Below are 131,701 nucleotides of genomic sequence, written 5' to 3' on the forward strand. Positions count from 1 at the left end.
CTTACAATCAAGATTGTATCAGAACATTATATAATAAAAATAGCAATTTAAATTGAAATGCTTAATTTCAGCATCTTGATTTGAAATTTTGGCACTGCAAATTAAAGTCCATAGAACAGCACTTTTTTTTTCATTCAAAAATCAAACAAGTTGATGAGTTGAACTGTGGACCCGCATTGGCTCCAGCGAACTTTGAAGGATCCAGAGGACATCAATATTATATCGGGAATGACAACACCAAAAAGTCCTACTCGTGCTGTTGCATTTAAACGCTCCAGAATTTCCAGATACATGAAAACAAATGACAACAGTCAATAACATAATATGAACATTTTTGCAAAAAAAATTTGCCAAAGTACACATGGAAATGTAATTGGATTTCGAAATTTTTTTTTTTCATTTTAAAAAATTTCTTATGAAAAAGTTTAACTTAATTTTGTTCAAAGGTTTTGTAAAAATATCCGCGAAATTTTGTTTTGTATTCACATAATTTAAATCGAACAAATTTTCTAATATTAAATTTCTTAAAAAATGAAGTCTGATGTCTATATGTTTTGTTCTACTGTTTTCTATTCACGAATTTGAAAAATTAATTGCTGCTTGATTGTCGCAAAGTAAATTAAACTGTGGTTTGATCTGAATAAATTCAAACTTTACAAGTTCATTTATTATGCGAACAATCCAAACTAATTCCTTTGCAGCTTCAGTAAGTGACACATATATTCTGATTCCATTGTTGATAAGCTAACACATTTCTGTTTAAAAGTTTTCCAAATGATAGGCGATTGATCAATGAATAAAATCATTCCGCCAATCGAGATTCTATCATTGCGACTTGCTGCAAAACTTGCACCACTATAACATTCGACTTTTAAATTTGAAATGTTAGACAAACATAATTTGAGAGATTTTGTGTAATTTAAATAGCCAAGAAGTTTCAGTAGAATATTCCAGTGATTCAAACCTGGGTTAGATTGAAATTGAGATAATATGTTTACAGCGTAACTTAAATCTGGTCGCGTTCTACTTGCAATGAAGGAAATACAACCTAAAATGTTACGGTAAGGCAATTTAGACATCATTTCAGTTTCTACTTTAGAATTCGGGCATTGATCTTTAGAAAGTACAGTTCCTACACCAATCGGCAAAGAAACAATTGGAAAATTGTATTTTTGATATGTTTTGCATACTTTATTGATATAGCTTTGTTGATGAATGAATAATGCATTGTCTATTTCCTCAAATTCAACGCCTAAAAGTTTTTGCGTTTTTCCGAGTACTTTGATGTCAAATTTAGATTTCAGACTAATAATAACATTATTCAGACATTTGTTATTTTTACAAAATACTACTATATCATCAACATAAAGTATTAAAATTACACTTGATTCAAAAATATAAACACAATTTGCCCATGATAATTTCTTAAAATTTAAACCAATAAGAACATTATGTATTTCTAAAAACCATTCACGACCCGATTGATGAAGTCCATAAATTGCACGATTTAATTTACAAACATAATCAATTTTCTCAGGATCTTGAAATCCCTGGGGTTGTGACATGTATATGTTTTCCTTTAGAGGAGCATATAAATAAGTACATTTTATATCAAATTGATGATGAATCCAATTCAGTTTACACACAAAGATAGAAAAAAATAATCGTACCAATGAAAATTCAATGACTGGACTAAATACCTGGTCATAGTGAATACCTTTTAATTGTCTATGACCTTGAATTACCAGGCGACTTCTGAAACGAACAATTTCATTTTTATCGTTTCTTTTCACAGTAAAGACCCAACGGTTGCCAATTACTTTGGAATCAGCCGGTTTAGGCACAAGACTCCAAATGTTCCACGTTTGCATGGTATGAGTTTCATCTGACATTGAATTGTACCATTGGTCAGCCTCTGGTGTTTTTAAAGCATCATTGAAAGATTTTGGTATACGAACGTCTAGTCATGTTTCTGAATTACTCATATCGGTGAAATTTACTTTCCCTGAAAATTTGTCTTTCCCACTGAAATCAAAATTTTCTTTCAAATATTCTATTTTGTGAGATCTGCAAAACGCTTCAACATCATTATAAGACTGCAGTCTTGCGTTTGCACCTTCAATTGAATAATAGATATCCGTTCGTGATTTGTCAGGACGGGGAACAGCTTTCCGAATCCAAACAATTTTATCTGGAATTAGGGTTTGACTAGTACTTTGTTCATCGTATTCCAATACGGACACTGGTACAACATCATTTTCCCCCTCGCTTAAACTTTCCCGATCAGAATCATTTCGGAATCTGACGAATCCAGAAACTTAGTTGGGTCCAGTGATACTCCACTGCTCTCAGATTCTGCTTCAAATCTAACAATCGATTCCACAATTTTCCGTTCAGTAGGAAGCCAAATTCTATATCCCCTTGTTTTTAAAAGCATACCCGACGAAATTACCCTTTTTGGCCCGCATATCTAGTTCCCTTCTTAAATTTTTGGTAGTTCCAAGAAAAACAGGATTACCGAACATTTTCAAATGCCTGACCAAAGGTTTTCGCCCAGAATAAAGTTCAAAAGGTGTTAAAATTTGACCTTCATGGCAAACACGATTCCACACATACGTGAAACATAGTAATGCCTCAGCCCAGAACTGATTTCCTAATTTACTGGAATGTAAAATTGCCTTTACAGCGTCTAGAGCTGTGTAATTGAATCTCTCGCTTACCCCGTTTTTGCATTGGAGTATATGTATTTGTACGTTCTGGTCTTATACCCTGTTCATCTAAATAGGTCTCAAATTCGGCACTGCAGAATTCTAGTCCATTATCAGTTTGAACATTTACAGTTTTCGTATTCAAAAACCTTCCTGCCCTTTTTTGATACTTTTTAAAACATTCTAGTGCCTGACTCTTTTCCTTTAGCGGAAAAACAGTGACTTTACGAGAATAATCATCAGTTATAGACAGAAAATACTTAAATCCCCCAATTGCAACCAGGGGGCGATCCAGCGCGAAATTGGGGCCGCTTTGCGGCCCCTTTACAAAATTCCGCATGGCAAAAGCGGCCTCTTTCACAAAATTCCCCATCGCAAAAGCGGCACCATTCACAAAATTCCGCGTCGTAAAAGCAGCCCCTTCACAAAAATTTATAAAAAGGCAGCCTTTTCACAATATTTTTTAACCGCAAATGTGTACACCCCTTCACAAAATTCCGCATGGCAAAAGCGGCCTCTTTCACAAAATTCTGTGTCGCAAAAGCGGCCCCATTCACAAATTCCCCATTGCAAAAGCGGCACCATTCACAAAATTCCACGTCGTAAAAGCAGCCCCTTCACAAAAATTTATAAAAAGGCAGCCTTTTCACAATATTTTTTAACCGCAAATGTGTACGCATCTACGCGGAAGCCTACCCCTCTTCCACCTTCCCCCATCTTATCTTTTTGCCTGCTGCGTGAGGTGTTTTTGCTTGAGAGCGTCAGAGGGGGGGGGACGAGAGAGGGACGCTTGTGATTGCTGGCTAGCGAAAATCCAAGAAAAATAATGAGCACGTGATAAAGAATTGATTCGCTGATTTTCTGCTGTTCCACGAGTGCGAATTGAAGACTGACTCATTTCACGCCACCGCAAATTAATCGCCTATATTCTGTTGGTTTGATTTCCTTCAATGACCAAATACTTCTGAACTAAATATTCCTTTGAATCATTGTAACTTTCAATTGTGTCTTAGTTGCACGCATCCTTCCTTTATCCATATTATTTTGTCAAATTATGCACTTTTAATTCTCAAAAGTAGTTGCAAATTGAAACCTTGCCAGTTGCAGATCTTCTAGTTTTTTTTCCTCTTTCTTTTTTTTTTTTTTAATTTTTTTAAAAATATTCACCTGTTTTTTCAATTTGTTCCTATTTTCTTCAGTTTATTTTGAAAAAGTTTAAGGTTCATAGTTGGGGGGTTATCTTACGGAACGGACGAGCAAAATTTCTGAAAATTATTCCCGAACGAAGGTTAAAAGGAACACTCGAAAATCTTATATTTTCCTTTTTTAATCAATTGCATAGAAATTCGCATTGAATACTGGCGCATGCTGATGCAAATCGTATTGTATGGCAATTAATTAAATCCTGTTAGAGTATGAGTGACTACGCGGAAAACGCCGAACAACCGATTGACGAAATTCCCTGTAGTTTGTAGTTGATACTGTCCGTTCTCGAAAGCTCACTTGACACGATTGCATTTAATGAAAAAAAGAAGGTGTGATTAGGCCAGGGGTACCCACTTTTTCTCATATTCTTTAGTTTAAAGCAGCGTTTCTTGATCTTTTTTTGAGTCTCGGACCGGTAGAACTTCGTCAAAAAATTTCACGGACCGGTAGAAATTTTTATTTATTTTTTTTCACTAAAATAAACTAATCTGTTTTGTCCTTTTTTTTTTCAAACAAATGCCAGAAAGAAAACCTTTCTACTTAAAATAAACTTACAAAAGTTAATTGTAAGATTTTTTTTTAATAACTTACACACTTTGAATGTAAAAATAAGCGCAGCTAATTTGTGTAAATTTTCATAAGCGAATAAATCTTATAGAGAAACCACAAAACGTATGCAAAGTGATGGATATATTATTGCATAAAATATCGTATAAAATTAGGAATAAAATTAAAATAAGGAAATTTTATTTTATTGGAAACGGATATAATTCTTCGAAGACCGGTCAAATTTTCTCGCAGACCGGTGCCTGCGGTGAATTGCTGGTTTAAAATGCATTATTCATTTTTTCTTTTCTGTTATTTTTCTTGTAGACTGTATGCATAAGAGCAAAAGATAACTTCCAAAGTCACGCTAGTTTGAGCGTACAACATACAGTAAACCAAAAGAATAACAGTATTATTTTTTTATAGTTTAATTCCTAGATTCCTTTTATTGATAAAATACAATGCCAGCTGAAAAATATCGTCGGTCATTCTATTTAATCTTGCTGTCTTCTTAAAATAAATATGAAGCTTCCAAATGAGCAATTTCGCAATTTTTTAACGCATGTCCGCTAATGGTGAGCAATGGGAACAGCGCGCAAAGGAAGTTTTATTGAGTGGGATTTTATTAAAAAGTGGCGGGAATCGGGTAATCTGCAGACGATAAATTAAAAAAATGTGGTAATTGTATATTATTCCAGTTCGTTTTCTTTCTCGGTATTAATTTTTCTTTTGTAACAGATCGTCGGCGATCTAGGAGCGCGGACGATATTTTTCGTAGTTAGCTTGTTCGCGCCTTCGCGTATTTAAGAGGACATTTTTTAGGCGCATCAAAGAATAAATTGATATTCTATTCGTTTATAATTTGTGTGGGAGCGGATAATGGATAATTTCAGCGGATAATGGAGCACTGGAGATAGCAGCCGCAATAATCTCAGTTTGGAGAGATCGCTTGTTCGTTGAAAATTATTCTTCAATAAATTAAAATATGAAACAAGGACGTCCTGCAACGGGAGATACCTCCCGAAATTGTGCGTATTATGTTAGAAAACTTCGCTCTTCGAACGTTCGGTCCCAAAATATTGTGAATTTCTTCAAGTCAGCAATTAACAACCCCGATAAAATCGCTACCACCACTTCATCATGCAGTAACAATAACGCAAATGTTCCCGTTTTGGGGGGCTCGGGAAATGCGGTAAAAGATAGTATATCAAATGACAGTGAGGCAGTTCGCGAAAGTATAACGATTTTTCGACAAGCAACTTCAACTGATGATGATATTGAGATTGAGCCATCAAATAATGATTCAAGCATTGTATTTGAGAGTACAAATGGAAATAAGAAGCATGCAATAAATAAAAAGTACATTGCAAATTATGAAAAAGTGTATAGCTGGCTTTACTATAGTTATTCAGCTAAGGGGTTTTTGTGCAAAATATGTTCATCTTTCATGAATGTTAGTGATTTGAACAAACCTTGAGTAAATATTGGAGTTGATATCAAGAAAAGCTGTCACCCTATAGAGTTTTAAAAAAACATAATTGCAGCAAAAATCACAGAGAGGCTGTCAATATACAAAAATCTAGTGCAAAAGAAGGAATTCTCAAAAAAATCTGAAAGTGAAGAGATTGGAAATGAAGCAAAAAAAAAAACAGAAAATTGATTGGTAAGTTTATTCAAATTTTGTACTTATAATCATGAAGCAATGGGCCATTTTTGAGAATTTTGAATCTTTAGTTAAATTTTTGGGGGTAAATTTAGATGACAATGAAATGAAAAAACATTTGCTAACTTGTGGTAAGAATGCCACGTATTTATCCCACATTTCAGTTCAAAACATTTATCTTTGAAAATACAAAAATTCCATTGTTTTCAGGAAAATCTTAAATTTTACTTTGATTACGCAATATATATTTAGTATTAATTTGTGTTGAGTTTCGAAATCCAATTCTAAAATAACTTTACTAAAAATAAAATTCTTTTATATGCTGTTTTTATATTTTTATTTCTTTCGAAGATCTTGATTTCCTTACATGCGCCATGGTAAATGAATTTTTCGCATTTTTAATGTTGACTGTACCTTGTTAAGTGGCAAACAAATAAAATTTCTTTATATATTTATTAACATCATTAAATTGCAAAGTTTTAAACGAAATACCTACTCTGTAAGAACGTCAAATGTCAAAAAATTAAACGCTGAATGCTGGTGCAGTATTATTTTGGGTTTTAATTACTTTTAAGTTTTTCAAACACATACATTCTTCTGTGTTAAGAAATATGTGATATCTTTGAGTCTGTTCATATTGTATTTATTGGGAGTTATTACGTTCAGCAGCATGTGCAATTTTCATTGATCTAAAAGTATTTGAGAGGGGCAAACAGTAAATCTGTTGTGAGACTTTCACCTTAAGAAAGTGTGCCTTGCATATGAATATTTGTAAAAAACAATAAATGTAATGTGTGTCAAATTATGAATAAAATGTTAAGGGTCTTACTTCCCCCCTCCCCCAGCGCATTTTCTCTAGACAGCTTTCAGGTATTCTTCAAGAACTTGCAATCACCCCTGAAACCTGTCTAATGCTTTTCTATAACGATACGACAGCTAAAAAAGCTTTTATATAATCTTTTCCAAGAAAAAAATCACAAGAAGTTCTTTTTTACAAAAATAAAGAAAATTCACAAAAATATTTTGCTTTTTCACAAAAATAAAGAAAATTCACAAAAATATTTTGCTTTTTCACAAAATGGGGACCCAAAAAATAATACCTGGATCGACCCCTGGCAACGTGTGGAAGTTTTCCACAAAGATCCATATGTACTAGTTGTAGGGATTTTTCTGATCTGATCTTATTCAACGGCTTGAAAGAGACATGTCTAGATTTAGCTATTTTACAGGATTCACAATTTAATTCAGTTTTCTTAAAATCACTTAAACCATTTACAGCATTATTTTTACTAGTACTAACAATATATTTAAAATTAATGTGACAAAAACGTTTATACATTTAAATTGTTGTCAAATTTTCTACTAGAAAAAACACTATTAGGTTTAGAATTCAAATCACCGGAGTTGTTGTAGTTCTGACTAGCATTAGAATTTCCGGACTTAGACTCTACTTTTACATCATTTTCAGAAAAAAGAATCTGATTTTTCGGTTTAGCCGAAAAATCATCAGTTTCGCGTTCTTTAAAATTGTTAAGTTCCTTTACATTTTTACATTTATAGATTTTAGTATTTTTAGTTTTTGCATTTATGCTTTTAGGGTATTTGGGAAGAAAGAATAAAGCCCGTCTTTACATTTTGCAGATATTATAATTCTACTTTGATCTTTAGATTTTACATTTAATACTCCATTTTTACATTCAAATGAATAACCATTTTTGTCTAATTGTGAACCAGACAAAAGATTTCTCCGTAAGTTTGGAGAATAAAGAACATTATTCAAAACTAATTTGTCTTTGTTACCCTTAGAGTCCAAGAGTAGCACAATTGTACCAGTTCCTTCAACCGGACAGCTTGGCCCTTTAATTGCTGTTGTAAGGCTGGATGCATTTTTTGAAGTATAATGCACAAAAAGTTTTAGGTTATTGCAACAATGATGGGTCGACGCACAGTCCACGTACCAGTCTTTGAACACTTCTTCTGTGGAATTGACACTGCAAACAAAATTAGATTCTTGCTTCTTTCTTTTGAAGCATTTCGCTTTCGTATGGCCACATTTCCCGCAAAAACTACATTTTATTTTATTTTTCTGTCCCACTTTAATGGAAGTTTGAAAAGCTATAGCCGATGACTCAGAGTCCTTTTGCACTAATTTTAAATGAGATTCTTCAGCAAGTAATTCAGTCAAAATTTTATCAAACATAAATTCATCTTCTTTCCATCTATAATTTGACTGTACAATCTGCCCAAATTCAGCAGGCAAGTAACGAATCAACTGGAAAGACTGATAATATGACGGGATAGGTTTTCCCAAATCCTCTAACTGTTTGATAAGAGTTTTAAGTCAACTTGCATAGATATCAATCTCTTCACCTAACTCAATGTGACAATTAAAAAACTGGTCTATTAAATCAATAATTCGTGCACGAGAGTCTGGTCGGAAATGTAGTTCTAATTTCTTCCATGCTTCAGAAGGATCTTCAATCTGATTTATCAAATTCTTGTATTCATCAGATATGTGCAAATAGATTAAACTATTTGCTTTGTCTCTGCATTTACAAAAGTCTGAAGTTTCTGGTGAATCTTTACCTGGCTCTTTTTCAACTTCGGTAACTAATCTCCAGCAATTTTTCCTCATTGACAAGGCTTTCATATCGTTTAGCCATGTGGAATAATTTTCCCTATTTAATTTCGAGATTTCCATGTTGAGGAAAAAATATTTATCTGGCCGCCGTCTGATAGACTTCTGTATCACGTTCGATGTTGAAAAAATTTTAAGAATTTACGAATACCATCTCGTCAGGTTGGGCAAACGGCCCATAACCGATTTGTTAAACTATGAGCTTTTGGAAGTGCTCAGCTTATTAACTTTAAGTGGAAGCTCAACCAGGACGTATGATACTTCTTGAAAAAACATATTTATCTTGTGCAACACCAAGAAGAGCCAAATTTAAAAAGTAACTTGTTTATTATGGCTATGATATATACAATGACATGTTAAACATATTGAGCTATGATAGTCATGGCAAGAGTAGTAAGCCGAAGCTATCGGCAAAAACGGACAGACTCAATTGAGCTGCCGAAAGAAAACAACCAAGTCTGACTTGGGTTGAAATGGAAAGGAAAGAGAATGAGGCAAAGCGCCGGGAGTTTAAATGCTACCGGGAATTTGCATATTCTGCTGACGCGATCTCGTTGCAAGAAGGAAAGAACGAATGAGAAAAACTAATGCAAATTAAGGTTGCCAACGCTTTTGGAAAATAATTTACCTCCTTTCGTAACATGTTACATAGTTCTTCAAACCTTTGCCTGTTATTCCTGCACAGTAAATTAAACACTAAGTGTAAACTTATTGCTTTAACCACATAAATTTTATTAGTTTTGTTATTTCCTTGTACAAAGTATAACAACTGTTGTATACATGAAAATATTCCACAAATTTCAACGTAAAATTGTATTTAATCTCACCTGAATCAGTTCTGACTTTTTTTTTTCCCATGATGTCTGTACAAGTACATAGGTTTTTACATAATGTATTTACGTATTTATGGGGATTTCAAATGTTGGATTTGACTGTAGGTGAATACATTTTGGGGAATTATTGGTGCTATATTATTCTATATTTGATACTGTTATTGTTAAACATGACTTGATTTAATTTATTGTCAGTATGCATACTTTGTTAAAGGTGCAACGAAGTTGTATGTAGTTCATATTAGTTTATTTTATTTTTTATTTATTGTTTTTGCTATATTGAATTGTTCTGTATTATCCAATGTGTGTAATAGTTAAAATTTTGCAGGCGGCTCATTGCTATATTCACATAGCAGCAATGGAAGCTGAGTATCTAAAACAAAAATGTAAGTAATCATTATTTTTTCCGTTGTGGAAACTGGTTGACTATGACACTTGTCCTGCATGCTCCTTAAAAACAAAGTTTTTATTTTGTTTATTCATTGTAATAAATTCTTTGGTCCAAATTCCCATGTAATTTATTTAAAAACCTTATATGGTTGTGTATGGGTGTGGTTTTACTTTTTTTCGAAAAATCCTATATTTTGTTACATTATCACTTCTAACTCTGACCACATAATATCACATTGATAATGTTGTCAACTAAGGCATCAGCTAAATTATCTATTTTAGCTTTCTTGTGTGGTTCAATTGTATTAATATTGTATTCGCTTAAAAACGCTGGAAAGGAATTCTAAAATTTTGAGCTAAAGATAGTCTCTTTCTGTATTTACTTCAATTCATAATAAAAGCTGTTTTCTAATAGACACTCATGTATGTGAAAATTGTAACTCCATGAAGTAGTCCTGAAAATGAGTTCGAATTCAATTTGGTGTGTGATATGCCAAAGATTAAAATTAGACTGATTATGTATATGTGGGTTGAATAGTGCCACTGAACTTGGAAAGTTTGCCTTATAAATTGAGAGCCATGGAGTACTTTTTCCTTCTGCAGCTAAAGCCTTTCACTATATTCAGTAAATTACCGCCCATTAGCCAGGGCTAAAGCAGAAATACATAAAATACACCGCCAGCCCAGTCCACTTTCCTATGCCGGGCTGATGAGTGCTAATAAGCATGAAACTGCAGTCCTCGGCTAGAAACGACTGAGCTGGTGGTGTATTTCTTGTATTTCCTTTCACTGTGTCTCATCAATAACAAAGGAATTCATACAAGTAAATTACTAAGTTACAATGAGATCAAATGATTAACCTTTGTGAAAAGGGATTTTTCTCTCATGATATTGGAGATTGTACAGTGCTAGCAGTGATGTGGATTTAGAAGCGATAGATTGAGGAATAACAGTTGAGTCGAAAATCTTGCAGTGTATCACAGAATATTACATCAGTACAAGATGAAAGACACCTTATAGGCATAGCAGTGACCAACCATACAGCATCATTAACAACAACCACAGTAAATTAATCTTAATTCCAGTACTGTGTTACAGGGTGCTGTTTTCTGCTTCCACCATTTGCAGCCAGCTGTGGTGCAATGTGGAATGCTTTTACGAACTCTTATGTGCAGGATTCCTTTAAAACTAAACCATTGATGCTTTCTGCTGGGAAGTAACAACATAGACAATAGGATGCCAATTGGTAACTGATTATCTTTTCGGATAAATTTACATTCAACGTTGACTGCAGTCACGAAATTTGCATTAGATACTATATTAGTAAACTCCATCTTAACGATCCATGATCCGTTGTCATATTGGACTAATGCTAGGTGTGATGATCTGGGTTCTTATTTGACATCGTGGAAGCAATCATTCCTAAGAGTTCTAAGCATTTGCAGTAGCAACGATTACATCAAAAAAGTTGTAGAGCCCTAAGTCATAATACGACTTTGATTCCCTCCTAGAGCTGTAATTCAAATTTACAATGCCCATTCACTGTTGCTAAGAATGTTAAATACTTTTCAACACAAGATTGTTTCATCCTTGGCCTGCATGTTCACTAATGTCTGGGTTTTTGTCATTTGACAACTTGCTCATACTCATGACACTCGTCTAGCAGCCAATACTGTTGAACTTTGGATTAGAAGCAATTTAGAATGCCATTCAATCAAGTACCCATTCAAAAGTTGTTTGGTTCTGTACATGATGTATAGAAGCTCCTTTTGCATTGTGTGATGACTTCAGCAAATACTCATCTTTACTGCTTAATATTGTTGCATTTGATTGTTTGTTTCTTTTACTATGTGCCATTAGTGGTAGAAATGTACTTCCGATATGTTTTTTTTTCTTTATAATGTTGCACTTTTTACATGCAGATGCATTTAATAGATATTTAAAGTAATAACATAGTTGCTCAAGTTATGTAGGTAAAATATAAAAAAAAGTTTAATATTTTAAACTATCGTAAAATACTAAGAAAAACTTTTATGAATGATATTTTTAATCAATTTAATTGTAATTTATTTTCACAGTTAGTATTTTGAAGTACTTTCTCTTTCTTTACATTGTCTTGTATTCAGTGTCAATATATTGTTTCATGTTTTTTATCATAACATCAGAATTTTTTTCACTCTAATTTTTATTCAAGGTATGTTTCCTAATGGTTGCAATGCATTTAAAACGATTTCTCCCAATGTTGAACAAGATGAATCAAACTTAAAAGAAGATTCAGGAACACATGACATTCAATATTCTCAGGTATAAAAAATTAGTTGTTCTCATTGATATTAATGAATTCTTACATTCCATATTTTCTGAGGGGGAAGCATATTATTATTATTATTTTGATTTAAATTTATTGAAAAAAAAGAAAAAATAATAATAAAATCAGTTCAAGAAAATATTTTAGACAGTAGAAGATTTTGGAAATTAAAAAATGCTTAATGTTTCCAATGGTAATACTGCATTCCTAATTGAAAAATCAAAATTAGGATAATGTTTTATGGCTGAAATTTTGCATTGTTACAATAGCATTACAATATATATGTATGGTAGTGCAGGTAACTTTTATATGGAGAGGGGGGGGGGTAATTAAAACTTAGTGAAACACAAAAGATGCTCCATAGCATGGAGAGTGAGAAAAAATTTTCAAAAAAAAAAGAAAAGAAATCAAAATTTAGTACTATTACTAAAAGGTTACATTTTTAAAAATAAAATTGGAAATAAAAATTTGAACTGGGTGATTTTGAACTGATTGTGTCCTTAGTCTCTTAGAGAGCATAAAAATAATGCTTCATATCATATGCAAATTATTTTTGATAGGAAACATTATTAAAAAGTTTGGAGAAATGTGTCAAAATGTTGGAACTAGCAGAAAGGTACGAAGTAATGTCTGAAGTATACAAACTGATCGTTCCTATATATGAAGAACAAAGAAATTATGAAGTACGTATGTATTTTTAGCTGCGAAAGATTTTAAGTTTACTTTATGGAGTTTAACCATCCACTTATCATTTGATTGTAATTTACAGGCTCTTCTTCAGTGCTACAAAACCTTGCATAATGCATATTCTAAAGTAGTTGATGTAAATAGAACTGGTCGTAGATTATTAGGAAAATATTATAGAGTTGCATTTTTTGGTCAAGTAAGTATATACTCATGCAATTTTATATTATTTGCATTTTCATTTTAAAACATGTCGCTTATCTTTCTTCCTTACGTGTAATGGCTAAGCCAAGGAAAAAAAATCATATCAAAAGATTTTCACCAATTGTAATTTGTAAAAATTGCTAAATATTGGATTTAAAAATTTATTCTTCAATCCGTTTTAAATGAATTATCAGCCTAATTTTTAGCTATCCTGTCAGAGCGACATCAGAAAGGGGTTACTAAATTATTTTAAAGTAATGAAATTTTAATGCAGCAAAATAAAATTTCTATGTGTTCAAAAACTTTCCTGTTGTACTTCATATCGTCACAAGATTTCTAACATTTATAATGTTGCATAGAATATTAAATTATATCAAGGGACTTGTTCTCTAGATAGGGCATGGGATCTAACACCCGTTTAAAACGTATTGTTCAGAAATTTCAAGGAAGTAAAAGCTGGACAGATCTTACTCAGAGGACTTGAACTGATAAAGGTTCTGAATATAGAAATTGAGGAGTAATTACTCAAAAGGGAACGTATCCACATTTTAGAAAAAATCATTTTATCACATTTTCGAAATCTTTCAGATGACATTTATCAAATCGTTTACTCTCAAGAACGGAAAGTCCAAACATGGAAAATAATATTTTTTTTAAGGGTAAAGTGCAGCTTTTTGAACAAAAGTGTACATATCCTGAAAGAATCTGTAGTATGAAAACTTTTAGATTCAAAGGAACGTCCGAAATCCTCAAATTTTAATCCACTACTTTTAGATTCATGTACTTCGATAAGAGAATATGAGAAGATGAAATATTAGGGTTTTGGTGAAATTGGAATTCTCAACATTCAGGTTTTTGTTCAAAAGGGCACATGTCAAAAATTAAGATGGCAATATCTCTTTGTTTTTTTTTTTTACACAAACATTTCTTACTCTAAGCCTTGATTTACCATGCTTTCATGCTCAATTCTATGCCCAGAGAAGTTGATAAAACTATTTTACTCTTACCCTAATTAGTTTTTCTCATCTCCTGAACATTTTTAGAAAATGGATATGTTCCCTTTTGATAAATTAGTCCTCAACTCTGTTTATGAACTCTATTCAGAAAAACTGGAGCATCGAAAAATTTAGTGGAGGAAGTGAATAGGTATAGAGAACAAGGTAATAGATGAGTAAAAAAGTGGTTGAAGGACTTAGGCTTAGGAGTCAACCGTTGGAAGACTATAACTTTGGATGGATCAAGATGGCATTAGCTGATTGAGACAGCCTTGGCTGGCAACCAGCTGCAGTGCTCAGGTTAAGTCATGGTTAAGAAGAATGAAATATTTCAATGCATCAAGAGTCTTTTATCTTTTTATTTTATTTTATTACTTATTTGTAAAATAGAGTGTAAGAAACGTGTTTCATAACCATGTAAGTGAGTGCAGCACTTTTTTTTTTTTTTTGAGTCGAATATACTAAGCAGTTTGAAGTGGCGCAAGGTTGACCGGAATGGCTAACAGTTACCCTGAATGGTTGTAATGAATGCATATATAAAAAAAAAAATTTTAAGTCAATTGCTGATTGTTATTTGTAAAAGGAGAGGGAAAGAAATATTGGCAGATTCACAATGAATCTAATTAAGATTACATAATTCATATCATTAAATCTGCAACTATCCACATGCACCTAAAAACAATCAATTTAATTCAACAGCACAATTCTTCATGAATGCAAGATTAAAGTTTGTTTGAAATAGGAATGGTTAAGTAAGATAATAAGTAATGAATGAAGAATGAATAGTTAAAATGAATTTTAAAACTTCATTGCTTCTAAACATGAGTCTAAGGCTTGGAAAAAATAATTGGATGATCTAATGTTCTAAATGTGATGAACTCTCTACTAGGCATATTTTGTTGAAGAAGCTGGAAAAGAATATATTTATAAAGAACCTAAAGTGACATCTCTTGCCGAAATATCAGAGCGTTTATACCACCTGTTTTGTGATAAATTTGGGAAAGATGCTGTTCGAATGATCATGGATTCTAATCAAGTAAGTTTAGTGTCCTGTTATTTTCATTTTTTTCAAAAACTACATTGGTCTTTTATTCTGAAATTATTGTCAAAATGATACATATGTTTATCATTTTAACTTGATAATATTGAAAACTTTAATTTTTCATTATAGGTTAACCCTAAAGATTTAGAAACAAAATATGCTTATATTCAAGTTACTCATGTAGTGCCTTATTTTGAGGAAGATGAGCTACACTTGAGACCGACTGAATTTGAACGTAGCAATAATTTACGAAGATTTATGTTTGAAACTCCATTCACTATTGATAGTAATAAAGTAAGAGGTTTACCAGAAGAACAGTGCAAAAGAAGAACAATATTAACAAGTAAACTTCCATTTGCTTACTTTTACAATTTATTAATAAAGCTAGAAAAGTTATCTACTAAGACAGTACATAAAATTATGTTTTTTTCTCTGTAATCATTCCATAGCATGTAAAGTTATGCATAAAAAAATTTAAAAAAAACCTTTAAGTAGGAAACTGCATGCATCAAATAAATATGAAAATATATAAACAGGCCTTAACCCTTCTTGTAGCAAGCCCAAATATGTTCAATCTGGTCTGTGAAGTAATAACATTGTGTGGGCTTGGTCTTGCCTCTTGGAGAATTAACCCAGACCTAGATAAAATTTAAAATTTTCTGTGAACTGAAATGAGTGCTAAAAATTTTCTGCCAAAAAATGCGGCACTTCCAAGTCTTATATCGTGGCAAACAAAAAAATGTAAAGTTGAAAGTGAGCAGAGTACTACTGTGCAACCAGAATGTTTTTCCAATTGTATTTACTGCTTTTATAATATTATTGATTGAGGTACCTCAAAATTGGAGATCAATATTTGTTGCTTATTGAAAAAAAAATATATTACAGAAATTTGTTTTAAACAGTATCAAAATTAACAGCATTCGCGTGTTGGCATATTATCTTTGTCTGAGTTAACCCAACAAACATGTAATAAATAACTGTTTATTTATTTGTTTATTTATTTCAAATTTTCTTGTGAGGCAAAAATTAATTCAAATATCCTTTTGTTTTTAAATAAATAATAGTAAGTTTATTGCAAAGAGGAAAACCCAAAAAAAAAAGAAATTCTAAAATTAAAACTGAAATACTTTTTCCCATGGTTGAGGTTTCATGCACTTTTACACTAAAGCAAAGTAAAGTTTAAATTTTTAAAAAAAAAATCAATCCATTTGTAATAGAAAAAGTATTTGTACGGAGATTGACGATTAAATGGTTTACCATGAGCACAAGCCCGAAACCCGCTTTAATTTCTTAAGTTCGAAGTTAAGTTCGAGCCCAGGCTGAGCCAGTCTCATCTCTTATAGAAGCTGAGTTGGGTCCAGTTACAGACATGCTTAAGGCATTGCTATCAGCTTAACTCAATTTTCTGAGCCTTTTAATGTATTTACACTTTATAAACTATTTTTTTTTCATGCGACTACATCTCATCTAACGTTTGGCTGCTTCTGAATTCTATGAATTAGTTAATTCTATTTTCATTTGTTCAGTTTCGAAAAAAGGTCTGACCCTTTGTAACAGACACCAAAAAATTTGATGATATATAGCATGAGTGATCCACAAAATTTTCTTTTTCTCTTCAAAATGTACAAAAATTCTTTATTTTTAGAACTAAAGCCTTATTAAATTCAAATAAATATGAAACACCAGCTGACCTCGTGGTGTATGTTCTTAACGAAGATACACATATTTTGCAGTTACGGTCAATAGCTTCCCTCATTAAAAATACGAAAAATTATCTAATTTAGTTCACTCATCATTCAACCATTATTTTGGGACAGAATGTGATTTTTGTAAGATGTGTTAAATCACTCTTTTTGACAGTAATTTTCAGGAGGCTTTTATTAAACAAATTGTGAAATTTTGAACAGAAGGTTACATTTCTTTCAGTTTGTTACTTGCTTTTATACAAATGTGTGCACATGTATACACATTAAATGGACTATATTAAACTTAATTATTTCCACTAACTAATATAAAGTGAGCAAAGTAGCAGTTAAGTGAGCAAAGTAGCAAATAATCTACTTCATGTGGAGTCATTAAAATGTTACAGCTTTCTGCATCTATCAAAGTTAGTGTAGTCATGTAAGATACTGAACATATGAAATTATTTAAAGAAAAAAAGCATTAAAATGTAAATATTATAAATTTCTGAGCACAATATTTTATGCTTGAAATTTTCTACTTTTTCTGGGTGGAAATCAGACGGGGGAAAAAATCCCTAAAATTTCCAGGTTCTTTCCAACCATCCCCATCTCTACAGCCACCCAAGTTTCAATTTTTAAAAAAAGCATTTTTCATTAATTTTGAATTTTATATTTGTATGATTTATTTGGTATAGTTTCATTTTGCAGCAATAAGTGAATTATTTATTTCCAAATATTCTTGAGCATCATTTTTGTTTTTCATTAATTAATGAACAAAAGAGTTATTTTTGCTACAATTCAACTTCTCTAGAACATCAAACAACACAACCTGCATTTTTTTTTTTTTTTGCTATGAAATGTTTCAAAATTATTTGGCAATGTTGACTTGAGCAAGATAGTTTGTGATTTCTTACATCTGTTTTTATTAAATTTTTTAGAGGAATAACGTAAAAATTTTGCTATCTAACTTTTACTGGTACCTTTTTAAAAAATAATAAAATGAACTGATTGCAAAGAGTTCAACTTGAATATGAGCTCTCTGATGTCATTGATGTATGCTGCATCCTACAAACAAATAGGTTTACTTCAATATTCGGTCGGTTTCTATTTAAATAGTACCTAAAACTTGGGCTTTTAACTCTGGAAAGAATATAATTTCAATCTAATTTTCATGTATATTGAAATTATACATGTTATACTTAACGTAAAATTTTTAAAAACTCTTATCTGCCTAACAAAGAATCCATTTCATTTTGATTTTCTCTCTATTTTTTAGCTTTGTATTCTTTTCCATATGTTAAGAAAAGAATACCTGTTTTCTCCAAGTCTGTTCAAATATTGAGTCCAATTGAGGTTGCTATTGATGAAATGCAATCACGTATATGTGAGCTAGAAGAAGTAGTGAGATTGCAGCCAACAGATTTAAAAAAGCTACAGCTAAAATTACAAGGAAGTATAAGTGTACAGGTAGGATAAAATTTTAATTGTGTGAATGTCTTGTTTTCTTGCATGAATATCTTTGATTTCATAAATATTTTCTTTATACATATGCAGGGAATTAAAAAAGTTTTTCTAAGGTTCTATTGGAATGTTATATTAAACAGTTTTAGTTGTCTTTTCAATAAATTATTTTGTAACGTAAATTTTTAAATTTCTTCTTTTATTGCTTATGAAATTTATTTGCAACGTTTATGCCTATTAGAAACCCTATTCCTGACCGATTTCGGGCGTTTTATTGACACCCAAGCATTTAAAGTTTTTTCGTGCCCAAAACCGTAGGTTAGTTTGGGGGAGAGGGTCCTAAAATTGGAGTCTGTATCTGCTCGTTCATTATACCAGATGTTTGGTAATGTATCAAAGTTTTTTTTTTTTTTTTTTTTGCACCAAAGTTGTACAGTACTTTACAAAGATTCAATGTATTGTCGCTGACAGTTGCATTGAACTGTAATAGCAGACTTTTTTTTTTTTGGTATTCCAGACACAAAATGCTTTATGTGGTTTGGTGGGTGCCATCTTGAGAATTTTGCATATACAGGAAAATTGGATTTTTCAAAGCTTGTATATATATAGTAGCTCTCAGACCAATTTTTATCACTGTCTACACATTGGGTACCTATTTTTTTTTTAAGGTTCGATTTTTTTTGAGCACTCTGTGCTTATATATGCAGTCTTGCACATATGTCGCTCAACTGCTTGGGTAGTCTAACATATCTGAATTGCTAACATAAATGGATGTGAAAAGAATTTGGGTTTGTCTGGAGAGTTGACTCCCTGTGATTTGTATCTGTCTTAACCCATTAATGCCGGTTTCGAAAAAAACAATAAACTGTGATAATTTTATTAGTATTTATTTATTTTATGTCTAGTAAGTGCATTATATACAAATTTAATTTTTCCCGTTAAATTTTCTATTTTTATTTTTATGGTAGATTTTTCTACCAACCGGCGTTTGTATGGTGTGAGCACATTTTGTTTGCAAATTTTACATTTATTGTTTGATTGCAATAATTGCATTGATTACCACTTATAATTATTTATAATTGTAGAATATTACTTACACTTACATAAAAGAGTTTTCTAATTACAATTTCATTTATTTCAAAAGAAAAAAGAAATGTGTTCATTTTGTAAAATAAAATTTTATGAAATATGAACTTGAAAAAATCGATACTAAAAATGTAGTAAAATTTTGAATTGAATATATTTTTAGCCGAATATTTATGCATCACAATCTTCTCGGAATGAATAGCGAATCTTCTTTTCAAAAAGTCTGGAACATTCGCCATTCTTTTACAGCACTTTGCAGAAATTGCCCCCCCCCCCCCCCCAAAAAAATGACCTCCACTTTTTTTTTTTTTGCAACAATTTCTAATACCGTATTCTTCTACGGATCAAAAAGGTCTATCCGACAGATGCACTTGCTATGTGTTTCAATAACTACGATATTGGAATAATAAAATTATTTTTCTCAAAAGCATCTCATTTACTGCTTGAATCACATCATGTCCTGAATACTTTATTGTTTGTAATTGCTACTACAGTACTGCCGTTCCATTTTACAGCATCATCTTTATTGCAGCATTACCACATGCTGTTCTTGGTTGATTGTGTGTGTATTTCTTCATTTCATTTCTTGAACCCAATGGAACATACATTTGTATACTCTTTCAATGTATAAGTTGAAAGAATATCATTTAGCACAGGAATAAAAGTAAAAAATTGCCCATAATGGCATGCGTTTCCTCTGGTACTTAGGTTCTTATTATTTTTCCATACTATACCAATATACTATACAAATACTATACCAATACTAATATTTTATAATATACCAATTCGTCTAGGTGACGCAATATGGTACCGAAAAAAATAAAAGTCCGTATTACGAGAATAACACCCACAGCTTATATTCAAATCTAATCGAATTTCCTCTTATCAGCTTTTTGCGTCCATGACGTCCATAATAAATTAACAACACTACTAAAATACTTAAAAAATCTTTTAAAAATATCACTTATTTGTACAAATTTTAGATTAAACACTTCATTTGCCCGAAGCAAGACAGTGACTACATATTCGCCGGTTGGTACAATTTTCTACCATTGAAAGTAAAAGAGAATTCATAATGCGAAACAAAGATAAAAACGTTTTAAAAGTATATCTGAATCAAATACACTGTTACAATTATGGTACAATTTTTAAACCTTTTTGAAATTACTAAAATACATGCAAAACTTGCATTTCACTTTTTGACGGAAGACGAATGCCTTTGGAGTTATGATTTATTCAAGTTTTAAGAATACTGTTACGACCGTTTTTAACAAAGATACAGTAAACATATTTTTTTCCCTTTTTGTGATTATTTACTATGTAAAATGTACAGCTATTGGGGAGATAGCATCATGTGAGGACGAATTATAATTTTTTTCCCGGTTGGTATATTTTTGTACCAACCGGCATGAATGGGTTAAACACCATAAATAGCTGCTTTCCATATATTGTCACCTCAAAGCAACTGTAAGACATCTAAACCTAAAAAATATAGTAAGATATCCTTCTGTTGTTCTGATGCGACAATATGATCAAAGTCTTTAATTTTCAGTAAAGTATTACAGAACTCATTCATTTTTTTTTACTGTAAGGAGTAGGACTGGGTGGTGTAGGAATTTTTGCATTGTGATGCATCTGCAACCTTACATCTCAATGTTGCGATGCATCACAATGGTTTTCTTTTTTTTTTTTTTTAAGCTTTACTTAAACTTTAATGTTTAAATTTTACAAATAAAGCACAAATTAAATGAAATAAATTTAAAAAAAAAATTAAAGTACAAGATACCAATAAATATTGCAGAAATGTGTTTTGAAATTACAATGAGCCTATTTTTTCAATGGAAAAGATGTGAGCTTATGGCAGCAAAGTCATGCATTCCATTTACAAGCTCACATCTTCATGCATTTAAAAAGGGGTTCCTTGTAACAATAAAATAAGTGCCTGCCATTTTTGTTGCTATTTGGACTATAAACTAAACTTCATTTTTTTTTTGGGGGGGGGGGAGGAGAAGTTAAGTTCTTGTTTGCATAAGATACTTCCACTAATGTTCGTTTGAGTTTCCTTTCCCCTGAGTTTATCCATTAGTTTCTTATAATCAGAGGTGCCCATCTGGGGCTGGGGGGGGGGGGGGGGGTCATGGCGCAGACTGTGCCATTGAAATTTTTAGGGGGGTGTTTTAGGTCATAGTTTCCTCTTTTTTGGGAGGGGCTTCCAATTTGGGGGGTGGGGTCTTCATGGTTTGGGAGGGGGTGCGCCCTTGCCCTTAGGGAGGGTGGGCACCTCTGCTTTAACCATTTCTTCACACCTTTGTTGTAAAGCCAGATTCATTTGCCACACTACTAATTTTACATTGGTGTGAAGAAAAAAAAAAGAGATTAAAACTGCAACAATTGTGAACCACTGACTGCCCTTCGATGCTTGGATTTGTAGTCAGTGTGGTATTGATGACTCGATTTAGAGAAAATTCTAAATTGGTTTTCATGATGTGTGATATACACTGGTTTTTTACGGTGCATCTCCCAGTCTCAGTAAGCATGAATAGCATTAAAGGTGACATTAGAAAAGGCAAATATTTTGCTAAAAATAAATTTTATGTGTACTTTTTATGAAAAATAAGTAAAGCTAGATGAATTTCTTACTTATCTTTTTGAATAATCTGATTTATACTTACTGATAAATGGAATTCTATTACATGATTGCCATTTTTTTCTAGTCCTGCATGAAAAGCTTCAATGAAAAATCTTTTTGACTTACAGTCACGCTTTTAGTTGGTTTCATTCTATCAGGCCTGATAAGCTATTTGCAGAATCATAAGTGCACATAAATTAAGGGTTCGTAAAATCAAACATCAATGGTATAAAGGGTTTTAGGTAGTGGTATGAGAAGTAATCTGAAATTTTGAAACAGGGTTAAATTGTTCAAGTTAAATTTAGCAAACCGTAGGAGTGCTCTAAAAGTCAATTTCTAAGTTGGATTTCCCCACTTAAAAAGAATTTCAAAGATTGAATGCTTCAGTTTATCCATTTCTTGGGATCAATTAAAGATACTTGTGTAGCTTCATGCATTTCTTTTTTGCTAAACCACTGATCAATAGAGTAAGTATGATCAAATCTCCTGCTTTCAGGTTAATGCTGGCCCCTTAGCATACGCAAGTGCTTTTCTAGACGGGAAAAAGCAAGATAAATATCCGACTGAAAAGATAATGTCATTAAAAGAAGTTTACAGGTAAAAATGTATACATATTTTATCTTGAAGTAAACTAACACATTTTTTACAGTATGCATATGTATATTACATATGTAAGGTCCCTAAGTATCCTTTTTTTCTTTAGCGCCTCGAAAGTATTTTTCTTTATCAAATTAGTTCATAAGTCCTTTTTTTTCTTTGTTCTGTAATGAAACAAAATAACATTTCATGAAATTATATATTTCACATTTAATTCTGAATGAATTATAGCTTAAAAGTTTCTGTATTTATGCTTCATTTGTTAATGTAGTCACTAGGGTGAAAAAACTTTGGGAATTTCACAATACAAAATGCATCAATACATTGGTCAATATCTCCTTCAAAACTTTCCTTGTTGTAATTTTCACAAAACCACTTCAACTTTTACTGTTAATTTAGTTTTATTCTGTCATATCTCCTTCAAAACTTTCCTTGTTGTAATTTTCACAAAACCACTTCAACTTTTACTGTTAATTTAGTTTTATTCTGTCATCACTAACAATTGTGAAATGCTTTTTTAAATTATCTGTAGAAGTAGGAAAACATTGTATTGGGTGAATTAAAATTTGAGACATTATTTTGTTACGTTATTTCACAAAAAATTTGGAATGATAGTGGTATTTTGTAAAATTGTGTTATTGTGATTCAAAACTTTGGAGCTTTCTTGCTGGTATATCTTGCTGGATTCAGGTATCTTCTTAAATGAGGTATCAATCAAATTGCACTCAGTTTTCGCTATAACTAACTTATTAAAAAGCTGATATGCAGTAATATTTCAACAATTTCAATTACCATTTTTCGCATTATTTCCCTTTATTTCATTGCAATTCTTTTAAATCTGAAGAATTGTATTTAAAAATTTAAAAGTACTTATCAACATTTTTTGAAGTGGACCACATTCAAAAATTCATAAAACAAACCAAAATTAATCAGTTGAATGTTCTACTTTTTCTATGAGGTTCTTTTGAACTAAATCCATTTTTATTTATTTTAATCTTAAATCTAGTTTATATATATATATATATATATATTATTAATAATACTCAGGACATAAGCTTGTTTTAATTACCTATTTATATGTTTAGGAAGTTCATAAAAATTTGCCAAGAAGCGCTTGAGCTGAATGGTAGGATCATAACATCTGATCAATATGAGTATCACACATCCTTGAAGAAAAATTTCCAGGAATTTGTTGATTCTTTGTCTGGTATGCTTCATGAAAAGGTTTGTATTTCTGTTCCATTGTCTAATAAGTCTATTGTTAATCTCATTCCTTTTTTTACTTTAATTCACCTTACAGCTTACTGGTTAAAAAAAAACTGAAAGAATCACATTCAAATCAAAGGTTTTTTTTCTTTTTCTTTAGGCTACTGTTTATAAGTTTTTCTTTAAACAGCGAGTTTATCTTCTAAGCAGTTCTTACAGAAAAAAGTTTTTTTTTCATCGCATAAGCTTTCAAGTCTTGAACAGCACTAAGTTCTGACAAAATTTTTTGGTTAAGAAGCAATTGTTTTAACATTTCATTTGCTTTGTTAATGATTATTAATAACTTCTGCAACTAAAAGCACATCATTAGTGTAAATTCCTAGCCATTTTCAGTAGGGATGCAACAAATATTTCTTTGCTATTTGATTCAGCCAAATTTTTTTTTGCCTTTGGCAGTGCAGAAACTTATAAACATCAGATCTAGAAAGATTAACAGGCAATTCCATCGAAACACACCAACAATCACGAAAATGAAATGACCCTTGCTGCTTTCAAAAATCTTTTAACATTCAATGTTCACAGGTCCTGATTTAGAAATTTTGATACAGTTAGCTAGACTCATCTGTCCGGCCTACTTGAATTGTTCAAAGAAAGTACTGTAAATGCTAAATCGCACATCTTTTTTGTCATTGATTGGGTGTCCACCCCCCTCCCATCAAAGAGCAATGGCTATCTAAAAATTTTATTGCCGTGCCCCCCGCCCTTTTCCTCTTGTGGGCAAGTCAAGCATTTGCATATCTATTGGTTGCAGTACACTGAGGGGGGGGGGGTGTATATAAATAATATTTAACCTTTATTTCACTCAGGCCACATCATGCGAAAACTGTTTCACATGAGAAGCAACCTAAATTATTGATAACCAATTTGTATTATAAGGGTTTTTTTAAATTATTATTATTAATGTTGCTGAATTTATCACAAAGTCTTTCCTTTCCCTAAACCAGTCTGTAATCACATACAGAAAGAGAAAATGTGGTTTCTTAGTGTGTAAAGGGGATATCACACATGAGAAATTACAGGACATCGCAACCGCAATAGCAACCGTAACGCTATCCGGAACTGGTTTTTCTACTCACTTCCACAAACGATTGCTCCAAAATTCTCGTGTGCTATGGAAATTTGCAGTTGCTCGTATAGGGGCAAACTTTTTCCTCCGCTAGAAAAAAATTGCCTTTAATTCTGGGCAAGTTACGAAGGAACCAATCAGGGCACTGGGATTTCGTGACGTCAGGCAGCGTCACTGTAAAATACATTTGCAATCGTGGCGACAGAAATGTGGGGATTCCTTTTTATTGTTCTATTTATTTTATGTTTCAAAAATTTTCAGTTACACTTTAAAAAACGGATGAGCGACATTTAATCTTTGGTTTTGCATCTGATTTTGAATTTAAATTGCTACTTATATGTTAGTTAACATCAGTGCGAATTTTATGCATTTCTTAATTTATATTGGTGTTTTTCGTTTCATTAGGTTTTTGAAAATTGTTTTGCACAAATGTTACAATGGGGTCGTTTCTAAAATTTTAAACGTATTTTTTTCTGAAAGAGCATGTTTAAAAACATAGGATCTGACCATTTTTTAAATAATTTGTTTTTGTTTAATATTTTTAAAAAATTACTTAAATCATGGCGCTTTCATTGTTTACATTTCTGTCGTGTGACGTCACGAATGATAAAATGCCATTCGTGTTGACATTCACAGAGCAAAATATTTAATTCGCATCTTTACTCACGTGTATTTGTAACGTCATCAAGACCGCGCTTTGTTTGAAAAATCGGACATTTAAAAAAATTAATTAAAAAATAACGGTTGGGAAAATAAAAGTATTTTTGGGTCCAAGTTATTTATTTTTTTTTTGCTTATTCTATCAATTTCAGTGATAAAAGTACTACTTTTGACTGGAGGAAGCCACCCCATTCTGATACTTGAACAATTACAGTAAATTTTTTCCTTGAAAAAGTTACGTGAAAATTCCTTTTTAAAAATCATAGCATTGAAACTGTACTTTTCTTTTTTAATTCAAACTGATGGGTACATACAGTATGTACCATTTGAAAATACTTAAAATGTAGGAGAATGTGAGGCAAAGTGAAATGGTGAAATATTTACTCTACTTTTAGCTCCACCTATTTAGTAATATTTTGACTGTGTAGTAACACATGTACTCTATTCCAGTCAAGAAGAATAATCCCTCTGAAAATCAAAGAATATGATAATACAAAGAATTTTTTAAAAATGATACGCACATTGTAATATTTTGTTTAGATGTCAAAAATTATGTTTGGCATTATTAAATGATAAAGTTATTTTTATTAACATTTGAAATATTGATTGAGACGTACTAATATTCAATGCAGTGTTAATTTGCTCAGTATTAAGCTTATTTGTATTATAAATGCTTGTATAGCTTGCATAAATGCGCATCGTTTCATTACATTTTTTTTAAAGCGTCACTTTATTTTTAAATGTCTGGAACTATTTTAATAAACTCGACCACAGATTTTCCTGTGTGCAATATGTATCTAGTGGCGTTATATTTGTGTAAGTTAAAGTGTTAGCACACCTCCAATATATTTATGAACTCGAAGTTTAAAAAAATAATTATGAAAGGCCTATTGATCAGAGTTTGCTGGCTTTTTTTTTATTTGTCATGTTTGTTTTTAGCTATGAATTTAGGTACAATTTGTTAGAATTAAAATTTCTTCTTACCTGTCAATAAGTGACTAATAATTCCTATCTAAAATTAAGATTTAATTTAGTAGTTATGGGAAAAAATAAGCCTAGAGAAGTCATATAGTCTGTATGTCTTCTTTAAATGTAACAAGAGTATCACTTTAAATCAAACATTCAATTAATAGTAATAAAAGTTTTCTGTTTTTCTGAAATTTTCACCATAAGTTCTACAAATTAATGTTAAAACTCAAATATGAATTTAACAGGAGAAGCTTTGGTGACTGCATGAAATAATAATTGATGCTCTAGCTCTGAAATCATTGCCTTGATCATTTCCCTTTTTTTTTTTTGCCATCTTTTCACAAATCCACATACAATTAAAGCTGCAAGAGCTGCATTAAGTATTCAATTACTAATTTCATCCATAAGTGTCAAATTAACACGACGCAGCGTGATAACCAAATGCGGAATTGACGAAAAGCGATGACCAAGCGCAAGCACATGGATGTACGCTAAAAAATGGTAGCCCCCATTGTGAGCAAATCGAGCAACCGTCCGAGCAACCGGCAGTAACCCTATAGGCAACTTCCCGCCCGAAAAACCAGTTCCAGATAGCGTTGACGGTTCCTATTGCGGTTGCGATGTCCCGTAATTTCTGTCGTGTGATATCCCCTTAAGGTATACTTGCTCAAAAATGAGTTTCTGTCAAAATTTTTTGGGGGACTTTTGCAGTATATTCTCTAGCTGATGTAAACTAACTTAAATAACAAAATCTTGAAACTTTTTAATACAAAAATGTTAAAAAAATCTGAAACAAATTTTTAAAAGAAAAAACTAGTCCATAATTGTGGGCTACTAAGCCGGGCTTCATATAGGTAAATCAGGTTCTGGATGTTTGTTAGCGCCACCAAACTTTTGTGACCCTACTTGTCAGTGAACAGATGAAAGTACAACTGTGTCTGATGTGAACATCTAGCACCTACAGGTAGATGCTATAGGTTCATCACATATAAACATAACTACAGACAGATGGTTTTGCTGCTGCTTTATCCATGTATCTATAAATGCACATAAATACTGCACATTTAAAATTTTCACCAGTACAGTTATGTATATTTCTTAGAGCATCGTAATTTCCAAGTTTGCAATAAAGTAGAAAACTCATTTCCCTATTCATATTTTTAGTTTTATAACTTATGTTAGAATGCTGATTATTGCTGTGTGTTCAATATTTTATGATGTCATTATCTTTTAAACGGTCGATACCTTTAACTCTTGAATATGTTAAATTTTTGATACTCTGCCGAATGTAGATTTTTTTTATTAAATTTAATACCGCATCTTAGCAGATTCGTTTTGTCACAGTGTTAAATTTCTTTAAGTGAATTTAGTATGGATTGGTTTTTGAATTTGTTAATAAATTAAGTATTTTCTTATTTTCTAGTTATACTATGAAGAAAAAGATATTCTGTCACTGAAACGGACATCCCTTGACGTTTTTAACTACATCAGTGGCTCGCCTAGTTCCAGCACTGCTTAAAAGCCAGTTAAGTGTAGTTTTTAAAATACTCGATTTTATTCTTCAATGATTGCCAAAACAAGTGCCTTTTTTGCATAAGGCATTAATTTTTGCATAAAGCAGTAACTTTTACTAGTACTATTTTAACTTTTCTTTTTCATGCCACAATAAAAGAAGTGGCATGTCATTTGTATAGACTGAATTTAATTTGTTTGTTTTAAAATATATTTTATTACGGGTAATATAACCTGCAACTGAAGAATGTAGTTGCATTTAGAGTAATTTTATATGTGTATAGAATAATGCATAGTGTGTAATATATTTTATGCAATGTAAAGGTGCTATTCAACTCTTTTAATCAAAACCTGGCATTTATTGCAATTTTTTTTTTTAAGACTGAATTATAAACATTCTAAAGCATGTCCCCACACCAGATTTTCTAACTTCAGAGAGGTAGAGGATATGTAATAACATAGGTAAGCTAGAGTATAGAAATGCATGGGTATGCAATAGTGTAGAAGAAATCACAGAATATGCAGTTTTTCAAAGTATTAACATCAATAAAATCAACATAAGGATTAGAAATAAGGCTAAACCTTATAATAAACCAGTGTTCCAATTGTCTTCCATAATATTTTGATACAGGCCTTTGCCGTGTGGATTGCCAGACATTCTTGAAGATCCCATGCATGCATCTGAACGCGTGCAAACAGGTCCCCAATGCTGTCTATGAGACAGCCATACATGACTGATTTTAAAAAAAAACCTAAGAAGTCTGTCTATGAGACAGCCATACATGACTGATTTTTAAAAAAAACCTAAGAAGTAGTCAATAGAGTGAGCAGGAGATTTTTTCAGTTGCAATACCATCCACCCATAATACTACTATTTTGGATTATGCAATTCCAATCTGTCAACTTGGTTGTCCCAAAAATAAAAGTGGATTTTTTAATTTGCACACCCTCTTATTTTTCTTCTTTTATGTCAAAACAATTGTGAAAAAAGTTTCATATAATTTGAATAACAGTGACCCGTGCCAACTTGGGTCTGAAAAGGTGAATCAGCACTTGCGTATTAGGTCAAATTGAAAAAAAAAATTTTTTTTACAAGCTCGAAATTTCATGTTGATAAATCGTTGCCTCTATAGCTCCTCAGATGTGCCGCAAAAATATTTAAAAATCCCCCATTAGACCTTAAATTAATAATTTTCTTTTAAAAAAATTGATTTGTTTCTTTATATTTTTAAAAAATAGTAAGGTAAGTTTTAAGAAATTTTCAAGCTGAAAAGTATAAACAGTTAAGTAGGTAATTGGTGTCATAGAAGTTTTTGCTCTCATGCAATTTGAGTCTTCCACATAGTACACAAAAATATGGATTTTTTCAACTAAAAAAAATTTTTGTTTATTATTCATTTGCAAATGTTGATTTGAAAATGAGTACGCTAATATATTTAACTTGATATTTTCTTTAAATTTGTGTATTTTTTTAAAAATCAATTTTTTTGAAGAAAATTATAAATTTTGGCCTCCAGGTGGATGCCTTAATATTTTTTAATTGGATAAATGCTTTTGTGGTACATGTGAGGCTATGGGTGCAACGTTTTATGAACATAAAATTTCCAATTTCCAAAACAAAATTTAAAAAAATTAATGTGGCCTAGCACACCAAGTGCTTTTTTACACAGACGCAAGTCGGCAGAAGTTGTAGTTTTTCCAATTATGTATATGAAACTTCTGTTACAATTGTTTTGACATAGAAGGAAAAATATAAGAGGCAGTGCAACTTGAAAAATACTTTTTTTGGGGGGGGGGGGCCTCGCCCTACTGTCTACCTTTTCCCCACAAGTTTAAGAACCTGGTGTTGGGACACCCTATAGATGAAATAGTGATCATAGTGCCGGTGTCTGTATTTCTTTCTGTTATAATTTGCAATCTTTTCTTTTTTGTTGTTGTTTTGTAAAGCTTGTGATATTTTATTTCTGTACTTTTGTATAAAAACAATTGCCATGCTTATGTTCGCATTTCATTGTCAATAGTGTCCTGTATAAAATAAATATTTTCTATTTATATACATGTAAATAAATATCCTAATGTAAATAAATAAAATTTGAGATTATATAGTTTTACAGTTTCATCTTTACTAATCAAAACTATTTAGTCACCAATTCAAATTTCAATACTGAAATTTTTCCTAAGACAAAGTCTGTATTAAAAAAAAAAATCTGTTAGGAAGAGAAGCAAGTAAAATATTGGTGAACATTTGTATGAAGATCATGTGTCATTCTCCAGAGTGTGTAACTTTTGAATGAAAATATTTTTCAAATTCAAAAACCATAACCATAAACAATGACCCACCTAAATTCCAATTATTTCACACAAAAATTAAAATAATACCTTGTTTACAGAATTTAAAAAAAAAAAGAAAACTTTTAGCATTTGAAAATAGAGGCCAATTTAATATCGAAGAAGTATTTTTGTTAATTGTGCAAACAATGAGCTATTTTAATGATTAGAGCATACATACACTTAATACATAATGATTTATGTATTAAGTTTTCTTAATTAAATGTGTTAAAAAATGGTATAGTATCAATATATTTCCAAACTAGTAAATTTGAGAATAAACTGGTAATTTTAGTTGACTTTAGATAGTCACAATTGATGTATTTCCCCTCCATCATTTATTCTCACCTCAGAAATAATGACATCGATAAAGTCTGTCACGGAGGTGAGGAATATTCCGTTAATATAGGCTTAATGGATACATATTTCATGGAATTTTTCTTCTTCGTTGCTACAATCTGCACATATTAAGCATATGAAAACATGTGCACTTCTTTTTTCAGATTAATTTACATCCCTGAAATTCAAGTTTACGGAGCTGAGAATTCCCTATAACCACATTTGGTTTTTAAAACAAAATTCATCTTATTGCTTTTCAACAAAAATCTCACAACTTCTTTATGGCTGAAAATCAACAAGGGGGCTCTTTTGTATCAGGGGAAATAAAATGTGTTGTCATTACTGCCATCTGTTAATGAGAAATGGCATTTTGTGTTTGGGTAACAGAGGTGAGAATTTGTGTGACATAATTCCTTATCCTACCAAAACACTATATTAAAAAATCAAATTTACCTAAATAATTAGTATTTGAGGCACTTGTGTGAAAGAATGAATAAACAAGTATATACTTTTAAATCACAGAGGTCTGTCCAGGATTTTTCAGAGTCCTTTTTTTGTGAAAAATCAAATAATTTTGCTTTTTTTTTTTTTTTGTAATAACAAAATTTCAGAAGTTTGAGATGGCACAAACTGCATCATTGGCACTTAAAGTTGACTGTTTTCCTCTTTTCTGTTGAGAATATCATTCTTTTGTGTTTTTCTAGTATTCGGCGGGGGGAGGGGGCATCGCTCTCTGGGAGATGGGCACCCATCAAGTATCGATATTTATCTACCATTCTACATTTTGTTAAATTATACTAGAAACGTTATATGTATTATAGTATTTAAAATAATTGTAGGAAAAAAAATCAGGGAGGGGTTCAGCATTTCATTTTTTGACCCAAGACACTGTTAAAAAGCACAGAATTTTGTTTAAAACTTATGAACTTGGTGATTTTTACAAAAAAAGGAAAAAAATATTAATTTACCTCTTAACAAAGCATACTAAACTTCGAAAAATCCAATTCTCACAGCGAATGTAAAAAGGTTGCAATCCTCAAAGTGAAGGCATCAAAAGCATAAAAACGGCGTGTAAAAGAAATATTTTTGATAAAATTATTTTAGAATTGCATTTTACAGTCCTATGATAAATATATCAATAATATCTAAAGACAGTTGAAGCAACAAAAAAAAAAAAAACATTGATTCAGCATTTTAATTTTTGACTCATAAAAGAAAATGGAATTTCGCTTTAAAAACTTGAAATAAGCGTTGCATCCAAATAAAGCAAAGTTAGCTTGAAAAAAGAATAAAATATAATTCTCATATCGGATGTAAAAATATTGCATTTTTCAAAATTTAGGCATTTAAAGAAAAAAAAAGTAAATAAACGAGTTTATTTTTAGTTAATTATCGTCTTTAGCATCGCAAAAAATCTTTCTCCCAAAATAATAGTTAAACATAGCACACCCAGATGCTAAGCTAAGTGGTGATAAGTTTGAAGTTGGTAACCCTATCTGAAGCGATCACATCCCCCCCCCCCCCCGATCCTATCCTCTGCAGTTCTAGCTTTTTCAGAGAAGTTTACAACAACACTGCTGCACAAAACAAACAAGCAAAATTATAAACCAGATTTTCAGCTATTAATTTCTTTCAAAGAAACAAACAAGCATTATATTTATTTGGCCGTAGTAATTTATGGCTTGAAGGAGCAAAACAATGCTGATTTTTTTTTTTTTTTTTTTGCAAAATTAGCAGATTTTGTATAAGCTGATCCCTCTCATTTAACTTTTAAAAAGGTTCCAAAAATTTCAGTTTTCATTCACGAACTATACGTTATTTTGTTTTGAAAATTGCTCTTCCAACAAAAAATTTGGGAAAGACCAGTTTTTGTTTATAAGAATTTTGCGAAGGGTCCATTTAGGTTGATCAGAATTTTGTGAAAGGTCCGTTTTGGATGATCGAATTTTTGTCAAGGGGTCCGTTAACGGACCCAAATTTCGTCTGGCCAGACCCCTATAAATAAGCAAGTTATTAAGCAACATAAACAGTTACACCAGGCATGTGACATGCCACGGAGGTGAGAATTCACAACAGGGCCGGATTTGGAAGTGTGGAGGTCCCTAATCAGGGTTCGAAAAGATCATCATATTTTCGAAAATATCCGATACTTTGATATATATCTGATTATTTTGATATACAGGGTGTTTCAAAATGAATAGCGGGGTTTTAACATGTTATAATATTTATTACACCAAACTTACAGCCACAAGTGATATATCAAATGAAAGAGAAACTCAAACAGTTTTGTTTGTTGGCATCAGTCATAGGCGGATTTAGGACTGAGTTCCTGGGGGGGGGGGCAGGATTTTTTTTTTTTTTTTGAGCAATATTAGTTGTAATCAAGGCTAGATTTAGACTTCATGTGACCCAAAGCTATTTCAGGTTTTGAGTATTTTTTGTAGACCAAACAGCTTTTCTGTCGGTGGCAAAAAAAGGCCATATTTTAAAGCCCCCCCCCCCCATTATGCATTATACATTTGGTATATGCTGGGAAATAGTGTCCCTTTTAAGTAGTGTATAGAATATCCCCAATTTAAAGGGTCAGGGGGTTTCCCTCCCGGAGGAATTTTTGTAAAATAGATATGAAATTCTGCATTTTTAAGCCTTATAAGGGGTAATTGGAACCACAAAAATCTCAGAAAAAAATAGCAAAATAATCTTATGCGAATTACGATAATACAAAGTAAAAATTGTTTTCGTGTTGGCAAATGAGTGACAGCAGTCCTCAGAGAGAAAAAGCAAGGTAGAATAGAAGGTTATGCATTGTTATTTGCTTACATCGGCTGTCGGTTCAATTCAATTAGTTTTTGATCACGTCTTCAATCCACCCGCAAATACAACAATGAATTAAATACAAAATGATCAATAGTAAAAAGTGCTTTAAAAGAAACGGTGTACAGATTTGGAAAATAGGTAACAACAGACTAACATGCTGCTCATTTGAACAATTCATAATTTATACACTTGATAAGAAATAAATTTGAAGCACTCTTTGCTTAGGAATTTCAAAAACTCGTCTAATCCATTTCAAGGACTCCAGAACAATTAAAACTATTCTAGGCTTCATTTGCCCTTTTCAGTCTCTGAAATTTAGTACTAGATTTTACAGTTTTACAGTATTGTTCTAACTTCGTAAGATACAATTACTTTAAGTTTAAAAGAAAGAAAAAATATATTGATTTTTCATTTCAACAACTTTTTTCTTCAATTACAAGCAGTGCAGAAAACGATTTTTTTCTCGTGCTGAACAGATTAACAATATGCATTCGAAGCAAGATAAAAGCAAGCAGTATATTAGAATTTCCAAAATAATGCATTGCATTTGGGATTAAATAAACAGCAAGATATGAAACATTTGAGTCACAACAATTTATCTCAATATGTTACAGAAACGTGAGAACCATGATTTTTGCATTTTTGATGCAGAATGAGGCAAGGAACAAAATTTAACATACTTCGGCATCTATCCCTCTAACCCCTACCATTTGTTATAAATGTTTAAAGTTATGGTTTGTATCCCCACTTTTCCAAAGTTTTCAAGCACTTTAAAATTAAATGTATTTTTTCAAGTACTTTCTTTTCTTTTTTTTAATCTTTATTTGAGATTCTAATTTGTTGAAATAGTCGTTGATTATTTCATGCATTGCTGCTGAATACATAGGTCGTTCAGTCGATATTTTCACTTATGGTTCAATTTTTAAAAAGTGTAACCTTTGAGTCGCACGCCTTTCACAGTAAAAATTTTAAGTCAAAACATTAAGTCTTATCAATGTCATCATTTCTGAGGTGAAAATAAATGATGGAGGGGAAATACATCAATCTTAGGTATTCTACCAAAATTTTAAATTGCCAGTATATTCTCAAATTTACTAAATACTACTTTTTAACACACATTTTAATTAAAAGGAAACCTACTAATTAAGCTGTACTTTAATTAAGAGAGCTTAACATTAGAGTCCCACTAATCATTAAAGTAGCTCATTGTTTGCACAATTAACAAAATTACTACTTTGATACTAAATTAGCCACAATTTTTAAACATTAAAAGTTTTTTCTTCTTTTTTTTTCCGTGAACAAAGCATTTTTTAATTTTTTTTTATTTATGAGTAAAATTATTGGAACCTTGCTAGGCCATTGTTTGTCGTTAGTAGCCACTAGAGGGCGCCTGTGATGCAGGGAGTGTTATTGCTGCTAATTTGATAAGTGTTTTCTTACTATAATTTTTCATTATTACTGACTAGTTTTAGGTTTTTTTACTTCACTTTATCATGTAATTTAGTTTTATTGTGTTTTGGGGGCTCATTTTAGCTGTTATTGTATTCTTGAAGTGTTTTTGCATTTTTTGGAGCTAAGCCTAACATGTGGTGATCTCCTGGTTTTTGATCTTGTGTGCTTTATTGGGTGTAGCAACTCTGTTTATTTACTGCTGTTTTTAGTATTTATTCTGTGTTTTTTTGCATTTTTATCTTTCTGTTTTGCCTTTTGGAACATATTCACTGAGTAGAAATGGGTGTTATATGCATTATGAAAGAGGTAAAGAGTGGGAAGGGGGACAGGTGGATCTCTTGTGATTTATGTCATATGTTCTGCCTGTATAAGGGGGAAAATGAGTCTGTTTTTGAGGAGGATTATATTCGCACTAAATGTGCTGAACTCTCAGACTTAAGACTTAAGATGCTAGTTTTGGAAGCCCAGTTAGCATTAGGGTGTAGGCCAGTTGTAGAGGGTATAAATGTTCCAGAGATTCAGGGGGAAGTTTCAAATGAGGAGTTAGATTGGGAAACTAAGGGTGTAATTTTGGGGGACTCTATGGTAAGGGAGGTGGGTAACACAGTTGGGAGAGTAAAGCGTAAGGTGGCTAGGTGTTGTTTACCAGGGGCTCGGGTAAAAGACGTTAATATGGTTGCTGAAAAGAAGGGAGTATTGAATAAGGAGGACATGGTTACTTTGTGGGTGGGAACAAATGATGTAGGCCACAGTAAAAATGAGGAGTTTTCTAGGGAATGGGAATCCCTGTTGGATAAAGCAACCAGCTTTTCGACGAATGTCCAAGTGGTTGGTTTGCTTCCCAGGTATGGAGTGCATAGGAGCTGGCTAAATCAACGTGCAAGGTGTATGAACTTGCTACTGAAGTCAATTTGCGAAAAGCGCAGTATCAGGTTCATTGATGTATGGAGTCATTGTAAACGGGATTGGATTGCTAGGGATGGCCTGCATCTGAGCTCTACAGGGGTCAAAATGGTTAGTGGATTAATTTTAAGGGCTTCGGAGTCAAAAAACTAAGTTGGAATGGGGGGCATGGTTCAAGCATCAGGTATCGAGAGAATGAAATTTTTTTGGGTATTGCTAGAAATGGAAATAAAGTGACGAACAAGAGTAGTAATGTTAACAATTGTAATGTAGGAAATTTCAGGGTGTTAAATAAAAGCAACTTAGGCATGCTTAAAGTTTTCTATAGCAATGCTCGCAGTATTAGGAACAAGATGGATGAATTGAAAAGCATAGTTATGGATGAGAAGTTGGATGTTATTGGAATTACAGAGACATGGGCTACCGAATCTGATGCAGAGTTATTACATATTGCTGGGTATAATTTGTTCAGACAGGATAGAGTAGGTAAAAGAGGTGGTGGGGTTTTATTTTATGTTAGAGACAATTTTATTTGCAATGAATTGGTCATAAATGATAAGCCTACTGATATTGATATGGTTTGGCTGGAGTTGATGAGCAGTAAGGGCAAAAAGCTACGCTTTGGAAACATTTATAGGCCACCTAATTCAAACCAGGGACAAGATGAACAGATGTATCGTATTATTAGTGACATGTCCAGTAAGGGATCCGTTATCATAATGGGGGATTTCAATTTTCCGGGTATTGATTGGAATAATTTTTATCCTGGTAATGGCAAAGAAGAGGAATTTTTAAAAGTAATTGGTGACTGTTTCTTAGATCAAGTTGTAACTCAGGGAACTTGAGAGGAGGCAATTTTGGATCTAGTTTTTTGTGACATAGGTAGTTTTGTTCAGGGGTTGAGTGTAGGGGAGCATATTGGAGATAGTGATCATAACAGCATTAGGTTCCGGGTTAAATTTGAAGTGTGCAAAGATGATTATTTTAGGTTTGTGCCCAATTTCAGAAACACTGATTTTGTTGCACTTAGGCAGAGCTTGAAAGAGGTTTTTTCGTCAGGGTTGGAAAATAGCGACGTAGATCAGCAGTGGACGGAATTTAAGGATAAACTTGCTAAAACCGTTGGGGACTATGTTCCATTTAGGAGAAAAGGTGTTAATACCAAAATTTGGCCCATGTGGTTCTCCAGGGAGACTAAAGAAGCTCTTAATTATAAGCAAGCCACTTTTCGTAAGTTTAAAGAAACTGGTCAGAGTGCGGAGAGGCTCCAGTATGGTAAGGCAAGGCGAAATTTTAAGTATTTGGTACGGATTCAGAAAAGGGAATTGGAGCAAAGGCTGGCAGATGACATTGATGGGAACCCTAAGAGGTTTTTTGCTTACGCTAATTCTGGGAAAGCTCGAAACAGTCAAATTGGGCCTTTGGTTGATGAGTATGGAAATTTAATCCAAAACGATAAGGATATTGTTCTGAATAACTTTTTTTCCAGTGTGTTTAACGATAATTGTATCTCAACAGTTGACACTAACAAGACACAAGCTATTATACAGCTTGAGGATTTTGTATTTTCCAGGGAGGAGGTTTTATTTCATTTGAAAAAGATTAATGCAACTAAAGCTCCGGGACCAGATAATATTTATCCAAAAATTTTAGTTGAATGTGCAGAGGAATTAGTGGATGTTATTTTGAATATTTTCAATGCTTCTTATAACTCAGGGACGGTGCCAGAGGGCTGGAAGCTGGCTAACATAACGCCACTCTTCAAGAAGGGGTCTAAAGGTATTGCTGGGAATTATAGACCTGTAAGTTTGACTTCGGTGATTTGTAAGATTTTCGAAACTTTGATCAAAATTAAGATCATGATGTTCTTAGAGACTAATAGTCTGTTGATTAGTTTGCAGTATGGTTTCAGGAAAGGTAAATCCTGTACTACTAATTTATTGCATTTCTACGACAAGGTTACCTCAGCTTTAGATAACAAAAAATGTGTGGATGTTGTTTATATTGATTTTCAAAAAGCTTTTGACAAGGTACCGCATGTTGCTCTTCGCAGCAAGTTAGCTGACATTGGAATAGGAGGAAAAACTTTACTTTGGGTTAGAAATTGGCTTACTGGTAGGAAGCAAAGAGTAGTTGTGAGAGGAAATCATTCTAATTGGAGCGATGTTTTAAGTGGGGTTCCTCAGGGATCAGTTTTAGGGCCTCTTTTGTTTATTATATTTATGAATGACATCAATGAAAATATTTCTGGAAGCATGAATTGTTTTACTGACGATGTAAAAGTTATGGGGATTGTTGAAAATGAAGAACAAGTAAAACAGCTGCAAGAGGATTTAGATCATATTACTAAGTGGGCAGATAAAAAGGGTATGGCAGTTAATGTAGGGAAATGTCAAGTGCTACACTTAGGTCATGGAAATAAGCGTATGAGATATTGTTTACAGGGTTCAGTCATAAATCAGGCAGAAAATGTTATGGATCTGGGTGTCTTTATAAATCAGGACTTCAAGTTTAGTCAACAGTGCAGTATTGCTAGTAACAAAGCCAACAAAATGCTTGGGTTCATCAATAGATCTATTTCAAACAAATCTAAGAAAGTTCTTCTGCCTTTATATAGGAGTTTAGTAAGACCTCATTTGGAGTATGCTGTTCAGTTTTGGTCGCCTTGTCTGAAGAAAGATATTTTTGTATTGGAAAGGGTTCAAAGAAGGCTAACTAAATTAGTAAGGGGACTCTCAGATTTAGATTATGATACCAGACTTAATAGGCTTAACATGTATAGCCTGGAGCAAAGGAGAGTCAGAGGGGACATGATTCAGTTATTTAAATTTATCAAAATGAAAGATGTAAATGGATTAAATTTTTGCTGGAAAAGCAGGACGAGGGGTCATTGTTTTAAGCTATTTAAACCTCAGGCTAACTTGGAAATCAGGAAAAACTACTACTTTAGCAGGGTCGTGGGCACTTGGAATAGCTTACCGGAAGAGGCGGTAATGAGCAAGGGAGTGGATAGCTTTAAGAGGGCCATTGATCTTCATTGGGGACTAATTAATTGACTAGGACCAGCCTAGCTGGGCCCAGAGCCTGTTGCTGGTCGTCACATTTGTATTTGTATTTGTTACTTCTAGTAGGTAACACTTTCATGTAAGAATAAAAAATACGAAAAGAAAAGGCTTTGAAATTGAAAAATATTTGAATTAAAAAGTTACCTTTTCTGGAGAATGACCCTTATATACTTGCCCTAATGGTTTTCAGTTCGAAGTAGTTGTTTTTATTACATTTCAGCATCCCAGTGACCACTTTACTACTTGTAATACATTGTATGGTTTCTCTCCCCCCCCCCCACACCATTTAGAAATGGACAGCCGCTATTTTTCTTCATTTTCGCTTCTGAACTATTCAAAAAAGAAAAAAAATCATAATTTTTTCTTTTAAGATTTTGGAAGGTGTATTGTTACTATGTAAAGAGTCCTCCCAAGACTGGGGGGCATTGCCCCCCCCCCCCCCATAAATCCACCTATGGCATCAGTGCACATGCGCGTGTACTTCTTATCTGGATACTTTACAGCTGTGGCTCTTCCCTCAACTGACACAAAATGAACCAGAAAACTTCATCTTTCAGCAAGATGGTGCGCCGCCTCACTGGTATAATGAGGTACGCGATTGGCTTTACCTAACTGTACCCGACTGCTGGATTGGCCATAAGGGGTCTAATGACGGCTTGTTTCCCATGGCCTCCACGGTCACCCGACCTAACGCGGTGTGATTTCTATCTTTGGGGGTTTCAGGGCCGATCCTAGGGTGTCGGCCGCTCGTGTGCAAAGACCTAATGTGCCGCCCCTCAAGAGTAATTTGCATATTTTGACTAATCTTTAACGTCTATATAAATCTTTCTTTAAATTTCGATGCCAAGCTCAAATTAAAAAAATTGGGGGAGGGGGGGGGGGACAGAAGAATGATCTTATAAAAAGGAAGAAATTTTTTATAGTAAGAAACTCCTTAGGTACAATTTATATCTTTGAAGAAAGTAATAGATACCAAAATTTACTAGTCGTAAAATGCATTTTATGGTCTTTCTTCGGTGGCATCAGAGCAGGGACGGAGGAAGGGGAAGCGTGGGGGGAGGTGTCAGGGGTTCAGGGGAGGAGGATTGCTCCAAGAAAAGCATCGAAATTGGTGCATGAAAAATATTTTTAGTTAATCTTTAGTTGTGTTTGGTTGCAAGGACAAAAGAGTCAAGTATATTCAAGGTGCATGGAGAGAGTGACGTCAAATATCGCAATTTTAGGAACTTTTTCGAGATTTTAAGTGAAAGTAATGTTGCAGTTCTTTCCTAAAATTCTTTCAAAATTGAAATCAATTTGAAGTTATTTTTAAAGACCGTAGCTTAGGAAGGATCGGCGTTCTTCCCGAAAGATCTCCGAAACTGAAATTTTAAACCCGTAATTTTCGTTTACCTTTGTTGACGTTGTCAATCGTCTCCCATTGAAAGATTTCGAAATATAAGTTTTAAAACGCAAATTTAGGCCGTCTTTGGTGATGGTAGGGGATCTGGCGGCTATCCTCCGGTAATTTCTCGGCACTATTTTTTCAAAAACCCGTTTTTGGCTAGATTTGAAAACAATAGGGGAAACGTGAAAATATTCCGAACCAAAATATTTTTCGGAACCGAAATCCATTATAGGCTATTTTTGGGAAGGAAGGATTTTGGGGCTCTTAAGCGGATATTTTTAAAATCGCAATTTTATATGATCTTTGGTGACGTTAACAAAACTGGGAAGCTTCTACGGATCTTTCGGATATTTTTCAACATTAATATGTGAAAAATATAACTATAGACTTTCGTCCACCTCACCTCGACGATTGATGGATATGCCCTAGCGTCGTGAAAAGTTACATAAGCCTGGCAGTTCTCCTCCGGAGTTCTTTAGAAATATAAGCCCCAAAATCTTATTTTAAGCATTGTTTGATAACGATGGGACTAAGAGCGGGCGGGGGTTTAGTATGCCCTCACGAACTGTGTTTTTGAAACTGAAGTCAATTTCAGGCTAGTTTAGGCAGAAAGCTGTGGTTCCACGGAACCGTCTAAAAACGAAATTTTCATGTATAGTGTGATTGCGTTGGAGAAAAGGGGGATTCAGGGTCTTTCCCCAAAAGTTCTTTGAAGCTGATGTTTGAAAAACGCAATATTAGTTCGTTTTTCAATACGTTAAGTGAGAGGGGGTGGAATTAGAGGCTTCTCTAAAGACGCTAATTGAAACTGTCTTTGGTAGTAATGTTTGCGAATGGATTTCGGGGTCCTGCACTGCAAAAATTTCGAAAAATGCCAAAGCAATTTTATATGACGTTTGATGATAAGAAGGGCGTTCGTCTGAAAACACATTTTGGATTTTGGAGCCATCATTTTTAGGCTATGTTTGAGTAAGTTAAAGTGGAAGAGGTGAATCAGAGACTTAATTGAGTCATTAAGATCGATGGTTCAACCAGTGAAATTTTCCAAAAGTAAAGTCCTAGAAACGCAATTTTAAGCCTTCTTTAGTTTCGTCAAGGAGGTCATGGCATCCTTTTGGAGCCACATTTTAATTTGCTTCCCGGGGCAGGGCCCGGTCCTCCTACCTGATCTGAAGCCGGGCAGTACATTCAAGATTTTATTCAGAAAAATTGTCATAAAGGGGGAAAAGTACAACATTTTAGTTCGTCATTCATATATGTTACTCTCAATGGAGTCGCAATTTTCCACTTCACACAGAGTTTGTTACATAGTTTGTTGTTTGAAATGCTTGCGAGAGTATCTAATCAGTATAGCTTTTTTTTAATAAATAAAATATGTCTTCATTGTTTAAGTCTATAAAAACCTGGGGGGTAAACATTAGTGGCCGCCCTCGGTGCTCCTTTTAGACGGCACAATTTCATGCTTCAGAAGCTTTCCCCTCCCCTGTATCCATGCCTGATTACCGGTTCTGTTACAAACTTTGAAACCAAATGAAGCATGTGTGTTAAGAATAGATGTTAATGGACAATGAACCAACACACTGTTCCTTAACATTCTATTTTTCTTAAACTATGCTATGCTGTCGGGAAATCGACACATACTTTGACAATTGAACATTTAAAAATCAACATATTTATTCTACTTATTATAAGTTATCTTGTGAGAAATTCTTGAGGAATTTTGCTTGATTTTGTAAGAACTATATGATGCGGCCGCCCCTTGCTTTGGCCGCCCTTGTGCGGCGCACACTCTGCACACCTGCTAGGATCGGCCCTGGGGGGTTTATTAAGGACCGTGTGTATGTACCTCCACTGCCAGCCGACCTTCCCAAATTAAGGAACAAGATTGAAACAGCTGTTGCAGCAATTACTAATGCAGGGACGCCGACTTGCAAAAATTATTGGGGGGGGGGGGGGGGGGGCGGACATCAACGGGGGTTTAGGGAGTATATAATCCCTCGGAGGACCCCCCACCCCAAATAAAGGTCAGATTTTTGTGCCTTGAAAATGCCATACTTTCTGGTGTGTATAATTTTAACAAACAAACAGTATGTGACACAGTGTTTTCGAAGTAAAAGAATCTAAAAATTGGTTTACAAATTTTCTGATTCAACTTTTAAATCATATCACTTGTCTTAGAGATTTTTTTGTTCTATTTTATGGGGAGCCGTGCAGTGCAGTAGCTAGGCATTGATATTATAAGGTAAGAAGGACAATTTACTTGAATGGAAAGGCACTCCCAGAGACGCTGACTTTTTAAAAAAAGGGGGGGGGGAGGTAAACCGGGGGAAATTTTCTAAATTTGAGATGAAAAATAGTGAGTTTTAAAGTTTTTTTAAGCATTTTAGTCTAATGATCACATTAGAACCCCGAAAACTCGACAAGCCTGACACATATTTTTTGGCTTTGAAAAAGGGAAAAAATAAATACAAATGCGCACAGTATTTTCGTAAAAAGGTAATTTAATTTACGCATGTTTTTTTAAGACCAGTTGTTTTTTCATTAGTTATACCGGCTAACAAAGTTCAAGTGTAAACGCAGTCTCTCAGTATCTAGGTTATTTTTGAAAGGTGATTTTTCAAAATTTGTTTCATCTCTGTTTGATAAAAGCAAGCACTCTTGTTCTACTGCAATGATCAGTGTGAGTCCAGTTGATGTAAACCGCCTAATAATGCAATCACAAATCCTAATGTAAAGTGGCTTGTAATACTTCTTTGGGATTTTTAAAGCGTGCGGTGAGCTGACTTCACTGTTTTCGTACTTCTTTGGTATATGTCGATTCTCAGGAAGCGAAGGATCATCATTTTATTGAGAAGGTTTTTCTTTTAAACACGATTCCCAAAAGTATTCAAATCTATCATGCCTCCAATTTAATATACAAATCAAACCCACATACATTTTTTCCGGATCAGCAACACTTCGATGAGCTCGCCGCAGCGCTGCCCACCGGCAACAGATTTGACCCGTAAGTTCACGCACTGGGACAAAGTCTAAGTGTGCTTGCAGCACTATAACACCATCATTATTCACACTACTTGTTTTCAGTTAACCTGCTTACTACCGTAATAATTATTTGTTTTAGCTCAGTACTGAATGTATTTTACAAGGTAAACTATCTTCAAACAAGGAAAATAAAAGAAATTTATGAGTTTAGAAAACATAATATAACTAATACTTTTCTTGATTTATTGGGGGGCTCTTCCCCCTCAAAAATATTTTTGAGGGGGCTCAGGCCCCATGGAGTCGGCGCCACTGTACTAATGAGACACTCATCAAAGTTTGGGAAGAACTATCATATCAACTTGACGTGTGCCGAGTGACGAATGGTGCTCACATTGAACACTTGTAGGCTACTATGTAAAACTGTTTGGGTTTCTCTTTCATTTGATATATCACTTGTGGCATTAAAACTCCGCTATTCATTTTGAAACACCCTGTATATATGTATATATCCGACATTTTCGATCAGCACTTTAATAGTCAATACATCCTGAAGTTACTGCTATTTATTTTTTTATACTGTTATTATAATAATTTATAGGGGAGGAAAAACGTAAAATTTGATGACCCGTGAAAGTTAGGATATTTTGTAAAAATGTTATTGTTGGAGTCCCTTAGTTGAGGAGGCCCCGGGGCAGCAGCCCCGCCTGCCCTCCCCTAAATCCGGCCTTGATTCACATGTTGTGAACCATAAAATATATTAAAATAAAAATTATTAAAAAATTGTTGGCAGGTTTAAATTGATGTATTTTGATGAAATTTAAAAACATTGCTAAATGAATTGTTCTTTAAAGTTTTTAATATAAAAGGCATGTGACAGAAAAGTTTCCGTTTTGAAGAATGACCCATATAAAGTCATCCCTTGCCACTTCTATAGTGCCCTATAGAAGTGGCTCAGTAGTGTCCCCCCTCCCCCTCAAATTTATTATATTTTATGATGGTTTCCAGTGAACTCTTTCCGTTGAAGTTTGAAAAAAGAAACTTTAAATAAGGTAAAAAAAAACCTTTAAATAAGGGCTATAGTAGAGTCAGTGGTGGACAGATTTATAAAAACGCTGCAGAAAGCCTTGAGTATTGCTATCTTCTTCCAACCGTTAAACACTTACTGGGGAAAGTACATTACTGTATAATTAAAAGAGGATAAATGTACAGGGTTTGTTCCAAAAGTAGTGAGCCTTTTTTTGAGAGAATACAACTTTATTCTCTTCAAAAGTCTCTTCCTGCATCTATACACCTTTGCCAACATGTTATTCATGCATCTGAGGCCCTTAAAAACTCACTTTTGGGGATGCTGTTAAAGCGCCTCGTCGTAGTGGTTTTAATGACATCCAGGGTCTTCAGATGCTTTCTTTTCACCCTTGGGAACAAGAAGTCTGCTGGGGCTGCCTAATGAGTGCTCGAGACATCAGGGCTTTAGGGGGCTGTGGGTCAAATAGAAGTGGACAACAAAGGCCGTGTGACTCGGAAAGTCACCAAGTCTTCTGAAACAATTAGATGAACATCTGTTTTCAGCAAATTCAATTGTTCAAGGCAGCAAATGAATAGTCATTCAGGAGGTCTTTGTTTAGCAAATCTTGCACATAAGTGACTTACAATGTTAATGGATACTCTGAACAGATCCCATCGACCACTTCTTCCCAGTCTTCCTTGAACTACTTGTGCCACTTTTTGACCTGCAAGTATGACAAGCAATCATCTTTAAAACCCAGATTGAGAAAATCAAACCTTTATTTGCAGTCTTTTGAAGTTTAACGCAAAAGTTCATCGCATAGCACTCTCTGCTCCAAAAGTCTCTCTTCCTGACGACGAGGCTCTCCAAGGACATTCACTAAAAATGACGTCCCACCGCTCCGAGAGCTTGTAGACAACAGAACCAGGTGACTCTGGGAAGTTTGGGTTCCCCTGTACTACTTTCAACTCTGATCACGCAGGTATGCGATGTACCATTGCATAACAAAAAAAAAAAAAAAAAAACGAGCTGATGTGTGCATCATATGACTTCCTTTTACTCCAATTTAATGTCATTTTCTCATTATTGGCAATTTTAATGAGATTCAATAGTTTACTCTCTAAATATCACTAACAGTGGCCAAGTTGAAACCAGATTTTAAAAAAAATCGCCAAGTTGGCGACAAAACTTGGCGACCAAAAGACTGCTGATATATCGCCAAATTCTAACACCACTTGAGTTTACATCGAAATTAACAATTATTTCCCCCCAAAAAGGGGCAAAAGACCCCTTTAGAAACACCCGAATGAAACCAAAAGGGGAGGTGCACAACTAGACCCCACTAGGAGTCTATGTACCAAATTTCAACTTTCTAGGACATACTATTCCTGAGTAATGCAACATACATACAGACATTACGAGAAAACTCGCTGTAATTAACTCGGGAATCATCAAAATGGATATTTTGTGCGTCTATACGTTCTTAGGCACTTATCCACTTGTGGTCGAGTCAAAAAAAAACAACATTCATGCGGGGTTGAGCAAAATGGAAATTAAGGTCGATTATTGAGAGAAAATTTTTTTGCGAATACAATACTTCCTTTTTTGTAAAAGGAAGTAAAAAATGAGGCTCATTACTTGTGGGATAAATCCTGCATTTATAAATAGTTTTCAACTTCTTGTTTTTCAAACAGTAAGCATTATCTTCAATTGGGAAATAATGCAGAAGCCAAGAAAAGGAAATACTGTCATTAATTCGCCCTTATTTTTTTTTTCTTCTGATGTCACTCTTTCTGTTTCTTACATGATCCCCCCCCCCCCCCGCCCCGGGCGGCACTTTTTGGGGGGCGGCAATTTCACAATTTTGTTGCGAAAAAGTTTAACGCATTTTCCCAATAAATAATAAAAAGGTCCGATGCTTTTGACCTTTTTTTGGAGTCAAAAAAAAAAAGGTTTTTCAATGCTAAGGTTGTGGTACGAATGTGATACTCAAATACAAAACATGTGTTGTTCTTGTGGACGTCTCAGCATTATACTGTTTGTTTTTTCTCTTCCTTCATCTGAAGCCACAGACTGAGGGCAGTGTCACATTTTTCAGGAAGAGCCTTCCTATCCCTTAATGTCACCAAACAGCCCAAAAGTGCAGTTTTAGGCCAGTTTTTAAAGTTTTAGGAGTTTTTAAAATTTCAATACCAACAAATTCCAGAAGGTGGTCAAGCATCCAATATCTCCAAAAATAGTTTAACATTGAGTTTTTAAACTTAAATTTCAGAAAAATTCTAAGGTAGGGACCCCAAATGTGCACGAAAATAACGTCATCACAGTTGGCTCTAAATTTCGTTTTTAGAATTCATATGGTGTTATATGAATAATCCATGGAAATAATTTGATCAAATCGGAATCTTCAACATTGCATCAATTAGGAAATATTTGGTTTCTGAAGGTTTTGTCCTAAGCGGGGTTAATGTTTACGTATTACCCAATTAAGAGGAGCCGACAGTGTATAAAAATTACTTTGTTGTTTCTAATGTGCACATAGGAAATAGAAAATCAACTTTATGCTCATAGCAAGTTTATCCAAAAAGTAAAACATAAGACACAAATGTATTTATCATCATCTATTTTTTATCTTTTTTTTCCTTTTTGAGTCATTTTACGACAACACCATAAAGTATTGAAAACTTTAATATACAGCAGATCTATGTACAATTTTATAATAATAAAAAATAATTTCCTGTAAAATTTGAACAATAAAAACATTAAGAAATTGTAATGAAGGTGAATAGCACATATGACTAATATTATACGTTAGCTCATAAAATATCTCATGATTGGCATTAAATTAACCCCATGATGAAAAATTGAGTAAAACTTTGTACCAAATGACAAAATACACTTATTCATAGGGCAATTGTATCAGAGCAAAAAGAGGCAATTAGTGTGAATTTATTTATAAAATTCACTTACCTTACATCAATTTAAATAAAATCATTGCTTCTTTAAAATGTTACAGAATATTTACAACATAATTAACTTGAATTTCAGTTTGCAACTGAAAAGAGTCATAAAATTATCGCAAATTTTTTTATTGTGAGTTTTGCGGTTTAAAGTTACAAACTTTCACTATTTTCAAGCATTTTACAATGATGAAAATGCAAGCAAAACATTTTATATAATGAATAGAAATACTGTTCACCGAACTTCAGCACTATACAAGTATATGTGCATTACTAAATAAAAGGTTTTTATACAGAAATTGGGGAAATATATTACATTACCTAACTTAAATTATAGTTACTGCAGTGAATTACAAAAATACATCTGTACATATTTTTTACATTTATAAAAAAAAAAATTGAAAAAAAAAAAAATTGCAACATCACATTAGAGTACCATTAAATATAATACTTACTATCTTCTCAACAACTTATCAAAGAAAAAAAAATAGTACTCATGCATTACATTAAAAAGTGAAAAGAGGAAAATAATTTTATTTATGCTGCCGTGGGCAGTATCTGCAGAAATGAGTTTTTGAGATATTTGAATGCATTTTGGACTCAATATACCAACAGTAGAGAAGTGTTAAATTAAAACTTTTTTCCCCCAGTGGAAACCAAATAAACAAGCTTGTACAATAAAACTAATGTACAATCGATGACAAAAATGAAAAAAATTACAACCTTGGCTTGATTACCAGCATGGAAATATTTATTACTTCTCCAGTGCTATGACGCAACATTAACTAATTTGTGTCACATTCATCCATTAACAACCATCGAAGACATTGAATTAGTTCCACCAGGATGAAAGAGAAAGTTATTAAATGTTTAAAGTTTAGGTTGCCCACTTATATGCTGAAAACTAGATGTGAATGGACTAATTGAGCAAACATGAAAAATATTCATTTTCATTTGATTGATAAAGTATTAACTTTTAAAGCTTCAATGAAAAACTGAAAATGAAAAAAAAAAGCAAAACTATTTATACATGGAGCTATATGTATATGTTTTCTCTTTCTTTGACAAAACTTACGAATAAAAGAAATTCCAACATTTTTTTCAAATAAAACAATTCTTTTGATCACAGAATAGTAGTTTCATGTCCATTTTATACATGATAAATAAAAGAATTACTGAAAATCTTAATGAAATGGTATGTAAATAACAGAAAAAGGGAAATTGTTCATAAATACTGAAACTGACAAAGCTAATTATGTAAAAAAGATTCATGCCTAATTCATATTTAATCCTTTTCATACATTGCATACTAGTTTCTAATAGACAATGATATTTCTTATTTTCATTATATAAGTCATACTGATTGCATAACCCAGGGAAAAACTTGAACCTGAAGTACAGTTACCCTAATTCCCTTCAATGCTGCATCTTTCTCGGCTTTCCCAACATCCTGCCTGCTACTGCTGGTCACTAATAATTTTAATTTTACTGCTTGATTGAATACATTTTTAAAAAACTGGTTTTTAATTTCTGGCAAAATTTGCAAACAAAACAGATTACAGATGGATAATTATGTAAATACAGTGAAACTCCGGTAACTCGACATGCATCAACTCAACTACCCTGGTAAGGCAACATTTATTTTCCCAATGATTGGCTCAATGCTAACCTCAATGGGCAAAACCCCCTTATAACTTGACACACCTTTGCAGGAACCCACATAAGTTGACCTCCACTTGCTGTTCTTGTCCACTTTTTGCTACCAACATTCTTTCAGATTGACCATTTCTGAGAATTTTACCATGTTGTTTCTCGATCAGTAAATTAATTCCTTTTAGGAAAAAGGGTTTAAGCACTTTTTTTTTCTAAAGTAGACCTGAATGACCTGGAGACAGACTGTTTCAAAATTATGAATTCATTCCTAATGAGGTTTTCAATCAATTCGTTTTATTTTATTATGTACTTCTGAAAAATATATAAAAATTATTACGCTATAAAGTGAATAATAAGCACTAGTAAATAAGTTATTCATGTTGAGACTAGATTTATTTTCCAGCAGCCTAAAAATACATGAGAGGATAAAAACATGATGTTGCAATTTTTTGAATAAAGGACATACCATGTTAAATATGTATATAAATTTATGAAATCCAATGCAAAGTTACCTGTAAAAAATTCTGGAAGCTAAAAATTCCATTTCTGAGGGAAAATGAGAGATGAAACTTGAAACACACACAATTCCAATTCAACAAGACTTTTTTTTAAAAGTGTTTCAAAAGGCTTTTGAGTGATTTGAAGGTATTGCATAGATGCTCACAAAACATTTTGCATATGTGTTCCTAGTAATAATCTTACTAAGTTGACAGTAAAAAGCAATACTAATTCAGTTTTAAAAAATGATGCAAAGAAATTGTTAAATGTGTTAACCAAAATTTGATACATTTCAAAAATTTTATATGAAAATTAAGAACCTTCAAAATTTTTTACAAGAAATTAAATTTAACACTTATTAACACTACAGGAAAACACTTTAATAAAACATCCTTTGGGTAAATGCTCAAGGTCATTTTATCTCAACTACGCCGAAAATACATTATATGAGCACATACCTGCACTTCCATGAAAGAAGTATCAGCTAACAAATTAAAAAGCAGTCATTTTATTTCTCATTCAATATAAATTTGAAAGTAATTAGTTTCCCCAAACATTTCAGTTACATTTGAAAAATGTAATGCTCCATATTTAATGACTGTACAATAGTCGCTTATCACATAGCTGAATAAAATAATTCTGAAATACTATAGTTTAATAAAATAAAATTGGAGCATCATTCAATCCTCCTGTACCCATGTTCTTTATCTGTGCAATCAAGATGAAGTGTCCTTTAGCATTAATTCATAAAAACTGCATTAATCAACTATTTTTTCAAAATCAGAACTATAATGTGGCAAGTCAAAGAGAACAAAAAAGTCAAAAATCACATTATTTTTCTACTATAAATAAAAAACAATTATGCACACATTAACATGTTAGTAGGGAAGACTTCATTGAACAAACATCTCAGCACATGCAATCAAATTGAAAGTATTTCTACTTTTACATCTCTCAGTAGGGTATTTACCTGGAAACATTTTTTTTTTGCACCAAATTTATGTACTTTAAAAAATGAAAAACAAACTTTTTGTTTTTGTTTCTTTAAAGTACAACATTTACTAAAATATTAATAACATATAAATATGGTAAATTTGCATAGTAAATGGAATTTACAAATATCTCAACAGCATTTTAAACAACAATTTTTCAAGACTTCAATAATCTTGCAATGTAATCCAAGTACTTTTTAAAACCATATGTACACAGCTTTGAAGAACTGACGAAAAATTCAAAAGAAAATAATATACAAAAGAATTATAAACAATGTTTTGACAATTCACAGAAATAAGTCAAAAAGAAATGCTATTCTAAAATAAAATCTGTATAACTCGTATTCAATTTCGAGTAATAAGTTCTATGTATAATAAATACAAAACAATATATTTAATAAACTAATATTAAAATGTTTAAATTACAAGATACTAAGAGAAAAATAATTACACTTTACATTATGTATGCCAAACTTCATAAACAATTTGCAAATTTGTTTCTTTTTACAATAACAGTATAAAAAGATTTTCTCTGCTACAACAATTCATCAGAACAATATTATACATTACACAAATTTCATGTGATTTACTAAGAGCGTCACAATGCATTTTACAAAGTTATTTCATTCAACAAATTTTGAGAACGCAAGTAGAGATAGAAACGAGAAATTAAAATATTAAATAAATTTTGAGTTACCTAAACTGCAGAGAGTGAATTTAAAGCATTAATCAAGAGAAATAAGTATTGCATTATACAAAATGCACATGCAACTTAAGATTCTGATAGATAAGGAGTCTAATATTGTTCAATCTCCCTGCTTTAGAGACATATATAATCGAAAATTAGTTAACGTTAGGCGTAGCTTATTGTAAAAGGAAATTCAACTTACAATATTTTGAATTAACATTCAATAAAGTTCAACTAGAATTCTTTTGCACATGGACATTGAATTAATGATTCGAGACAAAAGCTAATAGACTATTTTTTAGAGCACGGCTTGGTCAACAATTTATTGATAAAAAAATGTACGAAAATCAGGATTACCTCGATGTACCTCTATGTCAAATGGTGGGGGGTTTTCTTATTCACAAATTAAAATTAATAGCAAATCATCTGAAAATATTTTTAAAAAACAAATAACTGGATAAAATGGATATTAAAGCAACTAGCAACTAAATTTCTCTCTCATTTGATTGTATAATGTTTATGAGACTAACAGTTTGGCAACTTTCTTAAGTAACCTCATACTCCAATGTTAAATTTGCAGTCTTTATATGGGGTCTTCCAAAAATGATGTCATACTTTGGTTGCGTTCGACGAAACTCACCAGTCGACCGGTAAGTAACTGGTTACTAACTGAAGCATTCTATGATCAACCGGTTACCACAGCGGTTACCATTCTAAGCAGTTGATTGGTTGATTGGAGCACGTGATCATTAGCTGTCACGTGATTAACTAACCGGTCGAGCTCGTCGAACGCAACCTTTGAAAGGGGTCGGGGCTAGTGCAATTGTGATAATTTGAGGGACAATGGGGAGGGAAGTGGTAACAAGAAGAGTGACATCACACATTTTAAGTGAAATAAAAATTTTTTCCAATAGCAAATAGGTTGGCAAAATAGAATGCCATATGTGACAAGTGGAATGGAAAGGGTACCGTGAAATATGACATAGGTGAGAAAGGAGGGAGGGGGTCATACATGTTTAAAAAAAGGGTGACATCATCTAAGGCAGCCCATCCATAAAATAATTTTTAATTCTTCTAAATGTTCATTAAAATGGATAGAAGGAATGGATCAAAGTTTCTGTTATATTATGCCTGGTGTACTATTTTGTGCTGAACAAAATTACAGCCCCACACTCAGATTCATAACTCTGTAATCAAAACAACTATTTTTCAATTTTCCCCCCGAGGAAAAACAATGTTGTGCTGCTCTTTTGCTAAAATTGTAAAAAATAAAACCAAAATAACAAATATTAGAAAAATCTTAAATTTTTAAATAACAAATTAAAATTATTTGTAAGCAAGAAAACTTCATAACATTTTTAAAATTGCATCTCTTTTCATGAACTTCTCCTCAGTGATCTAAAGACATCAACATAATTAATAATACATGATAATACAACAAAATATATTACTAATACAGTCAAACCACATTATTGTGACAATCCGGATGTCACATCACTTATTCAAAGTCCTGGTTAGTAGTTGGTGCCAAGGGCGCCCATATAGGGGAGCAAGGGGGGCTCGAGCCCCCCCCCCCCCCCCCCCCCCTTTGAAATTAGAACTTCCTTGCTTTTAGTAATTTTTTCATTGCAAAAATGTAAAAACATTTCTTCTCCAGTCATTAATGAATAAGTTATTAGAAATGTCAAATTTTAATGACTCTAATCCGTCCTAAAATCAGTTTCCTCGGGGAAAATATACAGCTAAACCACAGGGGAAATATTTGAGCCCCCTCCCCCCCTTGCAACTTTGCATATTGGCGCCCATGGTTGCTGCATATAATTTTCAAGTCAGTGGCTCTGGATTTTACGACAGTGTTTTAGTAAGAAACTTCAACTACCATGACACTCAAGGCTACTTAGAAAGAAAAAAATTACTCTTTGCAATTGAAATATTTTCAACAAAATAATAAACACATCTGGAAAAGTATATTGAAGGAATTCTTGGGAAGCGATAAGGAGACCTGTGCTATTGTAGCCCATCTTGAAGAATGGTATGGCATAATTATAAGTTCAAGTGGCGGCTCGGGACTTGAATTTATGAGGGTGCTGTTGTTTAACTAGGCATTTTAAAATTATTCCGGTGAAGATGTCACTCGGGCTATAATGACACTATGTAGATAATCCCAAGGGTGAAGTGATAACGAGGTTTGACTGTATATAAATTTTAATAAATATGCCCATTTAGGAATTTATTTTCCTTTAAAATGTATACTGACTTGATTTTTAAAAATAGCACGTTTAATGATGCACAAAACATTGTCAAAGATTCAAGTTCAAAAATTAGGATATGCATTTTTAAAAAAACATTTAAGCATTTGGTGTAGCAAATTAAAATCTCAAGTACAATAAGTAAGAACTGATGTTAAATGAGGGGAGGCAATTACAATTGCAAGATATAAAAAGTTGCATTTTAAAATAAATAGCAATGAGGAAAAACAATTAAATTAAAAAGATGACATAACAATTTTCTTTTGTCTCTTTAACATACTATTGATATAATCTTAATATTTTCCCTCCACAACTTAAAACTACATCAGGAAAAAATGTGTTATAATTATTGAAACTTATAACATTTTGTATGTTCAATAAAATCTTAATGAAAATGAATTCAACATTTTAATGACAACTACTTCAAATCACAAAACTATTCATTAGATTTGAATATACTGAACAAAAAATAAAGAGTTACAACTTACTTATCTTTTGAAATTATAAAGTTGCTTGAAACAAAAATCTTTGAAACCGGGATGGGAGGGGGCAGAGCAAACAAATAAAATAAATAAAATATTGTAATCCCTTGACTTTATCAACAGAGTTATTAAATTTAAAACTAAAAACTCATTCGCACTAAGTTAACACTTGATTTTGCATTATTACTAATTTGACAATTGTGTGTGATAAATATTACGGTACAAAATAAGTAAGAATTTTTTTTTTTATTCAGTTGACATGTGTGACACTGTATTACATGGTTAGAAAACAATAGAGGATGAATGTAAAATGCCCTATAATTTCTTATGCATATAATCAAGTTAATAAGACAACAATGATTGCTTAAAAAAGCAATAATTAGTTTATTAGCGATTTTATGCTTGTGATATGAGCTTTATTTAGGCACAACTTGCTCAAAACAAATAAGTGATCCTGTCACAATGGTTGAAAACAAAATAAAACACTCATCACAACTAAAGCTATGTAGCAATAACTTTTAATTGTATAAAAAGTAGTCATTAAAACTTCAACATAAATAAGATAAATTTGTTTAAAACCAAACATTTTCATAGCTTAAAAACAAACACTATAACAAGAATACACCAATAAGAGGTAAAAGCACAGTAGCAGAAAAGCAAAATCAGCAACTAAATAAATCAATTTCACTTTCTGCATAGTATTTTTACCCTTTTTTAAATGTATTTACCAAAGTCATATTTGTACATTTTCTATAACAAAAATACATACCAAGTTTTAAAATTACAATTTGGATATAAATTACTTCTATAAATTCTTGTCATTTGCCGATTCTGCCAGTTTTTGACAACCTTGTTCAGTATTTGCTTGTTCGTTCACAACTTGAGAAGTTGAAACTAATGTATTGCTAGAATCTCTCTTTAAAACCTGCAGAAAGAAAAATTTAATACATTAAGATGCAATTTTAAAAAGAAAATAATATGCATAAGAATGCTATGACAAAAGCATTTTATTTAAAGTTTGCAAGTTTAATTTCATGTGAAAGTTTCTATGCAATGAAGAATTTTATGAAAGATGCATTTTATAATGGAAATGTTGAATGCAATTTGTAATACATTATTTAAGTACAAAACTGGCAACAACCTAACATGCATTTACCATTTCTGAGAATTAACACTGCTGAAACTTGAACCACTTTTAAGATGTCACTTGGAAAACCTTAATAACCTTCACTATAATAATATTGATAGAGTCAAAAACTTAGAGCCCTTTCATTAATTTCTATATAATGGGAATGAAGGAGAGCTTAAGCGCAAGTTGAATGACATAAGATCAAAAGAAAAGAATCCCTTTGAGATTGCACGTACAACTGAGATTACCATAATTTATAAATTTTATAGGCCAAAAATGGACACTTTAATAAGTGTGTGTGAGGGGGGGGGGTTGCATTTTAAAGCATTGACAATCAATTTTGGCTGGAAAATGCTAGGAAAGTTTATAATTTTATAGCACTTTTTAACTATTTAAACAGCACATTAATGTTTTGATCAAAATGTAAAACATTTGAAGATATAAATTTCAAATAATGTTTGAATATTCAAATGAAAATAGATTTGTAACTCTTTGTGCCACAGTATGATTCACAGGGGAACAGAAAAATATTTTTTTCTTTGGTGCCCAGAGTTTGGGAACGGATTTAAGATATGTTTGGGGCTCTGAATCGAAATAGGATATTAGTTTTTCTCTAGCATCTCTACTTTTTCAGATACGTGCAGCTATTTTACCCAAAATAAGCAGTTTTAAATATTTTGGGCACTTCGAAAGCAAGCATAGGCTTCTGAAACAAGGATTGTTTGCAGCCCAGTTACGTTCAATAGTAAAACGTTCGGAGGGGGGGGGGGAGAGAAATGAATGGAATTCCCAAATGGAAATAAAAGAAGCAAAAGCAAGTGCTGCAGCTGGATCACGTGGCCATGACGTAATGATCATCCTAAATTGAAGATTGATAAGACTTTGGCTATGCTAGGAAGTCGTGTCGTGCTTCACATCAAAAAAAATTGCAAAAAAAAAAAACTATTATTTCTGAAACCTTTTTGTTTCTGAAGAAGGTGAAATGACTTTACTATTACAATGTTAAATTTCAGAAAAGAAGTCTTTAAATTTTTTGCGGGAAGAGTTTAGAAAAAATTAAACTTAGGGGAAAAAATGCAAAATAAAGGTTTTTCCAACAATTCATAAAAATTACAAAAATTGCTCTATCTGCAAAAACGTTTGTTTCATCATACTTTAAAATAAAATTCCTACACTTTAGTACAAAAAATATTTTTCTGGCGCAATAAGTTTGGGGTCTGTGGGGGTCAAAAATACCAAAAACTGCTAAAAATCAAATAAAACATTGAATATTTTTTTTTCTAATTAAAATATCAATTAAATTATATCCTATAGCCTTCCACAATAAATGGAAGATTCAACACAAAAATAATTTTTTAATTCAAACCAGTAGTCCCTGAGATTAGCGTGTTCAAGCAAACTCTTCAGCTTTATATTATTAGTATAGATTAATAAGAAAAATAATACAATTATATATATATATGTGTGTGTGTGTGTGTGTACAAATAATTTTTAGCATCGTTTAAGATTTTCTATAAAAAGTTCCCTCAAGATTTGCCTCATGGCCGACTTGAACCTACGCCCACTGAATCACGAAACCAGAACATTCAGGTTGAGCTACCGTAGCTATGAATATTTTGTGTTACAAGCATTTTATGTTATAATATAAATTTTCCCATTTTCATAACATTTTTCATTGCTGTTCCACTCCTATTCGTCATGGCATAATGTTATATATCCTATAGCCTTCCTCAATGAAAGGACTATTCAACACAAAAAGAATTTTTCAATTCGAACCAGTAGTTCCTGAGATTAATGCTTTCAAAACAAATACTCTACTGCTTAATATAATTAGAAAAGATAGAAGAAAGTTAAAATGTAAATAAACAAAGGAAAGTACCTTAATTTTCTATATTCATCGACTACTACAATTTTAAGTCTTTGGAGCCCTTAAAAATCAGGGACCCATGGTCATGGGCGTGCACAGCGGGGGGGGGGGGATAAGGGACACCTGTTGGCCCTGGCCAACAGGGCCCCCAATATTTTTAAAACTAGGTGTGAAATATATGGGTAAACAATATGGAGAGGGCCCAAAAAGGTCATTTGTGATGGGCCCCAAAATTTCTGTGCACGCCCTTGCCCAATAGTCTAACTGATCTGTTTGGTGATTGAGCCCTGATTTATTTGTATAATACAATAGAAGTAAAAATTCCATGCTTCGTTTTCATTTGATCTATGGATGTAACTTAAACCCCCATGTCACATATATTTCAATGTTATACCTTAAAAATTTGAGCTTCTGTGCAAAAACTGATGTCATATTTGAACTAAGGGTACCAAATTTATACGGATTTAGTTCCAAATACCTGTGCACGAAAATGACTGTTCCCCTGTTTTATTGACTATTTAAGAAGCAAACCATTATGATTTTCTGCAAAAACAAATAATGACAATAAATTTTTTGCCTTGAAAAGCTTCAAGAAATACTTTCAACGTTATTAACAATACCAAACTTGTGGACAAATTTACTTCAATAGAAAAAAAAATTGTGAATGATTTTTTTTTTACAAATGAACAATTTTGCTAATTATTTTTATGCTGGACATTAGAAACAAAGCACGTATTTATTTCCTTCAAGTTGCCATTTACGAAAACTGGCGAAATAACTTCAAAAAAAAGGAGCATTGTAAATATTTTTTGCAAGGTTAAATTAGCTTAATATTTTTTCCCACAAGGCTGCCAACCTATGTTTTAAATTCAAATTGTTATTAATACAGGGGTAGATGTGATTAACTTGTAATATACAGGACATTTTCCACAAAAATATAGGACACATTTTGTGAATAGTTTTGCTGTGATAAAATAAACATTACATAGTTTATATTATCTAATTATTCTTGCACTAATTATTATCAATTATTCCAATTGGTCATACTGCTTACAGTTAAACTCAAATAAAAATTATAACTTATATCTAGAATGAGTTTCATGTTCTTGAAAAAAACTGTTTACTTATGTATGAAAAATATTTTTAAACAAAATTTAAATAATGTGACATCTGTTTACTTTTAGTTACAATTATCGATCATTTATTTTTGAATAGCTTTCGTCTAACCTTTTTTCTTCTCCATTTCATCTTTTGCAAGTTTAATGTTTCTATTACCAGCATCAATAAGAATTTGCAAAGCTTCTTTTTTTGCGAAGCTTTTATCTATCTAAATTTGCAAAGCTTATTTATGCTTATGGCCATTTTTCATTCTATGACTGCCTGCATGAATCAGACTGTACAGAATCGATTTTTTCTTTAAGTTTCACTATTTTTTTTAAGGTACATCAACCATTTCTTTCACCTCTGATTATTATGCATCATTATGTCCAAATTTTTGGCTTTGCAAAATTTCAAGGAATACTTTCAATGTTATTAACAATACCAAAGTTGTGCAGAAATTTGCTTTAATAAAAAAAAAATATTGTGAATGATTTTTTTTTTTTACAAATGAACAATTTTGCTAATCATGTTTATGACAAGCATAAGAAACAAAGCATGTATTTATTTCCTTCAAGTTGCCATTTACGAAAACTGGCGAAAATAATTTTGAAAAAATAGGGCATTGCAAAGATTTCTTGCAAGGTTAAATTAGCTTAATATTTTTTTCCACAAGACTGCCAACCTATGTCTTGAATTCAAATTGTTATTAAATAGCGTGTGATTAATTTTAGTTCATTTTTCTCCTATAGAGATTTTTATTTTTTTAGAAAATGAAGGAAGAAGTTTTTCCAAAAATATCTGCGACAAATTATTATTACTAAAGGTGGATCATGTAAATATCTCATTAGGAAGAATAAGGATTGCATAACTTGGGACTTTTTAACATGCAAAAATAAAATTGAAATAATAAAACTAACTTTTTTCTCAGCTCCTTGTTTTTTTACATCATTTCCATTTTTTTCTTCAGGTATAGAGAATACAGAGACACTTTCAGCTAAAAAGTCAAAAAGTTCAATAAATAAAATTATCACTTTAAAAAAGCTTTACTAGCTCCTTAAAGCGTTTTTTTTTTTCAAAAAACTGGTAAATTAGTTTTTTTTTTTTTTTGACAGAAAATAAACATGTAAGTACAGAATAAGTTCTTTTTTACAATTTTAGTTGTGGGAAGGGAGTGACTTAGGAAGGGAGGGGGAGATAATCACTTTTTTCTTTATTCCTTGCACATCAAATTATGAATCTTCTAATTAGTATTCCATAATAAAACAAATTGCAGTTTCTTCATCCGATCAAGAAAAACCTTGATATCCCAAAAACTTTTAACAGATTAAAAAGCTAAACCATTTGAGATTCATCAAAAATCTTCTGCATGCTTTCTTAAATACATAAGAGGAACAAATCTGCCAAGTTACATAAAAAACAGACTTCGAGACTATGGGTGTTAAATCATTTTTTGGTTGACTGAGCACAGCAACTAAAATCAAGTAAATAATTGTATTAAAGAATAAAATAAGTTGATTTAAAGTAGCACATGTTACAACACCTACCAACTTTATAAACAGTTAATTTTTACAGGATGCAAAAGGATTGAAATTTTAAACAAGGAATGTAATTTTCGGCAAAGCACATGTTTGACGTCGGCATGTTTCCAAAAAAAAAATATGTTTTGCTGTCAAAATCGTGGTTTTTGAAGATTGAGGAGGAAAAATAGGAGATGCCAGAAAGCAGGGACTAAAAATTATTGGAAAAAACAGGAAAATTAGAATATTTTCAGTTTTAAAGGAAAATATAGGAATATAGGAGCACTGTGAGATGCACAATTGAGTTCTTTGAGGCCTGTTTTTCCTGTTTCCGATTTCAACTCAAAAGCTTAAATCTAAATTATGTTTTATTGAAATAGATCTTTAAAAATAAATAAAATAATTACATGATTCATTTGAAACTGGTGCTTTTGATGAACTGGAATCTGGAAAGCTAGATGCTTCATTTGTTGAGCTAGATATGCTGTTACTTTGTGCCTTTTTCAACTTGGGTTCTTGATTTTTTCCTCCCTTTTCAATCGGAGTGCCATCCCCTAGTAGCAGAAGAAAAAATATAGATTAGAAATTGTTAACATTTCAGAAACAGAACAAATAACAAAACTTTTAATCCTTTTTACACATACAGAATTTTAACAGATGAGAGTGATCTTTGGCACCTTGCAAGACTGTTGTAACAAAATGAAAGTAAGAATATTATATTACAAATACTAATAAATTTTGTTAGTTATTAATCTCTTTAAAAAGTTCCAACCATCTTTTATAGGAATTGATGGATTATAGAGGGAAAATTTTTTAATGGTGCATCTATCCCAGTTGCTGTTTTAATGAGTGGTTATTTATAATGTGTCAAGCGTGATTCTAGATAGGTGCACTTTTTTGCACCACTTGCTGGATTATGCACCATTAACAATTTTTGCCTTTAATATGTTATCACAGACATGTAATGGCCAGTCTTACACCAATTGCATTGACCCTTATTATTTAATAATTTACCTGAATATAAATATATTAAGCTTAATTGCAATTTTTGAGTGTTTTAATCAAAGAAATCATAAATTTATTTTATACTTTTCAGTGTAAAACCAAGCTTATAATAAATATATTAAGCTTAATTGCAATTTTTGAGTGTTTTAATCAAAGAAATCATAAATTTATTTTATACTTTTCAGTATAAAACGAAGCTTATAGAAATAGTCTTTTTTTTAGAGTTTGAAAATATTTTTTGCATTTTATTTTAGTTTGATTATTCACTACATTAGTTGAAACATCTTTCACCAGATTAGCAACTGATTATAGAGGAAAAATTTTAAATGCAACAAACTTAAAAATATTTATATAATTCCAATTAACATTCGTACATGGTCACAAAAAACAAATAAATAAAAAAGAAAAATTGTTATGTAGCAGTCAGAAAAATGCTTGCAAAAAAAAAATGATAAAAGTGTTAATGTTTGTTTAAAGTTACTATAGAGAAGCTGCCTTAGCATTTTTATATTTTTTAAATTTTTGGTGAACAAAAATTTGATTCCTTTGCTTTCACAGATTAGGTTTTTATAACCTTTCACAACAGAGATGAACATGAAACTAAAAACACGCATATGCTGTACGCTTGACAGTCACAAAGTTTGGCAACTTTTTTAATCCTTGAAAAACAGAATTTTTTCTGGTGGTAGGAGCTCGGAGATTGAACACAAAAGCAAAATAGTTGGAATATCTGTTGCAATATTAAAAATTAATTGCTTCTTTTTTTCAATGAATAACGAGCATTTATGAAAGCACCAAGTAACTTTTTTAATTAGAAAATTATCAACTTTTAGAAGTAGTTTTGCAATTAGGAAAACCGTATTAATAGGTTATAGGTGAAATGCTGGCGTTTAATTTTTGAGCAAGCGCAATAAGAAGTACTGATTAGTTTAAATGATTTTATTTGAAAACCAATTTGAAAGTTTACAAGTCAGTAACGAGCCTAACTATACTATTAAATCTGAGTTGAACAAGTAAACAAAGGTAATTAAGCAAAACAAAATTCATCCATGAAACAAAAATTTGAAAAATAAAAACAGTAGAAGATACAAAATAATACCATTATCTTTTGAAGAATTCTTCTCTGAATTACTTTCTAGCAGAATGCCAGATGCTTCAATGATATCTGCTAATAAATTTCTTTTACACTGGGCTTCAGCAGACTATAAAAATAAAAAATGAATTAAAATTTATTTTTGTTTCAACAGCAAAATATTAAAACTGGCTTTTGGACATGACATACATTTTCAACAACTTTAGCATTTGAATTTTCCGGTTGTGTGACTCCATCTTGCTGAGAAGCTTTGCTAATGGCAGGATTGGACAGAAGACTTGATTCAGGAATTTTGATAGTAGTAGCAGAAACCACTGGTGACAATGGTCGAGCTGGAGCAATTGTTTTGGGAGCAATTTTGGCACCAGGCCTCTTTTCTTGCTTTTGAGCCATATTCACCGCTTCATGCTAGAAGTTAAAAAAATAAAACTTAACTGAGTATCTTGTACATTTCATACATACTTAGCGCAATGAAATGAAATTCTTTTATTAAAAATAGCTAAAAATAAATGTTTTAATTTGCATTTTGTATTTACATATATAGGAAAATTTTGATACAACAATGCTTAAAAGGCTCCATTACAGCGGAAGGTATCTACATAGCAAGATATGCGTTTCATTTAAAAAACAAATTATGGCTGGTTTGATTAGCAGCCAATGTGTTGTTGGAAAATCAAGTCCCTAGAAGAATTAGCTTAATTAAGCACAGAACTCAAAATGTGTTTTTAAGACGTACACACTAAGGTGAAAAAAGATATACAGGATATTTGGGACAACATCATCTGATTTATTTCTAAGATGAAAAACATGTGGCATTGTGACACACAAAAGAGGAATAGGGCATTTTTAACATACTAACATTTTAGATAGGCTATCACTTGCCAGTAGAGATTTATTGCAAGCCAGGAAAGAATAAAAAATGATTGTTATTTTCCTCGCAGGGTTCGAAAATATCATGATATTTACGAAAATATCGAAAACATACGATATTTTGATATATATCGGATATTCTGATATATATCAGCTATTTTCAATCAACACAAAATTAAGTCATTAAATAGTAACTGCTCCCTCAAATCACTGCTGTTTTTTTTCTTATGCTATTACTATAGTGCATCAGTTTTAAAATTAATGTTTCCTTTATTATTTGCAATCACAAATATGTATTTTATATAAAAATTTATATACTCTGAATGACATAAGTACAAATTATATTTATAGTCATTTGTAAAATGTCATTATTTAATCTATTAGAAATAAAATATAGCATAACTGATACATATGTATTAGTTTTAATTGAGTTACTTAAGCATTAGATGCTTTACTCATTTTTCTTTGGTCAACTACTTTTGCAAATTTTATATAGTTCAGAAATAAAAAATATGCATAAGTCAGTACAGATCCATAGTTTTTTTTTCTTTTCCGACAAATTAAAATTGTTACATTACTAATAATTTTATGAATAGAAAATAAAGAAGGAAGATTATATTATTTACATTATATTAATATGTTACATGAATGTATTACTTAGGATTATTTAATTTAAAAAATATATTAGTATGATTAATACATTTAATTTTTATATTGCAAATATCGTACTTTGAAAAAATATCGAAAATATCAAAAAATCATGATATTTTCAAAATAAATATCGGATATGTATTGTGATATATATCGACCAATATATATCGGCGAACCCTGCTTCCTCGTTGTTCAAATATTCCCTAAAGTACAGTGAACAAGCCCTTGAGAAAAATAGAAAAATATTTTATCGAATTTTAAAACTGTAAAGTTAATCGTTAAACTGAAGGACGGCTTATATTATATTGTTCGCAAATTTGGGGGATTAAAACATATGTAAGTAAATTTATTTATAGTTGTATTATATTGTTGCAACAACTGCATAATTGTTTTGCCACATAAAAAACACTACACTGATAATTTAAATACTTACGAGAACGTCACTTGGCAACCTAGGTAATGTTGTTGTTGAACTCATTATAACTGCACCTTGAGTCCTTGGCCACATCTGAGCCTTATGAACAACAATTACATTTGGTTTAGCAGCTGCAGAAACTCTCATTGAAGATGAATTGTTTAATGTCCCAGCAGGCAAAGTTACTCTTAGAGCAGTTGATGACAAATTAGATGCAAGGCCTAATGCTGATATTGTCGAGGGTGAAATGGCACAAGGAAGACGTGAGCCAACAGGCTGTGAAATATTGACTATCCGGGCACTTCTTACCATTCCTATATGATGAAATAAATACAAATTAGACAATTATATTATTAATTTTAGTTTTAGTAATTTTCCAAATAACAAGTCAATCTAAGGACTCTATCAATAACGACATGTATAAGGTAAGGAAATAAGTGTGTTGTGGGTGTGATGTGCCATTATTCTATGAAATCTTTGCTTCAAGTTTAGCCATGGGCACCCATATGAAAAATTTTAAGGGAGGAGGGGGATCAGATATTTTCCCCATGGTTTAGCAGGATATTTTCCCCATAGACACGGATTTCGGTACAGATTAGAGTTATTAAAATTTGACATTTTTAATAACTTATCGATTAATGGCTGCAGAAAAAATGTTTTTACATTTCTGTAAAGAAAAAAGTACTAAGAGCAAGAAAATTCTAATTTCAAGGGGGGGGAGGGCTTGGGCCCCATTCGCCCCTTATATGGGCGCACATGAGTTTAGACACTAGCTTACTCAAGGATCTGAGTGTAGCAAATCTAATTAGAGAAGGATCAGACAATTTGCACTCCCTGATAAAGAACTTGCTTATTCTTAAAAGTTACAAAGGTTTATTGGCAGGCATGAGACTGCCAAAAAAGGAAAAAAGAGGAAATTCGTAAGAATTAGAAAACAGGACATATTTAACAGAATTTGCAGAAAATAGCAAAGATTTCATTTTGATATCACCTTGACATTTTGGTAGGAGATTAGGGGCATCTTCAACTTGATTGTGTTCAATTTAATATTAGCATTCCGGTGGGGTAAAGGAAATTTCTGGCAGTGCTATTGGTAGATACAATTGATCGTATATGATGCGATCGAATTCCGTTAGAGCTGAATGCATCCCTAAATTGACAACAGAATTCCAGCTGTTTTGGAAACAAAGATTGCTTGAAGATCACCATTTTTAGCATATAAAAATAGAGATTTTTTTAGGGAAAGAGAGAATTTCATTGTTGAAAGCATTTTTTCTTTTTTTTGGTGTAATTTGGCAAAAGGAATAGACATTTTTTCATAACTTAAGTATCAAGATGAAGCAACAAATTACATTTGCACCTACGGTAGATTTTGCACCACTGCATAATTTTTTAATCCACGGAATCTGGGCAAATGCTCTAAATTTTATAAGCATTAAAAATCATCAACAGATCTAAACCTCACATCTATTTTCTGCTCCATGAGGAAATAGTTTTCTAAAGGACAAGAATTGTTAATTGCTTCTGCACACATGAAAGGACCATAAAATATTTTTTAGAGTTATACAAATATAATGCTAACAATTACACTTTAAAGATGATTGCAGAAAAGGCTCTATACAAAAAATTTCAATTTTTGTTAAGAGCAGGAATCTGAGAAATTGTCACGGCCAGCATTATAAAGTGATTCATGCCATCTCAGATTTTGTCCAAAAAATTACCAGTTATTATTTATCTTGTTAAAAGCCCAAATCCAGAATTTTTTGTTCTGTAGTTGAGTTGTTCAGTTTTTATGGGCCCCTAAAGGACAATGCGCAGCAGCAAAATTCGAGTGGATTTTTTAAGATATAGAAATTGCTAGGAGCCACAATTAATTGTTGCTGAGAAATAATTGCCTCCAAATTTTGTTTATATATGAGGGATAGAAGGTTCAAACTTTAAAAAATGAATGCTAAATTTGTGGCAAGTTGTTGCCGTAAGGTCAATGAAGGTCGCAAAAAAGTGGCATTTTTGACGTTTTATAGCATTTTTGAGGTCCAAAAACAGATTGCACCTTTCAGTTGCAATGTCAAAAGTAATGTCGCTTGAGAGGTAAGTACTTGGCTTATTTTCTAACTTTTTTAACTGATAGCAACTGTCAATAAATAGTAATCACTTTCAAATAATAGTAATATTTTTTACCTCCATCTCAGTTATAAAATAGTAAAAGGAATTTATGTATCGCTTGAGCAAGTCAGGGAAACTTCTGAGGATGCTTGGTAAATTCAAATAAGTATTGGCACGAAAGTGCAAATCGAAAAGATCCGATAAAATATATATGTTTTTATCTAAGAAAGTTTGGTGATCACTGAAAAGTACAAAGTAAAATTAATACATGATTTATTGGTTACAACACTCAATAATTGTAGTTAGTCCAATAAAATTAAAAATTGAGGCAAGAAATGTAGGTATAGTAAAAGCTTTTCGTACAAAGCTGTATATCGCCGCATTTTGTGTAAAATTTACTCCAGACGTACATGTACCCGACTTCTCTCCGCAATATAGTGCAATATTTTTGTTAAAATTTTGAAGATGAAATTTAAGATTTATTGGGGAAATTTTTCAGAATTAAAGTACTTCAATTTTTATAAAGTCTGAAATTAAGTTGAGGTATCAACCCGATGGGTGTCACCCGGGAAGTGTGTGTGTGTGGGGGGGGGAAGGGGGGGGGCTCTCAAGAAAAGTGTTTTGATTTCGCAAAAAAGTTCTTTTTCTCTCAAAACTCTTTTTCTCATTCTTCCCTGTGCTTTCAAAAATTGAAAGCACAGGATTTGATCAACATCTATTCGTTAAACATTACAGGAGAGCAACTTAATCCTTTTAAGTTTTTTTTTTAAATGGGATTTTTAAGTAATCTCACTTAAGGGGAAAAAAACAAAGTCTGAGTCGGAGGTTTCAAAATCCTGAAGTCGAAGTCGGCCAATTTCTTCCGACTCCGCAGCCCTGCTCTATTCTCTCTTTTTGTAAATATATTTTTAGTTTTATCCATTTCTGAGAGAAGTTTAGAAAAATTTGTACTTGCCTCTTGCTACATGAATTGATAAGTCATCGGCAGTTTCAAATGTGTAAGCACAGTTGTTGCAAGACAAAACTGTAAAATTATGAATTTTCGGCCACATATTTCTGGCTCTGATTTCTGTCGGATTTCGTTTCTGAGCTATATGGGCGAATTATTTAAAAACTGCAGATAAAGTTCTAGTTGCTATACATAACTTCTGTTCCTGAACCAATTTCAAAATACTTCCAGAATATCATACCATTATTTTCAAATTTGATATCTGGTATTTTAGTTCTTTCAATGGAACATTCTTCTTTATTAATTACAATTACTGAAATTTTGTCATTTTCATTTGTCCTTTATAAGTATGTGCGTAATAGACATGTTTTGCTGCTGCAACATCATAACTTTCAATATAATAACATTGAAATTGCTGACTAAATCACTTTGCATTTAAATATACAAAATTTAAATGTTGTTAATGCTGATTTTAAACTATGTACAAAAATGCTAAGTCTCGCTTCCACCGTAAAAAGTAGTGAGATACCAAGAACAACCAAGTCAGGTGCTTTTGTTAGTATTTTCGGAAGCACATATTTAGCAACTTCATCATAAATTGTTTCCAAATAAGTTACTCTAACCATTTACAGCATCCGTATTAATATACTGGATACCTTTATTTCTATAAATAAAATAATAACTTGGTAATCGCATGGCTACATTAGGACAGAGGAGTTATGTCTATTTTAATATTTTGCCATCGCAGGTGTTCATGTCCTCAATAATGGTATTTCCTATGCCAAATGGAATATCCACACTGGTATCATTTTACTTAGAAATTTTTTAATCAACATTTTTTAAAAAAATTTGTGTCCTGTGTATTGTCGTCTATGAAATCTGCTTGGTGAAATTTGATCAGGCAAAATGGATTAGTACCGATTAAGCTACTTTTTAGAATACTTCTTTTTGATTAAAGGGATGACAGGTCGTATTTATGGAGTATTCATACAAGCACAAATAAAGAGCTTGTCCAGATTGCCAAGAGTACATAGATGTTATTATGTTGCCGTGGGATTGTCAAGTCGTTATATTAATTATAGAAATAAAGGTACAATGCACTTGTTTCTTTTTATTAGTAACTTCAAACATATTTGCCATGATCGGCAAGTTTGAAAAATAATAGTTTGCTTCTGCCACTATCAGCCTGACGAAAGTACATTTTTGGTCCTTTGTCTTGGGCATTTGCACATTTGGCGACAATTGGGAAAGACTCCCGGTTCTCAAAATCTTCCTACAATTTCTATTGCCGGGTGGGGGGGGGGGGGTTATTAAAATGTAGATCATTTTTCTTCCTAATTTCTTAAATTACCTCAAGGTGGGGAAGTCATGTTTTAGATTCACAAGTTTAATTATTTGATAGATTTTTTTTCCTTATGATGGAACTAGGAACTTAAAGCACTAAATAATTTAAGGGTTTAATTTTAAACTTTAACAAATTTGTTTTGGCAACATTTGACAAACTGTATTGTTTTTATTATTTGGCAAACCTTTTTAAATCCTATTGTGATGTGATCGCGCAGCAATGCTCATAAAAAAACTGTAGCATTTTGCTATATTAATGTAGTTTTTTGACTTCTTAGACGTTTTTTCTTTATCTACACATACAATGTATTTTTATGCCATATTTGTGAATCACTTAGAAGGGAGTAAACATTTTGATGATTAAATCAGCCAGTCATTGTAAAAATGGGCACTTTTCAAATCTTGATAATTCCACAACTATCAGAGGTATAGTCATGAAATTTAGAATTATTGTTCTACGAATACTTATTAGACGTACCAAGTTTAAAGCATGTAAGAAGCTATCATATATTCATACTAACTTCAGAACGGTCTATTTTGACATTGAAAAGGTAGGGCAATTGTCATTACGACGCGTCACCATTTTCTGTGTTTCTGGTATTGATTATTTAATGCAACAATTACAAACTCAACTAACTGGTCAATGATTTCATTTTAAAGCAAGAGAACACCATCTGTCGGTAATTAATTAGCAAAACGGAAAGTAATTCTAAAACTACACCATGTGACTGAAATTTCGGAATGTTTCAATTTTTCCTTTCATTACATGATGAATACTAAGTTAAAAATTTCAAGCTTGTGTAACTGCTAGAAGTGTCTTAGAATTTTGATGACGTTTTTCCCTATCTGTCAGGGACAAAATTCTCGAACTTCGACTGGCAATAATTCGTGAACCACTAAGGAAAATGGAATGAAATTTGCAAACATAGCTCGTTATCGCATGACCTCTTAGTGGCTAAAAAATCAGGTTTTTAGCTTTAGCCACAACGAAGATACAGAGGGTCACAATTGCTGTTAGTTGCTTCGAGAAAAGGATAGTACGGCTGTGCCTCTGTTTGTTTTGAATTAGCTTGCTTTTGCTCTTTGCGGGGGCACTGCCGTACCCCTAGATAAATGTCAAAAATATCATATATGTGTCACAGAACAATAAAATATCAATTTATGGTGTAAATTTATTAAAATACCAGTAATTCAGGCAAATAGTAGTATGAAGAAGAAAAAAATCATGACGACAAAAACAGGCAAAGTTATTTTTAAAGAACTTTTTAAAGCATTTCGCCTTAATGGAATTTACTGTTTTGGTAAGATCAACAATAGGGCAGGACAAGGGCAAAAAAATTATTTAAATATGTTGTTTGCACAAGGAGTTGCAACAGTTTGAATATCAGTAAAATGTGACATTTTCCCTCTTTCGGCCTAAAATAACTAAAAGCACATTAGACTTGCCTCAGTTAATTATGCATCATTTTAAAATGCATAACTCTTACCTCTCAAGCGACAGTACTTTTGAAGTGCCAATTGAAAACTGACCGGTGCAATCTGTTTTTAGACCTCAAAAATGCTAAAAAAAGTCAAAAATGCCACCTTTTTGTGACCTTTATTGATTTTGCGGCAACAACTTGCCACAAATTTAGCATTCATTTTGTAAAGTTTGAACCTTCTATCCTTCATACATAAAAAAAAATTTGGAGGCAAATTGTTCTTGGCAACAATTGTGGCTTATACCAATTTCCACGTCTTAAAAATCCGCTCAGTTTTTACAGCGGCGCGTTGACCTTTAGGGGTCCAAAAAAACTGAATCACTCAACTTCAGAAAAAAAAATTCTGGATTTGGGCTTTTAACTAGATAAGTAATAATTTGTAATTTTTTGGAAAAAAATCCGAGATGGCATGAATCACAAGCATGGCACTCTATCAGATTCTTGCTCTTAAGGATGCAAAAAGATTGGACTTCAACAGATACGAGGGTAAGGTTAAAAGTTTTTGGCCTGACACCAAAATGACATTCCAAACAACAAAACTTCATAATTCCTGTCTGGGTGCACTTGTCGTTATTTCATAAGACCATTGTAACTTTTTCTCTCAAGCAGTTTATTTACACAAATTTTTTAGTAGACGTCCTGTGCGTTCCTCTTTAAAATGGAGAAACTTAAATATTGTGTGGTTATAAAATTGGACGAAAAATGTTTAGAACTTGACTTTTTTTTATATCATCCGTTAAGAAGTAGGGAGTTGAATTTAAACTTGGTCCACATCCCCCAAAGACGGCTCATGTGAATCAGTGCCAAAAAAATCGCAACCATGACAGAAATAATCAAATATTGTATAATATCATGTGGACAATAGGTGAAAGAAACCTGCAGCTGTGGGGATATCAGAAACGGGTATGAAGTATCTTGCACAAAGAAATGGATGCGAAAGCTCTGCACAAGATGGGCACCGCATTTTCTGAATGCCGATCAAAATCAAAAGGGCAAATGATTTTCGTAGCAATGTTTAGACCGATTAAATTGGGATTGGAGCAGGATTTTTTCCAGCATTGTCACTGTGGTTGAGACAAGGCTTAAAGACAACACACCAGATATGAAACCAGTGGGTGGAAACCGATGTTCAGCGCCTAAAAGCGAAGTTGATCCATCTGTCAGAAAAGTTATGGTCAACTAGTTTTGAGGAGCAAAAGGGATCACGTCAATTAATTGTTTTGGGAATCGCACAGAAATCACAAGCAAATATTACTCTAACATTCTTGAACAGCTGGATTCCAGAATTCTGGAGAAGAGGCCTGACTTGAAGAAGAAAAAAAAAAGAACCTTTTGCCAGAATAATGCAGGAGTTTACAAGAGTGCGTTGGCGATGGGTGAATTGTGTAATTTGATTCACAATGTTCAGCCATCCCTCCTGTTCTACTGGCACCATCAGAGATCCATCTGCTTCAGAACTAGAAGAAATTTATTTCCGGGAAGGGTTTGAGAGGACAGGAGATTAGTATTTTCAGTCTTCCAGAATCTTACTTCCGGGTAGGAATAATACTGAGGAAGTTCATTGAAGTCAGAGGATATTATGTAGAAAAACAAACCCCATTTTTAAAAAAAATTAAAGTTTTATTGTCAAGTGGAGAACGTTTTACTTTACCCTCATAGATGTAGAAAATGTAACAGAGATAGAAACACTCGAAAAAAGAAATGGACAATTGAAAATAGTCATACAAAAACTACATTAAAAGAGATATAAACAAAATAAAAATAGGGGGCAAAAAGTGATCAACTCTTTGAACATCTTTGCAACAAATTCTTAATTATGTCTTTGCAACACGCTTACTTGTTACACATTTGAAAAAAAATCGGAAAAATTAAATTCTGGAAAAAAGAGGGAATTTGCAAAATAGCGGAAAATCACAAATTTGAAGAAGAATCTCATGCTTGTATATGTGAATGTGAACCAAGTACTGGGAAAAATACTCAAAAAACAGATTACAGATTTCTGAATATATATTTCCAAAAAAACTAAGATATTTGAGATCTTTGTAATACATAGTAATTGTGCATATATATATGTTTGTGCTAGAATCTAGATTGTAGACATGAATTGAATATGATGAAAGGTATAAATGTACAAGTTACTAAAATTATAAATTTTAAAAAACCAACTGAGTTGCAAATGTAGAATAAAGAGCGAAAATTGAAAATCCTTTTAAAAGCTTTATACTATTAAAAATCAGTTACAAGTATTTTTTTTTTTTTTTTTTACAAATAGAAACTGACTACAGATAAAAATTTTAAATCATTACTTTTAATTTCCTTGTCAGGCAACAATGAATTTGGTTACTAATCACTGGATAAAGGCTTAGCCGTATTTAAAATCTGCTTTAAAAAGAGTTATAATTCGAATTATGTACAACATAGAAGTTCCAAACACATTCTATCAGATGCAGAAAAAAAAACTTTATTTTTGTATTGAATTTTGAAATTTTTAAATATATTTTCATTGCAAAAAAAAATCACGAAAAACATTTTACAGATTTTAAATTAATATTTTCATTAATTAATGTTTGTGTGTCCGGGGTTAAAAACTACTATTAAATAAAATTGAGCATTATCCTTCATTTTACTTCCTTTAACGGTTTCTTATATTCAAATATATTAAAATTAAAAGCTAAAGTTTAAAATTCCAAGAATAAAGTGCAAATATATGTGCAAAAATGTCTCATTTGTGCAAATGTATTGAGCAAGAACTGCTTTAGAGTAGACATCTAACTTGGCAGTTATTTCACATGTATTTAGCAGCTTGGCTTCAACTGTGCTAAGAACATTATGTAAAAATATTTTGGTAGCCAGTTTGCTTTGAGAGATTATATGCAACTTTGAAACGTAGTACACATACCATCACTAAAAGTTAATTTATTTGCAGAAATTTCCCTCAATATTTGGTTAACATTATAAGCAACAACTACAGCAGAATGTGGCAGTTCAAATTTGTACAGAAAGATGACTTGCATCACCGTTTTCAGAGTTGAATTCGAGTTTTTTGAGCAAATAATTATCATTTGAAATTTACACATCCTGCTAATGACTTTTTTTTTTCTGTAATTCTTTCAAGCAAGATATCAGAAACTGTCCTGTTTATTAGTTGAGAGTTGAGGCTGTAATAATGGTCACTAGCACACCTATGTCTTTTTAGACATTTCATTTACAACAGCTGAATAGATGAATTCAATGAATTTAAGATCATATTTAATTTATCAAAGTTACTCCTTTTACTTATTTAATATAATCAAGAAAAACAAATTTCAGATTTTTATAGAAATTTTACTGATTCATTGTAATTATTAAACATAAAAGCAGTTAAAGCCATGAAATTAAAACTTACCTCCATCGTTCCTATACTGAATAGTTTGAGTATTTGAAGTGTTGAGCTTTAAATGACTATGGCTTATTCCAACTGCAGTTGATTTGGGTAACAGTTGAGGGTTTGTTTTACTGCTTTCACTTTGAACTGGTCCGGTTGTCTTTGTTGATGTTTGAAGTGGTGAACAAGTAGTTGAAGACACATTAAATATTACAGGAGCTAAACTCTTGGTACCACTTTTAGACGTTGAAGAGAAAAAAGACCTTGCCATGTATTGTGATCCATGGGGCGAAGTCTTAGGAAAACTTTTAGCTACAGTCGTTAATTTTGTATTCGATTGCTGGTTTGGAACACTTTGAGATTCCAACTTAGAATTTGATTTTGAAACTGAAACAGATGTCTTTGAAGCAAGAGATTCACTAACACTGGGAGATGAAAATTGAGAAGTTTGATTCTCTGTAACTGCAGGAGTTGAAAAAACAGTAGAAGTCTTTTTTGTAAATAAACCAGCAGCATTGTCTTGTTTCACTTTTATGTTTGTAGATTTTGGTGATATTGTCCTTTGACTGATCTGAGGCTGGGAATTTAGTTTTAAGCCCAATGTAGATGGTAAACTTTGTCTCGTATGACCTGTATTTTTCGGTCTAATTTGAGTTAAAAACTTATTGCTTGGTGATGAAGCAACAGCTGGAGATGACACTGGTAGATGTTCAGTCGACACAGGTGAAGTAGCTAAAAGTATGAAAGACAATTTTAGAAGAACATTTGAAATAATGATTTTACTTGTTATTATATCATATATACTTTTAAGAGAGATAGCAGTCACAGGCTCAAGCTAAAATATGACAAAGCAGAATTCATAAAACAAATCAATGGCAGAAAACTGATGCATTGATATAAATGGCATAAGGACCTTCTACTGACAAAGTTTCCTCATAATAATAAAACTAAAGATTTCTTACCTTTTTTCATCATGTATAAAGACCATCTCAAATATTATAGTCAAACGCAAGAGCAATTAATAAACTTAACACCACCAATTAGCAGATATTATATGAAATTAAGCATTGTTGAGAAAATTTTAATTTGAGAGCCACAAAAGTATAACATGTATTAGGGGGGGGGGGGTGGAGGAAATGCCAAACCTACTTCATGTCACAGAATATTGCAAGCACAATATTACAAAAATTTATATGATTTTCTCAAGCACATAATTACAAGTAGTGCTCTAAAAAGGAATTGAAGCGACAAAGAATTATTGATCAGAAATCAGATTGCATTTTTAGTTACCAAATAAATTTAAAATATTTTTACAATGAATGATATTAAAATAGTTCAACAGTTTTTTTTTTTTTTCTTTACCAATGAGCAGGGTTCGAAAATTTCATGATATTTTTGAAAATATCAAATATTTTGATACATATCCGATATTTTCAATCAGCACAAACTAAAGTCTTCAGAATAGTAAAAGCACATCTTCAAATCACTCTTTATTTTCTGATATTATTATTACAATATGTAGACTTAAAATTAATGTTTCTTTCATTATTTATATCTAATATATTGTCGCCTCAGAGCAATAGTAAGATATCTAATCCCAGTAATAACACTAAAGATATCTTACTATTGCTTTGAGGCGGCGATATATCATCGTCGCCTCAAAGACATTACATTTTCATCAATTTTAATGGAGTTCATTTTGCATTAGCTGTTTTACTGATTTTTCTTCTTTTAGCTACTTTTACACAGTTATATGATTCAGAAATAAAAAATATGCATTAGTTGGTGCATAGTAATAAGACATTTTCTTTTTTCTGAACAAGGTTTAATATTTAATCAGACACTTTTAATATGAGGTAAAATTGTTACATTACTAATAGTAAAGATGAATATGAATTGAAAAAGGAATATTATATTACTTTGCTGTATTAATGATGTATTAATATATCATAAAAAATAGAGTACATAACTTTTTGGTTCTTTGTAATAATAAATAAATAATATTACAATGATTAGTGTAATACAGTAAAACCCCTTTAATGCAGACACAAAAGGGACAAATTTTTTTGTCTGCAATAGAGGGGTGTCCGCAAGACAGGGGTTTAAAAATGTTATTTGCCTTGGAATCTAGGAATTAAGCATTGTCCGCATAAGAGGACAGGGGCGGCTCTAGCGCCGGACAAACCGGACCCCTGTCCGGGGCGGCAAATTTGAGGGGCGGCATTTTGGTTCGAATGTCTAAAATACATTTTACATTAGGAGCAAATTTGTATGAGAGTATTTTGCGAGCACAATAGCTTGGGAGTCTGAAAAATACGTGAAGGTTTTCTTTCCTCTTCGTTTATTGTACCTTAATTGCTGTTGCCGACAGCAAATGGTCAACAGTTGCCTGTTTTGGTTGGGAAACGAGACTGAATGGGTGGGGGGTCAGGGTCTGATTACCAGAACTCTCGCCTGATTCTGGGATCTGCTGGGCCCTAGGCTATGTGCTTTACTGCCCTATAATTCATCCCTGATTATTCCATGCTCTCTTCCTCTCTTCCTGTCAATTGCTTCGCCGACTCGGGGGTTGTATTTTACCAGGGTTAGGTACTTCACACTTTTACTTCTCTTTTATAACAGTTATTGTGCGACGCTGTATCTTCCATGGTATTTTTTCTTTCCGTTGATTGTAGTCCACGTGTCCCCGACAATTTACCGTACACTTGAAGCAGGGAACATTCAAACAAATAAGAAGTTTTGCAATAGCAGGAACCGTAGCCTTTTTTTTTCTGCTTGGAGATTTAGGTAGATATTTCAATGATGTTTTAGTATTAAATAACGTATCATCCTAATACTAGTTACATTATAACAATTTAAAGTATATATATATATATATATATATATATATATATATATATATATATATATATATATATATATATATATATTTATTTATTTATTTATTATGTAAAATACTTTTTATTGAACTTTCACTTAAAATGGTATATATTATTGCCAGTATTAGTTTTTATTTCATTATAAACACAACTACTATTTTAACTTTTGAATTCTTATAGCTGAGATAGAGTAACATTCATACATGTCCCGTGCATGACACAAATTAAATAAATTTGTAATTTTTCTAATTAATGTATTTGACCAAAAGGCAAGAGAATTGGATAGAAGCACTATAGCATTTGAAATTTCAGAATGAATCTTGATTTATGATCAAATTGCAAAAAAATATGAATTAACATCCTTTTTAACTGTTTTTTGCACTTTAAATGTCTGCAAATATCCCGTGTATAACAGGAGAATGACCCTTCTACATTTGCAATTTAATAGTCAAAGTGGCATTAAAACCGGATAAATCCACTAAAGTAAGGGGGAAAATAAAAAGAACGCCCTAAAAAAGACTAAATAGGGGAGGGGGAATTATAATACAGGCCATATTTCTGAACAAAAATCATGTTATGTGACAATTATTTTTTACTAATTTTTTTATTATGATAGAAATGCGTAGAATTTTTATTCGAAATTAAAACATAAAATATTTAGTAGCCCCCCCCTCCCCCCTTAGCTGTTTTCGGTCTCTAATATTGGTCATTTGTCGTTCGATAAGAAATTTCTTATGATATTTTTTTAAATTCTTGCCATCCTAGAAAATAAACGTTACAGTTACGTGTTTAAAATTAAAATAGTTACCAAAGTATCGAAAAAAGTTTCACATGAAAAAAAGTTGCTTTCATTTCGAATGCTTCTTTTTTACATGGTATTTTATGACTATTATTTTCTTTATCGATAATTTTTAATAACTATTCAGATTATCCGTTAAAGTATATTTAACCGAAATGGAGGATAAAATATTTGAAATTAAACGTTTTCTATTCTTTTTCTTGATTTTTAAGGCTGTTTCTTTCGAGTTTTTTTTTTTCCTTATAGAAAAAAAAATCTTATTCTTCTGTAACAAATTATTCAACTGTTAAAAATTACTCTTGTAGGAAATGGTAATCCTAAAATTCTTACGGAAAGGCACCGCAAGGTACCTTTCTATGTTTAAATTTTTCGCGTGGTGCACTTATTTTACGAACATGAGTAGTAAATCTATGTTTAGAAAAGAATTGCTTTCTTTTTATATTAAATCCTAACCCACCTTCACCCCCCTATTAACTTTTTATTCATGCATGGAATGGTCTAAATCTTAATAACGCCTTTATATTTCTGAAGCAAATAAATAAACAAATAAAATAAAATAAAATATTACAAAATAAACAAACAAACTACGTATAATTTGTCTGGAGGCAGTCCATAAAAATGCTACTTTTTCTTTTTCAGTATTTGTGAGCTCTCCCCTCTCATTCCCCTTTTATCAAAGTGTCACACCCGATTCCCCTTCCACCCTGTCGTCATGTGTCACGCTACATTACATAAATATGTACTTTCAGCTGTGAAAACCAACACTAACTAATTCGTGCATCAAATTCCAAATTTTATTTCCCAACTTTAGCTATGTTTTATTGTTACACACATATTTGTGAACATAACAATTACGCTGATGATATGCAGGGTCCAAAGTAAGAAAAAAAGCCTTTTAAATGTGTTTATTTAAGGTGCGCAGTAGTAATAATTTAGAGGAGGGGGGGGGGGGGCGGTACACATTGAATTCTAACCTTTGTCCTGGTATTCTTTTTCATTTTTAGTTATTTAACAGACTTGATGCAGACTGAACTTTTATTATAAGTTACTACAAGAAGAGAAACATCGGTAAACAGTAATCTGACTTCTAAAACTTTTGTACAACACGAGAAAGTAATTTTCATTAAGCTGTCATGAAAATATGCACCAATACAAAAATTGTTTAATTGCATTCCTACTTTATGATTATTTAAAAAAAAAAAGATGAGTTAATGTTTTTAAAATAACGATTCTATTTTTTTCGTCCATTTTAGTATTTTGCTTTGCTGTCACTTTAATTGTCAGTAATGCATAGCACTTCCAAAATCCTGTCTGTTCTCAAGAAATATTGTTAAATTAATTAAATACTATAATTGTTTTTTTCTACCAATAATTTGATAATCCAGCTATGTTTCGAGGTCTTTAATGCAAGACATGTTAATTTGGTGTTTGTTTTGAAGTGCCCTTTTTTTTGTCTAGTTTAATGTACAGCTTTAATAAATTTGATTTCATTTCATTGTGCTGTTTATTTATTGGCATGATCTATTAAAGGTTTATTGGCATGTATTTACTGTCAATTTATCCCTTTTTATTTTTTCCCGTGGGGAGGGGCGCCGTGGGATATTGCAATTGCGTAGCAAGTAATTATTATATACCACTAAAGTAACGTAAAGTAACAACGTCTAAAAAGCACAAATTCGCAGAATTTGTGCTTTTTAGACGTTGTTACTTTATGTTACTTTACTGTTCAGCACAAAGGTATTTATTTATATTATTTACCACGTTTTAAATAATGATACATATTTGACGGTCCAGTTTTTGAACTTCTGCATGTTGTCGGAATTGGATCGCGCACAGGACTCCTCTCTCTCCCCCACCCCCTTCCTTGATTGAGCATTTTTAAAAAAATGTTCCATGCTATTAAAGAGAAGAAATTAATGCTCCTTAGGGAAACAAAGTAATTTTAATTGGAAAAAATATCGATTGTCGTGAAAAAGTCTTAATTTATTTTCAAAAGAAACTTAAAATTAAATTTTTCTATAGTTACAGATTATTTCTTAGTTAATCACACCTCACACTACACTTCATATTTGTTTTACCCCCACCTCTCCTTTTTTTTCCTTTTACTTTTACTAGACGATCAAAAAATAAGAAAATACTTAAAATTCTACGCTTCGGAAGCCTCCTCCCTCAGTTAAAATCATTAAAGTGCTCTTCAAATCTCGTTTCACCCTGCTTTTAATATCATACAAATCGTCTAAAAACGACGCTTTGTTGAGGTGCTTAGCGCGAAGTCCTCTTTTAATATATTGAGACGATGCTCCCGTATGCAATCTGAAAATGAAAAAACTATAATTTCAAAAAATTAAGATGAGACCTTTTAACCCTCACCCCAGTCCTTGAAAATGGCTTAAAAACATCGCTTTTTATTACTTCTCTTTTGGAATGTTTCTTGGGGAGATTCAAAGAGCCCTTTCCTGTAATCATGAAAGTTTGTCGGTAACTGCCTTTTGGAACTTCAGTGTCAAAAAATTGGGGTGAAAAGTTTACGTCATCTCAAATCTATTTAAAAAAAAAAATCATCGAAGACCCAACCCTTTCTCTGAAGTCAACACATTTCGCCTATAATCGTGTTTTTAAGACTTCAGTTTCTTAAAATTCCCCTCTCAAAAGACCCCCTGAAACTTTCCACCGTCTAAACCGCCACAGAGCGTCTAAAACTGCGTTCTTAAGACTATAATTTCAAAAAATTCTCCGAGGGAGAACCCCCAGACCCCTCTAGCAGATACGGGTATTTTTTAAGCGTACCCCCCCCCCTATAAATATTTTCTGGTGGCACAGCCCAAGTGCAGGAAAGCCATGGTCGTACTTAGGATTGATGAATTGATGAATACGTGAAGACAACGCGAAACTGCTTTCAAGCATGACCATTTTAGGGGGTGGGGGTGGGGGGCTTATCGTTTTTTTTGAAAGAATGTTTTATATTTAAAAAAAAAGAGGAATTACCAAAACGAAGGGACTATATTTGTAATGCAAAAATTGTAATGTTTGATTTTTTTTACCGTGGAGAGGGGCGGCACTTTGGAAATTTGTCCGGGGCGGCAAAACTGCTAGAGCCGCCCCTGAAGAGGAGTGTCCGTTAGAAGGGATTTTGCTGTATTTATATTGAAAATACTATAGTTGAAAAAATAAATATTGAAAATATCAAAACAGTATGATATTTTCAAAATAAACATCGGATATATATTGTGATATATGTCGTAAAACCCGCTGATAAGTCACAATTTTTTTTTTAAATAATATAAATAGAAATATATAAATAATTAAATATAAAACATTACTTTTAAAAATGCCTACGTAAAACTTATTGAATGTATTTTATATGAAACATCACAAATAATGTACAGCATGACAGTATCTAGTCTGCAGGCAACCAACATGCACCCAACATGCAATAATACCAAATGCAAAAAAGTTTGGATGCTCCCCCCCCCCCCCCCTAAGCATAGTTCTTCCTATTGAAGTAAAGCTCAAAACTTGTGGTCGCCAGTCGCCAAATGCGACCAATTTTCAAATTTTGGCAACCATTATTTTCACTTCAGTCGCCAATGTGGCTACCATTCACCAATGCAACCTTCCCTGACCTATAGTCTTGACATATGACCTTTCCTCAAATTCTTTTGTCCACTAAAAGTTCGGCTATCGGATCACCGGGGATGAAGGAGGGAAGGGGGGGGGGGAGCATTGTCCAATTGTGGCTAATTGTGCTATGTGTTCTTGCTCTGAATAGAAAACAAAAATCGCAATCACAATGGCAAATTCCTTACAAAATATGCTATTTCGAAAACTCGGCTTTCTTTACACGCGATCGTAAAAATAGAGAAATTTCATACACCAATTTAGTAAATTATGCTTTTTTGATCTTAAATTCATTTTTCCACTTTATTTCTTTTTAACAAATGGCTATTTCTTCGTTTTGCGGTATTTTTAAACTATGCGTTTTCAAAATGGCATTGCGTTGTTATTGTTCATTTTTACCAGTTAAGACGAAAATGTCCTTTCCAAAATAAAAAGAATTGAAAAGAATTAATCTTGCACATTTGGTTTACATATGAATAAACAAAAATGGCGCCTTTGAGTCAAAATGCACCAAAATGCATGGAGACAAGGTAGGAGACAAGGTAAAAACGATATCGCTAAAAAAATTTTTTTTGCAAGATTTTTGATTTTTTGTTTTAATCATATTGTTTGTTTTTCCTTTTTTTTTCTTTTTAAAATATAAAACCTACTGGAGGAGAGGACATATCCGTTTATTTACTTTATTCCTCCTTAAAAAAGTTGTTATTTTTAAGTTTCACGGTAAATTTTCAAAATGGTGCCGCATTGTAGATTGTCCATTTTCACCAGTTAGAAGAGGAAAATGTGTGTTCCAAAATAAATAAAGAGAAGTACAATCGTATTTATAAAACACATAAATAATATTTAAAAAAAATGGCACCCTTGCATCTAGAGAAGGTGGAAAGAATACCGCTGAAACCCTTTTTTTTCTTCTGCTGGATCTTTTATTTCATTTTTTGTTTTTCGCTTTGTTTTATATTGTTTACCTTTCTTTCAATTATTCATTTTTTGACACTCAGGCTTCGATTTTTATAAAATTCTGCATGCATTTGTGAAAACAAAAAAATATTTTGTAGAATCGCAAATGGTTTAGGTTTTACATTCTGTTCAAGTTTTTGGTATTTTGTTGTTTTCTTTATCAAGGAACTAACTCGTGTTTTAGTTGAAAGCTGTGATGTTTCCAGAAGTTTTGAAAGCTGAAAAAATTTAATAATAATAATCTTTTTTATTTATTTATTTTTTTATCATGATGTGTTTTGCTTAAAGATAAATTAATGCAGATTATAGTTTGCAAAAGATGTGTTAAATAATATCTGGGCAGGGGTGCCCGTTCCCCCCAAATTCAATCCCCCCCCTCCAAAATTTTTCCTCAACCTTCTTTTCCTTTTTTATTTTTAGCTCGCTTTTTATTTTATTTATTTATTTTTAATATTTTTAATTTATTTATTTATTTTTAATTATTATTTTATAAGAAACGTTCTTTGCTACGCCAATGACATATACACACATACTAAATAAATAAACGGAACAAAATAAATTAAATAATTTAAATTAAAATAAAGTATGGCTATCATTTTTTGAGATTTGGCTACCATTTGTGAGGATCCGGTAGCCATTGGCTACCAATTCAAAATTTGAGTTTTGAGGTATATATTGAAGATACTAAATACATCAGTTATTTTGATAGTGATTAGACATAAATTAAGAGGTCAAAATAAAACAATATAATAAAAAATATTATGTGTGCTTACCAGCATATTGGTATTATTCTACATTGATCATTACTTTGTCCATTCAATTAACAAAAAAAAAGAAACATTAAATGATTCTCACTACATTTCATTTCTCAAACTGAGGGCCTCTGTGTTCTATACAATGAATGCACTTCAGGAGTATCAGTTGAAAAAAAACTGAACTATTATATACAGTGGAACCTTGATAACTCGACACCTCAAGGGAGCATGAAAATATGTTGACTTAAACAGATATCAACTTAGGTTCCATTAATTTAATTCCTAAAGACTTTCTGTATCACCTACTACTAATTTTAACATTCACATTATGAAAATTAATTCCAGTACTCCCCCACCCCCCAGATTCCTTTTTTGAAAAGTACAGAATAAAATCAAATATTATTTGAATATCGCGTCAGGTCTGATACAGATAAAAGGTCCTGCTCACAACATGTGAGCTGTATGTACAAAGCATGTCATTATGCCTTCTCTCTCTAGAGGACTTCCATAGGTACATTTATAAAACTAACTTTTTAGAATTGCACTAACAGCACAGAGTGTGGTGGCTGACTCCCCTGGAAAAAGGATCGAACTCTGAGATAGCTTTCGAAAAAGGATTGACTGACCAAGAAACCAAAGTGAAAAAATTCTGAGAAGAGATCAGTATGAAAGAATGTTGGCAGCAAAATTTGGACTAGAATCGCAATTGGATGTAGACTTATGGGGTTTCAACAAATGTGCCAAGTTAGAGAGGTTTTTGCCTATTGAAATTAGCACTGGGCTAATCTAAGAAAAAAAAATGTCAAGCTACCGGGTTAGTCGAGTTATCCACGTATTGAGTTACCAAAGTTTCACTGCATCATTATTTGACATGCAGGATATGAAAGGAAGGTATAGAAAAAAAAGTTTTTAAAGTAGGACGGTTAAAAGGCAAATTAAATATAAGAAAGACACCAAAGAAGAGAGATAGTAGCTTACTTTGAAGCAGACCAGCCTTTGAACTTTTCAAAAACCAATTGCCATCTAACATATCGTCTGATCTCATACTTTCAGAAAAGTTTTCGTGCAATATAATACTGCAATTTTCTCTCCCTCCACATACTGAAAAATCCCACTAACAGTTGACATTCAACCCCAGAAATTACATTTTATTAAATATAGCTACTTATCTATAGTTGCCAATTAAAATATAATACACTGAACACAAAGTAAAAATTCCAATAAAGTGGTTCAAGAACATGACAACAGCTCAAATTAAATACTTACTATGATACAGGTAACTATTAAATCCCCAAAACCTTGTATCCCTAAATTATATGATGCCACAAGAAGTTGTAATACCAATGGTACTTTAAAGTAGAATACTATGATAACCCCATGTCTCAATATTCATATTTAATACCAATCTTAATAAAAAGTCATATTCAGTGGAATTGGGTTTTTAAAAAATTAATGCCACATAACATGTCACAGAAATTTGAAACTATTAAGCAGAACTTTAACGGTACTCAACATATACAAGTCTGTTCTGAAAGTAGGACTCATTGTTTTTTTTTTAATTATTCATGAAAATAGTATAAACGCTTGGAATTTTTCAAAGTAGTATCCTTCCGCAACTACACACTGTTTCAATGAATTTTCTAGCTTTTGTATGCCTCCAGGGACGCCTGAACTGAAATGCTGTCGAGTTTCCTCGTCGCGGTCTGTTGAACAGCTTCTGTCGAGCCGTGATGCTTCCACCAGAGAGTCAATTATAATCTCGGAAGTAGAAAAAGTCTGGCTGGGCCATGTCAGGGCTGTAGGGGGCCTAAAGTAGCATTACCAGGTTGTAATGGGTCCGATATTCCGCTACACTGAATGCACACTTTCCTCATGGGTAAGTTTTCTATCATGATTTCAAAAACTTGGGTTTGAGGGATGCTCAAGTAATTCGAAATCATTCTGATACTCAACCTACAATAACTATTTAGTAACTTTTTCACCCACGACACATTTGCGTCGGCTTTACTGGTTGAAGGACGTCCGGAGTGGCTGTCGTCTTCCACTCTTTCCCTACCGTCTCGGAATTACTTGTGCTACTCAAAAACACTCGAGCTACCCATGGCAGCATCCCCATAGGCCCCCTTTAAATGTCACGAGTCTCTTTGCTCATTTTACCAAGCTTTACACAAAATTTGATCGTGTATCGCTGTGCTCCAATAAACGCTCCATGATTCTCAGTGACAAGGCGTTTCGACAGGGGTTCACAGTACAAGCAACCTGCTGTCTTCAACGTCCGACAGCAGACTACCAATTTTTACCAACGTTCTCAATACCCTCCCCCCTCTCTACTGATCCTGCGCATACAGATCATTAAACATCTCCCCGTTCACTTAGGAAAAAATCAGTCCTACTACTTTTAGAACAGACTTTGTATTTTCCCTGATAAATCAGTTCCCAATCACACATAGAATGGTATTGTTGTTAATTGACAGTTCATTGTAGCATTATATTTAAGTCAAACACTCGAAATAAAAATTGCTTATGTTTTTCTTTCAAGGCACCAGAATTTTTTTTTAAACGTAGAAACACAGATGTACTAAAAAGAGATAAAAGAGAAACTATTTTCAATCCATTTTTTTGTATGTTTTTAAAAATTGTGATTGAATTTCAAAGTCTTCAGGACTTAATGTTTAAAACAATTTACTTTGTGTAGAGTCGCAAAAAGTAGAATTCTTTTCAACAAAACTAGGGTGTATTGAACAAAAGTAACAAAACAGAAATTTAACAAAAATGATCAATCATTTACAACGAAAATCCGAAAAAATTAACACGCAATGATTTAATATCAGAACTGAACAAATATCAAAAAATTTATCAAAATATTCAAATGTTACATGTAACTTCAGAGGAAAATTGCATAGAAATAAGGATAACATTGTTTCAAGATCACTGAACTTTAAAGATGAATTGTAAAACATTTCAGAGAGAGAAAATAAAATATTGATCAATTCACAACATGCTTTTTAATTTAAATAATGACTAAGTCCTCACAGAAGACAATCAGCTTTTTTTTTTTTTTTTCGTTAGATCAGAAAAAAAATTATTAGGAAGCAGCAGAGCTCAAAAGATGGCGCAACTGGTAACTTCATTTACAAAGAGAATTGTACCATAAAGAAGATCACGTAAACAGCAAAAATCTGTTGTGAATTTCATTAAATGATCAAACTTGATTCAATCATTTTCTAGGTCAACTTTTCCACATTAATTCTACTTCATGAGTTGCCTGGAGGCAGAAACAGTACAGCATAAGGCTCCTGTGCCATGGGCTCAGATTTAAATCCAAATCAAGATACAGATGGCACTTAAAGCTGTAAGTTGCCTAGAGATTTCCACCTGGCGTTATCTGTTTGACCCCCTACTGGATGCATTAGTTTGTAAATAAAATCTAAGTAATTACATACATTTGAAGTCTTGCAAATACAGTCTTAGTATTTTTTATCACTTTTTTGGTTCTAAAGGCAATGAAATGGTACATTATTGCCTTGCTTATTTCCTACATAAATCAAAAGAGGACAGACAATTAAAAAGAAAAACGTATCGTACTACGTATTATCGCATATCAGCCGGCATGTCAGAATGGGGTCGTTTCCAAAATTTTAAAAGTATTTTTTTCTGAAAGAAGACGCTTAAAAACATAGGATCTATTTTTCAAATAATTTGTTTAAATTTAATATTTTTAAAAAATTACTTAAATCAATGCACTTTCATTGTTTACATTTGCCGATGACATCACAAATGATAAAATGCCATTCTGTGTTGCCATTCACAGAGCAAAATATTTAATTCACATCTTTACTCACGTGTATTGGCAACGATATGGTTGATAGCAAGCTTAGAGCGCAATTTTAATTGGCTTCTTGATTATCATAACGTGGAAAAGCGGTACAAAAATGCGCCAAAGAGCATCATTTGTGACGTCATCAAGATCACGCCTTGTTTGAAAAATCGGACAGTTAAAAAAATTAAAAAATAACTGTTGGGAAAATGAAAGAATGTTCTGGGCCAATGTTATTATTATTATTATTTTTTTTTTTGCTTATTCTATCAATTTCAGTGACTAAATGTACTGCTTTTGACTGAAGGAACAAATCCCATTAAGGGAGGTGACCACAATGCAAGGAAATTTGGATTTTTTGGCATGAAAAATATTTTGGGATTGTGATTTTGCAATTAAAAAGTTTTTTTAATTTCCCTGCCCAGTTCCAATCAGAAAGTAAACCATGATAGGGGGGAAATGAATAAGAGAATCACATAATTATTAAACAGAGAAAGAAAGTTTCCTAAATTCAACATTTGCTGATATGTATTCCATGAGCGCCCATATGCAAAATTTTAAGGGGAGCTCAGATATTTAACCAATGGTTTAACAGGATATTTTCCCCATAGACACAGATTTTATCACAGATTACAGTTATTAAAGTTTGACATTTTTGATAAATTATTAATGAATGGCTGGAGAAGAAATGTTTTTACATTTTTGCAAAGAAAAAAGTACTAAAAGCAAGGAGTTTTCATTTCTAAAGGGGTCTTGAGCCCCCCCCCCCTCCCCCCTTGGTTTATACTACAATCACACAATATGTAAAACTGGCCTAAAAAAAGTTCCAAATAAAGCTTGTGCAATGCAATTTTTCAGGAGAAAGAAGTTGCGACACTTTAAATAAGTTTGTTTTAATCAAAATTTTTATAAACTGTTTAGCAATGGATTAACATTCCCTTACTAGAACTATGAAAATATTATCATTAAATTATATTTTAACAAAATCAAGTACTTTATTAATAATCATAAATAACAAACAGAACTGCCTTTATTTTAAAAGTTAAACATATATTTATGATATTAAATTAAATAAATTTCTCTAATCTTGTTTTATCGATCATACCGGAAAGGATCAAACTAGGTTTATAGAAAACCTGTTAGAACCCGATTTTTGGGACATGCCAGCTGATGTCAGATAATATGGTACTGGACATTACAAGACACTTTGAAGTTTGTTCATTTTGAATTTATACAGGAGGATGACAATGAAATTATATTTAATACAACAGGGTGGCGACAGGAACTGGAAAAAAAAGTTCCCTGACTTTTCCCTGATTAAGTTCACCAAATTTCCCTGATTTACGTTAACAATAATAATGGTTTCCTTTCTTTGCTCTACCTGAAAAGCATTGCATATTAAATAAAATGCAGTGTTTAAAACGGTTTCAGCCGTTAATAAAAAAATATTTTGAAAAGATGCTCCTTTTTTTTTGGTAAAAATTGTACATTAAATTATCAACAAAGAAATATTAAAGGAAATCTAAAACAAATACTTTACTTCCAGGAACCAGTTAATATAAGAACCTCTAAGAAATTATTAAAATCCCTCTTAAAGACATATCTAATCATGATTAAACTAAAAAATTTAAATGGAAATAATCTTGAACTGAAATTTCAAACCTTAATTTTGCTTGATGAAATTAAGGGTTTCTTTAGGGTTTTTTTTTAACGTTCCTGATTTAGGACCCAAAACCAGAAATTATTTTTTAAAAAAAGCAGAAACGACGAAACTTTCAGAACAGAATTATTTGTTTATTTTGTATATCTGTTTATGAAACATTATTAAACACAAGCAGTAACTTTTAGTTTATGTATTAATTGTTTAGATATTAGTAAATCAATTGATTAACTTAAACAAGCCCTAATTGTTCAATGAAAGTATTAAGCGTTTGTGTCATCTCAAAATACTTTGGAGTAAATAATGCAAGTCTAATTCATGTTTCTTCAGCGAAAATTATTACAGTCATTAATGGCGGCTTCCTCTTTGCCTGTAGTTTTGTTTATTCTACGTAGCATGGAATGCGTGGAAGGAAAATTTAAACTTGCTAAAATAAACAACTTTACAGACACAGAAACAATCTTAGGAAGCTCATCCTAAGATTGAATACTTTGACGTTGAGGGGAAAAAATGCACAAATATGCGGCATTGTATGATGGCACATCATTAATTACATTTTTTTGAAACAAATAATTGGCAGAAAATTAAGGGAATTCAATTATTTCATTTTGCAAAGAAAAAAAAAATTTTCTTCATTTAATCAATTTTCCCTGAATTTTTGTTATTTTTTCAAAATTCCCTGATTTTTCCCTGAGTGATAAAGTTTCCTGACTTTTCCCTGATATCCCTCATCTGTCGCCACCCTGTACAATTTCATTTGATAAAATAAATTAAATAAAATATGCAGGGACAAATAACAACACTGCTTTATAACTAAACTTGAAAATACAAGATTTTTAACTTTAGAGTCTTACTTGGAGTTGAAACAGGAGATGGGAGAACTGCAGGGCTTTTCGTACTTATGGATGGTGGTGTCTTTTGTGTGGTTTTCATTTCACATGGAGTTTTTACAAGCTCAGAAGCTGTTGATACATGGTCTTCGACAGAAACAGTAGGTATCGGAGACTGTGCCGTAGGTCGACTTGCCATCAAATTTGAAGCCAACTGATCAAAACTTGAAAATGTTGTAACTGTAGATGCTGATTTAAGCATTATATGCTGTAAAGCAAAATAATAAGAATAAAACAAGCAAAACTAAGGCTTCAGTTTGGAAATTATGTTTCAAAATATGACTAAATAATAATAATATATAAAATAAACTTAGTTTAAGAAGAATCAATGGATCGCTAAACAATGTGCTGGAGGTAGACTAATAAATATTGTACTGTTTCAAATGCAGAACAAATTTTGCAATGTTACCTTACAAACCAACACAAAAGCAGTTTTATAAAATACTCAGATTTGGAATGTTGTACAGGGTGGTTAAAAATTAACTGATAGTACTCAGAGGCTTACAGCTCTGCTTCTACTGGACGGATCTGAATGAAATTTAATTTTACCATTAGGTGGCACTTTTAACGACATAAAAAGAAAAGAGCAAGAAAATCAAATGGAATATTTTGTTTATTTACACACTTATGTTCTCTATCTGCACACTTAGATGGTTAACAATACGCTGAAAGCGCCGCATTGTCAACGGTCTCACAAAACATGTCAGTATAGATAAGAAAAAAACATGGTGTCTGAAGCAAGCTTTTAAGTCCGTTTCATTGATACACTTCTTTGATTAACACGATGATTTGAGAGAACCAGAACACAGAGATGGTAACCTTGCTCTGTCACATGGTGGTAGCTAAAGAAAGGTTGAATTGATTGTTTAGCAGTCAATTTAGCTTATCTGACTCAGGCAAAGCATTACACTTATTCTGGAAAGCAAGTTTTATGATCAATCCATGTACCATTTTGTTCAGAGATATGTTCACTACCAGAGGCAGTGAGTGGGGCTTATAAGTGTGGGGGCAAATTTTTTTAAAGAAGTTGAAGGCTATTTTAGGCTATCTCGAGTGAATGGGGGGTGGGGGCTTCTGATGTTCTCTCGCATAAATGTTTTGGAATTGTAGTTTTAAAGACGCCATTTTAGTAGTGTTTTGTCGACATTGGATTAACGGAAAGGAATTTCCCGGGTTTTCCCCATAATGTTTTTTCTAGTCTAGTAGTTCAATGCCGACATGTCTTAATTTGAGCAAAATCCAGATTATTTTATAACAGTTTTTAAGTTTTTGCAATCTATATAATTAAGTACAATTTATTACAAGAGCTAGCTTTTATAAAGGCACCGGAAACTCTAAAAGGATGCACGTTCCCCACTTTTGACATATTATTTATGTCGAAAAGAAAATTAGTTATTAAATTCAAAATAGTCAATACCTTGGGAGCTTTAAGAGGTGAAACTGTAGAAGAAATACATGTCACAGCAGAAGGTACTGTTTTCACTATAGTGCACTCAGAAAACGATGATGGCAAAGGAGAACTTAGGTCAGGCGAACAAAAACTCTCAGGCATCAGTGGAGCTAATGGCGGGGTATATGATTTTTCAAGAAACATTGAATTTGTACTTTCACTTGGGCATAAGCTGTTTACATATTGACAATCTAATGAACTTATTTTTTGTGGAACAGCATCAGGCGGATCAGGAGGCTCTTTTCTTTTGCGACTAGACATAGTTTCAACACCAGGGCGCACTAAAAACAGAAATGATCACAAACAAATGCAAAAAATATTAAATTATTGTTTGATAAATCAACAATGAAATGAAATATGAGGAAAACTGTCAAATGTAAGTAATTCTGAATGCATATATGACTACATTTCAATTTTTTACATGTTACAGAATGCATAATACATAACACGCTAGAGCTTGTAAGGGCAAATCAGTTTTATTAGCTTTTCATTAAAGTAGGGGAAATGCTAACAATATCTAGAAATCATTCTGTATGTATTATATACACAAGCGGGCAGGCGTCTTGTAGCACAGTTGTTTTAAGTAAAGATATATTTAATTTCTAAATTTAAGAAATGTTGATCCAGAGTTCAAGCTAAAACGTAAAGTTATTTGTAATTCTTTTGCAGATATTAGAAAATAAAAGTGGGGAAAAAAGTCATTTTTCCAAAAAATCATAGGGCTTAGAGCTACAATAAAAATAAAAAAGCATTTCTAAAGGTAATTTTATGCTCTTTAATTTAACATGAATTATTGTACACGTTATTAAATAGCTTTTGCGATATGAAACTAAAACCAAAAAAGCAAACCCAGAATTCAAGAGAGCAGCTTGAGTTTCCCCGACATTCGGCCATATTTCAACCAACAACAAAGCAAAAACATATTCATCTTATCATAATTCAGTATAAAAATTGTGTTGTGTTCAAAAATTCAGATGGAGGTAGAAATTTATAGAGGGATTTTGTACTTAAATGGGTTGTGATACATTTACAAGTGCATTTCACAAAAGCTGATTTTAATCTTTAAAACAAAAAGATTTAATCTCTGCCAAACTTGAACTGGAATATGATTTACTGTGATATCATTTGAAAGCTAGTGGGGTGAACCGGTTTTTATTAGACTTGATCGGTTGTTGCTCTAATTATTTTTGAAAACGTTGTTGGTGCCAATTCAACTTTGAGTACCTCAAATGTTTCAAAGCTTGTAGATTGCTGAAAAATAACTATATCAATGAAAAGTTTCATTTTATACGATTTTGTCTGCTTTTTTCAAATATGTTCCTATTTTGTGTGTAGAATTCCCAGGAATTTCAGAAATCGTTCTTAATCTCATAAATTTGTTTTTTGGCTCATTTTTTTCGTTCTAACTTGGTTACTCTTAAGAATTGGATAAGATAATGGGTGGACCACTCCACTTGGACTCTTCTAGCATCCCATTTCGTTTGGCAGATTAGGTAAAATTCACCTAGTATATTTTTATGCAGGTGAGGGGGCAGAAGGAAAAATACATAAATTTGCAATTTTAATTACAATTTAGAAAGCAACAAAGATTTTTTTCTAAACAATCGACACACTGTTTGTTGAATAATATTAGTGCATAAAAGCGGTATTCAAAATTTAATTCAAATCAGTTTCACAAAATTTTTTATTCAGTGGATTTTATTTTTATGGATGTAAAATATTTAACATGAAAACATCAAAAGTTTAGCAGAAAGAACAAAAAACAAAAAACCTTACATTCTCTTGATCCTGTTTTTCCTGGTAGAGGCAAAGCGGCATTTTTGACAGCTTGCGCATTAGCAGCTGAATTAGCCAAAGCTGTAAATACTGTTTGAGGAACGAGTCTTGGCATGAGAGGAACTAGTCGTCTGCCCTCAATTGCCCATTCAGTTACTGTATTAGGACCATAAAGCCTGAAATGTAATTTCCAACACTTGAATTAATTTAATATAACTTTACAGAAAGCATGTATTTAATTCTATCAATAAGAAAAAAATTGCAGAACAGCTCTCTTTATAGATTTTGTTTGGCCTAAAATATTATAAATACAAGTTTTAAAATATAAAGATTTAAATGAAATGCATAAAAAGAGTACAATCAGTTGCCAACAATGGAGAAGTAATTTGAGGAACATATTGCTCATTTGGAAGAAGAGTGCCACAATAGGAAGAAATGAAATTTTACAGGAGAAACATTTGAAGTTTAACTCTTCAGGCAATTTGCATTGAGAAAAGTAAGTTTGCTGTGCTCTCCAGTGGTTAATATTGGAGCAAACAAAACTGTCATTATTTTCCGAAAAAGATAACATCTTTTGAAAGCCTTTAAACGAAAAAAAAAACTAAAAATTCTGTATTGTGGCACTTTTTCCCAACGAGCGATATGTGGTGATTTTGAGAAGCATTTTGAAATTTTGCGTAGCAGTTCAATATGCAGGGCCGGATCTAAGGGAGGGCAGGTGGGACTACTGCCCCGGGGTCTTAACAAAGGGGCCCCCACAATAAAATTTTTACAAAATATCCTAACTTTCACGTATTTGGGGATGTATTTACTATTAAAGTGCTGAACGAAAATACTGGATATATACATATATATCAAAATATTCGGATATATATCAAGGTATCGGATATTTTCGAAAATATGATGATCTTTTTGAACCCTGATTAGGGGCCTCCACTCCTTCGTTACCCCGGGGCCTCCACACTTCCAAATCCGGCCCTGTCAATATGTGTACAAAAACCATTAGAAAAAACCCTAAAAATAATTATATAAATCTTTGTATTTTAATAAACATCTAATACACAAACATTAAGGTAATTATTTTGTAATTAATAAAACAAAACTGGGTTATAATGTTTATAAAACTTCAAATCTTCAATCCATACTTCCAAATCCATTCCAAACTTCAATCCATATGTCTGTCATTATAACATTAAAACAGCAAAATATAACAAATATAGAAAACAACTGAATATTTACTGCTAAAAAATTTTTTAAGTAGAAATTGGAACTTTTATACTGATACAAGAATTTTGAAGCACTAAAGGGGAAAATATTGTTAAGAATTTCATTTTTTTTAATCACATTTTAACTTTGTTCCTTTTTTTTTCTAGGCATGTTTTAAAACCAAAATACATTTAATATTTAATAATAAAAACAAGTTAAATTTAACAATCTTTTTCAACTTTAAAATACAAAATAATCAAAATATCACAATAACAATTGGTACTGCAACAATACCTCTCTGCTATAGTATTTAAATGCTCATCATTTATAGCACGTCTGACTTCTGCTCTATGACGCTCCATAGATATACTAGGAAACAAAATTAAAAAATAGCAATAAATTTAATATAATAATCACACATGCATGACATATCAAAAACATCATTTAACCAATATTTTGACAGAGTTGATTTTCTACACAAAATGTAAATTATTCATTCATTCCTATACACTCCTATGTGTTATTTAATTTTAAGGACTGAAGTAAAAGGCTGACTGAATAGAGAAAAATATTTTGAATTCACATGGGAAAAGTAAAAACAATAACACTTTTTAAATATTAATAAAATCCAATCATATGAATACTCAGATTTGAACAAACTTTTTTTAGATTGAAAGGTCTTGGCCCATGAGACGCTCACACCTGCATTTTATTTTTTGACTTGACCAATTTTTTATTCAGCTTTGTACAATTTAAAAAATCTTAATACTAGTACCTTGGAAAAATTTAAGGCAAACTCAAATTTTGAACTAAAAGGGTGATTTAATTTAATTGAGTTTTGTTGAATAAAGCTTTGCATGAAGAATTCTTAAATAAAAGTCAATATTTATTTAAATTTTTTTATTCTAGCATATTTTTTGAATGATTCAAAAATTTATAACAGTAACGGCTATGGGAGAATTTTAAACTTTATCTTAAGAACAAACAATTAAGAGTGATTTTTAGTACCAAAAATGAGACAATTGTGCAGACCTTGAATATATGAACCATTTGCATTAGTTTTTTTTTTCCCACAGTCTTAAAAAAAAAAGGCTTAAAATAATGTTTTTGATTTTTCTCAAATATTTCAATTTCAAAATTTTTAATTTTTTTTTTCTTACAGTTTATTAATACCACTGAGCACTACGTTCTCTGAAAAGGAGAGCTTCCACTTTTTGTTTAACAGATTTTAGGGGTTTTAAGGAACACTTTACAAAACAAAAAAATTCAAAACAAAATGTTGCAACAAGTGGCCAGAAAACACTAAGTCAGATCAGTCATCAAGTCAGATCAAAACACTCAGTCACTCAGTCAATTCAGTCATATAGCAAAACTTTCATTTTGAGTCACCATTTTATTCAAGATATGAAATTTAGTGAGAACAAGATGTCATTGCGCTTAACGATTCTTTCAGCACTACGCTGAAAGATTGCATGGGGAAATACAGCAAATTGGCTGGAGACCGAGTTCTAGCTTTCATAAAAAATAAAACTTCTGGATAAAGTAGAGACTCAAAATGAAATTTTCGCTATATATCTTAACTAAAAGTGTTTTCTGGCCGCTTGCTGCAAATTTTTTTTTTTTTTTTTTTTGAATTTTCATGTCTGCAATTACGTAAAGAGTTCCTCAAAAACCCTCATTTTTACAAATGCCTGTTAAATCTGTTAAACGAAAAAGTGGAAACTCTCCTTTTCAGAGAACGTAGTGCTTAGTGGTACTAATAAACTGTAAAAAAATGAACATTTTTGAAATTGACATATTTGAGAAAATTCAAAATAAAAATCAAAAATTTTGCATAGGTTTTTGAAAAAGAAAAATATCCCTTTAAATAACACAAACCGCAACAAAATATTTTTACCGTTCCTGTGGTAATGTATTGGACGAAAATTCCAAGTGAGAAATCATGACAGGACTACCATCTTTGGCAGCCTGTATCTCGGCCCAGGAATTTTTTTGAGCAAAACAAAAAAAAAAAAACATACTTCTTAATTTTTTATGAATTTTAACATATAATAAATTCAAAAAAATCCGAGACCATCATGTTACAGTCAGGGTTGCCAGGTTTAAGAACTGTAAATACGGGACAGGCTTCTAGGAGTGAAAACGGGGGGGGGGGATATTTTAAGGTTGAGGACAATTACTGGATATGGTGTATTTTTAAGGGGTGATTTCCGATGTAGAACGTTTCTTCATGAAAAATCTGAGAAATCCAATTATATCAAAGCATTAAACTTTACAAAATATTGCAGCTCAAAGTATAAAAATTGTTTTCATTGCGATTGCCGACACATGCGCAGGCAGGGCTGGATTTGGAAGTGTGGAGGCCCCAGGGTAACGAAGGAGTGGAGGCTCCTAATCAGGGTTCAAAAAGATCATCATATTTTCGAAAATATCGGATACTTTGATATATATCCGAATATTTGGATATATAAATATATATCCGATATTTTCGATCAGCACTTTAATAGTAAATACATCCTGAAGTTACTGCTGTTTATTTTTTTATATTATTATTGTTATAATCTATATTGGAGAACAAACTTTTAAATTTGCTGACCTATGAAAGTTAGGATATTTTGCAAACATTTTATTGTGCCCTTTGTTGTGGAGGCCCCGGGGCAGTAGCCCTGCCTGCCCTCCCCTAAATCCCGCCCTGTGCGCAGGGGTATATTTCCAACATTAGTCAATGAGCAAAGAGGAAGTAATCATTGGTCTGCCACCCATGATAAAACAAAAAACAAATTGAAACGAAAATAATTTTTGCGTTTGCTGCCACATGATTTTCTTTTTGAACTTTTTTTCACATTTTATGCTTTACTTAATTTTTTTCCCTTAAAAAAATGCCTCCTTTTGTAAAATATTGTAATAAGCTAGGATACGGGACTTAAGCAGTCCCGTATGGAAGTTCCCCGGGACGCGGGACAATTTTTCAAAATATGGGAATGTCCCTTGAAAACCGGGACATCTGGCAACCCTGGTTACAGCCCTTGTTGAATTGACATGGGTTCTACCCCTTACTTTACTTCTGTATTTATTATTTTTTCCTATTCTGAATTGAAAAAAAAAACCCCTATCAATTTCAGAAAAAGGATTTGATATAAGTTCTGTATCATAAATTTGAGTTTTTTTCTTACATGACAGAAACACTTTGTTTTTAGAAATCAGTTTTAAAGTTTAAAAAGGTACGTTTGAAATAATATGGTTCCTTGGTTAATTGAGAGAGAGAATATTGGGTAGAAAATCATTGGTATATAGAAAGTAGGCTCATTTAGTTCCAGACAGAACTTTTTAATCATTAATTGCCCTTTACAAAAACAAACACAATTAAAATGGAAAATCCACTCTATATAGTAAATAAAATGAAAATTTTAAACATATCTATTGCCTTAAAACAGCGGTTGGCAACGGGCGGACCGCCATCCAGGTCTGGATAGTGGAAGGTCAAAAACTACAATTATTCAAACAAAATTTACACAGACAACAATACCTTTAGGCACCTTAATTACCTTTTGTAGCATTTAAGAAGTAATTATGTGACTAAATTAAGGACTATGATGAAATGATTTCAAAAGTATCAGGACCCAAACTAAAATTACTTGCTCACCCTTGACTTAAAACATAATAAACATTAAATTCCAGTATATTTTTTGATAGATCAATAATTTGCTTTCAGCATAATGAAACATTTTTTAATCATATCAACACAGTAAATTTGCACATTTACTAAATAGAGAACTGTGAATAAACCATTTTACCTCAAAGCAACTGCAATCTACTTCTCAAAAAACAAAAACTTAAAGGACTTTTGTTTTGAAAGAATTAGTTGCCAGGGAGTTGAAATGGTATTCTTTTTTTTTTTTTTACTTACATATTAATGCAACCACAGCAAAAGTTACACTAATGTGCCAATAACGAGCACTCTTTTGGCTCATTTGTTGTTCGCACTCATATGCAATAATCTTTTAGAATCTTTGTTACCTTGTCTTGGAAACAAGAAAAAACCTCCAACTATTATAAAGACCGCCAAATCTGCAGCTGCCATGGCGTACTTCAGTATCCGTAGTAGTATCTTTTTTTTAGCCGCCTGCAATGGGATCATTTCCAAAATTTTAAAAGTATTTTTTTCTGAAAGAGCATGCTGAAAAAGATGGGATCTGACCATTTTTAAAGTAATTTATTTAAGTTTAATATTTAAAAAAAAACTTAAATCGGTGTGCTTTTATTGTTTACGCTTCTGTCGTGTGCATCACAACTGATGAAATACCATTCAATAATGCCATTCACAGAGCAAAATATTTAATTCGCATCTTTATTCACGTGTATTGGCAACGATATAATTGATAGCAAGTAAAGACGTACCGAGTAGTACTTTGGCCGAGTAGCCGAGTACTCGGCCGAGTACCGAGTTACCGAGTACTCGGCTTTTCACTACTCGGCCGAGTTACCAAGTATAAATTATGTTTTAAGAAGAACCACCGACACACATGTGATGAATTTTGAACTTATTGGAATAGTAGTATAGACCTCCTTGTCCATATAATAGTTTTTAAAACTAAATTCCTGCTGAAATTTAATTACGCATTATATAAACAATTTTGTTTGTGTCAAAAATTTTACAAAAAAAAAATTATTTTTAAAATTAAAAATAAATAAAAAGTATGATTTATCAAGTTGGAATTAAAACAAATTACAGTGAAACCCCTCTAATGCAGACACTAACAGGACAATTTTTTTTTGTCCGCAATAGAGAGGTGTCCGCAGGACAGGGGTTAATAATGTTATTCGCATTGGAACTGGGGAATTAAAAATTGTCCGCATAAGAGGGATGTCCGTTAGGAGGGGGTTTCACTGTATAGCAATCAATTACAGTTCTAGTATGCTAAACATAAATAATTTTTAAAAACAGATAAAACAAATGTGCAGGAAAACTGCAGACACGTGTTTCTGACCCCCCCATTACAAGGAACGTCTTTTTCTGTGCATAACATGTGAGCTAAAGAATGTAAAGACATACGACAAAAAAGTCCGAGTTTTGTCTTTAAATCCACGAGCTCCCATTTTGTGCATTGAAAAAGAAATTCCTTGTAACACCAAAACACGTGTCTGCAATGTTCCTGCACTGTGCTTTTAACGTTGTTTTATTTCCTTTTATTTTTTAAGCAAAGGTATTTTTATATTTTTTATAACTAATTTTTGTTTGTAGCAAAAATTCATTCTTAATATAAAAATTCCATATTTTCTATACTTACCTTTTTGCATAATTTTTAATAAATAAGTTTGATAACTTTGGGGACATTAAAATAAAGATTTATTCCATTGAAGCATTACAAACTTCATTTATCTCAAAATTTAAATTTGACTTATAAATTTTAATTGTAAATGATTCCAGAATATAATGCTTGCTCTTTTTTTTATATAAATTTTAGTATCTGTCTTGGACATCATTCAACTTTTTGCAACTACTCGGTATTGGCCGAGTATCTGATCAGAATTTGGCCGAGTACCGAGTACTCGGCAAATTGGCCGAGGACCGAGTAATTACCGAGTACTCGGTACGTCTCTAATAGCAAGCGTAGAGCGCAATTTCAATTTGCTTCTTGATTATCACAGGGTTGCCACGGAAGTTCAAGAATGAAATTCCCTGACATTTCCAGGTGGTTTTGAGAAAAATTCCAGGTTATCAATCTCCACCTTCATTTTGCAACATTAATATATACATCTCAAATTTTGATAAAACTTACCTCATTTTCAAACTTTACAAACAATGACTACCAAATTTAATTTACTCAAGCTGAAATAATCAAAAATATGTACTAAGGGTGGTTCAATTTTTTTCTCTCTCGGCTCGAGTCCAAGACACCCCTTATTTTTTTTTTAGACTTACTAATAGTATTGTGCTGTAAAAGTTTTAGCTTCTTGCTCAAATTTTAAGAGGGTGCTCAATGACCCCTCCATTTAAAATTAGCTCTAGCATAGAAAAAGTCAAATTTAGAAACATTTAATTTCCCCAGCTGTTTTTTTTATGTAAGTAATTATTTTATTGCAATGAATATGCATATAACTCGTGTAGATTATAGTATGTAACATTGTTTTTTCAGTTCAATGAATTTTTTTAACCCCCTCCTCATACTTATGAAGTTTGAGGGAGGGGGTCGAGCATCCTCTTTCAGTTGGAATAGGAAGTTAAAATTCCTCCAGTATTTTACTATCCACAAAGTCTAAAAACATTGAGTGGTGTCCTGTTTTCTAGGAGAAACATTTTTTTTTAAGTGTATTTTTGAACTACCCTAATGTACTAACACAAGTGAAGCAAATCACTGTAATAAACAATTAATGTAAATGTAGCATATCTAATTTTCAATAGCGAGGAGCCACTGCCTTACATCAAGTGAAAGAACTGCAGAATTAGCAATTGTGACATCTGTATCACAAAAATAAAGTTAATTGCTAAAATAATCTGAACTAAAACTTATGAAACCTAAACTTTTTCAATTATTGCTTTCTACACCTCCAATCCATTGAACTCAAAGCACTTTTAGACTCTGGCCTGTAAAAAAATCATGCACCTTTTAGCTTCACATATTTCCCCTGTTTGTTGCTCATAAAACAGGGGTGCTCCCCCCCAAGTTCAGTAGCACAACCCCCCCCCCCCCAATATTTCTGAACGCCTTAGCGCTTTTTTTATTTTTAAGCCTCTTTTTTTATTTTTTTTTTTTACCTATTTATTTATTTTTAATTATTATTGTTTTGAAAAAAAAGTGTGCTCGCTCCCCAATAAAATACACACACACAGATGAAAATAATAAAGTAAAATATTATGAGTAAATAATTTGAATAAAAATAAAGTAAAATAAATAATTAAAAAATCCCCCCCCCCAAAAAAAAAAAAAATTTGATGGCGCACCTTGCGCCATAATCACTCCTGTGGGCACCCTGTCATAAAGTTAAAGTTTGAGCATTGATCAGAAACTTCTCTGATGTGAAGATTTTTTTTTAATCGGATTACTTTTATTTAGAAAGAAAGAAGCGCATTGGAAGTCTTAAAAGATCACTACCAAAATACTAAAAGATTAGCGATACTTCTGTAAAAAAGAAACTTTCTAAGTTTAAAATTGTCTCATGAACTAAATTTACAGAACAAAATTGTTTAGAATAATACGATTTCATTAATTAATTTAAAGAAATAATATAAAATATGAAAAGATGATTGCAGCTCATTAAAAACTTCAGTCGGCACTCCCAGACAAAACAACGTGCTGTGCATCATAACAACTTCAGAACTGCTGACGTAAACAAGCAGCGCTTAAACAGAGCCCGCTCAAACGAGGAAGAAAAGAAGTACCTTCTGCGCATGTCCGCCGCTGACTGCTATGGTGCACGCCGGCCGACTGCTATGGCGGCCGACTGCTATGGCGCACGTGCCAATGGCAGAGTTGTTGATAAAAAGAACTGCAGGGGGAAGAAGAAAGAGGGGAATGACAAAACGACGAATGGGAAGGGAATGGCGGCGAAAAAAACAAGGCAGAAAGGGTTTTTTTTTGACGTCATAGACCGCAGGCCGCGCTAAGAACGATCGGAAATATGCAATTTTTCATTTTCCCTGACATTTCCCTGATTTTCGGCCATTTTCATTTTCCCTGACAATTCCAGGTTTTCCCGGTTTTCCCGGTGCGTGGCAACCCTGTTATCATAACTTGGAAACGTGGTAAAAAGATGCGCCAAATTGCATCATTTGTGACGTCATTAAGACCATGCCTCTATTGAAAAATTGAACATCAAAAAAAAAACTGTTGGGAAAAATTAAAGTATTTTCTGGGTCCATGTTTTTTTTTTGCTCATTCTATCCACTTCAATGATTAAAAATAGTACTTTTGACTGAAGGGAACCACCCCATTCATGGGATATGCATATATGTTTATATGTAATTATGTAGTTAAGTTTCTATGAGCGCCTACCACTCCTAACAACCAATTTTCTAAGAGGCAGTAATTTCCCTCTTCTCTCTTATCTACTCAATACTGAAAATCCTCCAAGAGAGACAATGAAATTTCTCATAATGACTGGGAAATCGCAAACTTAGCGCTAACAAATGAAGGCTTTTTCTGTTGGTGAAAACCAAACTAGAGATAAACCTCCCTCCTCCCATATGCACAAAATTTTAAAAAGCACATAGAAACAAATTGTTTTAATATCATTAATTTTTGGATTAGCTACATTTATTTTGAAAAGCTGAAGTTGGAAATAATCAGAAAGCCAGACATGATCATTTTACAACCAGATACCAGAGACGACCTTTTTTTTTCAAGAAAAATAAAGTTCAATATGAAAATGTTTTTTTTGTTTTATGCAAAAACTACATTGCTTAAACCCTGAATATTTTGAAAAGTTTAATTTCATTCAGAGCTCCATTTCTGAGAATAAAAAAATACAATAATAAATTTCTGACTCTCTGCAAGCAATCAATCCAAGGGGAAAAGAAACTTCAGTACCTTAAGAAAAGATTACAAAACACTTTAAGCGTGACAAAAGGATCAACAAACAGTTACACAGTATTCATAGGAGTTATCCATAATGGGATTGTTTCCATCAGGCAAAAGTACAACTTTTAGTCTCTGAGCAAATAAAATAACATGAAGTGAGGAAAATCTTTTATTTTCAAAACATTAATTTTTTTAATTAATCTTTTTAAATATCCGATTTTTCAAACAAGGCGTGGCCTTTATGACGTCACAAGTGATGAACTTTACCGCATATCGTATTGTGAGGATATGGTAAATTTAGAAGCAAATTAAATATTGCACTCTACACTGGCCAATAACCATATTGTTGCCAGTACATGCGAGTAAAGATGCGAATCAAATATTGCGCTCAGTGCTAATGACATTTCAGTACTTATGATGTCATGTGCAGAAGCGTAAAAAATGAAATAGAATCTGCGCACTTTCGAAATTTTTTTTTTAAACATTAAACTTTGTTAAATTATTTTAAAAATGGTCAGATCCTGTTTTTAAACATGTTCTTTCCGAAAAAATACTTTTAAAATTTTGGAAACGACTCCATTAGTTGATAAACAATTCTAAGAAAGTGCTGGCATGAATTCAGAAAAGGTACTTTGGCCGCAAGAAACAAAAACAAATGACCGATTTTTTTCCTTTTTTAATCGTAAATCTAAAATTTGTTGCTTTTGCTTAATCGACTTTGCTTTTACTTTTACAACAGTTTTAATTTTGTGCATAATCCAGAAAACAAAGCCTTACCCAAGAACAGAACACAAATCCAAAAGCATTTTTCTTCTCTCTCTAGTTAAAACTCCTTGAGCACGAAATGCATTGATGATTGATGAATATGCATCCAATTCTAGAAATAGATTATTAGTCAAAATCGTTCTGCAAGTTTAAAATCGATAAAATATACATTTAACATTGTTAGCAAGCAATATGTGATGATTTATCCTTAATACAAACCTAAACCTCTTAAAACCTTCTTGCATTCATCACTCGAATAGTCCACATACATAGGCCACATTTTCTACAATTAAAAAAAAAAGAACATAAGTAGGTTTAATAACAAATTTAGTTAAAATTAGAATAAATATCAATTTTGACCCTTCACGTCTGATATTAATTACTAAACTTCCTTGTTTGACTAGGTTCAGGATTCTTATTTTAATTAACATCAAATTTTATAAAAAAAATATTAGAATAAATTAATTTTTTATATGAACAATGATTTTTCCTGTTAACTAGTTAATGATACCTAAGTATTGACTATCTATGACAGAGGCTATAATAATAATACGGAAATACAATTTTTGTTATTTTTCTTATAGCTTTTTGAAAAAAGTTTCAAAAAAAAAAGAATTATCGCTGCACATTTTTAAGAACAAAATAAGAAACTTCAATAAAATGTATACAGCATTATAATAACTTAACGCTCATCATTTTATAGAAAAATTAAAATTATTTACAAAAAAAGATCTGAGAAATGCAACACTTAAGTTTGAAAAAGATAACTTTACAAATTTCATTAAAACAGTTTCTTCAAACTCCTAGCATTCATTCAACAATACCTGAGAGAAAAACCCAAAGTACATAGTACAAAAAAATTAAATGCTACTATTTTACTGTGCACAGAATAAAATAGCAAGGGGAAAAAATCCTTTATTACATTGAGTAGAAATTTAAGCTTAAAAAATAATGTAGAAATTTGAATATTACTTATTGAGGCCACAACTGTGGAATTGAATGGAAAATACAATATGCATAGTGTTAAAAGCTTCTTAAAAAGCAACGAAAATATCAAAGTTTTTCCAACATCATGTGTATTTTTAACCCACAGACATTTTCAAAATCTTCAATTAAATTTTATATAATATTTTAACTAATTGAATTTTATTTAATTAATGTAATATTATACTTCAGTACAATCTTAAATACTATTTTCTTGCAAGACAAAAGCATTCGTTCAAGATTTGTTCAAACGATCTATCTTATATGAGGCGAAGCTTAACGAAAAATTCACCACTTTCATAGATGGCCATTACAACTATTTTTTTACATACAATTCCAAGCTATTCACATTAAATATTAATATAAAATAGCACCCGAGGTAGAAATAAAGCTTGTATCTATACCGAAAGTTTTGAAAATGTTGAAACAATTATTATGAAGTGGCGTTTGCATCCATTTGTCACGTATAAAAAATCCGACAGTCGACAGACACCAATTTCAAACAAGTTTGCACATAATTGTAGACAAACTACTATCACATTGGCATGTTTCCTGTATTCATTGGTTAAAAATGTGTCGAGGAAAAAAAAAGAATTAGATTTTCAGTACCTCTAGATACTGAATTTAAGAATATAAAAAAGTCATTTTAAATCAAGAAATTTCAATTCACTTTGTATTCAGTTAATTCGCGCCGCGGTTGCAACTTTGCTAAAGCGCCAAAATGGCAATGAAACTAAATCGCTAAACTGGTGGCTCGGCAAACAAAGCAAGTGTTTTTCTTTTTCTATTTTAAAAACTTTCCTTACTGCTCATTTTCTATATAACAATAATTAAGTTAAATTTAAATGCTTGATAATTACAGCAGAAGTTCTGATAGATTTTTATCTTTTGCATTTGCTTAGAAGCTTTATTAAAAAAAATTTTTACAATAATATTGCAACGAATATTTTCTTTATTTATGAAATGAATTCTTTCATTATGATATTCATAAAATATGTAACATAAAGCATACAATGGAATATTTTCGCTTTTTCTTCACCGAAAATACATTTCAATGAAACGTTTGGCAACTTCATTATCGATTGCAAAACAAAACACAACAAGAATCAATATCTAAGTTGAATTTTTGTGATGTTGTACATACATTCTTAAAAATGGTTACAAAACAATGTCCAAAATGTCAACAGCATGTTCCAGTTGCTTGCAAAGCTTGTCCATGCAGTCATGTATTCTTTGTTGCAAGACGTCCTGTCAGTGTACATAAAGTTGGCAGAACTGATGATGGAGAAGTAAAAAGACGAAGAACTGAACGCACAAAAAGAGAAAGGCCTGATTATTTTAATTCCTTACAAATTGAAAATGAGCTCAAAAAGATGAAAAATATGCAAAGAACGCGTAAAAAAGCTGAAAACAGTAACGCAAATGAAAAAGAGGGTGAGGGATCCAACAGCGAAGGCAGCGAAGCTGCCAATAGATCAAGAACATCTCTAAATACTAAGCACAAAAAGAGAGGAAGACCTAAAAAAAATCCTTCGAACACCGAAAAGAGCGAGCCAAAATCAGTTGAAAAGGAAGAAGATATTGACATGTTTGCAAATTTATCAAAAGAGAAGGAACAGCAATTTAACGTAATATTATCTGAAATCAATAGAAAAATAATGATACAGCAATTCGTAGGGGAGTGACGTCTTTCTAGTGCCCTACCTTCCACTCCCTGTTTTATTTAACTTTTTTCAGACTTTATAAACTATTGAGGTGTAAAGAATTTTTATTAAAGCCTTTTAATTTGTAAATTTGCTCATATTTTAAATTTCCATTTGATGCACTTCAACACATCCCATTGTTATTTATTGTGTTTTTTTTTTTTTTTTTTTGTGTAAGAAAGTTTTAATTGCACTGCACAATTTTCAAATTTCTCAACAGTTTTGTGAATAGTTTTAATAAAGTTTTGTTTGAGTAAAATAAATTTTGTAGTACTTATAGCAATGCTTTCAGAAAAGAATTAATGTACTTTAGAAGTATCTCAGTTATTGATGGAATGAAGCTTCAGCATGGCCGAATCATGAGCTGTGATTAGGCCTTTATGTTGCAAATTATTATATGAGATATTATTATATAAGATTTGTGATCTTTTCAAGTATTATGTTGAATTGAATTTTATGGTGAAGGTTTTTATTCTCTAATATTTTTTTTTGCATATCATTACTTAAGCAAGAACATGTTCAATGTGTTTGCTTATATTTCATCCCGAAAATATGATGGAAATGTTTGACGCATTTTAATTGTATGATTTGATCAAAGATAATAAAGAAATATTTGTTCTGAAGTATCATAGCTCTTATTTATGTATGATATCTTGAATAATTTAGCTTTATCTCCACTTAAACTGTAATGTTTGATAATAATAGTTATATCTTTACCTATGTCATAATGTTTAGAAATTTGCTTGCATACTTCATCTCATCACATCTTTTCATTTCAATAAACATCTTTTAAAAATTTTCTACATCTTTTGTTTGAGAAAAAATTTTAAAAAGTGCAATTGACTCTTTTAAATCTGCAACCCTGAAATCATATATATAAGGTTCATTCAAATGAAACCAGGTCAGTGCATCTAACTTCACATTAGACGTAAGACGATGCCACATAACTGCATGTATGGAGACACCATCTCTTGGTAGAGAGATTGACGCATGCACAACGTTTCACGTTGCACAGTGACAGGTTTAACGCTGAAGAAAAGGTGGTCCCACAAGTTATCATCCACTATGAAACATGCCCTTTTCATGGGCGGATTTATGGGGGGGCAGAGGGGGGCGATGCCCCCCCTAGTTTTGGGAGGACTTTATGTAGTAACAACACATCTTCCAAAAATTAAAAAAAAATTTGTTTTTTTTTTTTTCGTTTTTGAATAGTTTAGAAGGGTATGGGTGGATTTATAGGGGGGGGGCAATGCCCCCCAGTTTTGGGAGGACTTTATATAGTAACAACACATCTTCCAAAATCTTTAAAAAAAAAATAGGAGAAAAGAAAAGGAAAAAAAATTAACATTAAATGCAAATAGTACAGCTGTCACTGGGCTGCTGAAAATGTGTATAAATTTACTATTTTGGACTGAAAACCATTTGAGCAGGTATATGAATGAAAATATAGGCTAAACGAGCTATACATTAAGCTGCAACACTAATAATAATTGACGGTTATTTTAACAAATTAGAACTCTTTCTTAAGAGAGAGAGAAAATAGATACTATCTCAAACTGAATAAATTTCAGTTATCTGAGTGTTATGAATCTTTTTACTTAGAGGGAGAGTACAATTTTACTTACTTTATAAATACTGTTTAAAAAGTAAGGTAAGTCATAATCGTCTAAGTGAGTCATTCCTTGTCATTATTGAAATCTAAATAATTGAGTCATCAAAAGTTTTGGAAAATTTTGTTGAAATTTTATACATGTCTATAAAAACCTAACAAAGATTGGTAAAATCTTAAAAATCCTTTCTGTAAAAAACTGATGAATTTTCGTAAAAATTACAAAAAATCTGCAGGTAAGAGTGAATTACAAACAGGGCCGAATTTTCCTATAAGATAAAGAAGCTATTACTTAGGGCAACTGCTTTGAAGTGGGTCCCTAACTCCCCAAAAAAAATTCATGATTCGTTCCTTAAAAAATGGAAATTGCATGAAAAAACTAATTTCATTTTTAAGTGCTTGAAAACCTTGAATATTTGGAAACGTGTGGCTACAGACCTTAAATTTTAAAATTTCTAACAAATGGTAGAGGGGGAGGAATGCCATGTAAAAAACATGGTTCTCAGGTTTGTAACATATTATTTGAAATAAATTTTTGTGACTCACATATTTCATATCTTGCTATTTATTCGATCCAGATTGCAGTATTTTGGAAAAATTTTTGTATTGATTGCTTTTATCTTACTTCTTCTGCATATTGGCTATCTGTTTAGCACAGAAAAAAATACACACTGCTTCTATTTCTTTTTGTTTTCTGCCCCACTTGCAACTGAAGAAAAGTTGTTGTCATGAGAAATCTATGGTTTCTTTTAAATTTAAAATAGCTATTTCTTACAAAGTTAGAACAGGACTGTAAAAATTTACAATCAAGTACTAATAACAGTACAATCAGAGACTGGAAAGTACAAATGAAGTGTGTTAAATAATTTTATTTATTCTAGAGTCCTTGAAAATAATAAAATAAATCTTTGAAAATCCTAAGCAAAGTGGGCTCAAATTACTTCTACTACATATTCTTAATCTGTTAAGCCAGGGGGGAAAAATGATACACTACCTCTATTCCTTTTCGTTTTCTGCACTACTTATAATTAAAAAAAAGGTTGTTGTAATGAGAAATCTATAGTTTATTTTTTCTTTCAAACTTAAAGTGGCTGTTTCTTACAAAGTTTGAACAATACTGTACAACTGTTTAATCTAGTTATCAATTTCTATGTCTATCCAATTAACCTTTCAAAATGCAGAATTTTATATCCATTTTACAAAATTTCCTCCGGGGAAGAACCCCCCGGCCCCCTAAAATTCGAGATACTCGATTTCCCACTTAAAAGGGGAGTCCTGCGTTACTCTCTTGATACCAGCTCCCTCTGGGTCATCCCATGTGAAATGAGCAAATCAGCTGTGGCTGACATGTCACAGATTTCAATGAAAATTTTTATTCAGGTAAACCACGCATATCCATGAGGGAATGCAAAGTATGGAAGTTTAAAAACTGTTTGTTGCTTTGTTATTGAAATTACGCCTAAATGTTCAGAGTTCATTGCTGCCAGTTTGTGACTGAATAACTCCATAAATTATAAACGTACACTTAAAAAATAAATATTTCCGCATTCTATGAACAAATCTCTATTGGGAAAGAGCAAAGTAAAATTTATTCGGATCTTTTTTTGAATCTGAGATATTAACAAAGATTGAAATTTTGCCAATTTACTTCAGATTTCAAATCACTCTTCTAGCTCTTTTTATGAAAAATAACAGTAAAAATATTCAGATTAAAAAACTATCTATAACTAACTATCTGCTCTAATTTAGTAGTTGTTTATGAATTTCTTGATGACGAAATCGTACTTTAAAAAATAAAAAAATTCCGAAAATTTCATTTTTTTCCTCTATTTCAGATGTTTTTTTGAAGATGAGGGACTGCTCTAAATTTACTCAATTTTTACTTTCTTCTATATCTAATATATAGAAGAAAGTATTGGATTCGTGCAAATTTTCGAATTTCGAATTTTGACGGATTCGAACGTTTTGAGGTGTGCTGAGTCCATTTCGACCATTTTTGGAAAATGTCTGTCTGTCTGTGTGTGTGTATGTATGTGTGTGTGTGTGTGTGTGTGTGTGTGTATGTATGTGTGTCACGTCTGTGTGTGACCAGTTTTTTGTGGCCGCTCTACAACAAAAACTACCGCATGAAATCGAACGAAATTTAGTACACATATGTGCCCCTATGTGAACTTGTGCCCATTAGTTTTTGGCGCGAATTCCTCCAAGGGGGGTGGAGCAATGGGACGTTTTTCGAGTTACGCGTGCTTGCTATTCCTCAGGAAGTTACTGGCGGAATCAAACAAAATTTGGTCCATATGTTGGTATTAACAGGAACAGGTGCTGATTCAATTTTGGTGTCAATAACTCAAACGGGGTTGAGCTATAGAACGTTTTTTTGTCGTCAATTGTGACTGCTGTATCTCAAGAAATAATGAACGGAATGAAAGAAAAATTTTATCGGCAAGTAGCCCTTAGTGGGTACAAGAACTGATTTTATTTTTGTGTCAACAGCTAAAAAGGAGGTAGCGCAATCACCCGTTCTTTTTTTCCATTTTGAGTGCCCTATCTCAAGAAGTAATGCTACGTTCTGGTTGAAATTTGGAATATATGTGAATCCATATGTAAACAGGCTTTGGTTCTATTTTGACGCCGATCGCTCCAAGAGGTGTTGATTTTTACTTTCTTCTATATCTAATATATAGAAGAAAGTATTGGATTCGTGCAAATTTTCGAATTTCGAATTTTGACGGATTCGAACGTTTTGAGGTGTGCTGAGTCCATTTCGACCATTTTTGGAAAATGTCTGTCTGTCTGTGTGTGTGTATGTATGTGTGTGTGTGTGTGTGTATGTATGTGTGTCACGTCTGTGTGTGACCAGTTTTTTGTGGCCGCTCTACAACAAAAACTACCGCATGAAATCGAACGAAATTTAGTACACATATGTGCCCCTATGTGAACTTGTGCCCATTAGTTTTTGGCGCGAATTCCTCCAAGGGGGGTGGAGCAATGGGACGTTTTTCGAGTTACGCGTGCTTGCTATTCCTCAGGAAGTTACTGGCGGAATCAAACAAAATTTGGTCCATATGTTGGTATTAACAGGAACAGGTGCTGATTCAATTTTGGTGTCAATAACTCAAACGGGGGTTGAGCTATAGAACGTTTTTTTGTCGTCAATTGTGACTGCTGTATCTCAAGAAATAATGAACGGAATGAAAGAAAAATTTATCGGCAAGTAGCCCTTAGTGGGTACAAGAACTGATTTTATTTTTGTGTCAACAGCTAAAAAGGAGGTAGCGCAATCACCCGTTCTTTTTTTCCATTTTGAGTGCCCTATCTCAAGAAGTAATGCTACGTTCTGGTTGAAATTTGGAATATATGTGAATCCATATGTAAACAGGCTTTGGTTCTATTTTGACGCCGATCGCTCCAAGAGGTGTTGATTTTTACTTTCTTCTATATCTAATATATAGAAGAAAGTATTGGATTCGTGCAAATTTTCGAATTTCGAATTTTGACGGATTCGAACGTTTTGAGGTGTGCTGAGTCCATTTCGACCATTTTTGGAAAATGTCTGTCTGTCTGTGTGTGTGTATGTATGTGTGTGTGTGTGTGTGTGTGTGTGTGTGTGTATGTGTGTCACGTCTGTGTGTGACCAGTTTTTTGTGGCCGCTCTACAACAAAAACTACCGCATGAAATCGAACGAAATTTAGTACACATATGTGCCCCTATGTGAACTTGTGCCCATTAGTTTTTGGCGCGAATTCCTCCAAGGGGGGTGGAGCAATGGGACGTTTTTCGAGTTACGCGTGCTTGCTATTCCTCAGGAAGTTACTGGCGGAATCAAACAAAATTTGGTCCATATGTTGGTATTAACAGGAACAGGTGCTGATTCAATTTTGGTGTCAATAACTCAAACGGGGGTTGAGCTATAGAACGTTTTTTGTCGTCAATTGTGACTGCTGTATCTCAAGAAATAATGAACGGAATGAAAGAAAAATTTATCGGCAAGTAGCCCTTAGTGGGTATAAGAACTGATTTTATTTTTGTGTCAACAGCTAAAAAGGAGGTAGCGCAATCACCCGTTCTTTTTTTCCATTTTGAGTGCCCTATCTCAAGAAGTAATGCTACGTTCTGGTTGAAATTTGGAATGTATGTGAATCCATATGTAAACAGGCTTTGGTTCTATTTTGACGCCGATCGCTCCAAGAGGTGTTGATTTTTTTTTTTTTTTTTTTTTTTTTTTTGCGAATAAAAATATTTTTATTAATGCAACAATAAGAAAGATAAATCGTAATAGATTGTCGTCTGCGTATTTCTCGTGATTTTAATTGTATGGAAATGATAGGAAATATTATCTCAATGATTTAAAATTTTTAACTGTTGCCATCTTATGTTTGTTAACAAATAAAATATTTGTAATTCATTCAAGCAAGGCTTTTAAAATAACTTTCAATTTTCGCTCTTTGCTTTGCTTTTGCAATAATTCAGACATTGGGATAGTCGTCAAGTTTTTGCATGTGTCATTTTGTTTTTGTTGGGAATATTGCTTCCTCGTCAAGCATGGGGAGGGATCAGAAAAAAAAAAAAAAGAAAAAAAAAGAAAAATATAGAAGAAAGTTTCGTGATGGCCACAACATACTAGTTTTTTTTTTTTTTTTTGCGAATAAAAATATTTTTATTAATGCAACAATAAGAAAGATAAATCGTAATAGATTGTCGTCTGCGTATTTCTCGTCATTTTAATTGTATGGAAATGATAGGAAATATTATCTCAATGATTTAAAATTTTTAACTGTTGCCATCTTATGTTTGTTAACAAATAAAATATTTGTAATTCATTCAAGCAAGGCTTTCAAAATAACTTTCAATTTTCGCTCTTTGCTTTGCTTTTGCAATAATTCAGACATTGGGATAGTCGTCAAGTTTTTGCATGTGTCATTTTGTTTTTGTTGGGAATATTGCTTCCTCGTCAAGCATGGGGAGGGATCAGAAAAAAAAAAAAAAAAGAAAAAGAAAAATATAGAAGAAAGTTTCGTGATGGCCACAACATACTAGTTTTTTTATGCAACATATTGAAGTGTCTTTTAGAAGCTACTAAATTTTAATGATTGATATCAGCGTATTTTTGTTACTAGAGTAACTTAAACTAAGGAAAAATTTCGTTACTTACTTCTTTTTATTTTGTACGTTTAGCAAAACTAACCATTTCTTTTGTGTTTTCATTTTCTCAAAAACATGTTTATGCAGTACATGCTGAAACGTACATTTTTTACTTTCTTCTATATCTAATATATAGAAGAAAGTATTGGATTCGTGCAAATTTTCGAATTTCGAATTTTGACGGATTCGAACGTTTTGAGGTGTGCTGAAGTCCATTTCGACTATTTTTGGAAAATGTCTGTCTGTCTGTGTGTGTGTATGTGTGTGTGTATGTATGTGTGTGTGTATGTGTGTGTGTGTGTCACGTTTGTGTGTGACCAGTTTTTTGTGGCCGCGCTACAGCAAAAACTACCGCATGAAATCGAACGAAACTTGGTACACATATGTGCCCCTATGTGAACTTGTGCCCATTGGTTTTTGGCGCGAATTCCTCCAAGGGGGGTGGAGCAATGGGACGTTTTTCGAGTTACGCGTGCTTGCTATTCCTCAGGAAGTAACTGGCGGAATCAAACAAAATTTGGTCCATATGTTGGTATTAACAGGAACAGGTGCTGATTCAATTTTGGTGTCAATAACTCAAACGGGGGTTGAGCTATAGAACGTTTTTTGTCGTCAATTGTGACTGCTGTATCTCAAGAAATAATGAACGGAATGAAAGAAAAATTTATCGGCAAGTAGCCCTTAGTGGGTATAAGAACTGATTTTATTTTTGTGTCAACAGTTAAAAAGGGGGGTAGCGCAATCACCCGTTCTTTTTTTCCATTTTGAGTGCCCTATCTGAAGAAGTAATGCTACGTTCTGGTTGAAATTTGGAATATATGTGAATCCATATGTAAACAGGCTTTGGTTCAATTTTGACGCCGATCGCTCCAAGAGGTGTTGATTTTTACTTTCTTCTATATCTAATATATAGAAGAAAGTATTGGATTCGTGCAAATTTTCGAATTTCGAATTTTGACGGATTCGAACGTTTTGAGGTGTGCTGAGTCCATTTCGACTATTTTTGGAAAATGTCTGTCTGTCTGTGTGTGTGTGTGTGTATGTGTGTCACGTCTGTGTGTGACCAGTTTTTTGTGGCCGCTCTACAGCAAAAACTACCGCATGAAATTGAACGAAATTTGGTACACATATGTGCCCCTATGTGAACTTGTGCCCATTGGTTTTTGGCGCGAATTCCTCCAAGGGGCAGGGACGTAGCCAAGGGGGGGGGTCCAGGGGGTCCGGACCCCCCCCCCTTCCTGATAGGTCACTGTCCCCCTGCACTTACATAAACAGAATTTTCCAAAAAAAAATTTTATAACAAATTCTTTTGTCCTAAATATTTTCATTAAGCGACAACTTTCTCACGTTCAGTTTTGTTCAAAACAACAGACCCTCTGGGAGTGGGGGGGGGGGAGAGGAGCGACAGAAGTCTTCAACCCGTGGTACGCGTCGCAGACCTGCCCAAAGGAGACATTTAGTCCCCTGCCTCGCAAGAAAATCGCCAGCAGCTATCCGAAAAAGGAGACATTATAGTAGTGCTCGTCCCCGCAAGGAAATCGCCGGCAGCTCGTAAGCAAACATTTATTGTTAACGAAAGCTTGATGAGAGTCATCAATGATGAAAATGTCGGAGACAGGAAATTTGTAGGAATGTTTTTGCGGGAAGGTCATACAAAGAGGAAAGCAACAGCAGGTCAGCCGCCCTTGTAATATAGCACCGTCTTTTTAGAAGGTGCCTAAGGCTCCTAGAGTCGTGGATAGTGCAAAACTCTGTTAGGTCGCACATTCACTTTCTCTATCACTGCCATTGGTATGGGTCGGTTGCACGGAAAATTAAAGGGAAAAATCAGGAGCACAATCATAAACACATAAGAAAAAATTAGCCAACCCCCACTGGGTAAGTTGTATTGCAGTTTTTTTTAAATGTGTTTTTTTTTTTTCTTTTTTTTAACAATAGGAGCAATTTTATGCATTTTCTCATTTATGCGTTTCTCATTTATTTAAAAATTTATTCAGACAGAAATAGCATCGAATATCATTTCATTTTTAACCAATCAATTCAATTTATTTCATTTATAATTTTCATTCGTAACAATGATGAATTACTTATATCATTGTGTCCCGAAAGCTCACAACTTTTAGCATTCATCTAATACTCTAAACCTAGTTATTTTACTAACAATACGGAAATATAAAAATTTTAAATTTCTACCCTTTTTCTTTGGAGGTAATATTTGCCCTATTTGTGATAATATGGCAGCACTAAAATTAGATCCCAAATTAGATATACTGTAAAAAGCTAATCATCCTTCGGTGACAAATATAAAAGGTTTATAGGTAGTTTGAAGCCTCAATTAGCAAACATTTTGCTCTAAGTCATCAGATGTTGTAATCTAAAGGTTTAAAAGAAGATAAATCTCTTGTAAAAACTCTAAGAAAAGTTGTAAATGCCTTTCTACAACATGGTTGTAGATTGTCTTTCTACAACCATGAAACTAATGTCTGGAAATTTGTTCTGAATATTAGTTCATTTTCATCACAAGGTAACAGATTTTTTTTTTCTTTCACTCTTTCTGAGCAAAAATGTACCGAAAAGAACTAGAATTTTTGAGAATGTTTTATCTCTTGTGTTTTTATATATGATTTATAAAAAAGGAAAAAAAGATTATGTATCTGGAGGTAGTAAAAAAAAGATGCATAAATAAAGGTTAATACTAATATAACAAAATTGATTTCAGTGATATCAAAGTTTAAAAAAACAAAGAAATTGAATTAAAAAAAAAGTCTGGATGTGTTTGATTTTTATAGTTTTAAGTTTGGAATGATTAACACATGTGTAAAGATGTATAAGTTTAAAGATACATATATAATTCACAATGAAATTATTTTAAATTATTATTTTAAAATACTAACTGAATTGTGTTCACGAGGTCAAAAGGAAAAGTTATTAATTAGTTTAACTGAAAATATGTATTTTCTTCTATCTTCTAGTTCCATTTTTCGAATAAAAGCTATGTAATATGCATATGCTTCATTTAGCAAATTTTTTGATAGCTATTTACTGACTTCTTTGTATTTAAGAATTATTTAATAAGTATCTGTACATTCATGGTTAAAAAGCACAGTAGTCTCCGAATGCAAGAATAATAGTTGTTGTTCTTATCCTCATATATGTAATAGCCGATAATCGAGTAATGCTCTTGAGCTCATCAACAATGAAACTCGCTACACGCCATGATAATTAGATAACATGTTTTGGTAATGTTTAAAATGCAGGGAAAGGCTTTATTGTAACAAGGCTGAACTGGATCCAGTAACTAAACTGTTTTACTGGTGAGACTGTCATTTCAGGGCACTAAAGAAGCGAAAAAAGTGGTCAACAATGAACGTTATCTACTGAAGCTTAGGGCTAATCCACTGGAGTTAGGGTTTAAAATATCAACTATCAAAATGTCACCAAACAGGCAATTTCTTCGTTCAAATGTGGAATCAATTTTCATCTTGACGGGCGATTTTCTAGTTGTTATATAATTTCAAAATATCAATTTAAATCATATCTGGATTTTTAATTTACAACTTTTCTTAGAGTTTTTACAAGAGATTTGTCTTCTTTTAAACATTTAAATTATAACATTTGAAGACTTAGAGCAAAATGTTTGCTAATTGAGTCTTCAAACTACCTATAAACCTTTTATATTTGTCACCGAAATATGATTAGCTTTTTACACTATATCTAATTTTGGTGCTGCCGTATTATCACAAATAGGGCAAAGATTATCTCCTAAAGGATCGAACTCGGATGACTACCGCCAAATGTAGAAATTTAAAATTTTTATATTTCCATATTGTTAGTAAAATAACTAGGTTTAGAGTGTCAAATTTTGTTGTGATGATTCGGTACTGTTACTATCGGTCATTTTCCTACAGTTGTTGTTTAAATTGAAATTTTAAATTTAGAATGGAACATTTTGCACAGAAGTTGTTTTGAATCAACTTAATAAACTAAATCAAATCCATAGTTCCGTTCATTTGTTTTCCTGAAGAGGGGTCAAGACTATACATAAAAATACTATGTATATACAATGTGTTCGTAAGTGTATTTATTCATTTTCCTAAGTTCTAAAAGTAATACTTCCTCTTATCACCCTTAAATGACTCTGCATGCGAAACTCCTAAAATGTAAAATGTCCAAGAAAAATGTTTATTATCTTTGACGGCCTAAAAAATAGTATTTATAAACAAATTATCATTCAAATTTTCTTCAAAAGTTTGACAAAGAAATTTTATTGTTTAACTTAATTCATCGTAAATACCATAACTGATCCTTAGATATCTATTTTAGCAATACATCACAAGAAAATACTTATTAACGAGCAACGATACTTTCTATGTATTTTATGTGTTTGAACAGCTTTAATAATGTTTTCCTAAGCTTTTATATGAAAATACTATAAAAAAAGATGAAGATTAGAAGTATCATTCCATTTCTTATCGTTGAATGAATTCTAAAAATTTAAATGAATTAAGAAACATTTCGAGCTTTTCTTTAATGAGCCTTGGCGATATTTTCGTCCATAGAAGCATTAAATGCAGTCCAAAATCCAATTCAAAACAGTCAGGAGTGGGGAATTATGGAGCATTTATTGAGTTAGACAGTTGATAATGTATTCAGTAAGTTACCGCCCTATAGCCAGGGCTAAGGCAGAAATACATGAAATACACCGCCAGCTCAGTCAATTGACTGAGCTGGCGGTGTACTTCATGTAGTTAAAATAAATATAAGCTTTTTTTTTTGAAAGCAAATATATTGCAAAGCTTTAATTATCATACTTATATTACATCATTACTTAATTAATCTAATTATCACATTTACTAATTGTAGTTTTGATTGGAACAGTATCAATTTATACAATTATCAGTTAATGCTTCTGATTTAGCATACTTCCATTTTTAAAGTTCGTGCAACCTTGGACCCCCCCCCCCCTTAACAAAATCCTAGCTACGTGCCTGCAAGGGGGGTGGAGCAATGGGACGTTTTTTGAGTTATGCGTGCTTGCTATTCCTCAGGAAGTAACTGTCGGAATCAAACAAAATTTGGTCCATATGTTGCCCCTAACAGGAGCAGGTGCTGATTCAATTTTGGTGTCAATAGCTCAAACGGGGGTTCAGTTATAGAACGTTTTTTGTCGTCAATTGTGACTGCTGTATCTCAAGAAATAACGAACGGAATCAAACAAAAAATTTTTGACAAGTAGCCCTTAGTGGGTATAAGAGTTGATTTTATTTTGGTGTCAACAGCTAAAAAGGGGGGTTGCACAATCTCCCGTTCTTTTTTTCCATTGTGAGTGCCCTATCTCAAGAAGTAATGCTACGTTCTGGTTGAAATTTGGAATATATGTGAATCCATACGTAAACAGGCTTTGGTTCAATTTTGACTCCAATCGCTCCAAGAGGTGTTGATTTTTTTTTTTTTTTTTTTTTTGCGAATAAAAATAGTTTTATTAATGCAACAATAAGAAAGATAAATCGTAATAGATTGTCGTCTGCGTATTTCTCGTGATTTTAATTGTATGGAAATGATCGGAAATATTATCTCAATGATTTAAAAATTTTAACTGTTGCCATCTTATGTTTGTTAATAAATAAAATATTTGTAATTAATTCAAGTAAGGCTTTTAAAGTAACTTTCAATTTTCGCTCTTTGTTTTGTTTTTACAATAATTCAGACATTGGGATGGTCGTCAAGTTCTTGCATGTGTAATTTTGTTTTTGTTAGAAATATTGCTTCCTCGTCAAGCATAGGGAGGGATCAGAAAAAGGAAAAATATAGAAGAAAGTTTCGTGATGGCCACAACATACTAGTTTAAATTGAAATAAATGTTAGTTTTACTTGCTTTTGCATCATTTAGTCATTTATCTAGTTCTTTGAATTCTCGTAATTTCATATAAGGGTCAATTCATACAGGTTCAATACAGTATAAACTACTCACTCATGTTCAAATATTTCTAAATTATCAAATTAAAATAATTATTTTGAAAATTACAATATGTTTATTCAGTATAATGTATTATATAGGGCACAAGATATGTAATTTAAGAAGGTGCCATGAAGTTTTCACACTTATTGTTTCTGTTTTAGTGTGTGAATTGACTAGCAAAAATGCTTAATTTCAAAGACCTGTATCTTTTTTACAAACCAAATACAAAAAACAATATGTATAACATGTATAATACTTGATTGGAATATTCAATTGGCCAAGAAATTCTGTTTTTAATTCCATCCCCTTTTGGTTTATAGGGGCCTAAAAATGTCATTTTTGTCATTTTTCCGATTTTTGAATCTATAAAGGGTACACAGACACACAGCAACAGTTACATATTCTTTTTAGCATGGTTCCAGTGATTGGTTTTTGCCATATTTCATTTTGTGTTTCCGTCCCCTACATGAGTTGTCCCCCTTTGAAATGATTAAAATTTTTGCATTTGGCCTTGAACTTGAACCTATTGCCATTATTTTAATTATTAACTTAAAGCTATGTAACTCAGCATGTAAGACTATCAACTTATGCACTTTAACATCAATGCGTTAAAATAACTGTCATAAATGTAATTCAATTAGATTTTTGTCAAGATGCAAAGGTCTAAAAGTCCCATTTTTGACTACGAAAATCACTTTTGATGACCTCTAAAAAATCAAAGGTCCAGTTGAGAGAAAAAATAAAAGTGGTTTTAAACATCTTTCATATGCAGCTTTTAGGGATGTGAATTTCAAAAAAATTAAAAATGGTCGAGCGCACCTATCCGTCGAACCTGTATGGACTGACCCATAAAACAGAAAGAAAATGCTATTTTTCTGAATTTTATTTTACGTTTGGAAATCAAAAACCAATTTCGAGTTTCTTCAAGCAAACAGTAAAAACACAGCTCTATATTTTTGTAAAATTTTAAAGTTGTCTGAATTTTCCCTCATTTGAATTTTTGTGTGTATGTGAAGGGGAAAATCGTCATTTTACAAAATGTCACTTAGTTTAAAACTAATTTTGAAGACAAAGGAGTTAAAATACAACTTCAAAAGTAAGGTATTTCTTTTATGATACTTAGCACATTATTGGGTATTAATTTCATCAAAGCTAATGCGTTCCTTAAAGATTGAGATTAAAAAATAAAATGCTTAATTATGAGAAAATTGAAATATTTTCAGTTTTTTAAACTCGGTGAAAAGTTAATTATAATAACTTTGGAAATTTTACTGATATCAGATTAATTACCCTACTCCATAGACTGCAACAACATATAACTTTTATGTTTTCATTAAATAGTTAATAAGATACAAGTCTTCAAAAGTGCAACATTCAGCATTTGGGGCATTCCACGGTATTTTTGACATTTATGTAGAGTCCGTAACGTGACCTTTTTTGCCATAACTTTTTAATTTATTGTTTGATTAGCATATTATTTTATTTTGATCTTTTCCTACCAACACACCAGCTCAAATTAAAATAATTTGCAAATCAAACGGTAAATTAAAAAGTTATGGCAAAAAAGGTCACGTTACGGACTCTACATAAATGTCAAAAATACCTTGGAATGCCCCATTTATAAGAATGCTGTTCAATTTGACCAATTTTCAATCGCATGTAATTATTCAAATAAAATATTTTAAGCAAAAATATTTCAGATATTTTTATATAGGCATAAAAGGAACCTGTTTACCAAATTTCATAAAAATCTGTTACCATGCGGCCACCACTTTTTTGCGAATTTTGCTCGTTTCGTATGGAATGACCCCTCTATGAAAACGACACACAAAAAAGTAAAGCATGGACTTATGCATCACAGGAAACAGACAAAAACATGGGAGTGGGGAGCAGTAAAAATGTTGCTCAAAAAAAAAAAAAAAAAAATCCTGCCCCCCCAGGAACTCAGTCCTAAATCCGCCTATGGTCCTTTTTTGACCACAAGGGCCCATTCAGGTGGAGGGGCCCCACTACTTGTCAAGTTTCTGAAACAGGAAACCACCATCAATGCCCAGCATTATCAAGCCACTTTACACTTTACAGAGCCTTAGGCTAGGCATTAAATTGAAACGGCCAGGTATGTTGTCCAAAGGCTTCCACATACGGCCAGTGAAGTGAAGACGACATTGCAGTAGTTTCGATGGGAAATGCTGGAGCTGGAACGTCCACCGTGCACCCTTTCATTGTGTGACTTACACGCTTTTCGACCTCTAAAACAAGCTATTCACAGACGACTCACTGGATATTGCGGATGTCACAATGGACGACGAAGTGTGTGACTGGGTTCCACAGGGCAGTAACTAGAAAATAATTTCGGGGAGGGTTTTAAAACTGTCATGCGGAGCTTGGCGCTATTTGTACTAATGTTCAAGTCCTGAGGTTATCTATTATGAAAGCGTTTTATGCAATTAATATACATATAAAAGACATTTGAGTTTTGGAACAATATTTTTTTGGAAATTTTTAAACATAAACGAACATTTAAATGTCAAACCAAAGTTTTCGGTTGGAGGGGGGGTTGAATCCTAAGACCTAAGGTTGAATCCCCTCTCCTTGTATACGGCCCTGCCGGGTTCAGTCCGGGATCTGATAGCAACCTGCTAGCTTCTTCAAAGATAGATTGACCGCCTAGTGTCGCAATGGGATAAATGTGTCAACCGTTTTGGGGAAGAATTTTGAGTTAGTAAAATTGCTGCGTTACTTTATGCTAGTGACCTGGTTTGATTTAAAAATGCCCCTTATACAGAGTGTCCCAAAAGGTCGTTTACAAACTTAACATGCTGGTCAATCATATCTTGATGAACAAGATTTACATAGGAACTTGTGTCCGAAAATTCAAACTGCTACCGCTAGAGGGCGATAATTGCACGAAAACGGGAGAGTGGGAAAAACAACCAGTTCAGGCGTGGACGTTGAAGGAGAAGGATGAGTGAGTTTAGTAACGCAAAAATAGCCAACATGCATTACGTATATAGCGCTTCTGATGGAAATGGACTAGCAGCGGCACGCGGGTGTACCTTGAGCGCATCCTAAATAGGCGTCAGCCAAGTCATGTTTTGTTTGGACAATTGCACCCCAGACTGCGTTAATCAGGAGCTTTCGAAGTATCTAGCTACATCGGTCGAGAACGTAATATACGCACGCCTGTCGTATTAGAAACCGTGCTACAGGAGTTTGCCATCAACCCGCAAACAATTTTCCGAGCAGGCGAACGTGTCTTGGGTGTAGGTCGTTCCACCATAATGCGCATACTGTACGAGGACATGCAAGATGCAACACCCTTACCACTTCCAAAAAGTACAGGCATTGTGCGCTGACGATAATTCCAAACGCATTGCATTCTCACGCTGGTATTTGCAACAGTGGGTCGCACAGCCAGATTTTCCATCCTGGATTTTGTTTTCTGATGACTCCTGCTTTACACAGGACGGTGTCCTGAACCTGCACAACATGCACGTATGGGCGAATGAGAACTCAAGATATACACGTGCCCATACCCATCGAAAACGTTTCACCGCAAACGTTTGGGCTGGTATTATCGGTGACATGTTGATTGGCCCTTCTACTAGAACGCCTCGACGGAAATATCTATCGAATTTTCTTTAGAAAGAGATTTGCCGGATCTGATGGGTGACGTTTCAGCCGCTACACGTCGAAACATCTGGTTTCAGCATGATGGAGCGCCTGCTCACTTTAGCTACGCTGATAGGACTTATCCCAATCGCTGGATCGGTAGAGGCGGACCAGTCCAATGGCCGCCGCAATCGCCTGACCTGACTCCCCTGGATTTTTACCTGTGGGGACACCTGAAGTCCATGGTGTACGAGACACCGGTAACATCGGACATGGATCTTATCGGCAGGATCGCGGAAGCGGCAGCACGTGTCTGTGACACTCCTGGCCAGTTTGAACGGGTACGTGAATCCATGCGCCGACGTTGTGAAACGTGCATTGTAGCGAATGGAAGGAATTTTGAACATTTGCTATGATGTAATGATGTTTTGTAATAAAAATCATATTAACACCACTGTCGATATCATTTTTTTTCCTCTTCATCCAAACCTGCACTTATCGCCCTCTAGCGGTTTGAATTTTCGGACACAAGTTCCTATGTAAATCTTGTTTATCATGATATAACAGACCAACATGTTAAGTTTGTAAACGACCTTTTGGGACACCCTGTATATTATTTCACAAAGTTATTTATTTATTTTTATTATTTATTTATTTATTTATTTTTTTGTGATAATGCCATAACTCCTTCAATACTTGGATCAAACTGCATAAATAAGGCATAATTTTTTAGATCTTTTCTCCCGCTTTTGGCGAAAAATAAAGAGACAAATTGTAATTTGGTTGTTTTGCCCAATAAATCGAATTATCTTGGTTTTTATTAAGCACTGCTTTAATGCATGCATATCCTCCTGAATGGAGACACAGTGCCGCAGTTGGATGGAGAGTATTATGCTAATAATTCAAAGGTTGTGAGTTGGAATCCACCAACAGCTAGTAAAATATCTTTTTAATGACTTATTTTCTCCAGAAGAATTCTAATCCAAGCTTCTGTGAATATGTGACCTAAACTCATTGCAAGATTTGGAACCACAGTTCTGTTGTTGTTAAAATCAGGAGTAAAAACATTAACTGTACTACGTTAAATCGCAATTTAACATTTGAAAAATAATCTTCCCATATACCAAAAAATGTAGTTTTTAAATGATAATCTTTCTCAGCTGAATTCTGATCCAAAGTTCCATGAGTATATAAGCTGAACTCATTGGAGACAGAATTTAAAACCACAGTTGTGTTGTTGCATTGAAATCAGAAAAATATGTTCAACATGATAATCCACGTGCATATTATTTCTCAAAAATAGTTTTTTGTGAATATACTATAACTCTCTTAATACTTGATCAAATTTCAAAAGTAATTCATAAATTTTTGCGCCGCACTCAGCGGAAAATTATCAAAGAAGTCTCACTTTTGCTGTTATTCAAAAAAGAAACAAAAACTGTCATAGAATTCCTTCTGACAAGCAAGAATGCTTCACAGGGATCAGCTACTCGACAAAATTGTTTTTATTAACAAAACAGTGAAAGCAACATTTCTCAAACTATGGTTACTTGGGACAAACCTAACCTGGCGTCATTGTGAAGGCTTTCAGATCCTAATCACAGTATTTGGATGCTGCCTGGTAAGATTTGCCTCAGCTATAGTCAACTTATCCTCAGAGGATTGTTTAGTAACTGATAATCATTCCTATATTTTTAAAAAGAAAATTATTCTAGGGTGTCCCGAACTTACATTTTTGGAAAGAGCGATTCCTTGTGTGACAGAATGAGGTTTTTGATGAAAAACAAAAGTTCAGGGGATAAGAATGAAATTATTTTCATCAAAACTGATTTTTTTAAATGTTAATGCATCAGAAAAAAAATATATATTGTTTTAGTTTTTAATTTTTATGCTATTTTGCTTAGTGGCGGAGCAATTGGCTAGGCACTGAAGCATCTTGTCTATTTCCAACTTCTAAATGATCAAATATGCTGCTACGTTTCACATGTAGCTGAATCTGAATCACCTTTCCGCCTCAAAAAGCTATCTTCTCCCATCTACACTTCTCCTATGTGGGTGTCCACAGGCTCTTGCTTTCAAAGCGATGAATAGTCTTCCTCCCCCTATTGCTAATTTTGCCGTTCTCATTCGACTCGAAAATTTTAAGTCATTTGCATCCGTGTTGATTCAAAGAGACTCATAAAAATTATCATTAATTTTCAACTGTGTCTTAAGTTAATGGAGATTTAAGAAAAGAAAATTGGTTTGAAGAATTAATTAAAGACGTTTCGATAAAAGACAGACATCGATAAAAGACAGAAATCAGGGAATTTTCAAGGGTAAAAAAATTTTTAGTCCAAAAATGTAGAAAGTTACACAAATTTGGGAGTTTTTTCAATATTTGTAGCCTATCCTAAAACTTATGCAATAATATATCTGGCAATGTCAGGAAGTTAATTGTTAAGTATTTTAATTTTATATTTATTTATTTATTATTATTTTTTTTTTCTGATACACTTTTGTCGACACAAATATAGCTCAACACAAACACAACAATAGCTCATAAATGGCTATTTTCGAAGTATTTTGCCTCGCTAAACACGAAAATCACCATAAAAAAAATCAGATTAGCTCTACTTTTCAAAATACAGAACCAACTAGGGTAGTGAAATTTTAATAATGTTCCTTTTTTCTTGGCAGATAGTAGCCCCTCCCTCCCCCCCCCCCCATGGGACAGACTGTCTTCTTAACTTCGACCCCTGTTTGGGATAGAAAATCTCAATACATAAAACCGAAATGGACTTCAGGAAATTTAAATTCTGGGAAGAAAAATGCCCAAAATTAGCCTCTAGTCTACAGTAGATCCACCCATTTCTGCTTCCTTCCATGCTTATTCTGCTGGGGAAAATGGGGAACTTCTTGAAAGTTGTGAACAAAGATGTTTTACTAATACTTTAGAGGGAAATTTCGAAGACATATTGAAGCTAAGGTTAAGGAAAGAATTTTTACAGCCCTTCAAAGACGCGCAATCATGAAAATCACTCTTTTTGATTAAAATTTTGAAGGGGAAGAGAAAAACACCGAAGAAGCCTTGAAGGGTTTATTACAAGTATTTCTAGGAAGCAGAGAAGACGATAACTAAAAGCAGCTGGTGAAAAATTCCCTACAGAAGTTCTATAATCATTAATGAAATATATTTCTCTGAATCTCTATTTTGTTCACTTCCTCCAGGATATTTATTGCTTAAAAACTGTTTAGCTATGAGCGATGAGCATGGGGAAAGGTATCACCAAGATATATTTACAATGGAACTCAGATATCCGTGTCATTGGACTTGGTTGATGATCTCCAAATGCTGCTGAACTATTACAAGCGATGTCCTTCTTTGACGTACAAGAAGCAATCAAAATTGAAACGTTTACACAGCACTAGGTCAAAAAAAAAAAGCCGCTGTTATCGGGGAAAATAAACATTGTTTAATAAAATATTTAGGATTTGACCGATGCATCGGCGCCGATGGTTCAAAAATTTAGCCATCAGCATCGGCGGCCGATGCTAACTTGGATAAAACATCGGCCTTGAAAAACATTTAAATGCCGATGTATCGCCGATGCTTTTTGGGGGGAAAGAAGAAAAAGAAAAAAATCTAACTATTATTTACTCGTATCGATTAAAAAATCGCCCGTCAAGGTATGACGGGTGAAAATTGCTTCTACATTGGAACGAAACCATTGCCTGTTTGGTGCTATTTTGATAGTTGAAATTGTAACTTTAACTCCAGTAAACGACCACAAAACTCCAGTAAATAGCTTTCATTGTTGACCGTTTTTTCGTTTCTTCATTCCCCTGAAATGACACATTCTTATCAATAAAACGGTTAAGTTACCGGATCGAGTTTAGATTTGTAGCCTTGTCACAATGAAGCCTTTCCCTGCATATTAAACATTATCAAAACATATTATCAAATTATCATGCCATGACGCGAGTTTCATTGTCGAAACACGCGCGTTAGTCGATCATCTGCTATTATACTATATTTATGTATCACTAGAATGGAGTATTTTTTTCATCTATGAAACCTAATCCCTTTTTAACACTGATACTATACATGAAATACACCGCCAGCTCAGTCAAGTCCAGCTGAGGACTGCAGTTTCGTGCTTATTAGTGCTCATCAGCCCGGAATAGGAAGTGAATGAGCTGGAGGTGGAAAACATCTTAAGGAAGCCAAGAGTGCCGAACAAACTGGTAGCTAATACAGAATCAGCACAGACCAGATGAGTGACCGAAGCAATGGTTCGGTTCAACTCGAAGATTAAAGGCAAGGCATATGTGCTGATTCTGTACTAGCTACCAGTCTGTTTGGCACTCTTGGCCTCCTTGAGAGGTTTTCCACCTTCAGGATATTCACTTCCTATTTCGGGCTGATGAGTGCTAATAAGCACGAAATTGCAGTCCTCGGATGGAATCGACTGAGCTGGCGGTGTATTTCTTGTATTTTTGCCTTAGCCCTGGGTATAAGGCGGGAACTTACTGAATACTGATACTATGTCTTAATTTACGCGGTTTTGATTTAACGCTGCAATGCCTTGGAAGGTAACCCCTGCGAAAACGAGGGGCTACTCTATTTGTAATGAGGATTGTTGGGCAAAAAAAATGGACTGACCCTAAGACCTGCTGGTGCTGAGAAATGCAGTGCGCCAAACCTGTAAAATTTTAGGTGCCAGGAAAATTATATTACTTTTTAGAGCTTATAGCTTTTAGAGAAAAATTTGGTGTGACGTGACTGGTCCATTACGCATCATTTTGAGTCAAACAACTTAATTTTTCAACTAAAAAAAAGCCTATTCCATTTTTTTTAACGGATATGCCTCGTATTAGGGGAAAGAAAATTGTTTTATCAATAACATCGATGTTGCACCTCTAGTCTGGACACATAGTGTAATGTGATCAAGTTGCTTTTCCTGTATCGGTACTACGCTAGCAAAGAAACCACATTTACAGAACTCATTTATTTCTAATGAGAACAGTTCGGCAACAAAATACACAGGCCCTCAGACCTGCTAGTCCTGGGAAATATAGAGTCCGCCATAAATGTAAAATCTTGATCCAGTAAAATGACATAACTGATCAGAGTTTATATCCTTTAGAGAAAAAAAAAACATTTCTTTTTTTATGGATATGCCTCGTATTACCTATTTTAGAAAGTGATCAGTCACAATGTAACGGGTGCAAATTATTTAGCCGTTTCCATTGCGTTTCATTTTTAGAAACAAGACACTCAATGAGTAGGGTTTTATCACAATTTGTGATTGTGCGAAAGACAAAATTTGAATTCAAGACGTCAAAATTCAAATCAGTGATGGATGCTGGATGTTTTTTTTTTTTTTTTGAGCAATCACGATTGCTTATTGCTCTCATTTGACTGTTTTGAATTCCTATCATTTTATTTTCCCGCCAGCACCCTCTGCAGCATCACAGTCGATCGGCTTCTCACGATGCTGCTCCTATAGCGAAAACCGTCTCCAGGTTGCGTCCATATCCTACACACACACACACACACACACACCTGCACACACATACACACACTCATGCCTGCGCACAGACACAAACACACACACTCCTACACACACACACATACACATACTCATGCCTGCACACAAACACATATGCCTACATACACACACACACACACACGAACGCCTACAAACACGCGCGCGTACACACACAACACTGCATACACAACACGCACCCACATGCAGTGGCGGATACAGCCGGCGGGCAACCGGGCATTTGCCCGGTGGGCCGGTCATGCTTCGGGCCGATCAACTAACAGCGAAGTCTTTCGGGCCTGTCTGCTAACAGCAAAATGTAAATTTTGCGCATGTGTTTAGAATAACGCAAATTCGCAAAACACACCTCAGCTCCTCTTTACGTATGGGCTAAAGCTTGTTTGTGGAGGGAGGCAGGGCCGTCACCAAGAGGTGGGGAGGGGAATTTCTGAAATGGGGGGCTTCCCAGGGCCTGATTAACACACAGGCTGACTAGGCCTAGGCCTCGAGCCCCATGTTCCTGAAGGGTCCCAAATTTTTTAAAGAATTATGCATAGCACTGCAACAATATGAAAAATACATGTAATTTTTTAAAAATAAAAAATTATGACTTATTAATTTGAAAAAAACTTCTTTAAAGGGGAATTTTTAATCATTCTGCCAATAATGAATTTACTTGGTCACGATTATGAGGGGCCCAAAGGGGATTCATAAATGCTCATAAGTGATTTGTACATAGTTGTGTGATTGGACAAAGAGGCCTCCAAAAGTGCATTCGTGCTTTAAAAATGCAAATCAAACACTGCAATCTTCAGGGGGCCTCCAAATTAATGTGGGCCCAAAGCCTCACTTTCAGTTACACGGGTCCTGGGGCTGCCAATATATTTTTACTGGTATAATAAAAAATAAATGAATAAATTTAAAAAAAAAAAACAGGGAAACCTCAGCGGTTGTAAAAAGTTAAAATACTTTTGGTCTCTTTGACGCTTTTATTTATAAATGACAATTCAAAATTGCTATAAAATGCAACTTACAACAAGGGTCGACGTGAGGTCATGTCAGCTTAGTTGGAGAATAGGGGCCCGGCTGCGACTCGAAATTGAACTCGTGCAGAGGGTAAAATATTCTAATGGTGAAAGGTGTAGAAGGGGGCCAGTGAAAAAATTGACCTATGTCATTTTTTTCCTGGATCCTCTGTTGGTGAATCCGTTTATAAAAATTGGAATAGAAGTGACAAAATATTTCTCTCCGTAAAATTATTTAAAAAAAGGCAACCTTAAAATACCATTGAGGAGCATGAAAGATTCTACATTATTAAGATTACCAAATCAAAGGCCAAAGGCCGCCAAAATGTGTGTTTCAAACAATTTTGACGAAACATGAAGTATTCTGTACGGTGTACAAACTCACAGTTTCGGAGCCCTCAGTTTAAAAAGAAAATAAGTTGATAAAAACCAATATCGAAAGAATTTCGGTGGTCCCCAGAACCCCCCCCCCCTCCTATTATCATCAAAGATCGTATAAAATTTAAATTTTTGGGCTTCAATTTCTTCAATTGGGCTTCAATAACTTCATAAGAGAGCAGCCGAATCCACTCCCACCATAACATGGAATTCCAGTTTCGAAAATTTGCTGGAGGAAAGTACTCAGACCTCTCCAATTTTTTAAACATTCCCAAAGATGGTCTAAAACTGTGTTTTTAAAGTAACATTATCAAAAATTTTCTGGGAAAGTGCCCCATCCCCTCCTCTTTCTTGGCATCATCAATGAAGAATGTTTTAAATCTCGTTTTTAGTACTTCAATTTAGAAAATTTTCCGGGGTGAGTCTACTGAAAACTCCTCTTCCTAACATCACTGAAGGTCAGCAAAAATTTCGCTTTTGGAACTAACTTTCGAGTAACTGCCGGTGCTCTAGTCTTTACCAAAAAAGGCTTTTACGACTTCAACTTGAAAATTTTCTGGTGGATAGGTGGATGGCATCAGAATCTATCTCGACTTAAAATCACCAAAGATCTTCTGAAACTGCGTTTTCAGAAGGTAATTTAAAATTCTGTTTTTGGATTTCCACACTTTCGAAAAACTGCAGCAGGAGAAACCCTGAACCTACACTTACCTAACATCACCAAATATTGTCAAAAATTGAGTTTTTAAGACTTCAATTTCAAAAAATTTTCCGGGGGAGAGACCTCCCGGACCCGGACTCCCCTATTTCAGACTCAATGTTAATATTTCTATTATGTTTATATTGCTAATACTTTAATGACTCCCAGAAGCCAGACAGCTAAAGTCCACTCTCTCTCTTTGTATTGATACATGCGTTTGAAAAAAAATTAAGGGGCTGCCAAACTCGTACCCGATCCACCAGGTTTTTGACCTCGCATCGAGTCTGGGAGTCGTCAGGGTATGGCAGTGTAAAAAAAGGAATGTTTATGACAGGGCCCGGTAATGTATGTTTGTGTCGAGGGACCCATCACGTTCTACGACGACCCTAGTATTTCACTCATGAACATCGCTAGATCAATTTCATAAAACAGGGCAATTAAGTTATGACCGCAGAAAAGGACATACTAGCCAAGCAGTGTTATCAGTACGGAAATATTCCGGGCATTATAAAAATACTTAAAAATGGACAATTACAATCACAATTCCCCCCCCCCCCCCCAAAAAAAAAAGGTTTAGCTAATACTGTACACCATTAAAGTGCAGAAGTGTTCCTATCTGTTGAATTTTGTTTAAACAAAACATAATTAGTTGTTAAGAATAATTTCCTCATATTTAAGTGATATCCTAATCGTTAAGTTTAATACCCATAAGAGCTATGGGGCTCTACATCTCCTAATGCCAGGGCCGATTTTTTTAACCAATCCGCCACTGCCCACATGCATACATACACTCACACACGCACCCACACACATGCGCCTACACAAACACACACGCTCGTGATTGCGAAAAACATAATTTGAATTCAAGATGCCAAAAGTTCAAATTAATATAATTTTTTAAGACTTTCTTGGTTTAATTGTAAAACATCGACATCGAAGAAACATCGAGTACAAAGCATCGATATTAAATAAACATTGAGCCTACAAGGGGAAAGAAAAATGTTTTATCAATAACATCGATGTTGCACCTCTGGTCTGAACACATAGTGTAACGTGAGCAAGTTGCTTTTCCTGTATTGGTACTACGCTAGCAAAGAAACCATATTTACAGAACTCATTTGTTTCTAATGAGAATAGTTTAGCAACAAAATATACACAGGATCTCAGACCTGCTGGTCCTGGGAAATGCAGAGTCCTCCATAAATGTAAAATCTTATGAACCAGTAAAATGACATAACTGATCAGAGTTTATCTCTTTTAAAGAAAAAAAAAACATTTCTTTTTTTATGGATATGCCTCGTATTACCTATTCTAGAAGATGACTAGTCATAATGTGTCGAGTGCAAATTATTTAGCCGTTTCCATTGCGTTTCATTTTTAGAAACAAGAGACCCAACGAGTAGGGTTCTATCACAACTCGTGATTGCGAAAGACAAAACTTGAATTTAAGTTGTCAAATTTCAAATAAATGATGGATGCTGGATGGTTTTTTTCTTTTGAAGACTTTCTTGATTAAATTGTAAAACATCAACATCGAAGAAACATCGAGTACAAAGCATCGATGTTAGATTAACATCGAAAAATCGAAATCGAATCGACGAATATTATAGTGCTGCAAAGTAGTCAAATAATTTTTACGTAACATATAAATAGCATTCAGAAAATATATACTCTGTAACAGGTTGCAGATAAATTTCACAGGAAAAAAAATATATTTCTGAAATAATTCAGTGAAATTAATGCGCAAAATGTTCTTTAATGCGCAAAATCATTGTGGAATGCAGAACATTTGAAAATTTGAACTGTAAATGTTTTGTCGTGATTAATTTTAAAAAAAAAGTTATTGTTAAATCTGGACAAAATTATAAGGGCAACAATCGTTCTGTCCTGAAAAACGTTAATAATTAAATAATATCCCCCTTTTATTCAATCACTTTTATCTGTCTTGATGTCATGGAAGTCGAAGAACGTCCTTGGAAACTGTTATCCTAGCTTTTTCGATGGAGGAAATGAGTTCTTGCTTGTTTCGATATTGAATACCATTTTTTCATACTTCGAGTGCCAGAATGCCTCACTAAGTTTCAATTAAACTTAAATCAAGCCTTTTGTCTGGCCAGTACAGTAATTTAAGGTAAACTCCCAGCTGGGCTGACGCCCAGCTCGGGGACTTTCCCCGGCGCAATAAGCACCAAGACCGTCCGTGGCAACCAGACGACTATTGATCGTCGCACCCAGCCGTGCGGAGGGGCCCGCTATGCGGATTCCCCGAATGGTGAAACCTAAGGCTTACAACTAAGTGGTGGGGTGTGTGCAGAAAAAAATACAGTAATTTCGCGGAATAAGCATCAAGCAATGATTTTGAGATCTGTTAAACATATAAATAGGCATTATTCTGCTGGAACAAATAGTTTAAACTCGTAATTAACGGTGATTTTGGTTTTAAAATATTGCTCAGTACATGAAAATTACTCTCAGCAGTGACGGCGATTCGGGGGAGGGGAAAGGGTGGCAACCCCCGCCCCCCACACACAAGCACTTTTTTGTTAACTAATTTGTTTTATTTCCAATTTAAAAACTAAAACTAGAAATTGGGGAAAAAAAAAGCAGGAATGTCGAAATTTTCAGAACAAAATTATTTTTTTACTTTGTATATCTGTTTACGAAACATTATTTAGCACAAGCAGTAACTTTTAGCTTATGTATTCATTGTTTAGATTAAATCAATTGTTTTTCTTAAACAATCCATACTTGTTTTCTGAAATTATTAGCGAGTGCTTGTAACGTCTCGAAATGCTTCGGGGTAAATATGCAATTTAAGTCAAATTCATGTTTAAGAGTTTCTTCGAGGAAAGTTATTGTGTACATGATTCATCAAAATCTTAAGAAAAACACGTGTTGAGTTGTTGCTATATTTACATCAATTACCACTTATCTGCTCTCAAAACCAGCTCTAACAAAATTGTGTGCCTTTTTTATTTTTTTCATTTTTGTGATGCCACTAAAAGTGCTATGTTTTTTTTTTTTTTTTTTTTTTGCCTGCTCCTCCCCCCCCCCCCCCCTTATAAGCCACATCGTCGCACAGTGGAGTATTTGACTGAAAATCCTGGCCAAAACTAGTTTGAAATTTTCAC

General features: G+C 32.8%; 3 protein-coding genes across 3 annotated transcripts in view; 2 read left to right on the plus strand and 1 right to left on the minus strand.

Annotated features, from left to right (window-relative positions):
• Positions 1–30,240, plus strand: part of LOC129223067 (dedicator of cytokinesis protein 9-like) — a 241,712-nt gene extending 211,472 nt beyond the window's left edge. The window contains 10 exon segments of the mRNA XM_054857632.1: positions 9,923–9,980; positions 12,179–12,288; positions 12,853–12,975; positions 13,062–13,175; positions 15,065–15,211; positions 15,347–15,560; positions 18,176–18,366; positions 22,572–22,672; positions 23,758–23,896; positions 28,057–30,240. Coding sequence (XP_054713607.1) covers positions 9,923–9,980; positions 12,179–12,288; positions 12,853–12,975; positions 13,062–13,175; positions 15,065–15,211; positions 15,347–15,560; positions 18,176–18,366; positions 22,572–22,672; positions 23,758–23,896; positions 28,057–28,152 — 1,293 coding nt within the window. The 3' untranslated portion in view covers positions 28,153–30,240.
• Positions 30,241–54,748: 24,508 nt separating this feature from the next.
• Positions 54,749–102,206, minus strand: LOC129223068 (BRCA2-interacting transcriptional repressor EMSY-like). Its single transcript, XM_054857634.1, has 13 exons — positions 102,146–102,206; positions 101,939–102,038; positions 92,937–93,011; positions 91,437–91,612; positions 89,841–89,941; positions 88,175–88,418; positions 72,857–73,534; positions 63,610–63,905; positions 61,845–62,063; positions 61,662–61,764; positions 59,965–60,111; positions 58,958–59,034; positions 54,749–54,868 (listed from the first exon to the last, which is right to left on the minus strand). Exons 1-13 carry the CDS (start codon positions 102,204–102,206, stop codon positions 54,749–54,751), a joined length of 2,397 nt encoding a protein of 798 aa, XP_054713609.1.
• A 1,814-nt stretch (positions 102,207–104,020) lies between these two features.
• Positions 104,021–105,026, plus strand: LOC129222642 (UPF0547 protein C16orf87 homolog). The gene has a single exon (XM_054857173.1). The coding sequence runs from the start codon at positions 104,065–104,067 to the stop codon at positions 104,593–104,595; it is 531 nt and encodes a 176-aa protein (XP_054713148.1). The 5' UTR covers positions 104,021–104,064; the 3' UTR covers positions 104,596–105,026.
• Positions 105,027–131,701: the final 26,675 nt, after the last annotated feature.

This window comes from Uloborus diversus, chromosome 5 (genome assembly GCF_026930045.1).
Source record: "Uloborus diversus isolate 005 chromosome 5, Udiv.v.3.1, whole genome shotgun sequence".
Classification (NCBI taxonomy): domain Eukaryota; kingdom Metazoa; phylum Arthropoda; class Arachnida; order Araneae; family Uloboridae; genus Uloborus; species Uloborus diversus.

Excerpts from the sequence above, each read along its gene's own strand:
- LOC129222642 (XM_054857173.1), top strand. The coding sequence starts at position 104,065 with ATGGTTACAAAACAATGTCCAAAATGTCAACAGCATGTTCCAGTTGCT.
- LOC129223068 (XM_054857634.1), bottom strand. The coding sequence starts at position 102,206 with ATGTGGCCTATGTATGTGGACTATTCGAGTGATGAATGCAAGAAGGTT. Across the intron at positions 62,064-63,609 it reads GGTTGCCAAGTGACGTTCTC|CATGAAGCGGTGAATATGGC; the intron begins GTAAGTATTTAA and ends TTTAACTTCTAG. Across the intron at positions 60,112-61,661 it reads GAATTCTTCAAAAGATAATG|GGGATGGCACTCCGATTGAA; the intron begins GTATTATTTTGT and ends TTCTGCTACTAG.